Source organism: Coregonus lavaretus, assembly GCF_964263955.1.
Source record: "Coregonus lavaretus genome assembly, chromosome: 18".
NCBI lineage: Eukaryota > Metazoa > Chordata > Actinopteri > Salmoniformes > Salmonidae > Coregonus > Coregonus lavaretus.
In genome coordinates this window covers 41043347-41187525 of record NC_140005.1, presented here as the reverse complement: position 1 = coordinate 41187525, position 144179 = coordinate 41043347, and the positions used below count along the sequence as shown (strand labels likewise).

The 144179-nt window shown below is 43.1% G+C and overlaps 2 protein-coding genes across 2 annotated transcripts; both read left to right on the top strand.

Annotated features, from left to right (window-relative positions):
- Positions 1-26393: 26393 nt before the first annotated feature.
- Positions 26394-89558, top strand: LOC311145788 (FERM domain-containing protein 6-like). The gene is made up of 14 exons (XM_084182100.1): positions 26394-26559; positions 67699-68006; positions 71762-71852; positions 76094-76173; positions 77071-77147; positions 77893-78079; positions 81226-81381; positions 81501-81566; positions 81686-81754; positions 86919-87093; positions 87397-87708; positions 87991-88128; positions 88460-88551; positions 88840-89558. The coding sequence occupies exons 2-14, from the start codon at positions 67905-67907 to the stop codon at positions 89134-89136; spliced, it is 1842 nt and encodes a 613-aa protein (XP_084038226.1). The 5' UTR covers positions 26394-26559; positions 67699-67904; the 3' UTR covers positions 89137-89558.
- A 15193-nt stretch (positions 89559-104751) lies between these two features.
- Positions 104752-143062, top strand: LOC311145504 (guanine nucleotide-binding protein G(I)/G(S)/G(O) subunit gamma-2). Its single transcript, XM_084181758.1, has 4 exons — positions 104752-104921; positions 120007-120086; positions 139889-140014; positions 140353-143062. Exons 3-4 carry the CDS (start codon positions 139928-139930, stop codon positions 140479-140481), a joined length of 216 nt encoding a protein of 71 aa, XP_084037884.1. The 5' UTR covers positions 104752-104921; positions 120007-120086; positions 139889-139927; the 3' UTR covers positions 140482-143062.
- Positions 143063-144179: the final 1117 nt, after the last annotated feature.

Sequence of the window (144179 nt, the reverse complement as noted above, 5' to 3'; positions counted from 1 at the left end):
TCGAGTAATTTACAATGTGGTGCTGAAACTTGAAGCAGCAGCTGAGTCACAATCAATCGGAAATAGACAGCTCATGGTGCTTAAAGTAGGCAAATTCGGGTAGGCATAATTAATTTCAAGGTCTTCATTTTAATTAGACTTTACTAACAACAAGAGGGGTTGTGTTGGAGCCTATTTCTTCCTATTTAAGAAATAAGCGGCAGGCTTACCTGTTTGAAAGACTAAATTAGGTTGTGGGCTGCTATATCCATAGATTTGTCGGTCAATTCCTCCAACCACCATGCACTCATTAAGTAGCCTACCTCTGTGTCAGTGAAGGGCTGTTAAGTTAAAACCAAGACTTGAATTGATATGAGAGGGTATATGAGAGGGTATGCCATAGGCCAACCTTTTATGAAACAAAATGGCAAAAAGCACAGGCCTACCCCTTGTTATCTTAAGATTCTGAAGAAAATAAAACAGATCCGATTATATAAAGTGATCTATAACAGGGCTTTGGTCCGCAATACTTTATGCTAGAAACAAGCTGTAAAATACCTGGGAGGTAATCTAATTCTGTCACTATCAATTGATTAAGCTATTCACTTTCTGTTCAATAGAACAGACAGCTTTTAGGGAAACACTTGTGACCTACACTACCAGTCAAAAGTTTGGACACTCCTACAGTGGGGAGAACAAGTATTTGATACACTGCCGATTTTGCAGGTTTTCCTACCTACAAAGCATGTAGAGGTCTGTAATTTTTATCATAGGTACACTTCAACTGTGAGAGACAAAAATCCAGAAAATCACATTGTATGATTTTTAAGTAATTAATTTGCATTTTATTGCATGACATAAGTATTTGATCACCTACCAACCAGTAATAATTCCGGCTCTCACAGACCTGTTAGTTTTTCTTTTAGCCCTCCTATTCTCCACTCATTACCTGTATTAACTGCACCTGTTTGAACTCGTTACCTGTATAAAAGACACCTCTCCACACACTCAATCAAACAGACTCCAACCTCTCCACAATGGCCAAGACCAGAGAGCTGTGTAAGGACATCAGGGAAAAAATTGTAGACCTGCACAAGGCTGGGATGGGCTACAGGACAATAGGCAAGCAGCTTGGTGAGAAGGCAACAACTGTTGGCGCAATTATTAGAAAATGGAAGAAGTTCAAGATGACGGTCAATCACCTCGGTCTGGGGCTCCATGCAAGATCTCACCTCGTGGGGCATCAATGATTATGAGGAAGGTGAGGGATCAGCCCAGAACTACACGGCAGGACCTGGTCAATGACCTGAAGAGAGCTGGGCCCACAGTCTCAAAGAAAACCATTAGTAACACACTACGCCGTCATGGATTAAAATCCTGCAGCGCACGCAAGGTCCCCCTGCTCAAGCCAGCGCATGTCCAGGCCCGTCTGAAGTTTGCCAATGACCATCTGGATGATCCAGAGGAGGAATGGGAGAAGGTCATGTGGTCTGATGAGACAAAAATAGAGCTTTTTGGTCTAAACTCCACTCGCTGTGTTTGGAGGAAGAAGAAGGATGAGTACAACCACAACAACACCATCCCAACCGTGAAGCATGGAGGTGGAAACATCATTCTTTGGGGATGCTTTTCTGCAAAGGGGACAGGACGACTGCACCGTATTGAGGGGAGGATGGATGGGGCCATGCATCGCGAGATCTTGGCCAACAACCTCCTTCCCTCAGTAAGAGCATTGAAGATGGGTCGTGGCTGGGTCTTCCAGCATGACAACGACCCGAAACACACAGCCAGGGCAACTAAGGAGTGGCTCTGTAAGAAGCATCTCAAGGTCCTGGAGTGGCCTAGCCAGTCTCCAGACCTGAACCCAATAGAAAATCTTTGGAGGGAGCTGAAAGTCCGTATTGCCCAGCGACAGCCCCGAAACCTGAAGGATCTGGAGAAGGTCTGTATGGAGGAGTGGGCGAAAATCCCTGCTGCAGTGTGTGCAAACCTGGTCAAGACCTACAGGAAACGTATGATCTCTGTAATTGCAAACAAAGGTTTCTGTACCAAATATCAAGTTCTGCTTTTCTGATGTATCAAATACTTATGTCATGCAATAAAATGCAAATTAATTACTTAAAAATCATACAATGTGATTTTCTGGATTTTTTAGATTTTTTTTATTTAGATTCCGTCTCTCACAATTGAAGTGTACCTATGATAAAAATTACAGACCTCTACATGCTTTGTAAGTAGGAAAACCTGCAAAATCCGCAGTGTATCAAATACTTGTTCTCCCCACTGTACTCATTCAAGGGTTTTTCTTTATTTTTACTATTTTTTACATTGTATAATAATAGTGAAGACATCAAACTATGAAATAACACATATGGAATTATGTAGTAACCAAAATAGTGTTAAACAAATCAAAATAGATCTTATATTTGAGATTCTTCAAATAGCCACTCTTTGCCTTGATGACAGCTTTGCACACACTTGGCATTCTCTCAACTATTTTGATTTGTTTAACACTTTTTTGGTTTTGATGTCTTCACTATTATTCTACAATGTAGAAAATAGTAAAAATAAAGAAAAACCCTTGAATCAGTAGGTGTGTCCAAACTTTTGACTGGTACTGTACTCTTGTTGGGTTAAGCCACTGAAGAAGAGTAGCCAGCAGTTAAAGGGTGGAAAGGTACGCCTAACCTTTGAAAGTACCTTGCTCAGATTCCTAATAACTTCTCAGATGTTATTATTTACAAAAGGAAATTTTTGTTGCAAACAAGACACACTGATTTGGCATTGGAGAAATGATCAGATGAACACATAGCCCTATCTCTCTGTCCATTCTGAGCCGGTAATTTCGGTAATTTGTGTGGTATTAAAAAATATTCTGCTAATATGTAAAATTATTTAGAATTGCATGACATTTTTATAAAAGGCTACTTTTTCTCGAACCTGCAAATACGATGAAAGATTAATGCACTGCTTTTACTATAAAGGATATCTTTCCACAAATACATTTGTCTACGGTGGTCTGCAAACCCACAACCTTCTGGCCCGCATCCCTGTGTACTATCAAAATTCCTGCCTTGCCATGTAACGCTTACAAGACGAAGAACAGTTTCTAAAACTGCATATCTAAGGCTTTGGTCTGTCCAAGCAGTGAGGGTAAACGGTAGACATGTTCTCTGCTATCCACTTTGTTAAAATTATTATTTTGGGTACAGGGGAGGGTCACTTGTTTTTTTTTAAGCGTTCAGAGAGAGTTTAGGTCAAATCTATTTTGTTGAAGGGAGGGCCATCCATTTTCATTTCAGATAGGTCTGATTTTCTCCATGTAACCCTTAGTACAAATAACATTCAATCCCTAATACATACCTGTGGTGAGTAGGCATAACACAAAACAAACAGTATAAACACTAACTGTTTATTTACCACTGTTTATACTGGCCCTTTGTCTCTGTGATCAATAACCTCTCCTACTTCCCTTTCTTTAGCAGCATACAACTGTGGACATGTGCACATGCTCTAACAGTTATGAGATGCACATTCAGAGCAGAACCATGTTAGTCAGTAATCTTTAAAGTGAAGCCTATTGCTTGTTCAGTTCTACTGTGGCATTCTGTAGCACAGTGAGTAGGAACATATTTGACTGTGCTAGGAAGTGGGACGTGTGTGCCCTGGCTGTACAGAGCACGTGTTTGGTATTAGTGCAGTGCCACGGTGGGGGAATCATGGGCGGCAGGTAGCCTAGCGGTTGGAGTGTTGGGCCAGTTACTGAAAGGTCGTTAGTCCGGATCCCTGAGCTGACAAGGTGAAAAATCTGTTGATTGTGCCCTTGAGCAAGGCATTTAACCCTAATCCTCCAGGGTTGCTATTGATAATGGCAGACCCTGGCTGTGACCCCACTCTCCGAGAGGGTGTCTCGGGGAGTTAGGATATGCAAAAAAATACATTCCCAACTCACACATGTGTATAATACACACTTGTACATATGTGAATGACAAATATAAGCACCCACCAAATGATTACTAATATTAGATCTGAGGAATGGGGACAAGGCCAGGTACAGTATTCAATGTTTGTCCAGGGGGATAAACGTCCATGGATATAGTTAAGGTTGTTAAAACAGGTCAAACTTGACGGTTAAGTTTAGGCATTAATTCCGACTTGTTAAGTTTTGGGATAAGGTTAAAACAGTAAAATTAAAAATGAGTGCCTAGCACTGGGATTGAACCCACGATCCTCGGAGCCGAAGCACAAGTGCATCCTCTAACCCCATTCACAACACCCATGGCAATACATTCTCACGTTGCCCCTAGTGGACAGTATTGAAGGCATCTCCCTTTGTCCTGGGACCTGGACAAACGTTGAATACTGAAGTCAATCTGGTGTGATCTCACTGTGTATGACAATCACACACCACACACACACATACTCACACACACGGACAGAATCGTCCAGTCCATTTCTGAGTCAGGCTGTCTTGAATTCTAAACAAATCACAGACATTGTCACCAGCAAAGCACCCCCCACACCATAACACCTCCTCCTCCATGCTTTACGGTGGGAAATACACATGCGGAGATCATCCGTTCACTCACACCGCGTCTCACAAAGACATGGTGGTTGGAACCAAAAAACTCAAATTTTGACTCCAGACCAAATGACAAATTTCCACCAGTCTAATGTCCATTGGTAGTGTTTCTTGGCCCAAGCCAGTCTCTTCTTCTTATTGGTGTCCTTTAGTAATGGTTTCTTTTCAGCAATTTGACCATGAAGGCCTGATTCACACAGTCTCCTCTGAACAGTTGATGTTGAGATGTGTCTGTTACTTGAACTCTGTGAAGCATTTACTTGGGCTGCAATTTCTGAGGCTGGTAACTCTAATGAACTTATCCTCTGCAGCAGAGGTAACTCTGGGTCTTCCATTCCTGTGGCGGTCCTCATGAGAGCCAGTTTTATCAAAACGCTTGATGGTTTTTGCGACTGCACTTGAAGAAAAGTTATTGACATTTTCCGTATTGACTGACCTTCATGTCTTAAAGTAATGATCGACTGTTGTTTCTCTTTGCTTATATGAGCTGTTCTTGCCATAAAATGGACTTGGTCTTTTACCAGATAGGGCTATCTTCTGTATTCCCCCCTACTTGTCACAACACAACCGATTGTCTCAAACGCATTAAGAAGGAAATAAATTCCATAAATTAACTTTTAAGAAGACACACCTGTTAATTGAAATGCATTCCAGGTGACTATCTCATGAAGCTGGTTGAGAGAATGCCAAGAAGGTGCAAAGCTGTCATCAAGGCAAAGGGTGGCTATTTGAAGAATATCAAATATCAAATATATTTTGATTTGTTTAAAACGCTTTTGGTTGCTACATGATTCCATATGTGTTATTTCATAGTTTTGATGTCTTCACTATTATTCTACAATGAAAAAAATAGTAAAAATAAAGAACTCTTGAATGAGTAGGTGTGTTCAAACTCTTAACTGGTAGTGTACACACAGCATATGGTTTCTGTGGATATGAAGGATTGAAGCCTCACACCGCATATTTCACTGTACACAGATAGTGTGAGTTTTCGGTTCCCTAAGGTGGGGCACGGGGGACTGGTACTAGTTTACATTTACATCATTTAGCAGACGCTCTTATCCAGAGCGACTTACAGGAGCAATTAGGGTTAAGTGCCTTGCTTAAGGGCACATCGACAGATTTTTCACCTAGTCGGCTCGGGGATTAGAACCAGCGACCTTTCGGTTACTGGCACAACGCTCTTACCCACTAAGCTACCTGCCGCCCCTAGTTGGACTTGATTGTGTGTTGCTTAGTTGCTCAGTTGTTAGTGTGGGATTTGCAACTCCAAGGCCATGGGTTCAATTCCCACAGGGATCACATACACATGCTAAAAATGTATACACTCACTGTACTGTAAGTCTTTGCTTCAAATGGATGAAAGCAACTTTTGGTGTATTAGTGGAGATCAGAATCCTGGTCACTGCAGGGCATTGTGGGTAATAATGGGGATGTCCTGTTCTGTTCCGCTTGCTCTCTGAAGCCCATTATGTTTCTATACAAAGAGAGCCTGAATCTCAGCATCTTATGCATTCCTCTAATGCGTTTCACACTGACAAAGGAGATGCCAAATATAGCAGCATGGATGAAAAGTTTTCAGCCCCTCAGGGTTGAGAGAGAGGGGCACCATTGGTCCTGCTGTGTGATCATTATGAAAGGGCTTCACTCAGGGAACGTAGTGTACAGCACAAGGCACACACACACACACACACACACACACTGTTAGACATACACAGACAGACACACGGACACATACACACACACCAGCCTGCTCTTATAGACCAGATGTAACATAGTAAACGAAAATCCGGGACACTCAAATTAGTATGAAATGTTATGATTGGTATGGTGACATAAGACAGAACATTTCTCAACCAACCAAGGAGGGTGGTTGGTTGAGATGGATGGATGGATGGATGTAAAACGTGAACATCTATCAACCCAAAGGTTGAGTGTTCAAATCTCATCACAGATAACTTTAGCATTTTAGCTAATAAGCAACTTCGCAACTGCAAACTACTTTTTAGTTACTTTGCAGCTACTTAGCATGTTAGCTAACCCTTCCCCTAACCCTAACTCTAACCTTAACCCTTTAACCTAACCCTAACCCTTACCCTAACTCCTAACCCCTAACCCTAAAATAACCTTTGTCCTCGTGGGGACCTTGGACATGTCCCCACGAGGGAAAATGTTCCTTGTTCTACTATCCATGTGGGGACTACATGTAAATGGGGATTTCCGGGTACCCACAAGGATAGTAATACGCACACGTACACTCACACACACACACACACACACTAACACCCATGTTTGTTTTACTATCTTTGTGGGGGCAAAACAATTGATTCCCATTCAAAGTCCTATTTTCCCTAACCCTAACCTTAACCCCAAACCTAACCCTAACCCTACAATAGCCTTTTTCCTTGTGGGGACCGGAGAAATGTCCCCATTTGTCCCAATTTTTCTTGTTTTACTATCCTTGTGAGGACTTCTGGTCCCCACAAGGTAGTATAACCAAACACACACACATGCTTACTGCACTGATTCTGTCAACTAAATCTAAAACCATAACTAACACAACTCACACCCATGACATTAACAGTAGAGGAGAGAGGATACAGGGGGAAGGGAAGGTTATATATGAAATAGATGTAGGCTATAGAGGTGACTGTTATATGTAGAGAAAGGAAATGGAAAAGAAGGTTAAAGTAAATATTTGCCTTTTCGCTGTACAAGTGTTTGGGTTTCGGCTACATCTGTAGTCCAAAGTTCGATGAAGCCCAAACGGGACTCATGAGAATGAAAAGAGCAGGTTTGAAACTGGTCGAACCCTTCTCTGATCCCTTACATTTACATTTTAGTCATTTAGCAGACGCTCTTATCCAGTTAGTGAGTGCATACATTTTTCATACTTCTAAGTTATGTCAGACATTTCATAGACGATGTCAGTGACCACAAACAAAAACATGCACTGTATTACACTCCCTGCGTGACTTGACGCGTGAGTGTGTTTGTGTGTGAGTGGCTGCGTGCGCACGTGCATGTGAATTTATGCACCTATGCTTGTGTGCATGCGTGTGTGTGTCAAGGTCAGTATTCCCGAGACAAAAGTGCTGTTGCAGGTGTTGTTGTGACCTGGATTCCTGTGTGTGTGATGTCATCTCTACTTATGGGATAAGATGACAGATTGGATGCTCTCCCTTTTTCTCCCCTCTCTCTGTGCTAAGGCTTAAAAGTCATGTTGGCACATGTGACAAGGGCTGGGATGGCTGGGAAATATCTCCTGTCTTCTCAGTGTCGTCATAGAGAGAGACAAGCTCACTTTCCTCCCACTGTCTTCACCCGTGTTGTGTCTCCACAGGCTGAGATAGGACTGGTGCCTGGGAGAGGACGGAGACGGGGCGGGGAAGGGAGCTATGTGTTGGGCGTGATAAACATGAGGGGGAAATGCTGGTAGAGGTGGAGGATAAGGGTTGTGGGGGTTTTTAGACACAAGGTAACATAAAATGTTGAGAACAATCAAGGTCCTAGAACTGAGTCTTGAGGGGCATATTTGACACTGGATTCTTTATCCAGTTTTAGAACACAAAGTCAACATAAATACTGATAAAATACACATTTTAGGCTAAAGGCATTAGAACACTGTAATGAATACTGATGGAGAAAAAGGTGAATCTACACCGCGGCAGGTGTTTCTTTCGCCTTTGCAGAAGGTAGGAATCGTGGTCACAGGCAGGCAATGGTCATACACAGGTAGGCAAACAGGCAGGTGAATCAAAACTAGGACTGAAGGCTATAACTGGTTCTCACAAACGAGCTAGGAAAAGGCTTAGTAGAGTCAAAATGAACAATACCTCACAAGGCACAAACAAAATGAACTGAACCAAATAAGGAGCTGATGAGACCAGGTGAGTAACTAACACAGGTGAAATCAATGAACAAAAATGAAAGACAGGGCTACGTTCAAGAATACAAAGAAACAGGGCTACGTTCAAGAATACAAAGAAACATGGCTACGTTCAAGAACACAAAGAAAAAGGGCTACGTTCAAGAACACAAGGTAGACTAAGAAAATAAATACAGAACCTTACAAACACCTTCATGTGGAGGACTTACAGTATCGGATGACTTATTCACTCAGGTCTTCAAGAGTGTGATTATGTTTCCATCACTCCATTCCTTTATATACTGAACAAAAATATAAATGAAACATGCAACAATTTCAGTCAATTGAAATAAATTCATTAGGCCCTAATCTATGGATTTCAAATGACTGGGAATACAGATATGCATCTGTTGGTCACAGATACCTTTAAAAAAATGGGCCTCACAATGGGCCTCAGGATCTCGTCACGGTATCTCTGTGCATTCAAATTGCCATCGATAAAATGCAGTTGTGTTCGTTGTCCGTAGTTTATGGCTGCCCATACCATAACCCCACCGCCACCATGAGGCAAACTGTTCCCAACGTTGACATTACCAAAAAGCTCGCCCACACAACGCCATACACATGGTCTGCGGTTGTGAGGCCTGTTGGATGTACTGCCAAATTCTCTCAAATGACAATGTAGGTGGCTTATGGTAGAAAAACGAACATTAAATTCTCTGGCAACAGCTTTGGTGGACATTCCTGCAGTCAGCATGCCAATTGCATGCTCCCTCAAAACTTGAGACATTTGTGGCATTGTGTTGTGTGTGTCACACCCTGGCTCTGGGACTCTATATGTTGAGCCAGGGTGTGTATATTCTATGTGTTGTATTTCTGTGTTGGCCAGAGTGGTTCCCAATCAGAGGCAACGAGTGTCAGCTGTTGCTGGTTGTCTCTGATTGGGAGCCATATTTATACAGGCTGTTTTCCCACAATAGTTGTGGGATCTTGTTCCAGTTGGTTTTGTGTTAGTACCGTGGACGTCACGTTTCGTTTGTTGTTTTGTTTATTCGTGTGTGCACTTAATAAAATAAGATGTACGAATCTCACGCTGCGCCTTGGTCCACTCACTCTAACGATCGTGACAGTGTGACAAAACGGCACATTTATATTATTGTTCAGTGTAGATTACAAATCTATGGTGAATGTGTTTTATATCATACAGCCTACGAATGAAAATATTAGGGCTGTCAAACGTTTAAACATTTTTATTGAGTTAATCAATCGCATGATATACTGTGATTAATCGCGATTATTCGCAAATTCTGAATTTGCTCAAATTGAGCTGTAATTTAAGATTTATTATATGAAAATAATATTGTCCTGATTTAGATTTATTTGGGATGTTTTCAGTGTATTTTGAATGCTTTCAGACAATGCGATTTAACCGAGATAAAAAAGAATTGTGCACTAAAATTACAAAATGTGAACTTGAGTTAACTGATTAACTCTGACAGCCCTAGAAAGTACAGTGCCTTCGGAAAGTATTCAGACCCCTTGACTTTTTCCACATTTTGTTACTTTACAGCCTTATTCAAAAATTGATTAAATTGTTTTTTTCCCTCAGCAATCTACACCCAATACCCCATAATGACAAAGCAAAAACAGGTTTTTAGACATTTTTGCTAATTTCTAAAAAATAAAAAAGTATTCAGACCCTTTACTCAGTACATTGCTGAAGCACCTTTGGCAGTGATTACAGGCTCAAGTCTTCTTGGGTATGACGCTACAAGCTTGGCACACCTGTATTTGGGGACTTTCTCCCATTCTTCTCTGCAGATCCTCTCAAGCTCGGTCAGGTTGGATGGGAGCGTTGCTGCACAGCTATTTTCAGGTCTCTACAGATGTTCGATCGAGTTCAAGTCCGGGCTCCGGCTGGGCCCCTCAAGGACATTCAGAGACTTGTCCCAAAGCCACTCCTGTGTTGTCTTGGCTGTGTGCTTAGGGTCGTTGTCCTGTTGGAAGGTGAACCTTCACCCCAGGTCCTGAGCGCTCTGGAGCAGGTTTTCCTCAAGGATTTCGCTGTACTTTGCTCCGTTCATCTTTGCCTCGATCCTGACTAGTCTCCCAGTCCCTGCCGCTGAAAAATATCCCCACAGCATGATGCTGCCACAACCATGCTTCACTGTAGGGATGGTGGCAGGTTTCCTCCAGACGTGACACTTGTCATTCAGGCCTGTGGTGAGTGATTTGAAAGGAGTCAGGCACAGGAGGGTAAATCACAGAATAAAAGGGTTTATTCCGAAGGCACAGCGGTACGCAGCAATGCGTCAAACACTCCAGTGCGTAATCAGGCGCACTGGGAAACTACAAGGCACACGGGTGAAATATCCCGGCGATACAAAATACATGGAGCTCCACTGAGCTAAACTAACCTCCACAGTAAACAATCACACACAAAGACAAGCGGGCAGAGGGAACAGTTATACAGGTACTGATGAGGGGATATGAACCAGGTGTGTGTAATGAACAAGACAAAACAAATGGAATGATGAGATGAGGAGCGGCAGTGGCTAGTAGGCCGGTGATGACGAACAGCGAAGCCTGCCCGAACAAGGAGAGGAGGCAGCTTCGGAGGAAGTCGTGACAAGGCCGAAGAGTTAAATCTTGGTTTCATCAGACCAGAGAATCTTGTTTCTCATGGTCTGAAAGTATATAGTTCCATTTAAGAATGATGGAGGCCACTGTGTTCTTGGGGACCTTCAATGCTGCAGAAATTTCTTGGTACCCTTCCCTAGATCTGTGCCTCGACACAATCCTGTCTCGGAGCTCTACGGACAATTCCTACGACCTCATGGCTTGGTTTTTGCTCTGACATGCACTGTCAACTGTGGGACCTTTTATAGACAGGTGTGTGCCTTTCCAAATCATGTCCAATCAATTGAATTTACCACAGGTGGAGTCCAATCAAGTTGTAGAAACATCTCAAGGATGATCAAAGGAAACAGGATGCACCTGAGCTCAATTTCGAGTCTCATGGCAAAGGGTCTGAATACTTATATAATTAAGGAATGTATGTTTTTTATGTTTAATACATTTGCAAACATTTCTGAAAACCTGTTTTCGCTTAGTCATTATGGGATATTGTGTGTGGATTGCTGAGGATTTTTTATTTATTTAATCCATTTTAGAATAAGGCTGTAACGTAACAAAATGTGGAAAAAGTCAAGGAGTCTGAATACTTTCCGAAGACACTGTATATATGAACGATTCAAGGAGAAAGGAAGTTGGGGTTTCTAGATTGTGATTGTTATGTTATATTTTATTCTAGCTGGAATGCGTCTGATTTGTGACTGTTCCTCTCCTTAAGGTCACCTTCCTGGCCCTGTCGCTCTGTCTCACACACAGATAAACTAAAAGTTTTGTTTTACCAATTAACCCAGTGATGAAAGGTATGACGTTACTGCCACAGATTACAGTACAATGAAAAGGACCCTAGCACCATAAAAGGCTATATTCTGTATTAGTGGGTCTGGGCTGACTCAGGCCTATTCGTACATGATCACAGGCAAGGATGACATAAAGAAGGATAAGACAGTGGCATCATCTCTATCCAGGCCGTCTTTATCTCCTCCTAGGATTGGTGAAAAATCATGATGCAATAAAATGCTACATTCTGTACTGTAGAGGGTCTGGGCTGACTCAGAGTGAGTCCCAAATGGCACCGTATACCCCAACATAGTGCCCTATGGGCCTTGGTCAAAAGTAGTACACTATAGGGCATATGGTGCCATTTATGATGCAGCCTCAGGCCTTCGTACATGGGCACTGATGGTGGTGAAAGGACTGGTTCAGAGGTGCCCATTGTCCATTCTCTCTTCAGTGTTGCTGTACCATCTGGTGCTGGGCTTTCTGGCTCTTTGTGGTGCCATTCTCCAGAGAGGAGAGATAGAATGATGTTGTGGACAGTCTGTGTGTGTGTGTGTGTGTGTGTGGCATGGCATGGCTTCCACTAGCGATGCCTGGCCTCTTTGTCTAGGCGATACAGAGGGAATTGTCTCTACCTAACAATAACACCATCAAGGTAGTTATTGTTTTTTCTGAATTAGTATTTTATTGGTAATGAAAAACAATCATCTTTCAGTTCAAATGTTTTACTCTACACGTAAGAACTGTAAGGGCTTTTCTGCCCAATGTCCCTGGCACTGTACAGTCCTGTGCTCAGTACTCTGTACCAGTGATGATGCAGTTTTTAAGGCCAAGGGCTTATTCAAAAAAGAGTGTAGTATTTTTCATTTTTTTATTTGTTTAACCTTTCTTTAACTAGGCAAGTCAGTTAAGAACAAATTATTATTTACAATGACGGCCTACCAAAAGGCAAAAGGCCTCCTGCGGGGACAGGGGCTGGGATAAAAAATATATATATACAGTACCAGTCAAAAGTTTGGACACACCTACTCATTCAAGGGTTTTTCTTTATTTTTACTATTTTCTACATTGTAGAATAATAGTGAAGACATTAAAACTATGAAATAACACATATGGAATCATGTAGTAACCAAATAAGTGTTAAACAAATCAAAATATATTTGAGATTTGAGATTCTTCAAAAGCCACTCTTTGCCTTGATGACAGCTTTGCACACTCTTGGCATTCTCTTAACCAGCTTCCCCTGGAATGCTTTTCCAACAGTCTTGAAGGAGTTCCCACATATGCTGAGCACTCGTTGGCTGCTTTTCCTTCACTCTGCCGTCCGACTCATCCCAAACCATCTCAATTTGGTTGAGGTCGGGGGATTGTGGAGGCCAGGTATCTGATGCAGCACTCCATCACTCTCCTTCCTGGTAAAATAGCCCTTACTCAGCCTGGAGGTGTGTTGGGTCATTGTCCTGTTGAAAAACAAATAATAGTCCCTCTAAGCCCAAACCAGATGGGATGGCATATCCCATCAAAATATATTTTGATTTGTTTAACACTTTTTTGGTTACTACATGATTCCATATGTGTTATTTCATAGTTTTGATGTCTTCACTATTATTCTACGATGTAGAAAATAGTAAAAATAAAGAAAAACCCTTGAATGAGTAGGTGTGTCCAAACTTTTGACTGGTAATGTATATAAATATAGGACCTAACACACATCACAACAAGAGAGATAACACAACACTACATAAAGAGAGACTTAAGACAACAACATAGCATGGCAGCAACACACGACAACACAGCAAGGTAGCATACCCAACATGAAAACAACATGGTAGCAACACAACATGGCAGCAGCACAACATGGTGGCAGCACAAGACATGGTACAAACATTATTGGGCACAGGCAACAGCACAAAGGGCAAGAAGGTAGAGACAACAATACATCACGCGTAGCAGCCACAACTGTCAGTTAGAGTGTCCATGATTGAGTCTTTGAATGAAGAGATGGAGATAAAACTGTCCAGTTTGAGTGTTTTTTGCAGCTCGTTCCAGTCGCTATCTGCAGCGAACTGGAAAGAGGAGTGACCCAGGGATGTGTGTGCTTTGGGGATCTTTAACATAATGTGACTGGCAGAACTGGTGTTGTATGTGGAGGATAAGGGCTGCAGTAGGTATCTCAGATAGGGGGGAGTGAGGCCTAAGAGTGTTTTGTAAATAAGCATCAACCAGTGGGTCTTGCGACGGGTATACAGAGATGACCAGTTTACAGAGGAGTATAGAGTGCAGTGATGTGTCCTATAAGGAGTATTGGTGGCAAATCTGATGGCCGAATGGTAATGAACATCTAGCCGCTCGAGAGCACCCTTACCTGCTAATCTATTTTAGCAGACGCTTTTATCCAAAGCAACTTACAGTCATGCGTGCATACATTTTTGTGTAGTCCCGGGGATCGAACCCACTACCTTGGCGTTACAAGCGCCGTGCTCTACCAGTTGAGCTACAGACGGCCACCGTAATCTAGCATCTGAATCAGGGTTAGTTTGGCAGCTGGGTTGAAAGAGGAGCGATTACGATAGAGGAAACCAAGTCTAGATTTAACCTTAGCCTGCAGCTTTGATATGTGCTGAGACAAGGACAGTGTACTGTCTAGCCATACTCCCAAGTACTTGTGTGAGGTGACTACCTCAAGCTCTAAACCCTCAGAGGTAGTAATCACACCGGTGGGGAGAGGGGCATTCTTCTTACCAAACCACATGACCTTTGTTCAGAACAAGATTAAGGGCAGAGAAAGCTTGTTGGACACAAAATCCGGAGAGGGGCCAGCTGAGTATAAGACTGCATCATCTGCATATAAATGGATGAGAGAGCTTCCTACTGCCTGAGCTATATTGTTGATGTAAATTGAGAAGAGCGTGGGGCCTAGGATCGAGCCTTGGGGTGCTCCCTTGGTGACAGGCAGTGGCTGAGATAGAAGATGTTCTGACTTTATACACTGCACTCTTTGAGAGAGGTAGTTAGCAAACCAGGCCAAAGACCCCTCAGAGACACCAATACTCCTTAGCCGGCCGACAAGGATGGAATGGTCTACCGTATCAAAAGCTTTGGCCAAGTCAATAAAAATAGCAGCACAACATTGCTTAGAATCAAGGGCAATGGTGACATCATTTATGACCTTTAAGGTTGCAGTGACACATCCATAACCTGAGCGGAAACCAGATTGCATACCAGAGAGAATATTTTAAACATCAAGAAAGCCAATCAACACGTTTTTCCAACACTTTTGATAAACAGGGCAAAATAGAAATTGGCCTATAACAGTTAGGATCAGCTTGATAGCATAATATTATTAACACATACATTTATAAATAATCATATAAATACCGGTATATACATGTAATATAACCACAGTAAAAACAGTCTGTATTTGTGAGGCTAGATATCATGAAGCTAGATAACTAATGCCTGATGACTTGCAGCATTATTATGGCATCAGTGCTGTGGAGGAAGACTAACGACAGCCAAATGGATTCTGCCAACAGCAGAGGAAGGAAAAAGGCTTTGGCACGATGACTAAAATCAATGCCTCCTCATCCCTCCTTTCTTTCTTCCTGCAGGGATCCACTTCTGTGTGTCTCTGTAAGACAGACTGTACAATGCACCGGGGCCTCTGCGCACACGGATATCATCACCATCTTTTCTTATCTCCATCAGATTAGGATATATATCCACAACTAAGGCAAACTTAACAAGATACTGTTGTGAGTAGATTTGGAATCTCTACGTTGCTCCTACTACTCCTTTCGATCCCTTAGTGACACTGCTTTCTCCATGAGTGCATATCTCTCTAAGCACCTTATGGCCACCAGTCAGTTAGACACATTTTTTATTGTTTTTGTCAGATGGCTAAATCCATTACCATGTCATGTAAGAAACCCAATAACAGCAGAGCAGTTAGTGTGGAGTGCTAGTCAATCAGCCCAATGACCCCTTTTCACCCCTGGACACTGTTTATCCTCTCCCCTCTAACCTCCCCTCCCTCCCTCCTTAGCTTGCTGCCTCCCTCTCTTCCTTCTTTAACCTCCCCCCTCCTCCCTTCCTCCTGCCTAAGCTCCCACCTCCCCCCTACCCTCCTTGCCTCCCCCTCAACCCTCTTTTAACTCCCTGCCTCCCCCCTCCTCTTCCCCTCTTACCTCTCCTACCTTCCTCCATCCTCTCTGCCTCCACCCTCCCTCCTCTCGCCTTTCTCCCCCTCTACCGTTCCTGTCACTCCCCAGAGGGGTAAGATGATGGGGTAGATTGAATTCTCAGCTGACCAACCATCTGCCCCCTTGTTTGCCTGATGAGATGAGTATAGGTGGGTACTGCTGCCACAATAGACGGGACAAAAAATATGATATCCTATACTGGAGTCATGCAGGGATGCCATTTTAGAAGATGCTTGGAATGGTTGGACTGTTACTTACTTGGTGAGTACAAGTAGCCTAGATTTGAGACGTAATTGTTCTGTTTACCTTAACGATATTGTGAAGTGAAATGAAACCATTCCATTTAAATCCAGGCTGGAGTACAGGGGGACCTTGTCATGAGAGAAACGCTAGGAAGGATCGTGAAACACACAGAAAGAAAATAGCTTTCAAATCTATTAGCAAACACCTACCAAAACAAGGAACATGTATATTGGGCTTGTTTCGGATCTCAGAGACAACTTAAAGATCAAGAGGCCCATAAAAGTTCTGGTGGTACCCATATGGAAAAAAATACATTTACTGTAAAATATATTTTTGGATAAAACATTTTAGGATTGGCCAAATAATGTATTTAAAATATATATATTTAATACATTTTAAATACATTCCAACATATATTACAGAATGTATTTAAAATGTATTTAAATGTATATATAAATGTATGTAATATGTACACTGAGTGTACAAAACATTAGGAACACCTCCTCTTTCCATGACAGACTGACCAGGTGAATCCAGGTGAAAGCTATGATCCCTTATTGATGTCACCTGTTAAATCCACTTCAATCAGTGTAGATGAAGGGGAGGAGACAGGTTAAAGAAGGATTTTTAAGCCTTACGACAATTGAGACTGTATTGGATTGTGGATGTGTGCCATTCAGAGGGTGAATGGGCAAGACAAAATATTTAAGTGCCTTTGAACAGGGTTTAGTAGTAGGTGCCAGGCTCACCAGTTTGAGTGTGTCAAGAACTGCAACGCTGCTGGGTTTTTTACGGTCAACAGTTTCTCTGGTGTATCAAGAATGGTCCACCACCCAAAGGACATCCAGCCAACTTGACACAACTGTGGGAAGCATTGGAGTCCATTCCCCAATGAATTGAGGCTGTTCTGAGGGCAAAAGGGGGTGCAACTCAATATTAGGAAGAAGAATAGAATATGTTTCTAAACACTTCTACATTAATGTGGATGCTACCATGATTACGAATAAACCTGAATGAATCATGAATAATATCATACCCCCAAGACATGCTAACCTCCCCTGTTATTGGTAACGGTGAGAGGTTAACATGTCTTGGGGGTATGATCTTTGACCCTCTGTAACTTTCTCACTCATCATTATTCATGATTCTTTCAGAACTATCCATAATCATGGTAGCATCCACATTAATGTAGATGTGTTTAGAAACATATTATATTCTTATTTACAATAAAAGTGACTCCAAAATGACACAATACATTATTTACCGTTCATTTCTATTGGATTATCCGCAATCATGGTAGCATCCACATCATTCTTACATAAGACTTGGCACCAAAGAGAAGTAATTAGAGAACATCTGCTCACCTTTCATTTTTATACTGCTTGCCTTCTCTGATTTCAAAGTAGGCTCCAAGGGTTTGGAAAAACAGATGCCCGTTGTTGTCTGAGTACGAAAGAAGCATTCTCTAAAGCATTCCACTCAAGGCAATGACACAAAGTGTCATGTAAAGAAGAATTACTTCAAGTAGGTAGCTTGGTGACAATGTTGTTATTCTAAAGGAAAGACTGAATATGATGTGATATTGAACACATAATAACTGTGGTACTGAGAAATTTGAATGTGTTGCGATGGACAGCACTTGTATTTAGATCTTTGGAGAAGAGCTAAAACAAGGGAAGATAATAAAAGATAGATAACCAACATCTCACAAAATTATTCTCTCTCTCTCTCTCTCTCTCTCTCTCTCTCTCTCTCTCTCTCTCTCTCTCTCTCTCTCTCTCTCTCTCTCTCTCTCTCTCTCTCAAACAAACAAACAAACAGACACACACACACCTATGCCGCATCATTTCCAGAATACTCAATGATACATGTGTATAGACATTTCATTACAGGCTAGGGACACATTTCAATGTGAAGCAGCATGTTGCTCATGAAGGCGAAAGGCAGAGCTCTCTGGAAGGGCTTTCCATAATGACAGAACCTCTTGTCTACTCAACCTCGCCTGAGACGGGGAGAGACCGAAGGAGTAAAGCGGGAGGAAAGGGAGAGAAGGGGGAAGGGACTGGAGAGAGACGCAGAGGGGAGTAATTTCAATTAGTGTGATTACGCAACAACAAAAAGCCCACCTCTCTCTCCTCTCCCTCCACACACTCAGCCTGGCTTGGAACAACTAACAAATCAAGACAAATCTTACAGACACAGGCAGGAGGCTGGCAGAGGCGGACAGGAGGGGTGGGTTGGAGTACGGTATATTAATGTGTGTGTGTGTGTGTGTGTGTGTTTGTGTGTGTGTGTGTGTGTGTGTGTGTGTGTGTGTGTGTGTGTGTGTGTGTGTGTGTGTGCGTATTGCAGTGTTTATGTACAGTAAGCCAGGCTACCTGTTGTAATAGTCTGTTGAATATGGTATAAACAACAGTAGTGACAGGTGACTCAGCTTTCCACTGGATCCTGTCCTAATGAATTAGCTTGTGTTGCTGACTGCTATGATCCCTCCCTCTATGTCTCAGAGTAGGCTTGGTAACCTGAGTAGCTCTGCGGTGGAGACAGACAGGACAGGGAATGGGGATTTGTGGTCTATGGGTCCCGGGGTGAATGGTCACGGTGGCTTTGTAGTTCACAGGGCCCAGATCTTCTACAGTCACATCAAAGCATTAGGAGCAGGGCCGAGGAGGCTTAGCATGGCCTGAGTAGGCACACTTCCGACCATGCCCCTTTCATGTTAGCCACTTTCTCTACACTGAGAGGCAGGCAGTCTGCACTGGGTTGGGTCCATAGAAATAAAATAAAACGAGCACTTCCATTCAAGTATAAATTAATTGTTGTCTGAGGGGCTTTTCCTGTTCTAATAATTATATTTCTATGGTTGGTCTGGGCCTCAACTCCTTGCCCTAATTACATGTCAACAGAGCAACAAAGAGGGGCAGATCAGACATCACCTGTGCATTCCAAATGGCACCCTATACCCTGTAGTGCACTATTTACTACACTAAGGGCCCTGGTCAAAAGTAGTGCACTATATAGGGAATAGGGTGCCATTTGGGACGCAACCCACTCCTCGTTGACCATGTTGCCACTGCTTTATCCCATGATGACTACTGACGATGACATCATACAGGAAAAGGCAAGAGGAGGAAGGAATCTTCCAAGGAAAGTAGTCCAGCCTTGTGATTGGTCGAGGGTTGTAAAACTAGACATTCTCTCTCTTAGGAAGGTGTTGCAGGTAGGGCTGTGGCGGTCATGAAATTTTGTCAATATCACAATAAATCAATTATTTATTTTAGGCAGGTCTAAAGAAACATTATGATATGAAGATGTATTTCAGAAGAACAGAATATGAGTTGGTTATGTTATCTGGCTATGCGCCTTGCCATAAGCTGTAGGCTTGCTCATTTAGCAGACAAGATATGCTTATAAGTCCCATGCCATTATTTTATATTATATGATTTTATAGTAACAAGAATATAATTGAACTTAGCTAAATAAAATAGAAAGGATATTCTTCCCATTCTGGAGCAAGTGCACATACAGTATGAAGTGGCTATGTTGAGCATAAAAGTGATCATTTGAAACGGGTCCTTTACGCTAGATTCAGAGTTATTTGGCAACTATAGTTGTGAATGATACAAAGCTTAGAATGTCTTATAAATCAAAACATATATGGGCTGCATGATGCGACTATTGATGATTTGAGAAAGCTGTTCCTTGCCTCAGGCTGCACACAAGTGATCATATTTCTACTCATCAGACTATTCTCAATTGAATCCTATCTTTACTAATATGTCAAATTAGTTTTGATTTAGAATGGCCCATTATCAAATGGGCAGGAATGGGTCAGGGAAAAAAGGACATGTCATCCGTATGCACTCGAATAGCAAATGGAGGCCGCTTTCCCGCTGGTTCGTTTTTCAATCATGCTGGGTAGGCTGCTCCGGTTATTTTACATTTACATTTACGTCATTTAGCAGACGCTCTTATCCAGAGTGACTTACAAATTGGTGCATTCACATTATAGCCAGTGGGATAACCACTTTACAATATGTATTATTATTATTATTATTATAAAAAAATGTTGGGGGGGTGGGGTAAGGGGGGGTAGAAGGATTACTTTATCCTATCCCAGGTATTCCTTAAAGAGGTGGGGTTTCAAGTGTCTCCGGAAGGTGGTGAGTGACTCTGCTGTCCTGGCGTCGTGAGGGAGCTTGTTCCACCATTGGGGTGCCAGAGCAGAGAACAGTTTTGACTGGGCTGAGCGGGAACTGTGCTTCCGCAGAGGTAGGGGGGCCAGCAGGCCAGAGGTGGAATAATGCCCTCGTTTGAGTGTAGGGACTGATCAGAGCCTGAAGGTACGGAGGTGCCGTTCCCCTCACAGCTCCGTAGGCAAGCACCATGGTCTTGTAGCAGATGCGAGCTTCAACTGGAAGTCAGTGGAGTGTGCGGAGGAGCGGGGTGACGTGAGAGAACTTGGGAAGGTTGAACACCAAATGGGCTGCGGCATTCTGGATGATTTGTAGGGGTTTAATGGCACAGGCAGGGAGTCCAGCCAACAGTGAGTTGCAGTAATCCAGACGGGAGATGACAAGTGCCTGGATTAGGACCTGTGCCGCTTCCTGTGTAAGGCAGGGTCGTACTCTCCAAATGTTGTAGAGCATGAACCTACAGGATCGGGTCACCGCCTTGATGTTAGCGGAGAACAACAGGGTGTTGTCCAGGATCACGCCAAGGCTCTTCGCACTCTGGGAGGAGGACACAACGGAGTTGTCAACCAAATACAAATTCACTATAATTGTAGGCTATCTCTGTAAACTGCCCTGCCCTGCACAATCAATTAACCAACAGCATCGCCTAAGCCTGTAAATTCTCTCCAAGACTCATGAATAGAAAGTGTAGCATAAGGTAACCAATCCATCCAGTATACATAATAATACAGTCCACACTCAAAGGCGATTACTAGAATTTGTTTAATTTTGGAGTATAGGCTGGACCAATTAAATACCAAATAAATCTTAAATCTGTTTTAAAAATGTTTTTCTGCCATGCAGTAGGCTATTTATTGTATAATGGCACAATCATTATTTTAATTCCAGGGTTTTTCGGGCTTGGGATCATATATAGGCATATGCATACGCTCTAATATTCATATGGGTGTTTTGAATTCATCAGATGCCCATTTCGTTGTGTTAGGCTTTGAAACATCGTCCACAATGACCATGTTTTCCACTCAGTTTAACCCTTTGTTGATCTTCTTTCTTCAAATTGATCATCACAATGAGGTGAGTTTTAAAAGCATGATACTGTTTTAATGATATGTTTGATGTGATTTTTACTGCGGTCATGACTCATGACTCCTGGTGTGGCGGTAATATGGTCACCGCAACAGCCCTAGTTGGAGGGCTGTGAGATGATTCATAGAATTATTAATTATATTTCGATGGAAGTATTGAACATGCATTGACATACACTTTTTTATTTATTGACATACACAGTTTATTAGGTACACCCATCTAGTACTGGTTCAGACCCCCCTTTGCCTCCAGAACAGCCTGAATTATTCGGGGCATGCAAACATTGCTCAGTTGGTATCAAGGGACCTAACGTGTGCCAGGAAAACATTCCCCACACTATTACACCCCCGCCACCAGCCTGTACCGTTGACACCAGGCAAGATGGGGCTATGGGCTCATGCTGCTTACACCAAATTCTGACTCTGTCATCAGCATAACGCAACAGGAACTGGGATTCGTCGGACCAGGCAATGTTTTTCCACTACTCAATTGCCCAGTGTTGGTGATGGCGTGCCCACTGGAGCCGCTTCTTTTTGTTTATAGCTGACAGGAGTCGAACCCAGTGTGGTCATCTGCTGCAATAACCCACCTGTGACAAGGACCGACAAGTTGTGTTCCGAGATGCCGTTCTGCTACAAATACTGTACCGTTATTTGCCTGTTTGTGGCCTGCCTGTTAGCTTGCATGATTATTATTATTATTTTATTTTATTTTTTTAGGGGGTGGATCAGCTTTAATATTGCAGATAGATTGTAACTTCCATCAGTGTAATTGTCTGCATCCATATGCTTGTCTGCTTCCAATCCCCCATATGTTTTTTTTCTCTAGCAAATATATATATATATATATATATATATATATATATATATATATATATATATATATATACACATACATACAGTTGAAGTCGGAAGTTTACATACACCTTAGCCAAATACATTTAAACTCAGTTTTTCACAATTTCTGAAGTTTAATCCTAGTAAAAATTCCCTGTCTTAGGTCAGTTAGGATCCCCACTTTATTTTAAGAATATGAAATGTCAGAATAATAGTAGAGAGAATGATTTATTTCAGCTTTTATTTCTTTCATCACATTCCCAGTGGGTCAGAAGTTTACATACACTCAATTAGTATTTGGTAGCATTGCCTTTAAATTGTTTAATTTGGGTCAAACGTTTCGGTTAGCCTTCCACATGCTTCCCACAATAAGTTGGGTGAATTTTGGCCCATTCCTCCTTACAGAGATGGTGTAACTGAGTCAGGTTTGTAGGCCTCCTTGCTCGCACACACACTTTTTCAGTTCTGCCCACAAATGTTCTATAGGATTGAGGTCAGGGCTTTGTGATGGCCACTCCAATACCTTGACTTTGTTGTCCTTAAGCCATTTTGGCACAACTTTGGAAGTATGCTTGGGGTCATTGTCCATTTGGAAGACCCATTTGCGACCAAGCTTTAACTTCCTGACTGATGTCTTGAGATGTTGCTCCAATATATCCAGGTAATTTTCCTTCCTCATGATGCCATCTATTTTGTGAAGTGCACCAGTCCCTCCTGCAGCAAAGCACCCCCACAGCATGATGCTGCCAACCCTGCACTTCACAATTGGGATGGTGTTCTTCGGCTTGCAAGCCTGCCCCTTATTCCTCCAAACATAACGATGGTCATTATGGCCAAACAGTTCTATTTTTGTTTTATCAGACCAGAGGACATTTCTCCAAAAAGTATGATCTTTGTCCCCATGTGCAGTTGCAAACCGTAGTCTGGCTTTTTTATGGCGGTTTTGGAGCAGTGGCTTCTTCCTTGCTGAGCGGCCTTTCAGGTTATGTCGATATAGGACTCGTTTTACTGTGGATATAGATACTTTTGTACCTGTTTCCTCCAGCATCTTCACAAGGTCCTTTGCTGTTGTTCTGGGATTGATTTGCACTTTTCGCACCAAAGTACGTTCATCTCTAGGAGACAGAACGCGTCTCCTTCCTGAGCGGTATGACGGCTGCGTGGTCCCATGGTGTTTATATTTGCGTACCATTGTTTGTACAGATGAACGTGGTACCTTCAGGTGTTTGGAAATTGCTCCCAAGGATGAACCAGACTTGTGGAGGTCTACAATTTTTTTTCTGAGGTCTTGGCTGATTTCTTTTGATTTTCCCATGATGTCACGCAAAGAGGCACTGAGTTTGAAGGTAGGACTTGAAATACATCCACAGGTACACCTCCAATTGACTCAGATGATGTCAATTAGCCTATCAGAAGCTTCTAAAGCCGTGACATCATTTCCTGGAATTTTCAAAGCTGTTTAAAGGCACAGTCAATTTAGTGTATGTAAACTTCTGACCCACTTGAATTGTGATACAGTGAATTATAAGTGAAATAATCTGTCTGTAAACAATTGTTGGAAAAATTACTTCATACACAATGTAGATGTCCTAACCGACTTTCCAAAACTATAGTTTGTTAACAAGGAATTTGTGGAGTGGCTGAAAAACAAGTTTTATTTACTCCAACCTAAGTGTATGTAAACTTCCGACTTCAACTGTACATACATATACACATATATACACGCGTCTCATATATACACATACATATACCCCTTCCCTAATTGGAGTAAACTAGTGAACATCAATGCTTAGGCCTCTACTTCCAGCTTATACTATATACATTTTATAGACACAGTCAATTTTACAATAATTCTATTTTGTTTGTTTTTACTCCTGAACTTCCTCTACCCTCAACCTCTCCGATCATTTTCATGATGTCCATCCGGTTTGTTTCTATATGCCATATCTTTCTAACTGTGCTCTTTCACAAAAGCTCTCAACCTATAACCTATATACTTATTATGGACACAGTATGCTCACATTATTAGTTATCTTGATGTTATTAGTTGTTGTTAGTTGTTATTAGTCCCATCCTTCAACTCCATTCAACACCACCCATCTATCTCTTAACACCATCCATATTAGATTTCTATTTGCCATATATTTTTCAACTGTACTGTGATGTTTTACAAAAGTTCTGAACCTTTCTATTCTCATTGTTTCTACAGATTGTAAATTGAAAATAAACGTTTTTGCTAAAAGTATTATTATATTATTGATTGATTGACTATGACTTTTCAGATCACCCAGTAATGCTATCTGCACGGTTTGCTCCAGGTAAATATTGCAATGCTTGCATGATTCTTGCCATTCTCCTTCGACCTCTCATCAATGAGCTGTTTTCGACCACAGGACTGCCGCTGACAATGTTTTTTGTTTGTCGCACCATTCTCTGTAAACCCTAGACACTGTCGTGCATGAAAAGCCCAGGAGGCCAGCCGTTTCTGTGATACTGGAACCGACACGCCTGGCACCGACGATGATACCACGCTCAAAGTCGCTTAGGTCACTTGTTTTGCCCATTCTAACATTAAATCAAAGAGTAACCGAATGCCTCGATGCCTGTCTGCCTGTTTTATATAAGCTACGGCCACGTCACTCACTGTCTGGAGGAGCGAACCATTTTCGTGAATGGGATTGTGTACCTAATAAACTGAATGTATTTCATGGGGGTTCCTTTTCCGCAAACTCAGTCTAACCCCATCCCCAGGCTATTGCACAGAGCTGGGGAGAAAGTCTGGTGCACGAGACTAAACTTAGTCTAAACTAAAACGCTGTCCCATTTACAGCATATACTGTATGCACTAGCAGGATTTTGTAGCATTTTTCTCAAACTATGTCCTTGTTGTCCCAACTACACGTTTCCTAAATTCTGCCTGTGTCCCAAATGGCACCCAATATTCCCTATTTAGTGCACTACCTTTAACCAGGGCCCATAGGGTAACCAGGGCCCATAGGGCTCTGGTCAAGAATAGTGGACTAGCTATATAGGGAATAGGGTACCATTAAGGACGCAGACTGTCTCTCTTCCATAGTATTTCCTGACCTGCTGTAAGGGGAGGTGCTCTGGACTAGCAGGACAAAGTCTTATGGTCCTCTAGAGTCCATTGTAACAGGAGCTGTTTAGGGCCACATCACATGTCATTTCTTCACAATGGGAAAATACAGACAGACAGCTTCTCTCTAAAACTGAACCAGTTCTGCAATGCTCAAACGTGTGCAGCATATAGTCTACTATCCTATAGTCTACTGTAGTAGTCTAAATTCTGATGACATTCTTGGATGATCCCTACTTAAAAAATTTGATGTATTTATTATCTTCTCCCTATCCAAATTATGATTCCAGTAGCCTATGATTTATACATCTAAAACCAAGCACAAACATTAACTGTTCGAAACTCTGTACCTATAAATGTAATTTTGCATCATCGTGATGATGTGGCTGGTGACACTTTGCGTCTTGAAAGTCAAACATCTTGAAAACTTGACTGCTGACATACAAAACATGTTGGGACTATCAACAGTGGACTAATGAAAAAAATACCAAAATATAGTTAAGAATAAAATTAAGAATAGACTACTACATACAATATTTCCCACTCCCTGCCACCAGGCTTCCAAAATACTACTGCAGTGCTACAGTCTGGAATCATGAGACCGGAGGAATGGAATGACAGGCAGCCGTGGGCGATACCAACTTGTAGTCGTTGAGGGGGGAGCAGTAGCCTACGATCTGTATAGTCTTTCTAGATATCAAAAGATCAACGAAATATCTCTAGGAGAATAATTGGATTATTAAAATAGACATGCATTTACTGATATTTTCACTGAAGAACATTCGGTATTAAAACAACTACTAAAGTATATCAAATCTGTACTAACCCCCCTATCCATGGTTTGAAGCTACCCTTTCACCTTCCACATGTATTCCTACTTATTACTGTTCCAAAGGGATAGAAATCTGGCGCTCGACACACGCGTCTCATCCCCGTTTATATTTAAAACTTTAGTCTGCATTTGCTGACGACAAATTGGATGTACTATAGCGTTTTGATACAACTTGATCGGATTTCTTATTTTTGAAAAGGAATTAGGATTTGTTTTTCACATGAAAGGTACGTTATATTTAAAATGCTACATTTGAAATCTCTCTCTTTTTTTTGTAATTTCGCTCACGGCTAATTCCTTTAACTGATCCACCTCCTCTGCGCTTATGGACGAAGTTATTTCGCATTAATAAACTATTTTACAAGAGTGTTATAAAATGTATTCACTTGTTCCACGGTTATAATATGTTTTCAAACAGTTATTGAAACATTTGAAAGTTTGTTCAACGGTTGGTTGTTCAAAACAACCTGGACCCGAAGAATTATTGTGGCTACAATGTAGCGATGCTGTCAGAATGTTGCTGCGATCCTTTAGGCTACGTTATGGACGTGAGACTTGAGACAGGATGCATTTTGTTGCAACAATGTATCGATCTATGGGTGATGTTTATTCTGCACTTTGTAACCACCCGTTTAACTCTCTGTTCATCGTTATTTAATGCTCATCTAAGTCTCTCTCCCTTCCAGTTTGTTTCTAAGCATTCTAGTAACTACAATATTGTTGTCGTAATAGTTGGCTATAGTCGTTCTCTCTTCATAAAAAAGACTGGCACCAAGTTTCCTGTAGGATGTTGTCACTCTGCCTGCCTGTGGTATACTATGGTCAAATCAAATGGCATCTGGAAATAGGCTAGTATGTGGATGTCTTGTAAATCAACGTAAGAACATCAGCCAGCATGCAAAACTTGGATTAAGTTGCGCATTACTAAATGTCTTCCCTATAACATTATCGCTGTTCCATTTTGGAACGGGTCACACACTCCTTTATTTTGGACTAATTATTTTAGGCATCCTCTCCTATGGAATGGAATCTGGCATACTATTATTACTGCTCTGTAATGAAACTACTCTGCACGGAGAGACATGTAGGCTATTGGAGGGTAGACTGTATAGAAGTATTATAGAGAGATAGAAGTAGCATAGTATAACTAGGCAGTAGAAGAGGCTAGCCCGTGAATCGTGTGTGTGTGTGTGTGTGTGTGTAGGCCTATGTGTTTGCTTCTTGGGGACTTTCCCCCCTCTTGTGCCACTATGGACAAACTGCAATGTTTGCTTCAATATTCAGGAATGGCAACAATTTCCTCCCTGTGGTCAGTGGTGGAAAAAGTAACCAATTGTCATACTTGAGAAAAAGTAAAGATACCTGAATAGAAAATGACTCAAGTAAAAGTGAAAGTCACCCAGTAAAATACTACTTGAGTAAAAGTATTTCGTTTTTAATATACTTAAGTATCAAAATAATTAAACATTCCTTATATTAATTAAACCAGATGGCACCATTTTCTTTTCTTTTCTTTTTATTTACGGATAGCCAGGGGCACACTCCAGAACTCAGACATCATTTACAAATCAGAGGCAGTAGGGATGACCAGGGATGTTCTCTTGATAAGTGCATGAATTTGACCATTTTCCTATCTTTCTAAGTATTCATAATGTAACAAGTACTTTTGGGTGTCAGGGAAATTATTTTATTTAGGAATGTAGTAAAGTAAAAGTAGTCAAAAAAATGTAATAGTAAAGAACAGATAGCCCAAAACACTTCTTAAGTAGTACTTTAAATTATTTTTACTTAAGTACTTTACACCACTGCCTGTGGTTTTCTGTCCGTTTAATATTAGACTGACCAGCGTTCTATCATGGACAAGAGACAGGCGAAATCTGTGCACGTTTTATTCTGAACTATAGGAACTGAACTATAGAAACGAATTACACATAAGAGTCACTGGACGAAGGCGTCTTCTGTACAGGGGGTTTTGTTAAGAGCCCCGACGCTCAATCTGAACATTAACACCCGTCACTTGCGGAACGGTTTTGGAAGCATAAGAACCTTATCTTTCATATCAGCGAGAAATAATAAATAAATAAAAAAAGGTTAAATTGATATACACCTTGTTAGTGTTAGTGTTCCCACACGGCCTTATCTCCATGTTACAGTGCTAGTTTAAAGAAAACAGACGGAAGACGAGGCGTCCACCTGTGCTAGTTAACTACACTTTATATACAAAAGTATGTGGACACCCCTTCAAATTAGTGGATTCGGCTATTTCAGCCAAATCCGTTGGTGACAGGTGTATAAAATCGAGCACATAGCCATGCAATATCCATAGACACACATTGGCAGTAGAATGGCCTTACTGAAGTGCTCAGTAACTTTCAACGTGGCACCGTCATAGCATGCCACCTTTCCAACAAGTCAGTTCGTAAAATTTCTGCCCTGCTAGAGCTGCCCTGGTCAACTGTAAGTGCTGTTATTGTGAAGTGGAAATGTCTAGGAGCAAAAACTGCTCAGCCGCGAAGTGGTAGAATGCGCAAGCTCACAGAATGAGACCAGCGAGGGCTGAAGCGTGTAGTGCGTAAAAATTGTCTGTCCTCGGTTGCAACACTCACTACCGAGTTCCAAACTGCCCCTGGAAGCAACGTCAGCACAATAACTGTTCGTCGGGAGCTTCATGAAATGGGTTTCCATGGCCGAGCAGCCACACGAAAGCCTAACATCACCATGCGCAATGCCAAGCGTTGGCTGGAGTAGTGTAAAGCTTGACGCCATTGGACTCTGGCGCAGTGGAAATGCATTCTCTGGAATGATGAATCACGCTTCACCATCTGGCAGTCCGGACAAATCTGGGTTGGGCAGATGCCAGGAGAACGCTACCTGCCCGAATGCATAGTGCCAACTGTAAAGTTTGGTGGAGGAGGAATAATGGTCTGGGGCTGTTTTTCATGGTTCGGGATAGGCCCCTTAGTTAGAGTGAAGGGAAATCTGAACGCTACAGCATACAATGACATTCTAGACGATTCTGTGCTTCCAACTTTGTGGCAACAGTTTGGGGAAGGCCCTTTCCTGTTTCAGCATGACAATGCGAGGTCCATACAGAAATGGTTTGTTGAGATTGGTGTGGAAGAACTTGACTGGCCTGCACAGAGCCCTGACCTTAACCCCACCGAACACCTTTGGGATGAATTGGAACACCAACTGTGAGCCAAGCCTAATCGTCCCTGCAGCAATGTTCCAACATCAATTGGTAAGCCTTCCCAGAAGAGTGGAGGCTGTTATAGCAGCAAAGGGGGGACCAACTCCATATTAATGCCAATGATTTTGGATTGAGATGTTCAGCAGGTGTCCACATACTTTTGGTAATGTAGTGTATCTAGCATGCTCTGAACACCTGCGTGTAAGCGTAATACTGGAAGTGTAGTTTTTGTCGGACGGAGGCACCCATAGCTGTATGGATCTGTGCAAAACTGCTACAGTAAGTGTATCTTCTATTTGAAGGATTTTTCCTTGCTGATGAAAGATAAGGTGCATCGCAAGTGACGATTATTGAAGTTTCTAAAGGTTTAAAACCCAGCGTCGGGATTGTAGTTCATGGCTGAAAACGAATGGCTGAAAACTGTAGGGAGAAGGCAGAATGCCGCCTAGAGTTTTCGAGAGATATACAGATGGTAGAGAGCAAAATCAAAGAACTCCCTAAATCAGATGACACAGCTGAATTTGCTTGAAAAATGACCACCTCCATTGAGATGTTAAAAAAACAGCAGTATAAGGTGAAAAAATAAAATATGAGAGAGACTTGAAGGGCTACAAAGGCAACAAAGTCTATGACTGGAATAACAACAACCGCCAAGGACCAAACGCAAGATACACCTGCAGACAGGCAGATGGCCATCTCTCCTCAACCGATGACCAGATGAGTGCTCCAAGTGACACAGACAATGAGACCATGCGCCCCCCTTTTCCGGAAGACTGAGATATCCACCCAGCCAGACACCAACCACCAAGAAGAAGAAGACCAGGAGGGGCAGATGGGGCATGGGGACCACCAAGGCGGTCACCAAGGACGCGCAAGTTCCTGTCCTGAACCTCTCCAAAACATCCCTGACACCGACGCAGGAGTCTATGCTAAGTAAGGGACAGTCTTTCTCCACCACTCAAAACATGAAAGCCTTCAAATTGAAAGTGGATACCTACAAATTCATGCAACAACTGCACCTGAAATGTTTATTTTCCCCTCTGAACAGATCCAGTACAAGCTACATATTGAAAGACCCTACAAAGAACGAGGAACCCCAACACAGCAGTCCCTCCCCACCCCCTCGTCCTTTCTTCAAACCCTCATCATTTGTACCCCCTACCCATACAAGCCCACTTGTCACCTTCAACCAGACTGGTTGAAAAGGAATGGGAAACTATATATTAAATGACTAGGGATCCCAATATCCCAATCTTCTTCCAGCCGAAAGACGAGCACTAAAAGAACTCCAGGAGAATAAGGACATCCATCGTCATAAAACCTGAGGACAAAGGTGGGGCAATAGTTGTTATGGACATGAGCTATTATAATTATGAAAATTGAAAACACCTGAACCAGTCTTGTTCCTATCGACCCTTGCAAAGTAACCCTATTGCCTCTTTAAAATCAGAAATTGATAGCATGTTACAACACGCATCTCACCAACACTGGATCACCAAGCGTGAATACGAGTTCCTAAAAGTCACCTATCCAGTCACCCCAGTTATCTATTCCCTTCTGAAGTACATAAGAACCCTATTCAGCCTTCACCCATACCTATTGTCAGCGGCATAGGATCAGTCACAGAGCCCCTTTCAAAATTCATAGATTATTTTCTGGAAGTTATGGTTTTTAAGTTGCCATCCTTTTTAAAAGACACAAAAGATCTACTCAACTGCTTAAACGACTGTCAAATTGATTCCGATGTCCTACTCGTTATGCTAGATGTGGCCAGTCTGTACACCTGCATTCCCCATGCTGAAGGCATACAATCGATTGCCAAATTCCTAAAGTCACGTGATGACTCGGTGAATCCCCATAATGACTTTCTGTTGGAGCTCTTGAACCTGGGACTTACAAATAACTATTTCAGCACAGGAGGTTGGTGGCACCTTAATTGGGGAGGATGGGCTCGTGGTAATGGCTGGAGCAGAATAAATCAAATTCTACCTACAAACCAAAGGCACAGCAATAGGCACAGCAGTAGCCTCGAATTATGCAAACCTTGTCGTTGGAGATTGGGAGGCAGTGTATGTTAAAAATAAAGACTAACCCTTTTCTTCCCCATATTTGTTTTTGGAAGCGCTACATTGACAACAATTTTATTTTGGGGTTCATCTAAAGAGAATCTTGACTTTGTCCATTATCTGAAAAACACAACGACTTTCCTTCAATTCACTGTTGAAAGTGGCCCCAACAGTATCAACTTCCTAGATCTCAAAATATTCAAGGATGATGCTAACAAAATCCAAACTACCATCTATCGGAAACCAACAGAGAGGAATACTGTCCTCCACTTCAACAGTAATCACCCAAGACATCTCAAAACCATTATCCCGACTGGCCAGTTTCTACACCTGAGACGCAACTGCTCTACACTGAAAGAGTTTGACGCTCTGGCAAAGGACATGACACACAAGTTCGCTAACAGAGGATATTAAAGTCCAGTCATCCAGCGCTCCCACCTCTGGGCTCTGGGATGTACCCGCAAAAACACCAGTCTCAACGTCAACAGTGAAGAGGCAACTCTGGGATGCTGACCTTCTAGGCAGAGTTGCAAAGAAAAAGCCATTTCTCAGACTGCCCATCTTAATCTTTTCTTTTTATTGGCCAGTCTGAGATATGGCTTTTTCTTTGCAACTCTGCCTAGAAGGTCAGCATCCCGGAGTCGCCTCTTCACTGTTGACGTTGAGACTGGTGTTTTGTGGGTACTATTTAATGAGGACCTGTGAGGCGTCTGTTTCTCAAACTAAAATTGTTGTCAGTTGTGCACCGGGGCCTCCCACTCCTCTTTCTATTCTGGTTAGAGCCAGTTTGCGCTGTTCTGTGAAGGGAGTAGTACACAGCATTGTACGAGATCTTCAGTTTCATGGCAATTTCTCGCATGGAATAGCATTCATTTCTCAGAACAAGAATAGACTGACGAGTTTCAGAAGAAAGTTATTTGTTTCTGGCCATTTTGAGCCTGTAATCGAACACACAATTGCTGATGCTCCAGATACTCAACTAGTATAATTGGTCATAAGAAGGGCCTTAGATCAAAGTCAATATTCAAACCACTAGGGGTCAATATTTTTAAATAATAGGACATCCAGTAGGCCTCCCTCTGTAGTAGTAGGATCTCAATGTTACCTCATTTTTTACATTTCTGTCATGTGGTGAGGTGTATGTGGTGTGGAAGTCAGGCGCAGGACACCGAGGCTCAGTCCAACAGAGTTTACTCAAAAATCCAACAAGGAAACGGTAAACAAACTACCTCGAAACAATCAGAGGCGAGCATTTACGCACAATGCGTAAAACACTAAAACAGCAAACAAGAAACAAAACACGCAGCACAACGACAGGCGAACAACAACACACAATCTAACTAACACAAAACAGGGAACTTATAGGACACGTAATTAGGACACAAACAGACACAGGTGTACCAGACAGACTAAAGCAATCAATACACGAAACATACAACGGTGGCAGCTAGTATTCCGGGGACGACGAACGCCGAAGCCTGCCCGAACCAGGAGGAGGAGCAGCCTCGGCCGAAACCGTGACAGTACCCCCCCCTTGACGCGCGGCTCCAGCCGTGCGCCGACCCCGGTCTCGGGGACGGCCAGGAGGACGCGGACCCGGGCGCGTGGGATGCCCACGGTGGAACTCTGTCAGGAGGGATGGGTCGAGAATGTCCCTCCTAGGCACCCAGCACCGTTCCTCCGGACCGTACCCCTCCCACTCCACGAGATACTGGAGACCACTCCTCCGGCGCCTCGAGTCCAATATAGTCCGGACCCTGTACGCCGGTGCCCCCTCGATGTCCAAAGGGGGTGGAGGGGTCTCTCCTATCTCCTCCTCTTGGAGTGGACCAGCTACCACCGGCCTGAGAAGAGACACATGGAACGAGGGGTTAATATTTTTGTACTCAATAGGTAGTTGTAATCTGTAACACACCTCGTTCAATCTTCTCAGGACTTTGAAGGGCCCCACAAACCGCCGACCCAGCTTCCGGCAGGGCAGGCGGAGGGGCAGGTTTCGAGTCGAGAGCCAGACTCGATCTCCCGGTGCGTACACCGGCCCCTCACTGCGGTGGCGATCGGCGCTCGCCTTTTGTTGACGGATGGCACGCTGCAGATGGACATGGGCAGCGTCCCACGTCTCCTCCGAGCGCCGAATCCACTCGTCCACCGCAGGGGCCTCGGTCTGGCTCTCGTGCCACGGTGCCAGGACCGGCTGATACCCTAAAATACACTGGAAAGGTGTTAATCCGGTGGAGGAGTGGCGGAGAGAGTTCTGGGCCATCTCTGCCCAGGGGATATACCTCGACCACTCCTCCGGCCGGTCCCGGCAATAGGACCTCAAAAACCTACCCACATCCTGGTTCACACGTTCAACCTGCCCATTGCTCTCTGGGTGGTACCCCGAGGTAAGGCTAACCGAGACCCCCAGGCGTTCCATGAAAGCCCCCCAGACTCTGGAGGTGAACTGGGGACCTCGGTCGGACACAATATCCTCGGGGACCCCATAGTGCCGGAACACGTGGGTAAAGAGGGCCTCGGCGGTCTGTAGGGCAGTAGGGAGACCCGGCAGTGGGAGGAGACGACAGGCCTTAGAAAACCGATCCACAACGACCAAAATGGTGGTATTACCCTGGGAAGGAGGTAGATCGGTCACAAAATCTACCGAGAGGTGGGACCATGGTCGTTGTGGAACGGGCAGAGGATGTAACTTACCTCTGGGCAAATGTCTAGGTGCCTTACACTGGGCACATACCGAGCAGGAGGAGACATAAACCCTCACATCCCTGGCTAACGTTGGCCACCAGTATCTCACGCTAAGGCAGTGCACCGTCCGACCAATACCAGGATGTCCAGAGGAGGGTGATGTATGAGCCCAAGAAATAAGCCGATCACGAACCTCGATTTACTAAACACTAGTGCTAAATCCTCATACTCGGGGGGAATGCGCAGTGCGGGCACTTGGTTCGGACTCTCTACCGAGGTCGCCCCTATGGAAACACCTAGACATCTCCCTACACACTGGGCAGACCACTCCATAAGAGCCCTCTGTTGCCACGCTATGGTAGGATCGTGGGTGCTTAACCAGGGAAGCCCCAACACCACTGGGTACGCAGGAGAGTCAATCAGATAGAACTGAATGATTTCCTCATGACCCCCCTGCGTAGTCATCGTCAGCGGTGCTGTGACATCCCTGATCAGACCCGACCCCAACGGCCGGCTGTCTAATGCATGGACAGGGAATGGAACTTCTACCGGCCGAAGGGGAATTCCTAACCTAGCACAAAATGCCCGATCAATAAAGTTCCCAGCTGCGCCTGAATCTACTAGCGCCTTATGCTGGGAATGAGGTGCCACCTGTGGAAAACGCACAGGAATGCTCATGTGGCCAACAGAGAGCTCTGGGTAAGTGGGGCGCCTACTCACCTGAAATGACTCCCCAGTGCGTGACCTGTTGTCCCCTCTCTCAGAAGACCCTCCCCAGCACCTGGCCGCGGTGTGTCCTCCACGGCCACAGTTGGTGCAGGGGGTGGCCCTCCTCGGGTTCTCCCTCCTCCTCTCTCTAGCGCCAGCACCCCCGAGCTCCATAGGAATAGGCTCGGAGGTGCTGGAGGATGGAATGGACGGCCCCCACTCGGGACGTCCGCGGGTAGCCAGCAGGGTGTCTAGACTGATGGAGATGTCCACCAGCTGGTCGAACGACAGGTTGGTATCCCTGCAGGCCATCTCACGACGAACGTCCTCTCGTAGGCTACACCGATAGTGGTCAATGAGGGCCCTCTCATTCCATCCCGCATCCGCTGCTAATGTCCGGAACTCCAGTGCGAACTCCTGTGCGCTCCTCTTCCCCTGTCGGAGGTGGAATAGACGCTCTCCCGCCGCTTTCCCCTCAGGTGGATGATCGAAGACAGTCCTGAAGCGGCGGGAAAACTCTGCGTAGGTGATGGTGGTGGCGTCTATTCCCCTCCATTCGGCGTTGGCCCACTCCAACGCCTTTCCGGAGAGACAGGAGATGAGGGCGGAGACGCTCTCGTATCCCGAGGGTGCCGGGTGTATAGTGGCAAGGTAAAGTTCTACCTGTAGGAGAAAGCCCTGACACCCGGCTGCAGAACCGTCATATGCCCTCGGGAGCGAGAGCCGAATGCCACTGGGTTCCGGTGCTGAGAGAGGAGGACTGGCCGTTGGTGCTGGGATGGTGTGAGAAGGCGTGGGCACCTCCCGATTCATCAAACGGCGCAGTCTGTTGGACACCTCGTCCATAGCGGCCCCGAGTTGCCGGATCATGGCGTCCTGGGAATTAATCCGGTATTCCAGGGAATCGGGTGCCGCCGCTGTTCCTGCTGACTCCATTTTAGGTGTGTTGTTCTGTCATGTGGTGAGGTGTATGTGGTGTGGAAGTCAGGCGCAGGACACCGAGGCTCAGTCCAACAGAGTTTACTCAAAAATCCAACAAGGAAACGGTAAACAAACTACCTCGAAACAATCAGAGGCGAGCATTTACGCACAATGCGTAAAACACTAAAACAGCAAACAAGAAACAAAACACGCAGCACAACGACAGGCGAACAACAACACACAATCTAACTAACACAAAACAGGGAACTTATAGGACACGTAATTAGGACACAAACAGACACAGGTGTACCAGACAGACTAAAGCAATCAATACACGAAACATACAACGGTGGCAGCTAGTATTCCGGGGACGACGAACGCCAAAGCCTGCCCGAACCAGGAGGAGGAGCAGCCTCGGCCGAAACCGTGACAATTTCAGTCATTTAGCAGACGCTCTTATCCAGAGCGACTTACAGTTAGTGAGTGCATACATTTTTTTTTTCATACTGGTCCCCCGTGGGAATCCTACCCACAACCCTGGCATTGCAAGTGCCATGCTCTACCAACTGAGCTACATGGGACCTCCTCTCCTTGGTAGAGAAACATGTCCAATGCCTGTGTATTTGAGGGAGGAGATGGGATGGTTAGCTTCAACAAAGTGAGCTGTATATTTTCTTACATTCAATCACAATCTTTCTATCCAGATGTAAATGTTTCATACCCCAAAACATCTATTTTTGTAACTAATTTGTAACTAATCTGCGCCAAAATAGCTCAAACTTCCTACATTTCATCATGATACCTAAAGGCTATTTGAGTTTATTCTGCTGATCTAGGTATTTGTGTATATATATTGTAACAATTGTTGGTTGACTAATGTTTTGAATACCACTATGCACCACCCTCACACAGGTGTGGGCAATTGTAATTATCACCTAAGCGCTTACATAAAAAAACAATGGCTTTAGCACATTTCTTGGTGCTCATAACTGCCAAAACTCGTTAGCCTGCCCGGCTGAAAATAAAAGATGAAATGAGGTCACGTCCTTTTGTCTTTTTAAAAAACATTTTGGAGTGCCGCCGTTTCCCAATGTTCTTGAACATGGGATTTAATTTGAAGTCATTTTCATATATGGCAGAGCACCCAGCAAATAAAGCGAGATAGCGCACCTGTTACCCACTCTGGTATTATTGTCATATTATGTTATATATCTCAATTTAACATACTTTATAACTAATTTACATATTTCTTACTTACTGTATAATAACTGTGCCATTGAATTACATGGGAAATACGTTTTCCCTTGTAGGCTAATCCAATAACAGAATGTTAGTTTTTCTCCACACAATTAGTACTATACATTATGCATTGGTTTCTCTACCTGGTTTGTGATCAGTTAACCATACATATGGTTGTTTAACAGCAATGTTACAGAATAACAAAGATCTGGCAGCTTGGTGAGTAGAAGGGCTCCCTCCTAACACATGGCAGTCCAATCAGCTACCTCTGCTACTACATACATGCTATGTTTTCCTCTCTAGCTTCCCCAGCTGTTGGAAGAAAGCAGAAGAAAAACAATGCCTGTTTTTGTGCTTATTTGTCCAGTTGATTGAGGAAATAAAGCAGCTCCCGTGCTCCAAACTGATGTTCTCTGGTAAGACGAGAGACACGGTAGAGACACAGTAGATAGATACCCAGTAGATACAGTGCATTCGGAAAGTATTCAGACCCCTTGACTTTTTCAATTTTTTGTTACGTTACAGCCTTATCTATATAAGGTCCCACAGTTGACAGTGCATGTCAGATCAAAAACCAAGCCATGAGGTTGAAGGAATTGTCCGTAGAGCTCCGAGACAGGATTGTGTCGAGGCGCAGATCTGGGGAAGGGTACCAAAAAAAGTCTGCAGCATTGAAGGTCCCCAAGAACACAGTGGCCTCCATCATTCTTAAATGGAAGAAGTTTGGAACCACCAAGACTCTTCCTAGAGCTGGCCGCCCGGCCAAACTGAGCAATCGGGGGAGAAGGGCCTTGGTCATGGCACGATCCCTACGGTGAAGCATGGTGGTGGCAGCAACATGCTGTGGGGATGTTTTTCAGTGGCAGGGACTGGGAGACTTGAGGGAAAGATGAACGGAGCAAAGTACAGAGAGATCCTTGATGAAAACCTGCTCCAGACCGCAGGCGAAGGTACACCTTTCAACAGGACAACGACCATAAGCACACAGCCAAGACAACACAGGAGTGGCTTCGGGACAAGTCTCTGAATGTCGTTGAGTGGCCCAGCCAGAGCCCGGACATGAACCCGATCAAACATCTCTTGAGAGACCTGAAAATACAGTGGCTTGCGAAAGTATTCACCCCCCTTGGCATCTCTCCTATTTTGTTGCCTTACAACCTGGAATTAAAATTGATTTTTGGGGGGTTTGTTGATTTACACAACATGCCTACCACTTTAAAGATGCAAAATATTTTTTGGGGTGAAACAAACAAGAAATAGGACCAAAAAAAACAGAGAACTTAAGCGTGCATAACTATTCACCCCCCCAAAGTCAATACTTTGTAGAGCCACCTTTTGCAGCAATTACAGCTGCAAGTCTCTTGGGGTATGTCTCTATAAGCTTGGCACATCTAGCCACTGGGATTCTTACCCATTCTTCAAGGAAAAACTGCTTCAGCTCCTTCAAGTTGGATGGGTTCTGCTGGTGTACAGCAATCTTTAAGTCATACCACATATTCTCAATTGGATTGAGGTCTGGGCTTTGACTAGGCCATTCCAAGACATTTCAATGTTTCCCCTTAAACCACTCAAGTGTTGCTTTAGCAGTATGCTTAGGGTCATTGTCATGCTGGAAGGTGAACCTCCATCCCAGTCTCAAATCTCTGGAAGACTGAAACAGGTTTCCCTCAAGAATTTCCCTGTATTTAGCGCCATCCATCATTCCTTCAATTCTGACCAGTTTCCCAGTCCCTGCCGATTAAAAACATCCCCACAGCATGATGCTGCCCCCACCATGCTTCACTGTGGGAATGGTGTACTCAGGGTGATGAGAGGTGTTGGGTTTGTACCAGACATAGCGTTTTCCTTGATGGTCAAAAAGCTAAATTTTAGTCTCATTTGACCAGAGTACCTTCTTCCATATGTTTGGGGAGTCTCCCACATGCCTTTTGGCGAACACCAAACATGTTTGCTTATTTGTTTCTTTAAGCAATTGCTTTTTTCTGGCCACTCTTCCATAAAGCCCAGCTCTGTGGAGTGTACGGCTTAAAGTGGTCCTATGGACAGATACTCCAATCTCCGCTGTGGAGCTTTGCAGCTCCTTCAGGGTTATTTTTGGTCTCTTTGTTGCTTTTTTGATTAATGCCGTCCTTGCCTGGTCCGTGTGTTTTGGTGGGCAGCCCTCTCTTAGCAGGTTTGTTGTGGTGCCATATTCTTTCCAATTTTTTATAATGGAATTAATGGTGCTCCGTGGGATGTTCAAAGTTTTGGATATATTTTTATAACCCAGCCCTGATCTGTACTTCTCCACAACTTTGTCCCTGACCTGTTTGGAGAACTCCTTGGTCTTCATGGTGCCTCTTGCTTGGTGGTGCCCCTTGCTTAGTGGTGCTGCAGACTCTGGGGCCTTTCAGAACAGGTCTATACATACTGAGATCATGTGACAGATCATATGACACTTAGAATACACACAGGTGGACTTTATTTAACGAATTATGTGACTTCTGAAGGTAATTGGTTGCACCAGATCTTATTTAGGGGCTTCATAGCAAAGGGGGTGAATACATATGCACACCACTTTTCCGTTATTTATTTTGTAGAATATTTTGAAACAAGTAATTTTTGTAATTTCACTTCACCAATTTGGACTATTTTGTGTATGTCCATTACATGAAATCCAAATAAAAATTAATTTAAATGACAGGTTTTAATGCAACAAAATAGGAAAAATGCCAAGGGGGATGAATACTTTTGCAAGGCACTGTAGCTGTGCAGCGACGCTCCCCATCCAACCTGACAGAGCTTGGGAGGATCTGTGGAGAAGAATGGGAGAAAGTCTCCAAATACATGTGTGCCAAGCTTTTAGCGTCATACCCAAGAAAACTCGAGGGTGTAATTTTTTGCCAAAGGTGCTTCAACAAAGTACTGAGTAAAGGGTCTGAATACTTATGTAAATGTAATATTTCATTTTTTTTTTTTTTATACATTTGCAAAAATGTCTAAAACTGTTTTTGCTTTGTCATTATGAGGTATTGTGTGTAGATTGATGAGGGGAAAAAAAACAATTTAATCAATTTTAGAATAAGGCTGTAACGTAACAAAATGTGGAAAAAGTCAAGGGGTCTGAATAGTTTCCGAATGCACTGTACACAGTAGAGACACACTCTTAGAAAAAAGGTGCGTTCCGGAACCAAAAAGGGTTCTCCTATGGGGTCAGCTGAAGAACCCTTTTGGAAAGTAGACACATAGAGGCACAGTAGAGTTAGAGTAGGGAGTAGACAGTGAGTAGAGACTCAGTAGACACACAGTAAAGACACAGAAAAGTAAATGGTGCAGGTGCTGTCTCTGTCTGGACAGGAAGGAAGTCTCCCCTGCCTGAGCAGGAAACAAAACAAAAACATCACTGTCAGTCAAGCTGGTAAAAATATTAAGGAGGTCTTTCCGGGTCAGACCTTTTTTTCCCTCTGAGCAGCTGTTTGTGCTGTTTCACTTGAGGCCCAATTTGTTTTTGCCTATGCTCATGTCATCCTACCTAGTTTGGTGACAATCTGTGTGAGGGAGCAACCTGCCTTGTGATTTAATTATATTAGTTATTCTCGTAAGCCTTGTCACTGGCTTTCTCTCTAATGTCCTCCTGAGGAGCTTCAGTCCAGACTTACTCTTGCTGTTTGGTTTTGTGTGTAAAACCTGACTGATTTACTGATCCCCTCCTCCTCCCCACCTCACCTCACTACTACTGCCTCACCCAAAGACCATAGCCTCAGGGCCCTCTCTCTCTTCCACTACTGTTGTCACAATCCATTCTGCAGTGATTACCATAGACGTAGTTCTGCTGCTTCTGTAGCTAGCTAAGGTGCCTGACCGACAGACTCTTGCAACGTGTTATGGAGTGTCTCTCTCCCTCACACCTCTGTCCCCTCTTTCTTTTTCTCCTCTCTCTCGATCTGTCTTCTCTTATCTCTTCTTTATTCTCTCTCCTTTCTAGCTGTCCCCCTCTCTCTATTTCACTCTCTCTCTTGATCTCCCCCTCTAGTCTCTTTTTTTAACCTCTCCCTCATCTCTCTAACTCTGTGTTATCTTTAGTTCCATCCATGTGACACAGACAGTGCACAGGTGCCGAGAGAGAGAGAGAGAGAGAGAGAGAGACTCACTGCATTTGCCTAGGCTGTTGAGGAATAACCTGTTTTTAAATGGTTTATTAATGATGTAATCACAGATAAAACAAAGTCATCATTTAGACTGACCCGAAGCCTCATCTGGTTTTGAATGATGCACAATTTGACGACAGATAAGCCCAGAACAGTCTGTTATTATCAATTACTGCCATCTCATATTAATGTAAAGATTTTCTGATCTGGGACCTGTTCCCTCACCATGGTTGCATCCCAAATGCCAATCCATTCCCTATGTAGTGCACTACTTTTGATCAGGGCCCACTGCACTATATAGGGAATAGGGTGCCATTTTGGATGTCACAGGTCATGATTCTACTTCACCCTTTATATACAAATCATATCAGTGAACTGTGTTCTTGGAGTATAACGTGTCTGAGGGAATCATATTAGTGTCTGAGGACAATATTGCACAGCAACCATGAGAAAGGAAGGGGTTACTGTTATCACCATTGACATGGAGAAATACTATCTTTCCCCTTCTGCCTGTCTGTGTTATCTCCAACGCCTTGAAGGTGGGTTCCAACACACACGCATGCACACACTCCAACCTCCCTCTCACTGTAAAGTTGTTTTGCAGAAAGATGCTGTTGGCTAGCTCCCATTTCACCAACAGTAACATGTAACAGTAACTAGTCTATTTATCCAACACTGTGGTTAGTCTTATCCTAATTTGTGAATAATCTACCACCAGGACTACAGAAGGAGAAGAAGGAAAATGGGACACTCCATCCTTCCTATTCCTTATTTAGCACACTACTTCTGACCAGGGCCCCAGGGGGAATAGGGTGCCATTTGGGACGCAGCCATAGTGTCTCACATCACGTGCAACTCACTGTAGCTGTGAACATTATCTTTATAACCAGGGGAGTATCCCAGTTTAGGGTTGCTATTGATATGCCTCTGCATATTCTGTTGTGTTCTAAAATATATTTCCTCCGCTAAGTTGTTTTTAACAGGATTTGCCTCATTTAAAACAAAACGTCAGGCATTGGGTGTATATGAATAACACTAGTCTGTTTTCCCCAACCCTTTTCTTTGCAGCCACATACTCTATTTTGAGCATATATAATGGTCAGGGTGGTGGTGTTTTCTTTTTCTCAGAGCATTGGACTACTAGTGCTAGTTTAGCAGATTACTCATGCGTGTCACAGGGCTGAATACATAGCTCCATGGGCCTTGAGTAAGGGAGGAGAGAGGGGAGGGAGAGAGAGACTGCTGCTGTCTGTTCAAACTTGTCTGGCTGCTCGGGCGGTTTGAGGTGTGTGTGTGTTTGAGGTGTGTGTGTGTGTGTGTGTGTGTGTGTGTGTGTGTGTGTGTGTGTGTGTGTGTGTGTGTGTGTGTGTGTGTGTGTGTGTGTGTGTGTGTGTGTGTGTGTGTGTGTGTGTGTGTGTGTGTGTGTGTGTGTGTGTGTGTGTGTGTGTGTGTGTGTGTGTGTGTGTGTGTGTGTGTGTGTGTGTGTGTGTGTGTTTTGACGTGTGTGTATAGTACTTTGAGGTGTGTGTGTGTGCTAGTCAGTACTTTAAAAAAATGTAAAAGCCAACTTTGTTGTGCATTATATAAGGGATACGGTGCCATATGGGACAGAGCCCAGGTGTACTGACTGCTGCCACAGACATTTGACTATTGATTCCCTGACTGGTTTCCTTAACCTGTTTAACTGGCTATGTATTTGAATAACACACATCATTATCAAGTATATCAGGTATAGTGACACCAACATGAATATCCAGATTATGTTAAAATACCTGTCTGATTATGATGTTGTCAGACACTTGAAACTTTGTGTTGCCTATAGGCCAAAGCTACGCTGGATTAGTTTAGGTACTATAGGCCTATAATTTAATACAAGTGTTACAGTTGTTGTTTTTAACCATTCCACCAACTGCTTATCATACTGCTGCTATTGTAACAGATGTGATCGTACTAGTATAGCATGATGTTGATGCTGTGTTGTGTACAGAGTTGACCTTAGTTGTTAATGAACATGACATTTGATCCAATAAGACTCTTAGCTAAGCATTTACGCTTTCAATCCTCTCAGATCAGTAGTGTGGAGACAAAGCTGCTTTGTCTGAGCCACACTGTCGCTAATGCTGAATAGGGACCAATGTTCCCTCAAATTTTGGGGGCAACTGAGCAAATTTTAGGTCTTGTGAGCGGACACTTGAACATTGTGAGAATTTTGTGCAACTTCCAGCACACATTTACAGTAAACACTGAGGCTGTACCCTAACAGTTTTAGACAGTAACCAATAGGCTATTGTGGCCGTTTGAGCATAATGTAGGCCTACCAACAAAACCAATTGACCGAATCCCATAACATTTTGATTTCAATTATATAGTCTACAATAGCCTATATGTGGTGTTCAATGCAGGTATACATTGCATGATACTTTTAAAAAAGTTTTTACATTTTGAAGGTCTTGAAATTGAGTCATTATTTTTTACTTGGTCTGTAACACCATGGGCCAAATAGCTGACTGTAAATTGCATCGTATTGAGTTGTATGATGCAAGAAACCACTTTACAAAATAAAAGTAATTATTATTACCATAAAGAGAATTAGACAATGTAGGCTAACCCTCTGCCTATTGGCTTATTTGCATATTCAAGCCTGTCTCAAAATACAACACTGCTCCTTTAATTAAGACATAAGCTTTTTACCTGACTGGCTTTTCAAAGACAGCTTGAAAAAGCAGTAACTCCACATTGCTGACCTATACTTATCTATAACTGTGCTAATAACTCCCTAACTAGCAAAGAATATCAACAAATGTGCAACCATGCACGGCTCTGCGCTCATACAGTGAGGGAAAAAAGTATTTGATTCCCTGCTGATTTTGTACGTTTGCCCACTGACAAAGAAATGATCAGTCTATAATTTTAATGGTAGGTTTATTTGAACAGTGAGAGACAGAATAACAACAACAAAATCCAGAAAAATGCATGTCAAAAATGTTATAAATTGATTTGCATTTTAATGAGGGAAATAAGTATTTGACCCCCGCAAGTCATTTAGGGCTTGCGTCCTAAATGGCACCCTAAAATAGCCCCTGGCAATCGGGCCACCGTTAATGGGCCCATAGGGCTTTGGTCAAAAGTAGGGCACTATTATAAAGAATAGGGTACCATTTGGGATACAACCTGAGGCTTTTATTTCCCAGTCAGACTGATTCAGTGCAGAATAGACTGTTGACTCTCTCCTGTCTGAGCATAGTTTAAGTGGAGGAGGATATGTAACAGTCAACATAGAGATTTCTGGAGGCTGATCTTATGTAGTGGGATGTGGGATGTCAGGGCATTTTACCCTGATGTTAAGTTGACCTGAATGTCTTTATACCGGCAGGCTAGCACTTTATATTACAGCACAGAATAAAGTGGTAATAACATGGTAATAGTACAGTTACAACGTTTTATAGTGAACAACATTCAGAACATGCTTTGCAAAGGCAGAGACACCTCTCCACCTCCACTCTGAATCATGCCCTTGGCAGAATGAGTGGATTGTTAGGTGCAGGAGATAATGATATTTGATTATAGGGCTGTCCCCGAATACAAAAAATCTTGGCCGACCGAAAGTTGTCTGTTCTTTCGACCAATCGATTGGTTAAAATGTTAAAACATGTATTTTCCATATATAGACACACCTATGTGTTTTAATAAAATCAACTATATGCATTGATCCTGTCTGATGCTTTAAGTGCACTGTTTGATGAAATAATACACAAATGCCTCAAGAGGGAGCCAGAGATCAAAATAACCAGAAGAGAAAAAACGTAACCTGACCCGACCATCCTCCTCCCGCTCCTGCTGGCTTTCACAGATTCTTCTATTACTCTCCTGAAGTTGCTGGTAATAGGCTCCACAAGGAGTCGGCAACCTTTCTCATGTGGAATGCCAATTTATCTTAACATTTATACCGATCTGCGTGCCAGTTATGGTTTTCATACGCACATTTTCATGGAACAGTTTCATTTCATTTCTAATTATGTCTTCGTATCTCAAAATCATTGTCCTGTGGTTAATAAAAATTATATCAAAATCTAAATTATACAAACCTAAAAGGTAACTTATATTGCCATTGCCAACTATGTAAAAATAGCCTACATAAAGCCAACAAATAAAAACATTGCAGCCTGCAGGTAGAAATTATCCTAATAAAAATAAATATCCTATTTTTAAATAAAAAATGTTAGTCATTTAGCAGACACTCTTATCCAGAGCCACGTACAGTTAGTGAGTGCATACATGTTTTTTTATTTATTTATTTTTTATACTGGCCCCCCGTGGGAAACGAACCCACAACCCTGGCGTTGCAAATGCCATGCTCTACCAACTGAGATCCTATAAATCACATTGGCTACGCATGGCCTGTCTGCAACAAACTTGAAACATTTGATCAACTATCAACTTGAGTCCGGCCCGACGCTCTCTCTTGGCGCTAGCATACTTGCAACATTGTATAAAATATTCTGGGCCCTCAGTTTCCAGCACTAGTGAGATTGAGACAGACACAGCTGTAGGTTATTTTGCGCAAGGGATAAGAGGTCATCAGGTAGGCCTATTTTATGATGTTTCCACTGGATCAGAGCATTACATTTTTCCCTTTTACGCTGAGTTGTTATCGAAAGGGAGAGAGTGTGAAAGATTTTTCAAATACATTGAGGTACTATTGTCATTCTCAATGGATGAAAAACAGACTTTATTTGCATGTGGTTTGAGGTGAAGAAAACATTAATTTGAGAAGCTCCACAGCTCATTAGTGGTGGTGTGCTAAGCCAATCAGAAATACTATCAGATCCCCAAATGGGCACATTTATATGCCTACATTTGTGCGAAGGCCAGGTAGCCTGTAGGCCTACTTCTATGCGTAATCAGGTTTGCGTGCTTACTCAACATTGACAGGAGCGCTCCAAACAAAAGACAATGACTAAATTGACAAAACTCATAAATGGAATAAAATAAACCAAAACTTGTTTATCACAAGTGTAGCATAGGTTGTGCGCTCTGCAAACAATGTGTCCACTCCGACCATGAGAACGGTAAAAGACTGGAATAATAATATATTGAATGCATTAACAGAAATGACCGTAACCAAACAAACATTGTAGATTAGAAATGATAGGAATTAACGGTAAATGTACTACTGGTGATATATGTACTGGGGAATTGATAGACACTAACAATCAAACGCAAACAATTCACACAATGAAGTTATGAAACAATGAATGTGCACAAATTGGCGGAAGAGAGCGTATTCTGGAGAGAGAAGTGCATTGTGCATCTTATCCACACTCCCCGTCTTCTTGGACTGTGCCATCCCCGCGGCCTCCACAATGGATTAGTCTCAGCCTCCGCAATGGATTAGTCTCAGCCTCCGCAATGGATTAGTCTCAGCCTCCGCAATGGATTAGTCTCAGCCTCCGCAATGGATTAGTCTCAGCCTCCGCAATGGATTAGTCTCAGCCTCCGCAATGGATTAGTCTCAGCCTCCGCAATGGATTAGTCTCAGTCTCTGCAATGGATTAGTCTCAGCCTCCGCAATGGATTAGTCTCAGTCTCCGCAATGGACTAGTCTCAGCCTCTGCAATGGATCAGACAGGTGTCTCGTGTGCCATAAAAAAAAATATATATATTTGCTATGCACGACCAAAAGAATTATCTCGGTCAACCTACAGACTATCGACCAAACAATCGACCAGTCGACTAATTGGGGTCAGCCCTATTGGATTACCGAGGAAACACTTTCTATCAACAACTTTCTAACAACAACTCTTTTCATGTCAACAATTATTTGTCTGAAGCTTATAAGATACAGTGTCTATCTCGATTGTCTGAGGTGTAGAAGACCGATATCAGTAAGACGAGAAGCGGCTGGCATAGGGAAGGAGTGATGTAGTGTTCCTTTTAGGGTTGGCCGATATTACGATAGCATCGTCTATCGATGATTATTGACAGCCATCGTCAATGGTGATGACATTGTGATGTGACAGACGATGGTTTAGCTTATTTGAACTTGACTGGCGCCGTGCAGTAAAGAACGAAGTCTCACGGCGCACAGCAGGACAGCACACAAGTGAAATTCGGAGTAATTTGCCTATTCCTATTTGCTATAGCCTATTTCAATAAAAAAAATCCCTCCATGCAAAGTTGAAAGCCAAATGGCCAATAACCTGTCTTCGTACTAGGCCTATCATAAAAGCTTTAAGACAAGTTAAAGTTATGAACAGTACCTTATTTCCCAAATATTCTAGCCTAAGAAGGGTTTGTCCTAAAGTTGCCACTTTCAAAAATAAGAATGAAAGTCTATAATCTAAGCTATAGCCTAAACTATTCTCAATCACAGCTTTATGAGAGATGGAACCAACAATATTATTTATTTACTATTTTTTTAATGACGCAAATAAAGCAATTATTATCCAGTTCTCAAGATGGTAGACTGCTTCAATCCAGCCCATGCTGTATAACCTAACTCACTACGGTAAAACAGCCCGATCCTCCTCTGTCACTGCTCCATCATGTGCGCGACACACACAGAAACACACACACAAACCTGTTCCATGCTAAAGCTCTTCCACCAGAAATGAATATTAGAAAATATTTGTCTGCACTTAGCCTCCACCCAGGCACTACATTATCTTTCATCATGATTTGTTCAGTTTTAGCATTCAATTTTGCGCTATAGCTCCCTATTTGGGTTGGCCAATAGGGGCCGATACCGTCGTATATCACAATGTTTTATGGGTACATAATCACGATAGGACAAAGGTTGACATTGTCCCAGCATAGTTCCCTTGTTACAAAGCGTTGCATCACATTGGATATGATACATGCAAAAACTTTCCCCTGTACATTTACAGCATGAAACTGGCAGCAGAGTTGCAGAGCTAAATACAGTTTTTTGCTCTACAGCAGGGAGGCTGTAAGAGGTTTTATAGTAAGAAAAACTGTTCAGTATTATACAATACAGCATTATACTCTAAATTGGCCTACTATAATCATTACAGCAACACAGCTGTATTATATAATTACAGTAATTTTCTGGCATCTCTGCTGCTTGTATAATGCTGTAAATTTACTGTAGGCCTACAGCATATTTCCGTAATCAGTTTTACGGTACTACTACTTTTACTGTAATATTTTTACAGTAATTGTAATGAATGAATGAATGAATTAATAAATTAATAAATTAATTAATTACATGTATTAAGAGGAGGCAGGATTTGTATTTTACAGTATTTTACTGTAATCGCATGGGATTAGTGCAAACAGGTTGCCTGCCAGGTAATGTGTTTTCATATTATAGCACACTATATACGGTACTACTACTTTTACTGTAATCTTTTTACAGTAATTGTAATGAATGAATGAATGAATGAATGAATGAATTAATTAATTAATTACATGTATTAAGAGGAGGCAGGATTTGTATTTTACAGTATTTTACTGTAATCGCATGGGATTAGTGCAAACAGGTTGGCTGCCAGGTAATGTGTTTTCATATTATAGCACACTATATATATATATATATATATATATATATATATATATATATATATATATACAACCAGTCAAATGTTTTGGACACACCTACTCATTTAAGAGTTTTTCTTTATTTTTACTATTTTTTACATTGTAGATAACACATATGGAATCATGTAGTAACCAAAAAAGTGTTAAACAAATCAAAATATATTTAATATTTGAGATTCTTCAAATAGCCACCCTTTGCCCTGATGACATCTTTGTTATTTCATAGTTTTGATGTCTTCACTATTATTCTACAATGTAGAAAATAGTAAAAATTAAGAAAAACCCTTGAATGAGTAGGTGTGTACAAACTTGGCTGGTAATATATATATATATATATATATATATATATATATATATATATATATATATATATATACACACCTCAAAATAAGTTAATGAGCCAGAAACAACAATACCTTCCACTCCAAAAATATGGTGGGGTACTGTATTGTGGGGTAGAATTACAGTACCATTTGAAATACAGTACTTCTTTAAACAAATGTACTTTTAAACCAACCTTTCATTGGAATTTACAGTATAATTTACCAGTTACACCTAAAATCACCCAGAGTGCATCGCGATTTATGGCAATTTAAGATTTTGTAGAAAGAAAGAAAAAAAACTTGTGCTGGTAATATGGGTCATACACTACATGGCCAAAAGTATGTGGACACTCCTTCAAATTAGTGGGTCCATTGCTGACAGGTGTATAAAATCGAGCACACAGCCATGCAATCTCCATAGACAAACAATGGCAGTAGAATGGCCTTACTGAAGAGCTCAGTGACTTTCAACGTGGCACCGTCATAGGATGCAACCTTTCCAACAAGTACATTTGTCAAATATCTGCCCTGCTAGAGCTGCCCCGGTCAACTGTAATGTAAGTGCTGTTATTGTGAAGAGGAACCGTCTAGGAGCAACAACGGCTCAGCCGAGAAGTTATAGGCCACACAAGCTCACAGAACAGGACCGTGGTTGCAACACTCACTACCGAGTTCCACAATAACTATTCGTCGGGAGCGTCATGAAATGGGTTTCCATGGCCGAGCAGCCGCACACAAGCCTAAGAACACCATGCACAATGCGAAGCATCGGCTGGAGTGGTGTAAAGCTCGCCGCCATTGGACGCTGGAACTAATGGAAATGCTTTCTCTGGAGTGATGAATCACGCTTCACTATCTGGCAGTTCGACTGACAAATCTGGGTTTGGCGGATGCCAGGAGAACGCTACCTGCCCGAATGCATAGTGCCAACTGTAAAGTTTGGTGGAGGAGGAATAATGGTCTGGGGCTGTTTTTCATGGTTCGGGCTAGGCCCCTTAGTTCCAATGAAGATAAATCTTAACGCTACAGCATACGATGACATTCTAGACGATTCTGTGCTTCCAACTTTGTGGCAACAGTTTGGGGAAGGCCCTTTCCTGTTTCAGCATGACAATGCCCCTGTGCACAAAGCAAGGTCCATACATAAATGGTTTGTCGAGATCGGTGTGGAAGAACTTGACTGGCCTGCACAGAGCCCTGACCTCAACTCTATCGAACACCTTTGGGATGAATTGGAATGCTGACTGCGAGCCAGGCCTAATCGCCCAACATCAGTGCCCGACCTCACTAATGCTCTTGGGCTGAATGGAAGCAAATCCCCGCAGCAATGTTAGTGGAAAGCCATCCCAGAAGAGTGGAGGCTGTTATAGCAGCAAAGGGGGGGACCAACTCCATATTAATGCCCATGATTTTGGAATGAGATGTTCGACGAGCAGGTGTCCACATACCTTTGGTCATGTAGAGTATCCTTTTGAACTGTTTGGGCTAGAAACAAGCCGTTTTCTCTGTAGTAAGGGTGCAAAAATGACAGCTCTCAGGTTATTCACTATGGCAGCCAGAGGCTGCGGTACAGCGAAGCCTAATCATAACAACAATTATTATCTGGGTGACTTTTTTATTTATATTCTTTACTAAAATAGTCTGAGCGTCGTGTCTCATCCGACAGCATGGTTGGCGCCTGAAACTGAATGTTTTAATCTACAGTAGGCATAAGCTGTTACTGTAAAGAAATACTGTATGTTAGAGTTATTTTTACAGGAGGCTTCCAATTACAGTTAATAACAATATTTTTCTGCATTTTACCAATAAAATCTACAGCATTGATTCTGTAAAACACATGTAAGGTATTTTACTGTGCATCCTACAGTGTTTTACTGTTGAAGTTACAGAAAAGTCAGAGTGTATTATATGATACAGCCTGCCCAGTGCCCTGCCTACCAAGGTTATTATAGTAAACTGAAACTGAAACTAAAATGAAAACTAATCATGAAAAACTATTTATTAGACTGAAATAAAATAATTAACATTTGTTTCAAAAACAAAAACTATACTGAAACTATTATCTTTGACTCCAAAATAAACCAAAATAAAAACCATCATGAATTATGTTCAGTTTTAGTTTTTCACCTAGGTAGCTAATTTATTTCTTCATATAATAATAATAATAATAATAATATTTAATTTATAGAGCACATTTCCCACGCTCAATGCGCATAAGGTATAAAACAAAACATAAACGACAACAATACATAACTATCACAGTTGACCAAAACATAATCTACTAATGCAAAAGATAGACTGTAAGCAGATTAAGCAATCAAATATTAAAAGCTAGCTTGAATAGGTTTGGTTTTTTAAACAAGGAAATTGAAGCTGCCTCTTCGACATGTGCAGTTAGAGTATTCCAGAGCTGAGGGGCCACATGTGGGAAGGCCCTGTCACGCATGTTTGTGGCTGGTGTGACCAGGCTGTTGAGTCTGACAATCGTAGTGTGCGTACTGGGGAGTAGTTATTTTATAAGGTAAATTGACCGAGAACACATTCTCATTTACAACAACAAAAGACAGCACCCTACAAAGGGCAAATTCCCCTATCACTTCCCTGGGGCATTGGGATATTTTTTTAGACCAGAGGATAGAGTGCTTCCTACTGGCCCCTCAATACCACTTCCAGCAGCATCTGGTCTCCCATCCAGGACCAGCCCTGCTTAGCTTCAGAGGCATGCCAGCAGTTCTCTAGAAGTTGGCATATTTATATTGGTGCATTACCCTGGAGAGCCTTAAAAGTGATCATACATTTGATCCTGTATTGAACAGGAAGCCAATGGAGGTTGAATAAAACAGGGGTAATGTGGGTTTTGTGTGAAGCTTGTGAGAGCATCCTGGCAGCTGCATTCTGGATCATCTGGAGTTTAGACAAGAGCCTTACTGTTATTCCTATCAGCAGTGCATTACAGTAGTCATGTCGAGATATTACCAGGGAATGCACAAGCTTCTCAGCATCCAATGGACAAGAACGACTTGATTGGAGCGATGTTATGCAGGTGGAAAAATGACACTTTCTTGATGTTGCGGATGTGTGCTTCAAATGAGAGGCTAGAGTCAAAAATGACTCCAAGGTTTCTGGCTGTGGGGTAAGCTGTGTCATCATCCAGAGAAAGGGAGAAAGTGTTCATCTATGCACAAGCTCTGTTTTGCTACAATTAAGTCTAAGGAAGTTCAACTGCATCAATCTCTTGATTGCATCTAGACAGTTTGTCAGTTTGGTTGTTACAGTCTGAGTCCCCTTTTGTCCTCACATATATTTCTGTGTCATCATCATAAAAATGAAAGTTCAGTCCAAATCTTCAGATTAGTACACCAAGTGGCAGCATGTTTATAGAAAACAGGAGTGGTCCCAGAACACAGCCCTGTGGTTTCCCGATAGCCATGGAACTTATGCTTACGAGTGTTTTAACTAGGGGTTGGAACCAAAACTATTTTCAAATAATTTAGTTCTGAACATAACTTTAGACTTTTTTAGACTGTTCTGACCAGCAAAATAAATGTTTGAACCGGTTCGAACCCAAAACCTTTTTAAACCTCTGAAACTGATATTTTTTTTACATTTAGCTCGACATTAAATTAACTCACCAATCAGTGCGGGTAGAGCAGCTTGCTATGGAGCGGGTAAGCGATTTAATCTATATAGAGCAAATTGTATTTTGCCGTAACAGCATGGTTTAATCATAATGAAAGACAAACACACACACTGTGCTGCCAGTCACAGTGTAGGGCGCCAGATGCAACTGAATTTTTTTGCGGGTGAGGAGAGCGCGAGAGAGGATGGAGGAAGCTTGCCTTGAAGCGCTGGGCATCTTATCACATGCATTATCTGAATTATACCTACAGAGGAGCGGCTTCTATGGAGGAACTTTGAATGTATTTTTATTTATTTTTTATTTAACCTTTATTTAACCAGGTAGGCCAGTTGAGAACAAGTTCTCATTTACAACTACGACCTGGCCAAGATAATGCAAACTAGTGCGATAAAAACAACAACAACACAGAGTTACATATGGGATAAACAAAAAAACATACAGTCAGTAACACAATAGAAAAATAGAAAATCTATATACAGTGTGTGCAAATGTAAGTTATGGAGGTAAGGCAATAAATAGGCCATAATGCAAAATAATTACAATTTAGTATTAACACTGGAGTGATAGATGTGCAGAAGATGATGTGCAAATAGAGATACTGGGGTGCAAATTAGCAAAATAAATAACAATATGGGGATGAGGTAGTTGGGTGGGCTAATTACAGATGGGCTGTGTACAGGTGCAGTGATCGGTAAGCTGCTCTGAAACTGATGCTTAAAGATAGTGAGGGAGATAAGTGTCTCCGGCTTCAGAGATTTTTGCAGTTCGTTCCAGTCATTGGCAGCAGAGAACTGGAAGGAATGGCGGCCAAAGGAGGTGTTGGCTTTGGGGATGACCAGTGAGATATACCTGCTGGAGCACATACAACGGGTGGGTGTTGCTATGGTGACCAATGAGCTAAAATAAGGCGGGGATTTGCCTAGCAGTGATTTATAGATGACCTGGAGCCAGTGGGTTTGGCGACAAATATGTAGTGAGGGCCAGCCAACGAGAGCGTACAGGTCACAATGGTGGGTAGTATATGGGGCTTTGGTGACAAAACGGATGGCACTGTGATAGACTACATCCAATTTGCTGAGTAGAGTGTTGGAGGCTATTTTGTAAATGACATCGCCGAAGTCAAGGATCGGTAGGATAGTCCGTTTTACGAGGGCATGTTTGGCAGCATGAGTGAAGAAGGCTTTGTTGCGAAATAAGAAGCTGATTCTAGATTTAACTTTGAATGTCTTTGAACCGAGTTGGTTTATTGTTGGACCAGAGGAAACAGGCTAGCTAACAAGCTTGTGAGTGCAGAGCAGCACTATAATTACTTTTTTGTAGTTAATAAATCCAATATGAAACGTGATAACTATAGTATCCTTAACTAGCATTGAAAACAAATCCATTCTTCTCTAATTAAACATCTCTCCCTAATTTATGAACCACGCTTGTGACGTTGTCAGTAGGCTACAGTAACCTATGCTTCAGAGGGAAGGTGCAGATAACATACACACACATGCACACCAACTGGAAAATATTTCCAACTGGCATGCAGACGATGGAATACGTTTCTGAGTGACAGTGAGGGCTTAGCATGGGCGCTTTGTTGCGATTTTTGTGGGACTAGAAAAAAATGTCCGGAACGTAATTAAGTGATCATTCCAGAGAAGATGGTGTTTGGAGGATATATTGGCACGGGTGTTGTTAGGCAGGCAAACCATGCCAATATATCCTCCAAACACCGGCTTCGAGGGCATTATCACTTTTATACAATGGGTTACCAACATATTAAAATAATGATTGACAAGATATTGATTGATTGACATTATACATAAAAACGTTACTTTGATTAATTTATTTATACTATTTCATCCTTCCACAAGATATAGTCCCGACACAAATCTAGGATTGCTACCCAAGCCGGCTGGTCGTTCATTCTATTGGTTTGGTTGCTAGAGACAGGACCCAGTCGTTCAGTCTTTTTGTTCTGTATCTATTGACGCGACCCAGTCGTTCGTTCTAAATGTTCCATTGCCATACTGGCAGGCAACGTTCTTATCCCTTGCTTGCTAGCTAGCCAACTACGGCTAACTTACAGTCATGTCAAAAAGCAGAATAAAAGCAAGGTAGGTGCATTTGCATTTGTTTAAGCTGTTTTCTAGTGACATTTATTTGGATACATCCATAACAATGAGCTAATGAGGCGCGATTCCGCCTGGCATAGAAAATGTGCTCACTTGTCAGGACACTGTTGTTCAGAGGAGCTAGCCAACAACACAGCTAACACAATCACTTCAATCTGAAGCTGGAAAGACTGCAAACTAGCTGCATTCATGATTTGGACTGGCTGAGAAATGCTGCCTGCCTGTCAGTCTTGTCCAGACTCCCGACACATTCATTACTATGGGACAGCTGGAGATCGAATTTGAATATTGAAACAATGTTGCAAATATCAGAGAGACAGACAGGAAGGTTTATACAAATCTCCACTGTTGAAAACTAAATGTTAGTCTAAAAGAAATGTGAGATAATGTCTAGATGCTTTTTATAGTGGAGATCAAGTTTATAAATTGCCTGGCTGGGCTGATGAGACAGTGGATTGTGCAGTCAGATGGAACAGAGTAAATAGGCATTTTAACGTCATAGATTTAGCCTGTGGTAACCTGTGGAATAGACACCGGCTGGAATGCGATTTTAACCAATCAGCATTCAGGATTAAACCCACCCGTTGTATAAAATAACATTATTAACCGGTTCCCATGCTTTTAAAAGAATGGTTCTGTTCTGGAACAGTATAGATCAATTTAGTTTCGGGTTCTGTTCCTCAAATAATTGTGTTATTTTCCAGTTTTCTGTTCTGTTCCCTGAACCAGTTCCTATCCTTGGTTTTAACGTTGCATCTTTCCTACAGCGGCCGAAGATGTAACATGCGTTTCCCAAAACACCATGCAGAGAGAACAGTCACTAAGTGCGCCATTGGAGCATTTGTTGATGGTAGGATCAAAAGAAAGGCAACACTGCTCACGGGTCAGCTTTCTCAATTAAAATCTTACCTTTACATTATATTTATTTCACAATACTGACGATGGATGAGCTCCTAGAAAGATATTACCACGTACGGCTGCAAATATTGAGGCGGCTTATTCTAACGCTTACCCAATAAAAATGGCCTAAATCACCAATTTGGCACATTATTGCGCACACATCATAAAATATATTGAGACAAATTGCAGACCGTCGCCTACAAGTAGCAAAATAGAACTCAATTTGTTGAACATGTATTTCAATATGATTCAGATTGTTGTTTGAGAGGTAGTTCAAATCAAATCAGTTCTGTAGGTGTGTTGAGACCACATGTTCAAGGACCTTTGATAGAAAGGGCAGGTTGGAAATTGGTCTGTAATTGCTTAGGGCATTGGGGTCCAGTCCAGGTTTTCTCAAGGTTGGTGTAATGGAGGCAGTTTTCAGGGAATAAGGCACAGTGCCTGAATTGTATGATATTGGTCTCCCAAGTTTTTAAAGGGCAATGTTGTTAAGAACTGTGCATAGTCCCTGGTTTTATATTGTTCAACTGCCATTTCAAGTGAGATTGAGTAATTGCACATCAGATAATGTTTCTGGAAGGTTATCAGTCTCTTTTTACAAAGTGCTGGTATTGAGATGGAGGCAGTCATGAGAAGGGCCTTGTGGTCAGATAAGCCCTTGTCCACTGAGGTCGGATCACTGATGCCCAGTGCCCACTACAGAACAGCATACTAGATCCATAATGTGCCCCCGATAATGTTGAAAAATCTGCAAATTTGCTATGGGAGTCATCAATGCGTATGTTAAAATCCCCCATGAAAAGAAGAGAAGTAGATACAGAGCTTAGCTGAGTGAGTAGTTCTGCAAGGTCACTCAAAAAGCAGGCATTTGGTTAAGGAGGGCGATAGACCACAATGAGCAGCACAGTTTCAGTAGTAGTGATCAGTTTTAAAACTAAGCATTCAAATGAGGCTGGGTTTTCTATTAGAATTCATTACATTATGCATAGGGTAATCTGCAGTTATTGGTACATAGTTTGCGAAGGACATTATGGCTATCATCTCTGTTTGTGATCAGTATCTGCTGGGGTATCTTACATGTACTATTAAAGTTAAAAAGCATTGTATTGGTGTAAACATGGGCGACATAGTTTCCTTCTACCATATTTTTTGCACCAGTCTCGGCACTATTCCTTTTAAATCTAAGTCGCAATGAGATTGACTTTATCATTTAAACCTGACCTATGACCCATCACCTTATGTATTACCAAAGATTATCTATATACTGACGAGAGACGGGACTCAATGCTGTAACAATGGGAATAAATGTCCGGAAGGGAGGCGGGAGCAGGCTGGAACATTCTAGCCAATGAGAGGGCAGATTTGCATGTGAACAGGCACAGCTCCAATATAACATTGTTTTTCTCAAAGTTGCCGGGATGCCACGTGAGTCCACTTATATCAGTGCATTCGTTACAACCTACACATTACACAACTTCTATTCAATCAAATAAGCCTTGCATAGCAAATTAACAATTCAATTTTATGTCGAATTCAATTTTATGTTGACCAAATTCGACACACTCCCACTTCCAATGGTTAACGCTGTATTTTCACGTTGGACACATTTTGGGGCAGAGTCAGATCTCTCACTTCGCCTCTTCCTCTCTGGTATTAGTGCCCCCCCAGTTGCAAGAAGTGAAATACCAAAAAACACACAAAACCATACAACACAAATGGCTCCTAGCCTCCCAAGCATGCTTTCTGTCCCTAACACTAAAACTAAAACTGAAACTAAATAATATAAAAACAAAATATAAATATTTGTATACAACTAAATAAAAACTAGCAAATCAACTAATAGTAAATAAAAACTAGCAAATCAGGCAGTGCATAATTTGTAAATCTGGAGGTGCCGGATCAAAAAGTGAGTGCGAGAGGGGGGTGACCTGGGGAGTTCTGAGGTACCGGAACGCATTAGAAAAAAAATTACATTAATAATAAAACATTGCATGCATATCATCGCATTTGCATAGTGGCATAGAGTAGTGGAGTAGAGGCACTTACAGAAGTTGCACACATGGGGAACATTTTTAGTAGCCTAGGGTCCGGGGAAAATGTGGCCTTTTATAAATGCATTTCATGCAATTCTACATAAATTTACATTACTGGAGACTTTGGCAGAATATTTTTTTATAGTGCACAAATGATCGAAATGTCAGGCTAATTTGACACTGACAAACTGAGAATCAGAGATCAATAAAAACGACTTTGTCTTCAATCCATCAATAGCCTAGGCCTAGGTGTGTGGAGACACATATTGTAGGCTACAATATTAGGAGGAAATGATAGTCCTAAAAATGATTTCCAGTTTCACTGACTCACCCAATGATGCACATCTCACTCACTGGTGATGGCCGATGCGCTCATGCCAAAAGTCTTTCTCTCTCTTTTGTAAAATACTATTTGGAAGTTGATCAAATATTTTGGTAGCCTACAGCATAGTCTTCTCTTTTCAGCAGGAGCCATTTGCTTTCCAACCTGTGTTTTCCCTCGATTTGTATTTGAAATATTGCGAAAAGCCTATTACTTGTTATTGGGCTACAATACACAGCTAAAAGACGCTATTGATCCTCTGTGGCTAAATTATAGGCCCTCTCATGGTGTAGTACGCTATTCTGAATGATTTCATTTGTTTCTGAACAGACAGCAGTAATTCTATAACTTTGGCAATTGTATCAGGGGTGATGCAGTTCCTTCAGATCCCTTCGTGCAGCTATGATTCAATAAGGAAATAAATGATGAAGTGCAATACTGGAGAGATGAGAGTTGCAGGCTCATGTCTATCAGAGCAGAGAGGGAGAGAGATCATAGAAAGTGAATCTCATTCTAGTTATGTGAGAGATACTGGCTCGCTTCTCACACAGCCACGGCCACGGCAACACATTGGTCTCAAACATAGGTTACAATGTTGCGCAAACCAGAAACTACTTTTTCACATTAAGTTTTTTTGTGGGGGCAAGATAATTAATGAAGAGGCAACTCGAATGAACTAACAGCATAGTAACTAATATAGACAGATGTAGGTCACATATACTACAATCTATTTATTTGTTATATCAATTTGTCTCATTCTCAAGGACTCTCTCGCTTTCCTGCTCCCCCTGTTCCAGTGGAGCCCTGCCAGCCAGACCTACTGCAGAGTGTATTCAGCTGATTAACCAGAGTGGGCTAGAAAGACAGCAGTAAATAAATAGCATAGTCATAAAGTATTTTCCAAATGGCACCTTATTCCCTATGTCAGGGATCATCAACTAGATTCAGCCACGGGACGTTATTTTTTTCTTGAGAGGATGGTTGGGGAGGCCGGAACACAATTACAAATCATTTGTAGACTGCAAATGGACCGCAAGAAGCCCAAACAGATATAATATTTGACTAAAACATAATAATTTCAAACCTTGCTTACATTTGTATATGATCTCTGTATTATGCGTGGAAATACTTGGGAACAGATTTCCCAAATTAAAATAACTTGGAGCTGATTTCCTGTTTTTTTTTTTTTTTTTTTTGAAATCATGGGGGGCCAAATAAAACCACCAGCAGGTCAAATTCGGTCCACAGGCCACCAGTTGGTTAACCCTGCCCTATGTACTGCACTACTTTTGACCAGGGTCCATAGGGAACTCTTTAAGGGATAGGATAAAAGTAATCCTTCTACCCTCCCCCTACCCCACCCCCCCAATTTAAAAAATAAATAAATAATAATTAGATATATTGTAAAGTGGTTGTCCCACTGGATATCATAAGGTGAATGCACCAATTTGTAAGTCGCTCTGGATAAGAGCGTCTGCTAAATGACGAAAATGGAAAATGGAAATGGAACTATTTAGGGAATAGGTTGCCATTTGGGACACAGAGATAATTTTCTCTTCTGCCAGTTGTTTTTTTTTTTTATCTGAGACAGAAATTAGGAAGGAGTATGAAGTGGTTTTGGGGGTCCAGAGATGAGATTTCTAACCTGAGTGCCAGTCTGTTTGTGCCAAACATCTATTGCCTGTCAATGACAGCAATGGAGTTGGCAAAAGCTAAACAGATCTGAGACCAGGCTAGAGATTTCTGTCCAGCCGTACTTGGCATTTTGTACTGTATTGCTATAAAGCTCTGTTACCATTGACCTAAAGTATTCAGACCCCACATTTCGTTACGTTACAGCCTTATTCTAATATGGATTCAATAAAAAATGTTCCTCATCAATCTACACACAATACCCCATAATGACAAAGTGAAAATGGTTTTTTAGAAATGTTTGCAAACTAATAAAAAATAAAAAACTGAAATACTGTTACATAAGTATTCAGACCCTTTGCTATGAGACTCGATATTGAGCTCAGGTGCATCCTGTTTCCATTGATCATCCTTGAGATGTTTCTACAACTTGATTGGACTCCACCTGTGGTCAATTCAATTGATTGGACATGATTTGGAAAGGCACACACCTGTCTATATAAGGTCCCACAGTTGACAGTACATGTCAGAGCAAAAACCAAGCCATGAGGTCGAAGGAATTGTCTGTAGAGCTCCGAGACAGGATTGTGTTGAGACACAGATCTGGGGAAGGGTATCAAACATTTCTGCAGCATTGAAGGTCCCCAAGAACACAGTGGCCTCCATCATTCTTAAATGGAAGAAGTTTGGAACAATCAAGACTCTTCCTAGAGCTGGCCGCCCGGCCAAACTGAGCAATCGGGGGAGAAGGGCCTTGGTCAGGGAGGTGACCAAGAACCCGATGGTCACTCTGACAGAGCTCCAGAGTTCCTCTGTGGAGATGGGAGACCCTTCCAGAAGGACAACCATCTTCGCAGCACTCCACCAATAAAGCCTTTATGGTAGAGTGGCCAGACGGAAGCCATTCCTCAGTAAAAGGCACATGATAGCCCACTTGGAGTTTGCCAAAAGGCACCTAAAGGACTCTCAGACCATGATAAACAAGATTCTCTGGTCTGATGAAACCAAGATTGAACTCTTTGGCCTGAATGCCAAATGTCACGTCTGGAGGAAACCTGGCACCATCGCTATGATGAAGCATGGTGGTGGCAGCATCATGCTGTAGAGATGTTTTTCAGCGGCAGGGACTGGGAGACTAGTCAGGATCGAGGGAAAGATGAACGGAGCAAAGTACAGAGAGATCCTTGATGAATACCTACTCCAGAGCGCTCAGGACCTCAGACTGGGGCGAAGGTTCACCTTCCAACAGGACAATGACCCTAAGCACACAGCCAAGACAACGCAGGAGTGGCTTCGGGACAAGTCTCTGAATGTCCTTGAGTGGCCCAGCCAGAGCCCGGACTTGAATCCAATCGAACATCTCTGGAGAGACCTGAAAATAGTAGAGCTAACAGAGCTTGAGAGGATCTGCAGAGAAGAATGGGAGAAACTCCCCGAATACAGATGTGCCAAGCTTGTAGTGTCATACCCAAGAAGACTTGAGGCTGTAATCGCTGCCAACTTGTTTTTGACAGTATGGAGCACAATACCACGGAGGAGTTTAGAACTTGAATTCCATAGGCTGGGATCCGCACTACTATGCAGCTGTTGCAAGAACACATTTTTCATTGGCTATCCACTGGTCGCAAAACAATGATTGATAGGAAGCTTAAACTTCTTCAATTCAAGCATTATTTTATAAAAATACACAGCCATCTACAACAACTACAATCCGTAAGGAGAAAATAGCTAAATGAAAGAGCAGCAGTGTGATTCACTTCAATGCGTTATGTAGATATTAATAATAAGTGATATCCAGATCGCTCGTAGGCTACACCACTGCTGACGTCCTTACCTCAAAGCGTTTATTCATGTTGGATAATTACAAGTCGCACAATTGGAAGACATAGCTTGGACTGTAGCCTACAAAAGCATATTCCTGCTTTTTTCCCGCGATCCATCAAACACATTGGGTGTGTCATCATAGTGGTCTCTGACTTGTGTTCAGACTCGCTCAGGCGGAACAAACTTCAATTTGCGCCGTTTTTCAATGCTGATTTGAATGTCATTGAGAAAACAGAAAGGTGTACATTTCTGAATTTCAAAGTAATCCTAGAAGTAATCATTACGTTTTTCAAAAGTAACCTGTTCCATGCTGAAGCTCCTCTACCAGAAAGGAATATTAGAAAAGATAAAAGATTTGCCTGCACTTAGCTTCTGCCCAGGGTTTCAACAACATTATCTTTCGTCATGATTCGTCCAGTTGTTGCATTCGATTTCGCGCTTTTTGGATTGGCCAATAGGGACTGATCACATTGGCTCAAATGATGAACTGTAAAACTTTTTGCTGTACGTTTACAGCATTATACTGGCAGCAGAGTTTCCAGCTAAAGTATATACGTTTTTTTGCTTTACAGCAGGGATGCTGTAAAAGTGTTTACAGTCAGAAAAATAGTGTGATATTATACAATACAGCATTATACTGTAAATGAGCCTACTGTAATCATTACAGCAACACAGCTGTATTATATAATGACAGTAATGTGCTGGCAACCGCTGCCAGTATAATGCTGTACATTTACAGTAAGCCTATACAGCATGTTACTGTAATCAGTTTTACAGGACCAATGCTATCACTGTAATCGTTTTACGGTAATTGTAATGAGTGTTTATTCAAGTTGGATAATCTTTGGATGCCGACAGCAGTCGCACCATTGGAAGACATAGCTTGGACTGTAGCCTACAAAAGCATATTCCTGCAATTTTCCCGCGATCCATCAAACGCATTGGGTGTGTCATCTCTGACTTGTGGTCAGACTTGATCAGGCGGAACAAACTTAAACTTGTGCCTTTTTCCAATACTGATTTGAATGTCATTGAGAAAACAGAAAGGTGTCAAAGATTTCAAAGTAATCCTATAAGTAATCATCTAGTTCTTCAAAAGTATCTGTAATCTGATTACAATATGTTTGCTGATAACATAACAGATTACACTTAATTTTTTGGGGTAGTCCATTTCTCCCCAACCCTGTGTGTGTGTGTGTGAGCCAGGAATCAAAGGCCTCCATTGTTGGAATGAGAAGCAGATGTTAGTGTGGAATTCTCCTGACTGCAGCAGTTTTTCACGGCTGTGCTTTGAGTGCTCTCTCTCTCTCTCTCTCTCTCTCTCTCTCTCTCTCTCTCTCTCTCTCTCTCTCTCTCTCTCTCTCTCTCTCTCTCTCTCTCTCTCTCTCTCTCTCTCTCTCTCTCTCTCTCTCTCTCTCTCTCATTCTCCATCTCATTCTCATTCTGTACATGTATTTAATCTGAAACTATTATTGTATTTCTCCAGTCTGGCCTGTTGTGAGTCATTCTCTTTTCCTTCTCTCTCTCTAATATTTTAGGGTAGAGTGGGGTAAATTGAGACATTTCTTACATTCAGCATCACTGTCAAGAGAAATATAGTATTCTTTCTAACAAACATATCTACATATATTTCAGAATGTTGTGTATCCCTGGAAATAATCAGAATTCATGTAAACATTAGTTTTGAAAACATAGCTTGTCCAACAAAAATGATCTTTTAGCACAACTTACCCTGTGTATGTGGTAAGTTATGCGTAGGGACAGAGTAAGTTGAGGGGCCTACACATTTCTGTACTGAATGAAATATTATCACTGCCTTTTTAAAACCATGTCTATTTTTATTTCCCAAAGACAATTCAACACAATCACTTTTTTTGTTTTTAAGCATCTTAAGCATATTTTAACACAGGCTTAACACCTAACAAGCACTTTGAACATTCTTTAAATACATTTAACAAAGGCCAGGCCCTGGTGTTACCTCATATCCCAGAGATAATGCCTTGCATTACACCTGGAAAGAAAAGACTTCAATTTTCTCAACTTGCCATCGGCTCAACTTACCCCATGGCCATTGGCTCAATTTACCACAAGGCAAACATTTTAACTATATTAGCCCACACAACTACAAGGATGCATTTTCGTGCTAGGTTTAGGACCTCATATTGAAGCTTATTGAGACCCCAACTGATGTATAGAACAATCTTAAAATTATTTACTTTGGTTTAGATACAAGCATCATGAAACCTCTAACACAATGAATTAATTTGACTTGGTGGAAATCTGTTTTTTTCTACGTAACTTGTTTACCACTTTTTCCATGTGGTTTATTCCTTCACAGACAGCATGAAATGACGACCTAAATATTTACTAAAATGATTAATTTTGTGTATGGTTTCCTAGAAACAAGAGATGGCTCAACTAACCCTTTAGTTCAACTTACCGCACTCTCCCATAATGTCTCTCTCTCTCACCCATCCCTCACCTCCCCCTGGTTTTTGGTCTGGTGCAACATCTGTCTTTAGTTCTGGAAAGGTTCACATAGGAGCACCCCACCCCTGTGATGTTAAATGAGTTGGGAGGGAGAGACCGAGAGACATACAGACCCAGACGCATTCTCTAATTCTCTCTCTCACTTTCTCTCTTTCTTTCTGTTTGTATTTCGGGTGGTTTTTCTGTGTCATGAGACTGCCTGCCTCTGAGGCTAGCTTGCCACGTTGACAGAATTTCTCCGTCCCGGCCGCTATCCTGGGCTGAACACAGGAAGCGGGTCTGTCTCTGTCTGGCAGCTGGACTGCTGCGGACACAGCTTTGGTGTTGCATCACTATTCTACCGGGCTGTGGATGAATAGGGGGTGGACGGCAGCAGTAATGTTATTATCCAGCCCTCTCCCTCACACAAAGCCTTCATACCGGGGATGGAAGATCCCCAGCCTGGAAGCCAAGTTGAAACCATGGGAAAACTGAGCATATCACTGTGGATCCCAGGCTAGATGGAAGAAGATGGGGGGGAATCTGTCAAGAGCTAGAATAGTCTATGGAACATTGTGATGTCTCATGTATAGTAGTCATGATGTCTCACTAGACATGACACTATAGGGCGTAAACCATTAGTGATCTGATGACTACTCTCTCACTCAGGGTGTCAGTCCGACTGACCGACTGACTGACTGACCATTGCTAAATTACAGTAGGGGAGAGGTGGGGTAAGTTGAGCCAAAGAAGTAAGTTGAGCCACCATACACAACGTTAATAATTTCACCAAATATTTAGGAAGAGGTCATCATTTAATGGAGTCTGTGAAGGAATTAACCACATGGAAAATGTGGTAAGGAAGTTCAGTAAAAAAAAACGATTTTCACCAAGTCAAATGAATTTGTGCTAGAGTTTTCATGATGCTTGTATCTAAACCAAAGTAAATAATTGTAAGATTGTTCTATACATCAGTTGGGGTCTCTATAAGCTTTAATATGAAGCCCTAAACCTAGCGTGAAAGTGCATCCTTGTAGCTGTGTGGGCTAATATAGTCAAAATGTTTGCCTTTGGGTAAGTTGAGCCAATGGCAATGGGGCTCGGGGATTTGAACCAGCGACCTTTCGGTTACTGGCCCAACACTCTTAACCGACACTGTTAAGCCTGTGCTTAAAATTATTAAAAGACAAAAAGTTATTGTGATTGTGTTGAATTGTGTTTGAGAAATAAAGATAGATATGGTTTTAAAAAGGTAGTGATATTTCATTCAGTACAGAAATTTGTAGGCGGCTTAACTTACCCCATACCCGGGGTAAGTTGTGCAAAGATACCACTTTTTTTTGGACAAGCTATGTTTTCAAAACTGTAATATTTACATTAATTCTGATTATTTCCAGAGATACACAACATCCTGAAATATATGTAAATATCTTGTTAGAAAGAATACTATATTTCCCTTGACACAGTGATGCTGAATGCAAATAATGGCTCAACTTACCCCTCTCTCCCCTACCCCTCCTCACCCCGCCCCGCCCAACACAGGCATCCTCTATCATCATTTAGCTCAATTGTACTGAGCAGTGTTATTACTAATTTGGGATTGAGGATTATATTCCTACCTGAAAGTATAATAGGATATGATTTCAATCGAGGACACAACAGAGAGACATCTTAAGACCTAAGATAATTTCTAATGATACACATTTATATACACAGTTGGGCACAAAGACAAATATTTGATTACATAAGTAATTGATTTAAGTTAACGTAATATGTCGTGCTAGAGAGACATATCTGGTCAAAGAGTTGGAAGAGAAGAGGAAAGACATGATGGATAATAATAAGTCATTTAGCAGACGTTCTTATCCAGAGCGACTTACAGGAGCAATTAGGGTTAAGTGCCTTGCTCAAGGGCACATCGACAGATTTTTCACCTAGTCGGCTCCGGGATTAGAACCAGCCACCTTTCGGTTACTGGCACAATGCTCTTAACCACTAAGCTACCTACCGCCATATAGACAGATAATCAATCTTATGTTTTACCACTGTTGTTGTTATTCTCTCTCTCTCAGGAGTTTCCCCTCTCATTGTGAAATGGTATCAATCATCCAACTTTGTTGTGTGTGATACTAATCTTGCTCTCCTGTCTTGTTGTGATGAGAGCCTGATACAGCAGAGAGCTGTTGTTAGGTGTGTGTGTGTGCATGCATGTGCATGAATAGATCACCAAGAGCAGTTATGTTATCGCTGCATCGTTGCACTGAGAAGGGGAATCAGTTAGTTAGTTACACGCTACATTCCTTCAGTACCTCTCCAGACAGAAACAGGCAAACAGATGTTCAGATGTTACCCAGGACTCAGTCAGGGACTACTATGGCAACATGATGACATTCTCCTGACGTGAGATCACACATGATGAAGTCTGTCTTCAGTTGCCTTCAGTTCAATCAATCAAATGTATTTATAAAGCCCTTTTTACATCAGCAGATGTCAGAAAGTGCTTATACAGAAACCCAGCCTAAAACCCCAAACATCAAGCAATGGCTTGGAAAAACTTCATAGAAAGCCTAGAGAGGAACCAGGCTCTGAGGGGTGGCCAGTCCTCTTCTGGCTGTGCTGGGTGGAGATTATAAGAGTATATGGCCATTTAGGCCAGATTGTTCTTCAAGATGCTCAAACGTTCATAGATGACAAGCAGGATGAAATAATAATCGCAGTGGTTGTAGAGTGTGCAACAGGTCAGCACCTCAGGAGTAAATGTTAGTTGGCTTTTCATAGCCGAGCATTCAGAGGTCGAAACAGTAGGTGCGGATGAGAGGGAGAGAGAGAAGGAGGGAGAGAGAGAGAGATAGGGTCAAACAGCAGGTCTGGGAAAAGGTAGGACGTCCAGTGAACAGGTCAGGGTTCCAAAGCCACAGGCAGAACAGCAGAAACTGGATCAGCAGCACGACCAGGTGGACTGGGAACGGGAAGTCAGGAGTTGTCAGGCCAGGTAGTCCTGGGGAGGGGGGGGGGGGGGTGGACCATGCCAAAGCACAGCCCCCACACCACTACAGGGATATCAACAGACCACCAACTTACTACTCTGAGACAAGGCTGAGTACAGCCCATGAAGATCTTTCCAGTCTGTCTACAGTATGTCCATGCAGCAGAGCTAATATTATGTCCCCTCCTCTGTCTGTCTGTCCTCTACATTGTGTCCATGCAGCAGAGCTAATATTATGTCCCCTCCTCTGTCTGTCTGTCCTCTACATTGTGTCCATGCAGCAGAGCTAATATTATGTCCCCTCCTCTGTCTGTCTGTCCTCTACATTGTGTCCATGCAGCAGAGCTAATATTATGTCCCCTCCTCTGTCTGTCTGTCCTCTACATTGTGTCCATGCAGCAGAGCTAATATTATGTCCCCTCCTCTGTCTGTCTGTCCTCTACATTGTGTCCATGCAGCAGAGCTAATATTATGTCCCCTCCTCTGTCTGTCTGTCCTCTACATTGTGTCCATGCAGCAGAGCTAATATTATGTCCCCTCCTCTGTCTGTCTGTCCTCTACATTGTGTCCATGCAGCAGTGCTAATGTGATGTCCCCTCCTCTGTCTGTCCTCTACAGTGCGTGGCCCTGCACTGTGTTCTGGTACCTCCCATGTCCTGGCCTGCTAAGCCTGGTGTCTCCTCACTGGGCCTGGGCTATAGCTGAACCAGGGCTGCTGCTGGTACTACTGCTGCTGGTACTGGTACCACTACTTGTACTTGTGGTGGTGGGTGTCCCAACCCAGGGGCCTGGAGGAGCCCTGTCCACCTCCCAGCCACACGAAGATGAACAAACTGACCGGCTTCCACAATAACAAAGCTATGCAGGACCGCCGCTGTGTCTGTGTCTTTCTCCCCAATGACGACACGCTTAACGTCATCGTCAATGTGAGTACTGCGTCTCACCTAGCTACCTTAAAATGAATGCACTAACTGTAAGCTGCTCTGGATAAGAACATCTGATGAATGAGTATAATATAAATATACATGTATATAGGACCTCAGTACTGTTCAGGTGTATGTAAGGTAAGACCACTGGTATCAAGACTGTAGTGGAACTGTTCTCACTATGTTAGGATTATATTTGTGATTAAGACATAGTGTATTATCCAAAAGCAAGGGTCAGGAATTGCAGTAAATGTTTTATTTTACTTTCAAACTGGCAATTCCATTCATCCTTGTATCACAGTGTGTCTAAATTAGGTCTGTCCCCGGAAAAAGAAATCTTGGTCGACCGAAAGTCGTCTGTTCTTTCGACCAATCGATTGCTCTAAAATGTTAAACGTGTATTTTTCCATATATAGACACACCCTATGTGTTTTAATAAAATAAACTATATGCATTGAGCTTGTCTGATGTGTAAAGCTTTGGTGAAATAAAACAAATGCCTCACGAGAGCGCCAGAGAGCTAGATAACCATAAGAACAAACCCTGACCCAACTATTCTCCTCCCGCTCCTGCTGGCTTTCGCAGATTCTGCCATTACTCTCCTGAAGTTGCCGGTAATAGGCTACACGAGGAGTCGGCAACCTTTCTCATGTTGAATGCGAATTTATCTTACCATTTCTACCGATCTGTGTGCCAGTTATGGTTCATATGCACATTGTCGTGAAACAGTTTAATTTCCTTTATAATAACATCTTCATATCTCAAATCATTGTCATGTGGTTAATCAAAATTCTATTCAAATCTAAATAAAAATGATATGCACCAATTTGTAAGTCGCTCTGGATAAGAGCGTCTGCTAAATGACGTAAATGTAAATGTAAAATGTAACAAACCTAAAAAGTACCTTCTATTGCCATTGCCAACTATGTAAAAATAGCCTACATAAAGCCAACAAATAAAAACATTGCAGCCTGCAGGTAGAAAATATCCTGATAAAAATCACATTGGCTACACATGGCCTGTCTGCAACGAACTTGAAACATTGTATCAACTATAAAGTTGAGTCCAGCCCCGAAGCTTGTGCTAGCGAATTTGCAATATTTTATAAAATATTCTGGGCCCTCAGTGTTCTGCCAGTGAGCTCAGGACAGACACAGCTGTAGGCTATTTGCGCAAAGGAAAACGAAACAGTGTTTGACTTGGACAGGAGCTCACTGGAACTGAGTACCGGCACCTCAAATGTTCTACTGCTTGAGCTCCTGTTCCTCTTATACACTACCAGTCAAAGGTTTTAGAACACCTACTCATTCAAGGGTTTTTCTTTATTTTTACTATTTTCTACATTGTAGAATAATAGTGAAGACATCAAAACTATGAAATAACACATATGGAATCATGTAGTAAACAAAAAAGTGTAAAACAAATCAAAATATATTTTACATTTGAGATTCTTCAAATAGCCACCCTTTGCCTTGATGACAGCTTTGCACACTCTTGGTGTTCTCTCAACCAGCTTCACCTTGAATGCTTTTCCAACAGTCTTGAAGGAGTTCCCACATATGCTGAGCACTTGTTGGCTGCTTTTCCTTCACTCTGCGGTCCAACTCATCCCAAACCATCTCAATTTGGTTGATGTCGGGGGATTGTGGAGGCCAGGTCATCTGATGCAGCACTCAATCACTCTCCTTCTTGGTAAAATAGCTCTTATACAGCCTTGAGGTGTGTTGGTTCATTGTCCTGTTGAAAAACAAATGATAGTCCCACTAAGCCCAAACCAGATGGGATGGCGTATCGCTGCAGGATACTGTGGTAGTCATGCTGGTTAAGTGTGCCTTGAATTCTAAATAAATCACAGACAGTGTCACCATCAAAGCACCCCCACATCATAACACCTCCTCCTCCATGCTTTACGGTGGGAAATACACATGTGGAGATCATCCGTTCACCCACACCGCGTCTCACAAAGACACGGCGGATGGAACCAAAAATCTCCAATTTGGACTCCAGACCAAAGGGCAAATTTCCACCGGTCTAATATCCATTGCTCGTGTTTCTTGGCCCAAGCAAGTCTCTTCTTCTTATTGGTGTCCTTTAGTAGTGGTTTCTCTGCAGCAATTCAACCATGAAGGCCTGATTCACACAGTCTCTGAACAGTTGATGTTGAAATGAGATTACTTGAACTCCGTGAAACATTTATTTGGGCTGCAATTTCTGAGGCTGGTAACTCTAATGAACTTATCCTCTGCAGCAGAGGTAACTCTGGGTCTTCCATTCTTGTGGCGTGCCTCATGAGAGCCAGTTTCATCATAGCGCTTAATGGTTTTTGCGACTGCACTTGAAGTAACCTTCAAAGTTCTTGAAATGTTCCTTTTTGATTGACCTTCATGTCTTAAAGAAATGATGGACTGTCGTTTCTCTTTGCTTATTTGAGCTGTTCTTGCCATAACATGGACTTGGTCTTTTACCAAATAGGGCTATCTTCTGTATACCCCCACTACCTTGTCACAACACAACTGATTGGCTCAAACGCATTAAGAAGGAAAGAAATTCCAGGTGACTACCTCATGAAGCTGGTTGAGAGAATGCCAAGAGTGTGCAAAGCTGTCATCAAAGCAAAGGGTGGCTATTTGAAGAATCTCAAATATAAAATATATTTTGATTTGTTTAACACTTTTTTGGTTACTACATGATTCCATATGTGTTATTTCATAGTTTTGATGTCTTCACTATTATTCTACAATGTAGAAAATAGTAGAAATAAAGAAAAACCCTTGAATGAGTAGGTGTTCTAAAACATTTGACCGGTAGTGTAGAATATTAGCTCAAAAGTATTGTGGAGCTCCTGCACCTAAATATAAACAGTACCAGCACCCAAAATGAGTACCGGAACCTATTTCAGTCCAAGTCAGCACTGTTAAGAAGTAATCAGGTAGGCCTATTTTATGAAGTTTCCACTGGATCAGAGCATGACATTTTTCGCTTTGATGCTGAGTGGTTATAGAAAGGGATAGAGATGGAAAGATTTTTCAGGTAGCTTATAGGCCTACTTCTATGTGTGGGCGTCCTTACTCAACATTGAATGGAGTGCTCCAAACAAAAGACAATGACAAAACTTGTAAATGGAATGAAATAAATCTAAACTTGTTTCTCACAAGTGTAGCATAGGTTGTGCACTCTGCAAACAATGTGTCCACTCCGACAATGAGAATGGGAAGACTGGAATAATAATATTGAATGCATTAAAATAATTACCATAACCAGCGCAACAAACATTTAGATGAGATATTATAGGAATTAACGGTAAATGTACTACTGGTGATATATGTAATGGGGAATTGATCTGTCCATAAGGTGTAGATAGTAAGTATAGACCGGAAGTAGAGGCCTGGGCATTGTTGTTCACTAATTTACTCCAAGTAGGGAAAGGATGGTGGGGTTGAAAAGTAATAAAGGGGAGTATATATATAAAAAATAAAAATAAAAAATAAAACATGGGGGATTGGAAGTGATGCAGACAATTACATTGATAGAAGATACAATCTATCTGCAATATTAAAAATATATATATATATATGTTACTGCTCAACTAAAACAATCTCGGTCGACCAACAGCCTAACGACCAAACAATCGACCAGTCGACTAATTGGGGTCAGCCCTAGTCTAAATACCGTCTAAATGACTGTCTCCGATCTCCACCTGTACATCCTGACCTCTGACCTCTTGCTGTGTGCTCTCTCTCTCTCTCTCCGCTCAGGTGAAGACTTTGTGCCAGGAGCTGCTCATCCAGGTGTGTGACCTGCTCCGACTGAAGGACTGTCACCTGTTTGGACTCAGTGTAATTCAGAGTAAGAATGGTTTACCGTTGTCGCTGTGTGTGTGTGTGCGTGTCTGTCTGTGTGTCCATCATCCATGGCTATGTGTGATATCTCTCGCCTCACTGTAACGTCTGTCTGTCTACCATCTCAGTCCCTATCTCAGCCTGACTGACTGGGGCCCATTGTCTCTGTGGTTAAAGTAGCCACTTACTGTGTGTCATATCAAAGGCATAAGCCTTCCTCTGTACAGAAAGGTCCCAATGAGTTACGCCTCAATTCTCCAGAGGTATGCAATCGTGTACTTCATCCTGCACATTTAAAAGCATTGGATTTGTGTGTATACATGGGCTAGAGAGAGTTTCCACCACAGGCGCCGGTGGAAACTTAATTGGGGAAGACTGAGTAATTACTTAGTAATAGCTGAAATTGAATAAATGGAATGGTATCGAACACATCAAACACACGGTTTCCATGTGTTTGATGCCATGCCATGCCATTCACTCTATTCCAGCCATTATTATGAGCCGCCATCCCCTCAGCAGCCTCCTGTGGTTTCCATATGTCTCATACCAGTCCTTTCCTTATAAATCAATTAAGGGAAGTGAACAAGTGCACACTTGGGACAGAAGGATGGATAATTAGAACAGATAATTAGACTCTCCTAGGCAGCCTTTGAGCAACCATTATGTCAGACAGCCATTCTACTGACTGGGTTGAACCAGTCCCTCTGGTGCGCGCTCTCTCTCTCTCGTTCTTTTTCTCTTGATCACTCTCTCTCTGTCTCTCTGTCATCTTAATCTTCTCTGTTAGTCATGCGTGTTATGAGCTGAGAGTTTCCCTGCTGAACCAACAGGTTTGGCTCTTCTATAAAAGCCCTTGGAGTGGAAAAGTCAAGGATCAGAAAAGAAAGGAGGAAAAGATCTGACAGGCGAGTATGCCAGTATAGAGACTCTACTGACTCTAAGTCCTGCAGAACAGATGATTAACTAGACATTTCACCAGGCAGACTGACTGTAGAGTGAGAGAGCTTGTTTCTGACTGCAGCACAAGCCTTAGCATTGGGTGCCGATGACATGGATGTCGAATTAAGGCAGCCCCCCCGCACCTCTCTGAGGGGTGGGGTTAAATGCGGAAGACATTTCAGTTGAATGCAGGTAGCGGCAGGGGCGGCAGGTAGCTTAGTGGTTAAGAGCGTTGTGCCAGTAACCGAAAGGTCGCTGGTTCTAATCCCCGAGCCGACTAGGTGAAAAATCTGTTGATGTGCCCTTGAGCAAGGCACTTAACCCTAATTGCTCCTGTAAGTCGCTCTGGATAAGAGCGTCTGCTAAATGACTAAAATGTAAATGTAAATGTAGAGACAAAAAGGAGTGATGATGACTGGTAAATCAGAGCTTATCTAGCCAACCGGTCTGCTCCCTAGTTGTGCTGGAGAGAGGTTGGGGTGGAGTGGGGTGACAGAGGCATGGGGACAGAGTGATGATTGGTCAGTGCGAGGGACACAGAGGCTAAGGGGGTTGGAGCTGGGGCTGGGGGTGGATGGTAGGGCTGGGGATCGGGGTAGGGTTCGAGTGGGGGTGGATAGTCACTGTTTGCCTTGTGATTTCATGCTGTTCAGACAAGCAGCTCAGGAATGTCCCTAAGCCTCACTGGCTCCTGGTCAATAGACCTGTCCTGCAGGGCATGTGATTGGCTCATACTGAAGACCTGCAGGCATGCCATTGGCTCAGAGACGTGTCCTTTAGGCTTAGCATTGGCTCATTTCATCTGGTGGCCATCTGTCTGACCTGCACTGCTGCAACGTGCTTTCCTTTGCAGTTGCTTCCACACTGTAAAAAAAATGACTCTTTGGATCAACCTAAAAAATTGCATCAACTGGTTACAAGTAAATGAGTTAGGTTTTCTTTATTGAAAAAAAAACGACATTTGTCGAAAAACAAATACATGATTCAATACCAACTGTTATATTTGATTATTAACAACCCTATATTTGAAGTTGCAACCGACTTCTTTCAACACTCAACTTACTTTTCCCCTTTGATTAAACCTAATAAATAACATAAATACAAACTATATATATAAATACACAACCCATTTGTTCATGTTGTACCAAATACATTGTTCACTTTGGAATTACCTATCCAAATTTCTTCAATTGGGTTACAAGCAGTTAAATACATTTCCTGTTAATCAAGATATTAAGTTGGTTCCATAACATAAAAGAATGACTACAAACACTTTCTTTACATACAACTTTCACATTAACTGGTTACAATATTGTCACTAAATGGTGACCATCTCATCAATGAAAACCTTTCCAGGCTGTTTAGTATCACATTGCTAGTATCACATATATAATTTAAGATTCAGTGCTGGCAGTGAGCATATAATCATAAAAAAACAGAACACATTACCTGAAATGACATTCACTGTCACGGGTGGCCAAAAATAACAAACGGAAAGCCACGCCACATATAGGCCACGCCCCCAACTCTTTTGATAGGCTGCCGCCACTACATTGCACCTGCAGGTTAGCATTTTTCATCATGAATCTTGTTCTGGAGCAGGGCTCTCCAACTCTCTTCCTGGAGAGCTACCCTCTTGTAGGTTTTCGCTCCAACCCCAGTTGTAACTAACCTGATTCAGCTTATCAACCAGCTAATTATTAGAATCAGGTGCGCTAAATTAGGGTTGGAGCAAAAACCTACTGGACGGTAGCTCTCCAAGAACAGGGTTGGAGAGCTCTGTTCTGGAGGCAGCGCTGCAGAGGTCACTAGCTAGCACAGCCACAAAGTCATGCACCGCTATGCAATGTGAATGTGTATGAGATGTGTAAAACAATTTAGCTTCCATTCAATAACAAAAAATCACATTGATCTGTCAAATTCGTCATTTGAATATGTTGAACAAACCAAAGTGTAATTTTGGATCATACCAATCAGAAAAAATACTTCAGATGAACAACAGTGCAGTCCCACTTTTTACAGTGCAATTGTCACCTGATGTCTGTCTGTCAACCTGTATGTCTGCTACACAGGAGTCAATGTGTGACTCATCGTGCTTTCAAGACCACTAGGAACTTGGGGAAAAAACGAGGTCGTATCATGATGTCAGTGATCTTCAGGTCAGAAAGTCGGAGCTCTAGAAAGAGGCCCGAGTTGGATGACCGTTCAAAAATAATTTTCCCAGTTCTCTTGAACGTTCGGAAGTCGGAGTTTTCCCAGTTCCAAATTCCCAGTTGTTTTGAACGGGGCATAATTCCATGCATATGACCACTCTGTTATCATAAAGTGACTTAGGTTAACCCATAGAGTTAGATAGAGGACTCTAGATGGATAAAACTCGTATTGGCATGGACATTGCCATTGAGGGCTTCCTCCATTTTAAAGTAGTCAACTGGGTGGGACATCCTATGGGTTAATGAAGGATCACATGATTCCATCAGGGTAATCAGGAGGGATCAGCCAATTAATTATACTCGTGATCAAACACTAGGTGGCAGTATGCACCCTTACAATTTGTTTGCCAACTCATAGAAGTAGTAGAAGAAGAAAATGGACTACTTCAAAATGGAGCTAGTCTCAATGGCGCTGCCTGTGCGCTATCAGACACCATAATGGGACATGTATAAAGATGATATATCTATCTATCTCTGTGATATCTCTATCTAACCCTTCTGTGTGTCATCAAAAGCTATTTAGGTTATCCCTGGGCCATGTTCAAGAACATCAAAACCGGGATGTATCATGCGTAAATTGTGACTGACTGATCTACAAATAATATTGCGTAGTTGTTCATGATGCAAATTGATTTGTAGATCAGTAAGTCTTGACTGGCCTTTAAAGTCGACTGCAATGTCGAACGCGTCCCTGGGCTTGGTCGCGTTCCCCTACTCAGACGTTGCATGCATCAACCAATGGTTGCGTGCCACGTGATCGACTGTGCCGTCAGGCACCAGATTGCTAGAACATGTGGTTTGCCGATACGTAAAATATCTATCCAGGTGTTGTAAGATCTGGCATGCGTCCTCTGCCACACCTGGGCAGAGGAATGCACCCATTGTTTGACATTGCAGTCGACTGCCAACTGACTGATCTACAAATTACCTTGCATCATACTCACTACTCATTATTATTTGTAGATTAGTCAGTCGCAATTGACCCACAATGCATCACATATTGCATCACATATTTAATGCTCTCTAACACGGCCGCTTTCTGTATGTGTCGTCATAAAGCAACTCAGGTTAACCCTTTGTGTGTTTCCCCCTCCAGACAATGAGCACATCTACATGGAGCTGGGCCAGAAGCTGTCCAAGTATTGTCCCAAGGAGTGGAAGAGAGAGGCCAGCAAGGTGAGTCAATCTGCAGCAGTGGTTCCCAACCAGGGGTACTAGGACCCCTGGGGTACTTAGCCTATCCACAGGGGGTACTTGAGAAGACTCATGAGACCATAGGCCTACTGGTAAAATGCCCACTTCAGGGGTACTCCTGGCAGAGCAAAAATCAGGTTGTGGTACAGTAACCCATAAAGGTTGGGAACCACTGGTCTACAGTACAAGACAACAGTAGTATCTCTCTAGAGACTTGGAAAATGGCTTTTTATTTATTTTTTATTTCACCTTTATTTAACCAGGTAAGCCAGTTGAGAACAAGTTCTCATTTACAACTGCGACCTGGCCAAGATAAAGCAAAGCAGTGCAATAAAAAACAACTACACAGAGTTACATATGGGGTAAACAAAACATAAAGTCAAAAATACAACAGAAAATATATATACAGTGTGTGCAAATGTAGCAAGTTATGGAGGTAAGGCAATAAATAGGCTATAGTGCAAAATAATTACAATTAGTATTAACACTGGAATGATAGATGTGCAAGAGATGATGTGCAAATAGAGATACTGGGGTGCAAATGAGCAAAATAAATAACAATATGGAGATGAGGTAGTGGGCTTGCAAGATTACCCCTTTAGAAAAGAAAAGGAAAAGCCGCACACTAAGGGCTCCGATGCAATAATTGATTTAACCAACGTTTCGAAAGCTAAGCTGTCTTCATCAGGGTGTCAAGGTTTTCAAGATTACCGCAACAGACATAGTACATCTTAAATTCGATGTGAGCAACTGCTTTTGATTTCACTGTCAGGATGGTAGTTTGATATTATATTGATAGAATGAATACACTGTCTTGATGGTTTGATTTGCTCGAAAGTATCCAAACAATGTTTTTCATTGGTATCTTGTTGTTTTCAGGGCATCGACCAGTTTGGGCCTCCCATGATTATCCACTTCAGGGCTCAGTATTACGTTGAGAATGGGAGATTAATAAGGCAAGTAATCTCACAGAGATCCTATAAATTACTATTAGCAATAGTACTGTACTATTTTATTCTGATAGATGCTGAGACTACAGCATAAATAGAATGGAGACCTAGGCCGGGATTCAATCCAAGACTATGTTGTAGCAGGCTTGTCATTTAAAGGTCATTTCCGATTGAGCCGACATCTGCAGCGTTTACCGTGAATGCCATCTCATTTAAAAGGCACATTGTCGACAGCTCTCTACGGATTGAATCCCAGCCCCTAGTATGCTGAGTTGTGTCTCTAAAGGTTGTTATCAGTGACCATTCAGACAGGCACTACTACTACTGTCACCGAGTACTACCACTACTGTACTGTAGTATATAGATAGTAGTACTAGTATAATGTCATTATGTTGACCCCACAGTGACTGTTCAGCCAGGTGTTACTGCTACTTTAGTACAGTACAAAGATCTGTAACATAATATTCTCTCTCCTCCCCTTTAGTGACCGCTCAGTTTGATGGTTGTAGCCATCAATTGTCCCATCACCCATATTAGCTAACTTATTTCATTTCAAACTTCACATTTCTCTAGTATAGGCTACTTATCGTGAACGATATCAGCAAAATGCCTGCGATAAGTGATCGGTATGGTCGGTGTCGATAATTTTCGGATTATCGTCCCAGCTCTACCAGGTACTACTACTATATTAGCTATGTAGATCTACTATGGCTATATGTGTCTGAAGGTTATTCTCCTCTCTCCCACATAGTGACCGCTCGGCCAGGTACTACTACTACTGGCACCTGAGGAAACAGGTGTTGCTGTCTCAGTGTATCCAGAGAGAGGAAGCTTACTTTCTGCTGGCAGCCTTTGCCCTCCAAGCCGATATGGGCAACTTCAAACGCAACAAACACTTTGGGAAGTACTTTGAACCTGAGGCCTACTTCCCCCCATGGGTGAGTAGATCTAACCTTTTAACCCAGTGGTATTCAAAGTCGGGGTCGCAACCCCGGGGGAACTGCAGTGGTGTTGTCAAAAGAAAAAGATAATTTGAAAAATACAATTTTATTGATTAAATGTATTTATTGGTTTCTTTTCATTTTGATATGAGATGAAAATGCAAAGAATTGAAGGTTATTTGTTGATGTAAAAATCGAAATGTGCTGATTTTAAGGTTGTGTCATTAGATTTGGGGTGCGGTGGGGCCGGAAAAATGGGGTCCCTGCTGAATAAGTTTGAATATCACTGTTCTTTTATTTTACCCCCTTTTTCTCCCCAATTTCGTGATTACGATCTTGTCTCATCACTGCAACTCCCCAACGGGATCGGGTGAGGCGAAGGTCGAGTCATGCGTTCTCCGAAACATGACCCGCCAAGCCACATTTCTTAACACCCGCTCACTTAACCTGGAAGCCAGCTGCACCAATGTGTCGGAGGAAACACTGTTCAACTGACGACTGAAGTCAGCCTGCAGGCACCCAGCCCACCACAAGGAGTCGTAAGAGCGCGATGAGCCAAGTAAAGCCCCACCGGCCAAACCCTCCCCTAACCCGGACGACGCTGGGACAATCGTGCTCCACCTTATGGGACTCCCGGTCACGGCCGGTTATGACACAGCCTGGGAATGAAACCCAGGCTTTAGTGATGCTGCAACACTGCGATGCAGTGCCTTAGACTGCTGCGCCACTCGGGAGGCCGTTGAATACCACTGTTTTAACCTAACTGGTACCACGTGGTTTCCCAGGCAGTAACATGGAAGGGTTAGGGCCAAAGGGAAGGGGTAGGGAGCGAATTGGGACCGGCTGAGTGTAGTCTAGCACACAGCCTAAATGAAGGTCTATAGTCTGTTTTGTTCATCACTGTGCTCCAAAACTTTGAGATGCTCCCTCAGTGGAGCATGCCAGGATAGCTGGATCTAGGACACTAGTTTTATTTTGGTCCCTGGAAGTGGCACACAGCATGATTGACTCTTTTGAGAAAGGATCTGGATGCGATCCGGCAACTCCCCATCTCAACTTGACCCCCCTCCCCTCTCCCGGACACAACGGTGCCCCACCCCTCTGTTTACCAACCACTTCCTGTGATTAGCCTGTCGCCGTCCCATCTCCATTTTGAAGCCACAGGGACGGAAATGGTTGTACAATCACGAATGGTACATACACTGCATTCGGAAAGTATTCAGACCCCTTGACTTTTTCCACATTTTGTTACGTTACAGCCTTATTCTAAAATGGATTAAAATAGTTTTTTTTCCCCTCATCAATCTACACACAATACCCCATAATGACAAAGCAAAAACAATATATCACATTTACATAAGTATTGAGACCCTTTACTCAGTACTTTGTTGAAGCACCTTTGGCAGCGTTTACAGCCTCGAGTCTTCTTGGGTATGATGCTACAAGCTTGGCACACCTGTATTTGGGGAGTTTCTCCCATTCTTCTCTGCAGATCCTCTCAAGCTCTGTCAGATTGGATGGGGAGTGTTGCTGCACAGCTATTTTCAGGTCTCTCCAGAGATGTTAGATCGGGTTCAAGTCCGGGCTCTGGCAGGGCCACTCAAGGACATTCAGAGACTTGTCCCGAAGCCACTCCTGCGTTGTCTTGGCTGTGTGCTTAGGGTCGTTGTCCTGTTGGAAGGTGAACCTTCGCCCCAGTCTGAGGTCCTGAGCGCTCTGGAGCAGGTTTTTATCAAGAATCTCTCTGTACTTTGCTCCGTTCACCTTTCCCTTGATCCTGACTAGTCTCCCAGTCCCTGCCACTGAAAAACATCCCCACAGCATGATTCTGCCACAACCATGCTTCACTGTAGGGATGGTGCCAGGTTTCCTCCAGACGTGACGCTTGGCATTCAGGGCAAAGAGTTCAATCTTTGTTTCATCAGACCAGAGAATCTTGTTTCTCATGGTCTGAGAGTCTTTAGGTGCATTGGCAAACTCCAAGTGGGCTGTCATGTGTCTTTTACTGAGGAGTGGCTTCTGTCTGGCCACTACCATAAAGGCCTGATTGGTGGAGTGCTGCAGAGATTGTTGTCCTTCTGGAAGGTTCTCCCATCTCCACAGAGGAACTCTAGAGCTCTGTCAGAGTGATCATCAGGTTATTGGTCACCTCCCTGACCAAGGCCCTTCTCCCCCGATTGCTCAGTTTGGCCGGGTGGCCAGCTCTAGGAAGAGTCTTGGTGGTTCCAAACTTCTTTCATTTAAGAATGATGGAGGCCACTATTCTTGGGGACCTTCAATGCTACAGAAATGTTTTGGTATCCTTCCCCAGATCTGTGCCTCGACACAATCCTGTCTCGGAGATCTACGGACAATTCCTTTGAGCTCCATGCCTTGGTTTTTGCTCTGACATGCACTGTTAACTGTGGCACCTCATATAGACAGGTGTGTGCCTTTCCAAATCATGTCCAATCAATTGAATTTACCACATGTGGACTCCAATCAAGTTGTAGAAACATCTCAAGGATGATCAATGGAAACAGGATGCACCTGAGCTCAATTTCGAGTTTCATATCAAAGGGTCTAATACATTTGCAAAAATGTTTTTGCACTGTCATTATGGGGTATAGTGTGTAGATTGCTGAGGATTTGTATTTATTTAATCAATTTTAGAATAAGGCTGTAACGTAACAAAATGTGGAAAAAGTCAAGGGGTCTGAATACTTTCCGAAGGCACTCTTAGTTTGTTCTCTAACTGTTTCTAAATGTATGACTTGTTCAGGAGAAGCACCCCAAATCCAGACCTGACACTGACTGTTTTTCTAGAGTCCAGTGGGATTGGGGGCCCCTCCCTAATTGCACCTTATTTCCTAGATAGGGCTCGGGTCAAAAGTGGTGCACTATATAGGGAATAGGGTGGACCATGCCTTTAGTGCCCAGCTGGATGATGCCTTTTGGGACGTAATATCAGTACGTGAGACATCTGTCCTCCCCTGGGCGGGGGGCTTCATCAACCTCCATTAACCCCACTGGCAAGCCTTCCTTCCTGCCTTCTTCTGCCATTGAGTTGAAATTAGAACCAGCGGCCAGTAATAACACTCCACTGAGACGTTTGTAAGAGAGAATTCCATTTCAGCCTTTATGTCTCTGTTGCTCTCTTCCAGGTGATAGCCAAGCGAGGCCGGGACTACATACTGAGACACATCCCCAACATGCACAAAGACCAGTTTGCCCTCACTGCCTCTGAGGCTTATCTCAAATACATCAAGGAGTGTTCCCAGCTGGATGATGTCACAGTCCACTACTACAAACTCTATAAGGTCAGTGGTCAACCTGGACACACACACACACACACACACACACACACACACACACACACACACACACACACACACACACACACAATAAACTTGCCAATAAACGTCTCTCTCTTCCACAGGACAAAAAGGAAGTGGAGGCTTCTCTGACCTTAGGACTGACCCTGCGTGGAATCCAAATATTCCAGGTACGATAGTAAGAATGAAGTGGGTGTGATGGCTTAATGTGTCTTGGAATACACAGTTCATGTGTATGGTTTAGATGATGATTAATATCATGTACTGTATGTTTATGTGTTTCTTTTAGAATGTGGGGACAGTGAGACAGCTCCTGTATGATTTTCCCTGGAGCAACGTGGGCAAACTGGTATTCGTGGTGAGTAGCAGCATAGAGATAATACATACTGAATATATGAGTCATGAAAGTCGTGACTTGAGTCCGATTCGAGTACAAGTCCTGGACTCAAGCCCTACAACACATAGTGCTTTAATTTTATTTATATGAGTAGAGCATCTTCTCCAGTACATCCCTCATTCTTTGTTTCCCTTGTTCATAAATGTCAGAAGTCGGATGTCCTTTGGCACTTAGAAGGCTCAGGGGAATCCCTCTCTCTGGAAGATCTGTTTTTTTTTCACTCATGATTCCAGCGGTGGTGACACTTTGAAGCTTGGAGCCAGTCCTAGCTTATGGCAGTGGTTAGTTCAGCTCTTGCGCAGGCTACAGTTGTGGAAATAGTGACTCAGCGCTCCTCTTCTCTGTATTACTGTTGGGTCTTCTCACCCCTGCTACAGCTACAACTAGGATGTGTCCCAAATGGCACCCTATACCCTATATAGTGCACTACAAAGGCTATATGGTGCCATTTGGGATGCAGACATGACCCTCTGGAACTAATCAGGGCTTTAGGAAGACTCTCCCGTTGGCCAGGAAACACACACTCACACACACACATACATGCACATACATCCACGCACACCCACATAATAGCATTATCTCAATTGCTTGCCTGTCTCGTTGAGTCTTTTCTCTCTTTTCTCCATTTAATTCTTAACAGACCAGATGTATGTGTGTATTTTCCCTTGAAGAAAGCTAGTTAGTCTTCCTATCTTTATTTGTCTGTCCTAAAGCTGAGCAGAAAGCATGGCACGACAGTCAGCTAATTCACTTCACTACCATAGGGTCTCTGTTATCAGAGAGAGCAGCTTACCATGTCTCCATTTCTCAGTCTTAAGCAGAACACACACCACAACGAGGAACTGATGACCGAGTGCAACTGAGTGCCTCTGATCAGAATATTGGCCAACATTTTTCAACTATTCTACATGTTGACTCGCCACAAACAACCACTGCTCATTGACACCAAGCTGCTGCTTTTACCGTGGCGACATGTAGCCTAGTGGTTAGCGCGTTGGGCCAGTAATCAGAAGGTTGCTAGTTCGAATGCAAAGTGCAAAGTTTGTCAAAGTGCCCTTGAGCAAGGCACTCAATCCTAATTGCTCCAGGGTCATCGTTGATAATGGCAGACCCTGGCCGTGACACCAGTCTCAGGGGGAGTTGGGATATGCAAAAACACATTTCCAATACACACTTGTACATGTGTGAAATAGGACAAATATATGCACACACCAAATTATTATATTTTAACCGTTCATCGATTCAGTATGTCCAAAATGTAACAGCTTCCTTCTTACAACTATCACACCGTAAATGTCTCAGTGAATTGGTTCCTCTAGTATAGCTTTGTGTAATGACGACTTATACCCTATAATTTCATCTAGTGGTACAGTCATCAATGCCACCGCAATGCCGTGCCACTTACGATAAGAGATCCTGTTTTGTTCTGTGTATATCCCTGTATAGCCTTTCTATTCATATAGTAAGACTGAAGAAAGCATGGAGTAATGGTGGATGTGGTTTATATGGGGACTAGAGGGGCCTCTTACAGCGGGGACCGTCAGTCACACCCTTCTTCTGAATAACAGACTCTCTCTCTCTCTCTCTCTCCGCTGCTGCTCCACCCTGAGCACGTCAGCCGGCCCGGCGCTGCAGTGAGCGGGAGAGGAAAGGAGGGATCGGAGGGAAAGAGGGAGGGAGGGAGGGAGGGAGGGAGGGAGGGAGGGAGGGAGGGAGCGGAGAGAGAGAGGGAGGGAGGGAGGGAGAGAGCGGAGAGAGGGAGGGAGAGAGCGGAGAGAGGGAGGGAGGGAGGGAGGGAGGGAGGGAGGGAGGGAGAGAGGGAGGGAGGGAGGGAGAGAGGGAGGGAGGGAGCGGAGAGAGGGAGGGAGGGAGAGAGCGGAGAGAGGGAGGGAGGGAGCGGAGAGAGGGAGGGAGGGAGGGAGAGAGCGGAGAGAGGGAGGGAGGGAGCGGAGAGAGGAAGGGAGGGAGGGAGCAGAGAGAGAGAGGGAAGGGTGGAGGGACGTGTCAATAAATACCACCAGATGTTGTGATGGTTAGCGGGTGGATAAGCTATTCTTTATTGGCAGTGTCTGAGTTTTGATGGTTACTCTCCGAGTAGAGTAGGGCGGGACAGGCGCAGGCTAGGTCAGCACTTCGGGGGTATGGCCCTACAGTCATTAGCAGGGCATCTCCTACTCCATTGTGTGTGGGCTCAGACTGGGAGGTCCAGGGAGGTCCAGAAAGACATTTCTTCTGACAACTGTCACACTCTGAGAGGTCAAATGGTCCTGATCGTGCAGCTGGACGGAATGAGAGAGAGACCAGGCTAACCTTTTAGTAAACTGATATCTGACACCGCTCCACTCCACTTTGCCTGTCCCTCTTTGTGTGGCTTTGGTTTAGACCAGGGATCTGTTGTAGTTATTGATCTCAAATGAGCTGGTCAGAATGATAGATCAATGTCTTAGAGTAGGAATGCTGATTTAGGATCAGTTTTGTCTTTAATAAGATCACAATAAATAAGATTACTTGGACAGAGGGGAACTGATCCTCGATCAGCACTCCTACTCTCATCTTTCCATAGAAGTGTCATAATAGTTTGTAGGCCAAACTGTTCAGACGCTACAGCCGGTTTTGGGATGTCTCGTGGTCTGACAAACTGCTCTAGCTCTGCCACCTTTCACAGGATGCGGGGGATTGTCAGACCATGAGGGATTTTTGTATTATGCTAATTCGATTTCAGTGGGCGCGCAAATCGACCTTAGGGGGTTAATAATATCACAATAAATAAGATTACTTGGACAGAGGGGAACTGATCCTAGATCAGTACTCTAAAACGTTTGATACATACGGCCCCAGAGTTTATTTATGTGGGATCGTCATCGTCCGTTTACTATCCAGAAGGGGCTATTTTAGCTTTTCCGTGCTTGATTATGCAACCACTGTCCTTTTATGTGCTTCTACTTTCCCCTCTATGGGTAGCACGACCTCTATACCCTGAGTGTACAAAACATTAGGAACACCTTCCTAATATTGAGTTGCGCCCCCTTTTGCCCTCAGAACAGCCTCAATTCGTCAGGGCATGGACTCTACAAGGTGTCGAAAGCGTTCAACAGGGATGCTGGCCCATGTTGACTTCAATGCTTCCCACAGTTGTGTCAAGTTGGCTGGTAGTGGATCTCTACTACGAATAGCTCGTTCCATCTCATCCCACAGATGGTCAATTGGATTGAGATCTGATGGCTGGGCAGGCCACTGCAGTTAGCTGAATTCACTGTCATGTTCGTGGAACCATTCCTGGACAATCCTAGCCTTGTGGCATGGGGCATTATCCAACTGAAAAACTAAATTCACAGATGGATACGCTACTGCCATGAGGGGATGCACCTGATTGACAATGATGTTCAGATATCCTGTGGCATTCAAACGTTGCTCCACTTTTAACAAGGGGCCCAATGTGTGCCATGAAAACACATCCCACACCATCACACCACCACCACCACCACCAGCTTGCAATGTTGACACGTGGCGTGATGGATGCATGTACTCATGTGGTTTTCTCCATACCCTAGTCCTACCATCAGCGTGAAACAGCAGGAACCGGCATTCATCAGACCAGTCAATGTTTTTCCAATTCTCCAGTGTCCAGTGTTTTCCACAGTTTCTTGATTTTTGCTGAAAGAAGTGGAACTGTGTAAGGTTGTCGGCTGCCATACCCCATTCGTGTCAAGGTACGACGAGTTGTGCAGTCTTTTATGGGTATTTGGGCACCAATGTTGTACTGGACTGTCAGTTGACTAACTGTAGCCCATTTGCCCATTTGTCACCGGTGACGTGTTAGCCTCCTTTGTCTTCTTTCATCAATGACCTGTTTCCGACCACTGGCCTGCCGTTGGCTGGATCTCCTTTGGGTGGTGGACCATTCTTGATACGCACGGGAAACTGTTGAGCATGAGAAACCCAGCAGCTTGGCAATTCTTGACACACTCAAACCGCTGCGCCTGGCACCTACTACCATACCCCGTTCAAAGGCACTTAAAACATTTGTCTTGCCCATTCACCCTCTGAATGACACATACACAATCCATGTCTTAATGGTCTCAAGACTTAAAAATCATTCTTTAACCTGCCTCCTCCCCTTCATCTACACCGATGAAAGTAGATTTAACAGGTAGCTAAGTTGGTAGAGCATGGCGCTTGCAACGCCAGGGTTGTGGGTTCGTTTCCCACGGGGGGACAGTATGAAAATGTATGCTCTGGATAAGAACGTCTGCTAAATGACTAAAAATGTTTTTTTTAAATGTAAAAATGGATCATAGCTTTCCCCTGTTCAGTCTATCTCATGGAAATAGCAGGTGTTCCTAATGTTTAGTACACTCAGTGTAGCTGGAGAATTCTGCAACCCTTGTGCTTTCGTACACTGCTTCAAACCACCTCTTGTATTTTCAAAGTACAAACCCCAGCAGAAATCTTTTATAGGGTTGTATAGAAAATACACCTGCTGCTGCTACAGACAGCTGTTATTGTGTTAAACTGGTGCCAAGGTCCTTAGAGAAAGTATTTGCCCACCGTTTTAGTATGGGTTTCTCAAAGCTCTCAGACTCTTTAGTTGTGCCAAAATGGCACCCTACTCACTATATAGTGCACTACTTTTGAACAGGGCCCATAGGGCTCTATGTAGTTGTGCACTATGTAGGGAATACAGTGCCATTGGGACGTAGCCTTTGGAATTTGCTCACTGGTAATACATAAGAAAATGTTGAAATGTTAATGCAGTTTTGTTTGTGTCCCTCAATCAGGAGATTCCGTTCTTATCTATATTATGGTTGTAAGAAGTGCCACAGAAATAGTTTTCAAGAAGAGACTGTTCTCTCATTGCTCTCCCTCCTATTGTGTGGTTTGCCTGTGGGCTATGCATCTGGCACTCTAGCAAAGTGTCTGAATCATCTTATGCACACAAATATCCTATAATCATAAAGTTAAACATCAATCAATAAATAAAGCAATCAATCAGTTATAGAGTTAAAACGTCCACTGGATGACATGTAGATAGCATGAATATATCCTATAATGATTCTAACCTCTCTCTCTGTGTGTCTGTATGTCTGTCTGTCTGTCTGTCTGTCTGTCTGTCCGTCCGTTTCAGGGGAAGAAGTTTGAGATCCTGCCTGATGGCCTTCCGTCGGCCCGTAAGCTGATCTACTACACCGGTTGTCCCCTGCGGTCCCGCCACCTCCTACAGCTGCTCAGTAACAGCCACCGCCTCTACATGAACCTGCAGCCTGTCCTCAAACAGGTCCGCAGGCTGGAGGAAAACGAAGGTAAACTACCTGGACACACCTGGTACTCACCTGCCTCGTCATACCTGGTCATAACCTGTACCTGGTACCTACCTACCTGGCCATCTTTCACACTGGAGCATTCTGGCTACCTACCTGGCCATGCTTCCATACTAGAGCAGACTGGCTCTTATATGCTGTCTCTCTGCTTCTCTTGTGTCTTTCAGCATACCTCAACTTAGCCAATTGTAATGGTGTATATGTTATGTGTGAGCCTCTCTGACTAACAACAGCTTTGCTACTGCTGTATCTAACCCTCTGTGTGTGTCTGTCCCTCCTCTCCAGAGAAGAAGCAGTACCGTGAGTCGTACATCAGCGATGCGTTGGAGCTGGATATGGACGGGCTGGACAAGCGTTCCCGGGCCAGCGGCAGCAGTGCCGGCAGCACCGTGTCTCACCTCAAACACCTGTCACGCCACTCTACCGCCAGCCACGGCAGCTCACACACCTCGGGCATCGAGACAGACAGCTTCCGGGCCCCCGGAGGGGCCCCACACCGAGCCCTAAGGACCTGCAGCTCCTCAACGACTAGCCATGGGAGTTCACACACCTCGGGGGTGGAGAGTGGGGGCAAGGAGCGCATGCTGGACGATGATGGTAAGGCAAACAATTGCACACACAGCAAGGGATATACACATGGAACACATACACACACACACACACACACACACACACACACACACACAGACACACAGACACACAGAGAGCAAGACTGAATCTACCTCCTCCCCCTTAAAAAAGTATATTCTTCTCTTGTGCAATGTGGCAAGGCATTGTTCTTCTGTTTGTCATGCCTGCTCAGCTAATGATCATCGCTGACCCTCTGGGTGTCTGTCCCTCCAGAGAATAATAGTAGTGTCTGTCTGTCTGTCTCTTCAGAGATTGAGATGTTAGTGGACGACCCTAAAGACTATGAGGAGCTCCATGAGCTGGCCCTAGAGTTGAATCAGGACCTGTGCATCCACATCACTGAGGACATGCTGACCATGTCCCCTGACCAGACCAACGGATACTCAGGTATACAACCACTTCCTCGCTGTATTCGTTCCCCGTCTAAGGATAGCCCCTATCTCAGTGCGTTGAGACGGGTTGAACTGTAATTTGGCTGGGCAGATGGAGTAGTAGTAGTAGTATTAGGAAGTAGTAGTAGTAGTATTAGGAAGTAGTAGTAGTAGTAGTAGTAGTAGTAGTAAGTAGTAGTAGTAAGTAGTAGTAGTAGTAAGTAGTAGTAGTAGTAAGTAGTAGTTGTAGTAAGTAGTAGTAGTAGTAAGAAGTAGTAGTAGTAAGAAGTAGTAGTAGTAAGAAGTAGAAGTAGTAATAAATGTCATCCTCTCTGTCTGTACCGTAGGGCTCATAGTGAAGGATGTCAGCTCGTCCACCTCCAGTTCCTCTGAGACCGTGGTCAAGATGAGAGGCCAGAGCATCGTGTCTCTCCCTCAGGTCAGTGACAGTGACGGCATCTCCTGTTTGGTACTTACATTTGAGTTATTTAGCAGACACTCTTATCCAGAACGACTTACAATGAGTGTATTCAACTAAAGTAGATAAAACAATCATGATCATTGATTCCTTTACACGATCAAGTAAAACCTTCATAAAAAATATCCGCTCTCTGCGAAATCATTGCTAGAAAGAATGAAGGAAAAGGTACAACAGAACATCAATTTTTACGTAGTTTGTTTAACTTAATACATTTACTGATTGTTTTGCTTCTGTTCCGTTCCCCAGACCTCCGTGTGCAGGAAGCCTCAGACGTCGACGGACCGCCACAGCCAATCCCTTGATGACGTGCGTCTCTACCAGAAGGGCTGCCTCCAGTGGGCGGAGCTATGCCAGGACACCGCCCACAGCTACACCTTCGGCTGCGCCCAGGAGCTGAGCGACAGCAGCGGTTACCAGGGCAACCTGGCTGAGCAGTGCGCCGGTATCCGCGGTGACCAGCTTGACGGCTTCCCAATCAAGAGAACCAGCAAGTACTTTTCCCTGGACCTGACCAGCGAAGAGGTCCCAGAGTTCGTGGTGTGATGGACGAACAGGGAAGATGGGGATGAGGAGGAATGGATGAGGCAGAAAGGGTGACATCAAGACCCCTGCTCCTCTGCCTCCACATCTCAGAATTGGAGGTGCCTCAGGAAACCGAATGGGACGAGAGAAGAGGGTTGGAGGTTTGGAGAGGTGATACTTGGTTGTCTATCTGTTGCCCTAACCTATCAGTCATAACCTGTGTCAGCCATAACCTGTCAGCACCAGACTGGGAAGAGTCAGATGGAGGATAAAATCCCTACATCCACCAGACTGACATCACCAGTCAATATAACCATGTAACCACCTGAGACGACATACATAACACACTACAGAGACAAATAACTGACATTGAAAGCCCTTTGAGGTATTTTTTGCCAAAACGGGAATAAAACAAAAAAAAGGATAAACCTTTGCTGGGTTTCAAGAAAACCTGTCTGCGTCTTTTAAATCGGACCGATGCTGGTTGGGGATGGAGTGTAAAAGGAAAAGTAAGGGAAGGTCAAGAAATATCTCACCATCACCTTTTTATTCAAACAACCTCTGACTGTCTGCATTTCCAAAGCATGTACTCTACAGAATGGTTTTTGGATCTGAATCTTGGGCATGTGAAGCTAAATAATACTTCAGTCTCACAGAAAACAAAAACAAACATTCTGATGTTAACACACTTACGTGTGCCTAGTATGACTTTACTAATGCAGTGCAAACAAATTAACAAACACACACACAGCCTACATATCAAAATGTTCTGCCATGGAGAGTAGATGTGTCAACAGTTCCCCTGTAGAGTTGTCTCCTAGTGTAGTGACTAGACTGATATTATGAACAAACCCAATGTGCCTTCATCACCTATGCAGGTCTTGAACCACAACCTTGCCTTGACAATCAGTCACAGCTTCTCGCTAAGCAACACAACACGCCCAGATGAGTCAAAGAGATCAGTTTTAAGTCATAAGGTCAATTTTAAGCTCTTCATCTGTAACTTTATTCTTGGTCAGCAGTACATTGTTATTTAAAGGCCCAGTGCAGTCAAAAACTTGATTTTTTCCCCTAGTTTTTCTATACATTGCCACGCTATGATGATGGAACAATACTGTGAAAATGATGATAATTCCCTTTTAGTGTAAGAGCTGTTTGAAAAGACTGCCTGATATTTTAGCCTGTTTTGGTGGGATGAAGTTTTGGCCTGCCTGGTAACAAGAAAGAGAGTTCCAAACCTCTGCCAATAACAGTTAGTTTTCCCCTCCCCACTCAGACCTCTCCCAGACAGTCCTAGCAAAAGTATTGCTTGAGAAATTGCTCTTTGCTAAGAAGCTATTTTTGTTTATTTTTGACCATTTTAACTGAAAACCGTAAGCTACTTAATTGTTACCCAGAAATGATTTGATATTCAGATAAAAATGGCTGCATTGGACCTTTAATCATTGACCTCAGAGTTTAAACATCATTATTCAAACAGTTTTAGCAGATTAACCAATAATCAATGAAGGGTATTACCCTTATAAGGATGTCATTTACCATCCCTATCCTAGCTTTATGTTAAACGTGTCAGACTTATTTAAATCTGTGGCAGTTAGTTTCCTGTCATGTGAAATGTAGCCCAGATGACGTCATGGGCTGGTTCAGGACTTCCTGACAACATCATTGGCTGTTTCAGGTATGATGCTTGGGGCAGGATGAGTTTCTACATGCCCTCACCTGTCTGTCTGTGTACAGAGCTGAGGAAAGCATTGATGTAATCTACACACACACACACACAAAATGGAGCTGGGTTGGCCTTAGGCCAGCTATGAAACTGACATTTTGACTTTGTTCTTTCTGTATGTTGATATTTTTTTACGTTTTTTTGGCTGCCTTTGTTAGTTTTAAGGACTGTCTTTTGTTTGTTTTGTCTCTATTATTATTTCAAATTGGAACTTGTTACAACATTTGTTTCTTTTCATTTTATAATTTTAGCTGATTGGAAGTAGAAAGTGTAATATTTTTTGTATGGAGCGTTTTAGAACATTGAGATTTGTTGTATATGTTGAAAAGGTATTCTTTGTGTGCAGTTGGTGTATTTCAGTATTATAAGCAAAGTACACTCACAGGAGAGTTTATTAGGTACACCCATCTAGTACTGGGTCGGACCCCTCTTTGCCTCTAGAACAGCCCAAATACTTCAGGGCATTCTACAAGGTGTCGGAAACGTTCCACAGTGATGTTGGTCCACGTGATGGCATCACACAGTTGCTGCAGATTGGACGGTGGTACATTCATGCTGTGAACAGCCCGTTCCATCTCATCCGTGACAAGGGTCGATGATTTGTACGTTCCGAGATGCCGTTCTGCACACCACTGTTGTACTGCTCCGTTATTTGTCTGTTTGTGGCCCGCCTGTTAGCTTGCACCATTCTTGCCATTCTCCTTCGACCTCTCTCATCAACGAGCTGTTTTCGCCCACAGGACTGCCGCTGACTGGATGTCAACCCTAGACACTGTCGTGCGTGAAAAACCCAAGAGGGCGGCCATTTCTGAGGTACTGGATCCGGTGCGCCTGGCACCGACGATCATACCACGCTCAAAGTTGCTTAGGTTACTCGTTTTGCCCATTCTAACGTTCAATCGACAGTAACTGAATGCCTGTCTGCCTGCTTTATATAGCAAGCCACAGCCACGTGACTCACTGTCTGTAGGAGCGATCCATTTTTGGAGAACGGGGTGGTATACCTAATAAACTGTCCGGTGAGTGTATGTGACAGTTACAAACCTGTGACACCAAATTCACTTATTTTCAATATTGGGCCCCTTTTTACCCAGGGATAGTCGTAATTTCAATTTACAGTAGCTGAAGAACGTTGATACCTAATGATTTTTTGCTTTGCTCAGTTAATTGGCCAAGAGCTAAATTTTTTGCACAAGGTGTGAAACCCAACACTACAATATAAAGTGAGATTTCTTATACCTTACTTTCCATTAAGGTGTGGAAACAGACAAGACTACCCTCTCTTGCCTCTTTTATTCGCTATCGCCATATAGAGATTTCTTACTATTAAATCTCCAAACCGTACCTACTCAATATACATTTAAAATAGCGCTTGTCTTCCAAATTTGTCTGGCATTCAGTACTTTTGCATTTATACCCCAGTCAGTAAACCTTATTGAGAAGACCGTTTCAGTGACCTCCTCATTTTATGTGTGGCAATAGTACATTAGGCATGGACAGTTGTATTCCAACCCTCATTCACATGATCTAATATCTCTAGAGTAATGAACAAAACTAATTACTACTTCATGATTTATTTGGAATTCGAAACTACTGTGTATCTCAGTTAAGCAATAATTTGTTAGTGTGGATCAACATTCTAGCTGAGCTTTTCCATTGCTGCGCCAAAGAGCTTTATTCTAGAACCTTCTAAAACTGTTAGAATGTTTTAGAAGCAGCTCTGCTGTGGTACAGTGGAGAGACCTGACATTTTCACTTATCTTCACAGCTGGTCTCATCAGCTGGACACATTGGCTTAGAATACTGAGCAAGGCATTTTGGCCTAGAACCACAGAGCAAAGCATCTTGGCCTAGAACCACAGATTAGGCCAAAGCAGCAAGACACGATTGTTGGAAAGAAATGTGTAATAATTAATACACTTATGAATTTGATATCGTTGTGTGATTTCAAAGCAAAGATTAATGCTGTAACAGTTTATTTCTAACAAGATGTTGTTACTTGCTTCTCTATTTTTACTCGGTTATTATTATTTCTACTCATTAATAATGGGTATCTGAACAAACAGAAAGACTGTGGTTCACATGTTGAAATGTGTCCAGGTACATAGCCATAAAACCAGAACCACAACCTGAAAACGTTTGTATTTGGTTAAACTCTACTTTGGTGACTTAGGCTACAGTGCATATCATAAGTATTCAGCCCCCTTGGATTTCTTCACAATTTGTGTTAAAGTGATATTAAAATTGATTTAATTGTCATTTTTTGTCAACGATCTACACAAAATATTCATGTGAAAGTGGAAGAAAAATTGTTGAGTATGAAAAACCCAGCAGCGTTGCAGTTCATAACACACTCAAACCAGTGGGCCTGGCACCTACTACCATACCCTGTTCAAAGGCTATTTTGTCTTGCCCATTCACCCTCTGAATGGCACACATACACAATCCATATTTCAATTGTCTCAAATCCTTCTTTAACCTGTCTCCTCCCCTTCATCTACACTGATTGAAGTGGATTTACCAGGCAATATCAATAAGGGATCATAGCTTTCACCTGGATTCACCTGGTCAGTCTATGTCATGGAAAGTGTATCTTGATTAGATACATATTTCACCCACCTGAGTCAACACATGTTAGAAACACCTTTGGCAGCGATTACAGCTGTGAGTCTTTCTGGGTAAGTCTCTTAGAGCTTTGCACACCTGGATTGTGCAATATTTGCCCATTATTCTTTCAAAATTCTTCAAGCTCTGTCAAGTTGGTTGTTGATCATTGCTAGACAGCCATTTTCAAGTCTTGCCATAGATTTTCAAGCAGATTTAAGTCAAAACTGTAACTAGGCCACTCAGGAACATTTTCTTGGTAAGTAACTGCAGTGTAGATTTGGCCTGTTTTAGGTTAGATTAATTTGTCTCCCAGTGTCTGGTGGGAAAAAGAATGAACCATTCTGTTAATTTTTATCATGAAAAACTCTCTAATCCTTGCCGATGACAAGCATACCCATAACATGATGCAGCCACCACCATGCTTGAAAATATGGAGTGTAGTACTCGGTGATGTGTTGTGTTGCAGTATGAATTGTTTAGAGCCTTTTCACTCTGTCATTTAGGGTAGTATTGTGGAGTAACTACAATGTTGTTGATCTATCTTCAGTTTTCTCCCATCACAGCCTTTAGACTTTGTTACTTTTTTTAAATCACTATTGGCCTCATGGTGAAATCCCTGAGTGGTGTCCTTCCTCTGCTGGCAACTCCATTAGGAAGGACGCCTGTGTCTTGGCTGTATTGATACACCATCTAAAGCTTAGTTAATAACTTTACCATGCTCAAAGGGATATTCGGTGTCTGCTTTTTACCCATCTACCAATCTGTGTCCTTCTTTATGAGGCATTGGAAAAGCCCCCTTGTCTTTGTGGTTGAATCTGTGCTTGAAATACACTACTCGACTGAGGGACCTTACAAATAATTGTATGTGTGGGGTACAGAGATGGGGTAGTGATTTTAAAAAATCATGTTAACCCCTGCTATTGCACACAGAGTGATTCCATGCAACTTATATGATTTGTTAAGCAAATTCTGACTCCTGAATTTATTTAGGCTTGCCATAACCAAAGGGGTGAATACTTATATAACAAGACATATTTTTTTTAAAGCATTGAATTTTCTTTTCACTTTGACATTGAGGTATTTTATGTAGATCAGTGACAAAAAAAATCACAATTATATCCATTTCAATCCCACTTTGTTAATGCAACAAAATGTGAAAAAATCCAAGGGGGATGAATACTTTGGATATGCACTGTATATACACAGTCATACTGATTCTGAGTAAGTGTCTGTATGTCTGCACTAAGTATCCATAGTCCTTTCTGTGAAAGGATCTCCCTTCAGGAAAAAATTCATTTTTTATTTTATTTTTCAAACCCTGTAGTAGTGAAAAAATTATTTGTTAATATGAAGTCTGGTGCGTGCCGTCTTGGTACTAATGCCCATAACAATATTCAATAAAAAGGTACATTTATTTGCCAAAATCGAGCTGTCCTGTCCTCTCTGATGTTTGGTAAATCTTGTGGAAGCAATTATTATATAACAGAAAGAGCAATGAAAACATTAGACAGTCAAAATCACTGGCCCTATTTGAATACTTTAAACATTGTACTTATTTTCTTCCTGGCACCAATTCTGATGATAGTGGCTATTTCGAAGAAGGATCTACTTGCAATGAGTATGATATGCGGTTGTTTTCCCCTATTTAATTAATTTGGTTGAATACACTGACTGTAAGTTGCTCTGGATAAGAGTGTCTGCTAAATGACTCAAATGTAAATATACCTAACCCTTCCTTGAAGTAATCACTGATCTAACAGTTGGTTTATCAAAGAAAAGCTATGTAGTAGAGTCACCTGTCCAAATAATGTTAGATCATTAATTACTTTAAGTATAGAAGGAAGGATGTGATTTTTAAAGGATTCAAACCAGTCCTCTCCTCTTTGGGTGACATTCTGAGAGCACTGGGAAAAGCCAAGATGCTGTATCCATGAAGACATGCTGCCCTCTGCTGCCCACAGAGAACATCTCACCTCAGCAGGTTTTCTACCTCGTCATACCCTAGTTAGCCACCAGGTGATAGTGTTGGCTGTGTTCCTATAACACTAAACCAGAGCCGTGCAGTCTGTCGAAGGGTTGAATAGAGATGAGGGATCATGAAGCTACATCATCGTTAGTCTCACACACACACACATACACATATGGATTGCACATAGATGTGACATGCCTGTCTCTCTCTAGCCCCTCACTATGTGCTCTGGCTCCAAGGATATAAGTCATAGTTGTTACTTATATTACTTTATTATAGCGTATGTATTTCAGGGAATAGTGTATACATACAGTATGTGAGAATGAGAGTGATTGTTTGGCTTTTCTGTACAGTATACTCTTTACTTGAGTATGATAAAAAGTTGTTTCATAATATTGGTTTCTTATAGCTATAAGTATGTGTATATGAGGGGACTGTGTATAGTACACTTTGTGTGTACGAGTATATGAGTAATTGTTGAGTTTTGCTCTACACTACAGTACTTGAGTGGTATAGAGAGTTGTGTTGTGCTTTGGATGAGTGTGGGTAGATAGGTTAAAGAGAACATTAATAACATTGTACACAATAGGCTTTAATAAGCCCCCCCCCCCCCTCTCTCCTCTCTCGGTAAGATGGCTGGAACATCATAACCCTCCATCACCCCCCCCCCCCCCCCCCCCCCCCTCTCCTCTCTCGGTAAGATGGCTGGAACATCATAACCCTCCATCATAACCCTCCATCACCCCTCTCTCCTCTCTCGGTAAGATGGCTGGAACATCATAACCCTCCATCACACTCTCCTCTCTCGGTAAGATGGCTGGAACATCATAACCCTCCATCATAACCCTCCATCACCCCTCTCTCCTCTCTCGGTAAGATGGCTGGAACATCATAACCCTCCATCACACTCTCCTCTCTCGGTAAGATGGCTGGAACATCATAACCCTCCATCATAACCCTCCATCACCCCTCTCTCCTCTCTCGGTAAGATGGCTGGAACATCATAACCCTCCATCACCCTCTCCCCCCCCCCCACTCTCTCCTCTCTCTGTAAGATGGCTGGAACATCATAACCCTCCATTCAAAATCATCCTCAACCTCATCTCCCAATCTTTTGTATATTCACTATTGTATCCTACCAATTCCGTCATGAATTGTAATAACTCTCAATTCAAGAAGCCGATCTTTCCATACAAAAACACAGTGGAGTGGAGAGATCAGATGTGGTTTAAATCTAGAGAAAACATGGACATCTAAGCTCCTCCCCCAGCCTATGACGTCAATACAGTGTCCCTCTCTCTCTCTCTCTCCACCCCTCCTCATCCTTCGCTCCCCCTTTTCCTCCCAGCTACACAGCTGTACAGGAAATCAGTCATCCACCATCCACCACTGTCGCCATGGCAACACAGACGGGAAATCAATTTTATCAGCCTCTCTCCTTTTCTCTCTCTCTTTCTCTCTCTCCCCCTGTCTCTTTTACTTTCTCGCTCTCTTCCTTTCTCAGTCTTTTGTCTCACCAAATAATATGTAATTCCTACTAAACATGCAGATATTTTTTATATTATTACGTGAAGCAGGATGCTTCCGAAATTCAGCACAAAGGCTGCTGACGGATCATTAGAGACGTGTGTGAGCATGTCTGTTTAGGTGACACTAGTGTCTCCAGTCCAGCCGTGCTGACAGACCTCTCATTAATCCCATGGGGCATCGGGGCAGGACCGTTCTCCCCCTGCCGTGCCCTGGACAACAGCTGCTGCTGGAGCCAGATGGTCAAGAAGCAGAATTGAAATCCCCCAACCCCCTCTCTACCCCCTCCCGGATGCCAACCAAACCAACCCCGCCCCATGGCCCGTAGCCCACACACTCACACTCTTCATCGGGAGACCCATTCAAGCATACATCCTCTTATTATCTCTCAGAATTCAGATTGTGTTTTTTCTTTCACCGCTTCTTTTTTTTGTTTCAGGAATGTCTGTTTCTGCTGCTTGTCTCCCCTTTCCCTCTTCTGCCATAAACACTAGTCTACCACCACTATACCAATTTATAATTGTAGGAGCCATATCTGGGAGAGAGTGTCCTCTATCCGAAGGATTAGTAATCCAGTGCTTATTAAACTAGCTCATTAACTAAAACAGCCTCAGTGACACCAAAACAGGGTTCAGAGATGATCCCATGAGCCGATAATAAAACATGATAATCTGATTACAAATCAACAAATCTCATGATTTTTCTTGTTGTATTCCGTGGCGGGTGGAGGGTGTGGCCTATAACTTTGATGTCTCTCTCTGGGGCTGTGTCCCTTATGGCGCCCTATTCTCTATGTAGTGTACTACTTTTGACGTTTTTTTAAGTAGTGCATAGAGAATAGGCATATGGTGCCATTTGGGACGCGACCTGGTTTTAAACAATCCCTCTTCCAGAGCAACCACTACTGGGTGAATTATACACCACGTACCAGGTCTAGGGTCAGTTCCATTTCAATTCAGTCGATTCCGGGAAGTAAACTCAAATTATAATTCCAATTTCCGTCCCTGAAAAGCATTGAGGAAAATTGGAATTGGAATTTCAGTTTATTGACTGAATCAAAATGGAATCAACTCCAACCCTGCTAGCTACCTCATGGCAAAAATAATCTCTGGTCTCCCCCAGTACTCCTGTCTTTTCTGCTGCCAGAACAACAATATTTTAATAACGCATATACAAATATGTAATAAGAATACACACGTTTAGGCTAAATTTAATGTGGCTGATAAATATATAAAAAGAATAGCCTCTCTCTCCTCTCTTTCTGTCTCTCTCTCCCCCCTCTCTCTCTCAAATCCAATATGTTTTAATGGCATGAATGACAAGGTCAATTTTGCCAAAGTGAAGTGATACACATAAAAATTATGTCGCTGTTGTTTTCATAATTTTTATTTGTATCACTTCACTTTGGCAACATTGACCTTGTCATTCATGCAGTAGCGGTGCTTGGGTAAAATCACTAAATGGCATATTATATTATTATTATATTATTATCACTGGGGAAACCAAGCCCCCCCGTTGTTTGCTCTAAACCTGTTAATTAATATGCATTGCGACCATGATATATAGGCCTAAAGGCAGAGACAGTGGCAGAATAAATTCAACCACACATTTATTTTATCACAAAACCGGATAGCAACCTCTGTCCAGTGGAGTCCACAAAGCATATTGCATGTACAGTAACAGACAGTTACATGACCTACAGCATAGTCATGCAAGTTAATGTATCTGTCATTTTCGGACCACTAAACAACTATTGATTTAGAACCAAAGTCGCAAAGAAAAGCTAAATATGATGTGGCTGTTCATGGTTCTGATTTCTGTATGTGTGTGTGTGTGTGTGTGTGTGTGTGTGTGTGCGTGTGTGTGTGTGTGTGTGCAAGTAGAAAAACATGTTGACTCACCCTACTTGTAGAGAAACGCCAATGCCATCTTCCTCTCTTTCATGTTGATGAAACAGTCTATCACTCTGTCATACAGTACAGGCTACCTGGCTAAAATGCTTGCTCGCTAGCCTAACTTCCATTCATGGGCAACATTAGCTAGTTAACATTATTCTTCTACATCTAGCTACATATTGAACTTCCATCCTCTCAGGCCAGGGGCACAACAATGTATGAATTAATGATTTAATCTGAATCGCAGTTATAATCATTGTCAAAATCGCTATTTCCATCCATGGCTAATTTAAGAAAGGGCCAATTTTAGCTAGCTGGCTAGCTAGCCAGCAGAGAACAACAACGCAACAAGATGCAACTATTAAACTTTTTCTGTCAATGACGTACGCTCTCAATGGGATTTGATATTAGTGACACCAAATCCAAGCTGGCTTCCCTTGACACTTTTTTTGGGTGCACCACGACCATTCACAGTTGAGCTCGCTCAGTTTAGCTCAACGCTGATTGGTTAATTTTGTATACTTTTTTTGTCAAGGGAGGCCAGATGCTCGCTGGCTTCCCTTGCCTTCAATGCTATGGGCAGCAACAATGTCATACTCGTTTGGACCAGACAGCATCAGATAGATGGCCTACACGTAGAGAGACAGAGGGGCGCTGTTTCACTTGCTTGGATGCTTCTCCTGTGAGATACATTCAGCCTCTTGAATTGAAGAAAAATTATGAAACACAGAGATGAAAGATAATTATTGTATGTTTTTTATTTATTTTATTGGTCAATCTTTTGGGGAAGCCTGGCTTCCCTTGGCATCCATGAATACACGCCACTGCATTCATACCATTAAAACAAATTAAATTTACATAAGTATTCAAACCCCTAAGCCAATACTTTGTAGAAGGGCTGGCGACACGCACCACTGGTTTGGTGCGGGGAGCAGGTATGGGGCGTACCGGGCTGGCGACACGCACCACTGGTTTGGTGCGGGGAGCAGGCATGGGCCGTACTGGACTGGATACGCGCACCACTGGTTTGGTGCGGGGAACAGGTACAGGGCGCACCGGGCTGGTGACATGCACCACTGGTTTGGTGCGGGGAGCAGGTACGGGCCGTACTGGACTGGATACACGCACCACTGGTTTGGTGCGGGGAGCAGGTACGGGCCGTACTGGACTGGATACGCGCACCACTGGTTTGGTGCGAGGAGCTGGCACAGGCCGTACCAGGCTGTGGAGGCGCACTGGAGGTCTGGAGCGTAGAGCTGGCACAACCCGTCCTGGCTGGATGCCCACTTCCGCACGATACGTGTGTGGCGTTAGCACAGGACGCACTGGGCTGTGAACGCGCACTGGAGACACAGTACGTAGAACCGGCGCAGGATATGCTGGACCGAGGAGGCTTACTGGAGACCAGGAGCGTTGAGCCGGCACAACCCGTCCTGGCTGGATGCCCATTTTCGCACGGCACGTGCGTGGCGCTAGCACAGGACGCACTGGACTGTGCAGGCGCACTGGCGACACAGTGCGTATCTCTGCATAACACGGAACCTGCACGGTCACACGCTTCTTAGCGTGAATATGGGGAGTTGGCTCTGCTCTGAACCCTGGCTCCGCCAACCACCCCGTGTGCCCCCAAAACATTTTTTATTGGGGCTGCTTCTCTGGCTTTCTTCGTGACCGAGTCCTCTTGAGTTGCCATTTCTCCTCTCCTGCCTGGGCTTCCTCCTTCGCCCAGGGTCCTCTACCAGCCAATATCTCCTCCCAAGTCCAAAATGTATTTCCCACCTGTGTCCAGGGTGTCTGCTGCTCCTGGGCACGCTGCTTGGTCCTTGTTTGGTGGGATCTTCGGTCGCGATCGTTGAGAGACGGGTCAGACCAAGGTGCAGCGTGGTATGCGTACATATTTATTAATGAAGATAAACACTTGACAAAACAACAAAAGCAATGTAACGTGAAGTCCTATGGGCTATGCTCACAATAAACCAAACCAGAACACAAACAAGATCCCACAACTAAGGTAGGCAACCAGGCTACTAAAGTATGATCCCCAATCAGAGACAACGAGCGACAGCTGCCTCTGATTGGGAATCACACCCGGCCAAACATAGAAATACAAATACTAGAATACAACATAGAAATAAAATAACATAGATCTCAAACTGAACTCACACCCTGACCCAACCAACAAGAGTTCTCTAGGTCAGGGCATGACAGATGCATACTTTGGAACATTTTTTATTCTGTACAGGATTCCTTCTTTTCCCTCTGTCAGTTAGGTTAGTGTTGTGGATTAACTACAATTTTGTTGATCCATTCTCAGTTTTCTCCTATCACAGCCATTAAACTCTGTAACTGTTTTAAAGTCGCCATTGGCCTCATGGTGATATCCCTAGGCGGTTTCCTTCCTCTCCGGCAACTGAGTTAGGAAGGACACCTGTATCTTTGTAGTGACTAACACCATCCAAAGTGTAATTAATGCTCAAAGGGACATTTAATGTCTCCTTTATTTTTACCAATAGGTGCCCTTCTTTGGGAGGCATTGGAAAACCTCTCTGGTCTTTGTGGTTGAATCTGTGTTTGAAAGGCACTGCTCGACTGAGAGACCTTACAGATAATTATATGTGTAGGGTACAGAGATGAGGTAATCATAAAAAAACAATGTTAAACCCTATTATCGCACACAGAGTCCATGCAACTTATTATGTGACTTGTAAAGCACAATTTTACTCGTGAACTTATTTAGGCTTGCCATTACAAAAGGTTGAATGCTTATTGACTCAAGACATTTCAGCTTTTCATTTTTAATAATAATAATACAAATAATTTAAAAAAGTTTTAAATTCAGGCTATGAAACAACAAAATATGGAAAAAGTCAAGGAGTGTGAATACTTTCTTAAGGCACTGTATATATACAGGTAACTGCCAAAATAATGGAAACACTTCCTTAGTTAATTAGCTAATTAACATCCCATCATGCTTAGGGTCATGTACTGTATAGAAATGCTGGGCAGGCCACTATTTTGGACATTATTTTGGCTACCATGCTATGGCCCCAGCATAACAATGCCCTCACCACAGGGCACGAGTCGTCACTAAATGGTTTGATGAGCATGAAAATGATGTTACCCATATGCCATGGTCATCTCAGTCACCAGATCTCAACCCAATTAGACTCTTATGGGAGATTCTGGAGCAGTGCCTGAGACAGCGTGTTCCACCACCATCAAGCAAAACACAAAATTATGGAATTTCTTGTGGAAGAATGGTGTCGTATCCCTCCAATAGAGTTCCAGACACTTGTAGAATTTATGCCAAGGTGCATTGAAGCTGTTCTGGCTCATGGTGGCCCAACGCCCTATTAAGACACTTTATGTTAGTGTTTCCTTTATTTTGGCAGTTACCTTCACTTTCTATTTCTCCTGGCCCACAGTGATGACATCCTCTCTGGCCAACCATGTTTTTTGATGCCGTCCGGTTTCAGTTGCCAGGCTATGATCACTAATTCTGTATTTGGTCAAGGTTTTTATTTTGGGGGGATCTTTTACACAGGTTAAGTATTCAGCTAAAGTGAAGTCTCTTTCCAATGTTCAGTAGCATTCCATCTTTCGCTGATCTTCAACCTCACGCCACCAATAGTGGATGTATGTGTTCTTATTGTTCACCTCCAGCTGTAAATGTTGCCCTTGGGGTCAGATCACTTGTGTTCATTTTAATCTAGTTTTTTTGGGCTAGTTTTGTTAAGGGGTCACTCTCTGGGCAGAGACTCTTGTCCATAAATGCTCTGTGCTTGTATGACCGTTCGTCGGATTGGGATAGGTGCACCCATCATTTGCATGCCCTTTTTTCAGTGGGCAGTAAAAGAGGATGTCTTCCTAGTTCTGCCCTGCATGCGTGGTTGGTGGAGGATGTAGGATGGTTTTGCAAAATTCAAGGTGCAGTTTTTCTGTGGGTGTTTTGCACCATTATGTGTATTTTGACTGTAATATGGGCCCCATATTTCACTGCCATAAAGGAGGATTGGTTGGATTATGGAGTCAAATACTTGTAGCTATATTTTGATATGGGGGTTACATTTGTGTATTGTTTTCTTTATTGAGTGGTATGCTCTTCTTGCTTGCTGTGCCAGTGTTTTAATAGTGGCGACGAACCGCCCCGATGCGCTGATGTTAAGACCGAGATAGGTATAATTAGTGGCGTGGTCAATTTTGACCTCTCCTATGGTGAAGTGGTATTTATTTCCTTGAGATCTGGCTTTCTTTTGGACGATCATAATTTTGGTTTTGCTCATGTTCACTGTCAGTGCCCAGTTTTGGCAGTAAGCATCTAACACTGACAGTCTTTGCTGTAGCCCCTGTTCTGTTGGAGACAACAATACCAGGTAATCTGCATAGAGAAGGAGCTTAATTTATTTGTGTTCTAGGAGGTTCCCATAAGCTGTAGATTGCTCCAACTGTTTCGCAAATTCATCTATATAGATATTAAACAGTGTTTGGCTCAGATTGCTGCCCTGCGTGACCCCTCGCCCCTGTGTGATTTTTAATTGAAATGTTTTACAAATTTTTACATTTATTTTGATTATACATTGATTTAATAATATCATAGGTTCTTCCTCCAACTCCACTTTGGATGAGCTTGAGGAAGAATCCTTTATTCCAGATGGAATCAAATGCCTTTTTGAAGTCAATAAAGCAGGCAAAATGTTTACCGTTGGTGGATGTTTTTTGATAAGGGTGTGGAGTATCTCAACCCTTTTGGTTATTCATATCTTATATGAAGCAGCCTCAGGTACACACGTGCATCAATAAGAATGAAAACATCATGGTCCACTTTCATTTTGTAATATAAATGAATGGCACAAATTACCTACAGTGCAAATAATAAAAATGTATTACAATTTAACAATATTTTAATAATACATATACACATATTTAATAGGAATGCACACATCTAGGCTAAATAAACGTAAGCCTATAAACATATAATAGCCTACACATTAATAAAAAAACTCTCTCTTTCGCTCTCTGTGTGTGCTATGTGCAGTAACTCTCCACACAGGATAACATCAGCATGAATGGAGCTGAGGAAATGGTGATTCACAGAAAATGTGGGATACACTTGGTCTGGGGGAATAAAGAATAACTAAGCAAGTAAGCCTTGTCATAGCCAGAACAGTGCATATTTTATTTTAAAAAAATGCTAACAGTGTGTAAGATAATATCTCCAGGGGTTTGAGCACACACACACACACACACACACACACACACACGAAGCCTTTGCATATACTGTATGTGTGTATTTGTTTGTATGCGCGTGTCTGTTTGTGTATTTGTTAGGATGATTCTGCTCTGGGATGCTGGCTGGAATTTCTTTTTGCTTTAATCTTCTGTGGCTTTAATATTCCAGTGGTCTAAAGATGAAAGCCTTTTGATTACACTGGGCTGTGTGTGTGTGTGTGTCTGTGTCTGTATGGCTGGCGTGCGTGCGTCTGGCGTACGTGTGCATGTGCGTTTGTGTGTGACAGGCAGGTAACAGCACAGTGTCAGTGTAGGGAAATAGTAGAAATATATTCCATAATACAATCTGCTACATGCAAAGATGGAAAAAGACATGGGTGTCACTGTCAGCTGCTCCTACGGTATGTGTTTGTTTACAGTCCGTGTTTAGAAAAGACAGGCAAGCCTTTTCCTGTGGCCTCAGAGAAGCACTGTGTCTGATAGCCGACCAGAGAGAGAGAGAGAGAAAGAGAGAGAGGAAGAGAGAGGGGTAGGAGGAGGGAGGAGGAGTGCTCCTGGTAGCTTCTTGTAGGCAGCGTGTAGTGTAGGGTTGGTGCTGGCTGAAGGGTGGAGACTGAGCAGCAGCGGGGAGGGTGTATGTCAGCTGGATCAGCAAGAAAGAGCAGCCAGAGCAGAGCAGGAGAGAGGGAGCCACAGCACAGCGAGCGAGTGTATGTGTATGAGCGTGCCTGCCTGCCTTCCTGCTAGCCTGCTGACTGTGTGTGAGAGAGGAGAGTCAGTAAGCGTGTGGATACTACTCCACCAGACTGCATGTCTCTGGCGTCACTAAGGGAGCAGCACACACATTACAGAGGTAAGACACACATTTCCACCATTTTCTAACCATTTCTTGTTGTCTTTCCCTTTCTTTGGTTGTAAGACAATGGCTTATTAGGGAGGGTGTGCTTTAGAGGAGAGGTTGGTCTGTTTGTGTGTGTGTGTGTTGATTTACAGGCAGTGGTTGTGTCAGTGCTGTAGGAGAGAGAAAGATGCCACTGTTCTGGTCCCTTCTTCCCTCTAGCTGGTCTCTACATCATGGAATCCCCTCTTCTTCCTCCTTCTAGATTAGGGAGGCTAAAGCCTCTCTATATATTTTTTCTCTCTCTCTCTCTATTTCTCTCTCTCTCTGAGGTGTGTTTTGCATTTGCTCTCTTTGAATTTCTGATCTAAGTGTGTATGTGAGAGAGTGAGGGAATGAGAGAATGGAATTCTTTCCTCTTTTCCTATTCCTCCTTTTCCTGTCGCATTGGACAGGTCTGTTATATGAGGGGGAGAAATTAGGAGCATTTGTTTAGGGGGAAATTTGCAGGAGTGGGGGGTGAAAGACAGAGAGAGAGAGATGAGGTTGGGGGGAAGGGAGAAGACTGGAGGAGAGATGCTGCGAGAGAGAGAGAGAGGGGGGGGGGGTGGGGTTGATGGCGGCGGCTGAGAATGGGAGAGGAATCCCTCAACCCTCCCGTGGGTTCTCTGGTCATTCCTATTCGGAAGGCAGTGGCCATTCAGTACTATAGGGAAATATCAGCTGACCACAGACTGAGCCATTCTCTCAGTAGAGCAGCAGGGTTAGGGTTGGCCATATTGGATACATTCTCTAGATAACACGGGGAGGCTTTCTTCAGAAGCACACACTGATGAGCTAAAGATGCAGATACTAACAGACATTCACGCACATTCAGATTTATAGATCCGCACGCACGCGCCCCCACACACACACAGTACACGTTCACACTCTCACATCCCCAGTCAGCCATGTTAAGTGTGCATGTATTATAAGGCTCTCGCTTACTATATCTGCATCTCTGTATCTGTTAGCCCTGTGTGGTGAGCATTAGCATTTCCTGTTATTATTTTCTCAGCCATCAGCCCTGCTTACGTTACAGTGAAATGGTCTCACCGCCACCACTAAGATAGATTAGTGTTTTCAGTCCTCGTATTACAGAGGCACACAACAAGTTGAGCGTCAGAATTATGCAACCGCTCCGTTCCCGGGGTGCTCAGCTCTTGTTGTGAACCAGAACAGAACTAAGATGTTGGAGAAGGGACGTGTGTGTGTGTGTGTGTGTGTGTGTGTGTGTGTGTGTGTGTGTGTGTGTGTGTGTGTGTGTGTGTGTAGGGAGAGGGGGAGAGGGAGCGCCGAGCCGAGCTGGCATGTTTTGCAGTGCTGGACCGGCTGCAAGGCCACATATTGTTTGATACACATTCATGTTGAGACTAGAACAATGGCACACTAAATGTCAACAGAGTCCATCGCTACCCAGTATGAGAAAAGACAACAATGGACCGTGTGGGTGTGTGTACGTGTGTATACGCAGAGTGAGAATATTTTTCAGGCGACCGCCTATGGACCTAATAGTAAAGACCTGTCATTTAACGGTAATGAAATTGTATTACCTTTTAATTTGGCATGAACACAACCAGTCATGATGTTTTCATCTTATTGTCAAACAAATCACTTCAAAAAGTAGGCTACCTGAGCATGTTCGTCCACTCCAAAAGAATTTCAGCATCCAGACCGTGCACTGTACACTCACACCATTTGATAAATGGAAAGAGACATCTGTTACAAAACACCAAAAAGTGTAATGACATTTGCTGAATGACATTGGGTCTAGACTCTTGTAGTCTGAATTAATTGATGCGTCTTGCTGACAAAAGGACGTTTTTGTAGAAAGAAAAGTTGGGACACCTGAAAAGGGTTTAAGACATGGGACTTTCCCAGAATGACAAGTGCAACCCAATGACTGCGCAGCCACATGGATTTTTATTTTTTTACCATGACACAGAGGTGGGAGTGTTCATTTAATTTGGAATGAGCTTTTATTTGACTATTACCACTGTAGCAGTACAAATGTGGCATTTTAAACAACAAATAGGAGAATGGTTAAATTACTATTATTTAGAGACCCCCCAAAGTTTGATTTAGTGGTACTCATGTCTCATTCAGAGGGTCTGAGACACTGATAGAGCAAGAGAGTGAAATAATACAAATGTAGGGAGACAAAAGACTAATCATTTCCCAGTTTGTTACTTTTGCTCTCTTGTCATTAAAAACTCATTGTTGCCTTCAATTCCCAGCAGCTCTGTCTAAAAGACTACTGAGTCAGTGGCCTAATTCTGGCTACAGTAACAGGTGGAGATGGTACAGCATAGAGGACAAGACTGAGTGTCACAGTTTATAGTACTGTGCTCTCATTGTTTTGTCTGTGTCCCATAGGGCTCTTGTGCAGCAGAGGTATGGAATTGTCTAGTCTACTAAGTATTGCTCACCTAGATCTAATAGTCCCCCCCGGTGAGTTTAAAGCTCTGGTACAAAACACTCTTCAGGAGGAGTGGAAATGTTTCCTGTAGGCTGGATTGTGTTGATGATTGTATTGCATGTTTTACATTATAAACTGGGTGGTTCGAGCCCTGAATGCTGATTGGCTGACAGCCATGGTATATCAGACCGTATACCACGGGTATGACAAAACATTTATTTTTACTGCTCTAATTATGTTGGTAACCAGTTTATAATAGCAATAAGGCACCTCAGGGTTTTGTGGTGTATGGCCAATATACCATGGCTAAGGGCTGTATCCAGGCACTCCACGTTGCGTCATGGATAAGAACAGCCCTTAGCCGTGGTATATTGGCCACATACCACACCCCCTTGTGTGAGCGCTATTTATGCTTTATAAATACTTTATAAATGTTTTGAGTGACCAGTGTAATTTCTCACAAAAAGATGGTCATGCCATTGGTAGACATTCAAGCAGTACCTGGTAAAAGAATAATCACACAACACAGGATATTTAAGGAAATAAATGTACATGTGAATAACTAGCTTACAAACATTTACAAATGTAGGAGTATTGATTAATAAATGGTGAGCAAACTGTTACCGGGAAGGTATACGACTGCCCTTTTATAACCTTTAGAGGACACCTTTGACCTCATACTTACCATCCCACTAGTGAAATATTACATTATTTTGCACTTTCATAGTTGTATGTTGGTCAAAGTCCATGTTTAAAATGAAGGCCATGCCAAAACGCTTCAAAGTTTTAACGTTTTTGTTCTATTGAACATGCCATAACATGAAAATGTATGCACTCACTAACTGTAAGTCGCTCTGGATAAGAGCGTCTGCTAAATGACTAAAACGTAAAATGTAATGAAAGCATTTTAATTATATGAAGAGTGCCTTGGTCCTGCTGTTTTTTTATGACCCTTACCAAAGAGCACATCCTATCTACAAAGATCTATATTGTATCCGAGCAGCGCTTCCCTTCCTTATTTTAAGTTAACAAACAGCCAATGGTATGTATGTGCCTTGCAGTCTTTTTGTCAGGCCTCGTAGTTTTAACAAGCTTTAGTACTCGTTTTATGATTCCCTCTGTGTAGTGCATCCATATCTATCTAGACAGCATGGTTAGTTTATGTACTGAAACATTAAGAGCATACTCCAGTCCTGCAGATTGAACGCTTGTAAAATTGGCTGTGTCCCAAATGGAACCCTATTCCCTATTTAGTGCACTACTTTTGACCCGGGCCCATAAGTAGTGTACTATATAGGGAATAGGGTGCCATTTGGGACATAGACATTATTGTTAACAGTCTAGCGGAGTGAGTCAGACAGTGTTATTGTTGGCTGGCTGATTGATGCCAGAGGAAACTATGTTTATTCCTCCTCAACCGGAGCAACGTAGCATAGCACTACATTCCGCTCACTAGTGACCATACATATTTTGCCATGAGGCTGAGAGAAAATGTTGAAGCTAATTTCCTGAAGGGGGGGGTGACTTCCAGTGGCCCCCCAACACACACAAAAAGCCTGTCGGCCACCCAGCCTTGCGGGGGCTGCAAGGGGGTGTGGTACGCCAGTGGTTATGCGCATTCGATGGCGACATTAGCTCAGTGGCCATGACAGATTTAAACTACTGAAACAGAGGCTTGCAGTTCATTTTGATGGTTAGAAACTACACATGTGTCTAATGGAAACTAGCTATTATCAACATGCAGACTTAAAAACATTTGATCTTAGGGATGGATTAATTTGGATAAAGGTATTTGATCCTTAGAGAGGAAAGGGGAAAACAACACCATATCAACAGGCTGTATCATCGAACTTCCAAAAGAGAGCACTGATCCAACACATAGACTACTTCTCAAATGACCCTATTCCCTATATAGTGCACTACTTCTGACCCCAGAGCCCTATAGGTCCTGGTCAAATGTAGTGCACTGTGTAGGGAACAGGTGAAATTCTCTCTCAAAACTCTCTGAGCCCTGATAATTGTGCAATGTGCATTATCCCCAACACTACTCCCTGATAGAAGGCACATGACCCCTGTAGAGCCCTGTACTAGGGCTAGGTCCCAAATCCAATTTGCCACATTCACCTTACAGTGAAATGGTTACTTACAAGCCCTTAACCAACAATGCAGTTTTAAGAAAAAAAGTGTTAAGTAAAAAATAGATGAGTAAAAAATATATATAATTAAAGAGCAGCAGTAAAATAAAATAACAGTAGGGAGGCTATATACATGGGGTACCGGTACAGAGTCAATGTGCGGGGGCTCCGGTTAGTCGAGGTAATTGAGGTAATACAGTGGCTTGCGAAAGTATTCACCCCCCTTGGCATTTTTCCTATTTTGTTGCCTTACAACCTGGAATTAAAATTGATTTTTTGGGGGTATGTATCATTTGATTTACACAACATGCCTACCACTTTGAAGATGCAAAATATTTTTTATTGTGAAACACTTGAGCGTGCATAACTATTCACCCCCCCAAAGGCAATACTTTCAGAACAGGTGTATATATACTGAGATCATGTGACAGATCATGTGACACTTAGATTGCACACAGGTGGACTTTATTTAACTAACTATGTGACTTCTGAAGGTAATTGATTGCACCAGATCTTATTTAGGGGTTTCATAGCAAAGGGGGTGAATACATATGCACACACCACTTTTCCGTTATTTATTTTGTATAATTTTTTTGAAACAAGTTATTTTTTTCATTTCATTTCACCAATTTGGACTATTTTGTGTATGTCCATTACATGAAATCCAAATAAAAATCCATTTAAATTACAGGTTGTAATGCAACAAAATAGGTAAAATGCCAAGGGGGATGAATACTTTTGCAAGGCACTGTATGTACATGTGGGTAGAGTTAAAGTGACTATGCATAGATAATAAACAGAGTAGCAGCAGCGTAAAAGAGGGGTTGGGGGGCAATGCAAATAGTCCGGGTAGCCATGATTAGCTGTTCAGGAGTCTTATGGCTTGGGGGTAGAAGCTGTTAAGAAGCCTTTTGGACCTAGACTTGGCTCTCCGGTACCGCTTGCCATGCGGTAGCACAGAGAACAGTCTATGACTAGGGTGGCTGGAGTCTTTGACAATTTTTAGGGCCTTCCTCTGACACCGCCTGGTATAGAGGTCCTGGATGGCAGGAAGCTTGGCCCCAGTTATGTACTGGGCCGTACGCACTACTGTCTGTAGTGCCTTGCGGTCGGAGGCTGAGCAGTTGCCATACCAGGCGGTGATGCAACCAGTCAGGATGCTCTCGATGGTGCAGCTGTATAACGTTTTGAGGATCTGAGGACCCATGCCAAATCTTTTCAGTCTCCTGAGGGGGAATGGGCTTTGTCGTGCCCTCTTCACGACTGTCTTGGTTTGTTTGGACCATGATAGTTTGTTGGTGATTTGGACACCAAGGAACTTGAAGCTCTCAACCTGTTCCACTACAGCCCCGTCGATGAGAATGGGGGCGTGCTCAGTCCTCTTTTTTTTCCTGTAGTCCACAATCATCTCATTTGTCTTGATCACGTTGAGGGAGAGGTTGTTATCCTGGCACCACACAGCCAGGTCTCTGACCTCCTCCCTATAGGCTGTCTCATCATTGTCGGTGATCAGGCCTACCACTGTTGTGTCATCGGCAAACCTAATGATGTTATTGGAGTCGTGCTTGGCCATGCAGTCATGGGTGAACAGGGAGTACAGGAGGGGACTGAGCACACACTCCTGAGGGGCCCCCGTGTTGAGGATCAGGGTGGCAGATGTGTTGTTACCTACCCTTACCACCTGGCGGCGGCCCGTCAGGAAGTCCAGGATCCAGTTGCAGAGGGAGGTGTTTAGTCCCAGGGTCCTTAGCTTAGTGATGAGCTTTGAAGGCACTATGGTGTTGAACACTGAGCTGTGGTCAATGAATAGCATTCTCACTTAGGTGTTCCTCTTGTCCAGGTGGGAAATGGCAGTGTGGAGTGCAACAGAGATTGCATCATCTGTGGATCTGTTGGGGCGGTACGCAAATTGGAGTGGGTCTAGGGTTTCTGGAATAATGGTGTTGATATGAGGCATGAACAGCCTTTCAAAACACTTCATGGCTACAGACGTGAGTGCTACGAGTCGGTGGTCATTTAGGCAGGTTATCTTATTGTTCCTGGGCACAGGGACTATGGTGGTCTGCTTGAAACATGTTGGTATTACAGACTCAGTCAGGGACATGTTGAAAATATCAGTGAAGACACTTGCCAGTTGGTCAGCGCGTGCTTGGAGTACACGTCCTGGTACTCCGTCTGGCCCTGCAGCTTTGTGAATGTTGACCTGCTTAAAAGTATTACTCACATCGGCTACGGAGAGCGTGATCACATAGTCATCCGGAACAGCTGATGCTCTCATGCATGCTTCAGTGTTGCTTGCCTCGAAGCGAGCATAGAAGTGATTTAGCTCGTCTGGTAGGCTTGTGTCACTGGGCAGCTCGCGGCTGTGCTTCCCTTTGTAGTCGGTAATAGTTTGCGAGCCCTGCCACATCTGACGAGCGTCGGAGCATGTGTAGTATGATTCAATCTTAGTCCTGTATTGACTCTTTGCCTGTTTGATGGTTTGTCGGAGGGCATAGCGGGATTTCTTATAAGCGTCCGGGTTAGAGTCCCGCTCCTTGAAAGCGGCAGCTCTACCCTTTAGCTAGTGCGGATGTTGCCTGTAATCCATGGCTTCTGGTTGGGGTATGTACGTACTGTCACTGTGGGGACGACGTCATCGATGCACTTATTGATGAAGCCAGTGACTGATGTGGTGTACTCCTCAATGCCATCGGAAGAATCCCAGAATATATTCCAGTCTGTGCTAGCAAAACAGTCCTGTAGCTTAGCATCTGCGTCATCTGACCACTTCCTTATTAACCTAGTCACTGGTGCTACCTGCTTTAGTGTTTGCTTATAAACAGGAATCAGGAGGATAGAATTATGGTCAGATTTGCCAAATGGCACAGATTTGCCAAATGGCCTATTCCCCATAGGACTGTGGTCAAAAAGTAGTGCACTATGTAGGGAATAGGGTAAGCATTAACATAAACTATTTTACCATTAATGTGAAGTCCATCAGTCAATGCCATCCAGGGACAAAGGAACGCATCTACACACTACACCACACTACTTCATTTAAAGGTACTTCGGTCAATCTATTAGTATAGAATCTATACTATAGATTATAATCAAAATGTGCACCTACTCACAGCTATCTGCATCTCTATCCTCCTTGGTCACTCTCTCTCTCTCTTTTTTTTTATTTATTTCACCTTTATTTAACCAGGTAAGCCAGTTGAGAACAGGTTCTCATTTACAACTGCGACCTGGCCAAGACAAAGCAAAGTAGTGCAACAAAAACAACACAGAGTTACATATGGGGTAAAAAAAAAAAAACATAAAGTCAGAAATACAACAGAAAAATATATATACAGTGTGTGCAAATGTAGCAAGTTATGGAGGTAAGGCAATAAATAGGCTATAGTGCAGAATAATTACAATAGTATTAACACTGGAATGCTAGATGTGCAAGAGATTATGTGCAAATAGAGATACTGGGGTGCAAAGGAGCAAATTAAATAACAATATAGGGATGAGGTAGTTGGGTGGGCTAATTTCAGATGGGCTGTGTACAGGTGCAGTGATCGGTAAGGTGCTCTGACAACTGATGCTTAAAGTTATTGAGGGAGATAAGAGTCTCCAGCTTCAGAGATTTTTGCAATTCGTTCCAGTCATTGGCAGCAGAGAACTGGAAGGAATGGCGGCCAAAGGAGGTGTTGGCTTTGGGAATGACCAGTGAGATATACCTGCTGGAGCGCAGACTACGGGTGGGTGCTGCTATGGTGACCAATGAGCTAAGATAAGGCGGGGATTTGCCTAGCAGTGATTTATAGATGGCCTGGAGCCAGTGGGTTTGACGACGAACATGTAGTGAGGACCAGCCAACAAGAGCGTACAGGTCACAGTGGTGGGTAGTGTATGGGGCTTTGGAGACAAAACGGATGGCACTGTGATAGACTACATCCAATTTGCTGAGTAGAGTGTTGGAGGCTATTTTATAAATGACATCGCCGAAGTCAAGGATCGGTAGGATAGTCAGTTTTACGAGGGCATGTTTGGCAGCATGAGTGAAGGAGGCTTTGTTGCGAAATAGGAAGCCGATTCTAGATTTAACTTTGGATTGGAGATTCTTTATGTGAGTCTGGAAGTTGAGTTTACAGTCTAACCAGACACCTAGATATTTGTAGTTGTCCACATACTCTAGGTCAGACCCGTCGAGAGTGGTGATTCTAGTCGGGTGGGCGGGTGCTAGCAGCGTTCGATTGAAAAGCATGCATTTAGTTTTACTAGTGTTTAAGAGCAGTTGAAGGCTACTGAAGGATTGTTGTATGGCATTGAAGCTCGTTTGGAGGTTTGTTAACACAGTGTCCAATGAAGGGCCAGATGTATACAAAATGGTGTCGTCTGCGTAGAGGTGGATCTGAGAGTCACCAGCAGCAAGAGCGACATCATTGATATACACGGAGAAAAGAGTCGGCCCAAGAATTGAACCCTGTGGCACCCCCATAGAGACTGCCATAGGTCCAGACAACAGGCCCTCCGATTTGACACACTGAACTCTATCTGAGAAGTAGTTGGTGAACCAGGCGAGGCAGTCTCTCTCTAGCACCTGATCTAGAATCAGTCCTCTGTCTCTCTGTCCCTCCACCATTAAAATCCGTGAGGCAGGCCCCAGACCAGTTGATAATAATAACCTAAAATAACCACAGAATCTCCATGCCATGGAGGTAGGGCCCTGCCTGCTGTCTTCTCGGATCCCAGGGAAGGCATAATTTCCTGGGTCACTGCCCTCGCCCCTAAACCTTGGAGTCCTGGTTCTACCTCCTCCTCCTCCTCCCCTTCAGGCAGGCAGATCAGAGTCAGGCTGGGCAGAGCAGTGCCTGCTGAGGACAGGGGAAGGCACAGATGTCTGGGGTAATCTAATGGTGGTGGGGGGTGGTAGTCTGACTTTGATGGGGACACTATAGGACAGAATCTATTTATGCACTAATGTTCAGCTGGAGCATCATAGAGACTAAGATTGCGTCTTAAATTGAACCCTATTCCCTATATAGGGCACTACTTTTGAACAGTGCCCATAGGGTTCTGGCCGTGCACTATATAGGGAATAGGGTGTCATTGGAACACACCCATATCAACATCATCACAACCCTGTCCCATGAGTATACACAACCAGGGAGAAATCAGAAATGTGATGTCTGGAACTGATACTGAACAGCACAACCACTACAGACTGTATACAGCACTAGTGGAGGTAGCAGAATCTATCATGTTATTGTAATTAATGTGCTTGCTGAGCAAGACCACACTGAATATTCCACATACTTCTCACTTATAGTAATTATTCTGAAGCAAGCACACCATTTTTCTTGTTACTGTTTGTGCATGTCGTCATCATGGTTGAGTCATGCTCCCGGGCAGAGCAGAGTAGTAGGATCTGGACTGAGAAGGATGTACAAGGGGCATCATGACTAGTGATCCAATTCCCTCCTCCCCTCCCCTGTGTCCCAGCCTCTTCTCCTCTCCTCCCCTCCCCTCTAATGTCCCAGGCCTTCTGCTTCCTCTCTCCCCCTCCAACACAGACAGGTGTTAAGGGATGATTCAAAAAGCACCCAGCACGTGTCATCCTGCTTCATCCCTCCCACAGCACTATCTTATCAATCATTCACTCATCTGACACGACCCTGAGTGCCCTGGTGCCTATCCCTTCTCTGGAAGCATCTCTCCATCTCTTTCTATCTCTCCATCTCTCTCTTCATCTCTCTCTTCATCTCTTTCCGTTTCCTCTGTAGGATATAGTCCTGTGGTGTTTAATCACCCTGTAAGTCAGAGACATAATCACATCAGCGGAGGGCCTCGTCACAAACACACACACACACACACACAGTTCCTCACCTCTGCCCCATGCTGCGAAGCCCAGGGTGTGAAATCAGGCAGGGGAGCTTAATTGAAACACAGATTTAAAGAGCAACTGCTTTTAAAAAGCAAATAATCCCTTTGAAAATGGCGTATGTGGCATCGACATGACTCAGAAACAGTAATTGTAGTGTCAAAATTGACTACGAAGTGTAAATATGATAATTTTGGTCATAAAGTCAGTCTCGTCTAAAACGAAGTTTGGAATATCCGTGCGTCTCAACGGGTAAATTAAGGTTGAGTTTTGATTTGACGATGTCCATTTGCCCACTAACATGGGGTGAACAGCTGTGGTGATTGCTCTCTATCCAATAGCATGGTGAGACAGACCTGCCTAGCAGCTTCGACTTTGTTTACATAAGACAACACGTCGCACATTTTTTTACTTGACAAATACTGCACCAAACACCTTTATAGATGTAAAATTGCACAACTAAAACATCCTCAGCAAAAACGTCAAAATGAATTACAGATTTCTTGGCTTATCCTAGATTCATTCTGGGGATTTTGACTTCTGGGAAGTTAAGTAGGCTTCCGCATCTACAGTGTCTCATGGGGGACAAACATCATTAACCAAACGCAGAATCTGTCAGGAAACATACCTCCAAGACCGAAATGTTGTTTTTCTAACGAGCAACAGAAAATCACACGTGTCAATTGGCATGTTCAGTAGCTCTTTAATAAGTCATTTTATTAGAAGAGATTGGGAGACATGAGAGGAAAGAAGAGATTAAGTGAGAGAGTAAAGACAGAGGCAAAATAGACAGTGACAGAAATGGATGATGGATGACAGCATCTTCCAGTCCATTTGTTATGAGTGGAGAGTAACCACACTGGAAGGAAGTGATGCACATGATGCAACATTTGGGGAAATACAGACCACATAAGCCTGGTTCTAACATGTGTCCTTTGTCCTGATCTTGTCCACATTCTGATTGTGCCCACATTTTTAGACAGGTGTAAACGATTAAAAGACACATTGTGATCCGATTGTGATCTGATCTTCCTGACCACATCCGGAGGTAGTCAGGCACGCTTTGTGTCTGGATATCTTACAAGTGTAGACATATCTGGAGAGTGAAACCATTTAAATCATCATTATCCAGCCTTCTAAAATCATCAACGTGTCTTAAAATAAATAAATAAACATGATTTTGCGTACAGGGAGGGACCAGGAAATCTGGTCACAATGCGGACACAGTAGACGAATATGAGACACACTGAAATACCATGTGTAGACATCTGAAAATGTGGGCACAATCAGAATGTGGACAAGATCAGGACAAAGGACGCATGTTAGCGGAAGGTATAAACAAGGCGTAGTTGCTTTAACATTGTGTGAGGAGATGATTTGCGGTGGTGGGATTCCTTTCCGCACAGATCTGTTCTTGCAGAGTAATTGGCCCATTTACAGTTTTTCTCAATTGCTAAAACACTAAAACCCATTGGCTGAACAAAGTTCTCAGTTGCCTGGACTCATTTAGCTAATTATGCAGTCTGTTGTCAATACCTTAAACCATTTCACATGGTAAAACACAATTTGCAGATCTCACTTAGACTTTTCAGCAAAACTCTAAACACATTCTCATTCTCAAAACACATTCTGCACTCTAATGCACATGTCATCCATACTGGTAAACACAAGTGGCAGCAATCAAATACAAATAGAGAACACATGTCATTGATTGAACACAACCACTCAAAATTGATTTAACCTGTTTCAAATGATGCGACACAACCAATATAAGGCAGTTCAGAGAGCAAACAGGTTGTTGAAGGTGGGAAGGAGAAAGTCTGAGAATGGATAGAAGAAGCAATGTGAGAGGACGAGGACGAGTGCGTATGCCAGGTGGGCGACGAGGAGGAAGAGGAGGAGGAGGGCAAGAAAGAGGAAGAGGAGGACGAAGAGGAAGAGGAAGACAAAGAGTGAGAATATCTGAGCAACAGTCATAGACCATGTTCTTGTACATGGACTGACAATGAGGGAAGCAGGACTTAGAGTGCAACCCAATTTGAGCCGATTTTCTGTGTCCACCATAGTAAAGAGAAGAGAACAGGTACAGTGTACTACTGTATTTTTGTAATTGCAAATTTACTGTACTACACTATATGCAGCTGTTCAATGTACATTTGTAAAGTTAATCACTGTATGTATTGTACTGCATGAATATGTTTTGTAACTGCACAACTACTTTTTGTAGAATTGCAAGGCTGCCACATGCAGGTGGAAGGACAGCTATATTCACTGGGGAGCAAGAGGCCGTTATAGTTGGCATGGTCCTTCAAGATAATGCAATACGCCTCAGAGAAATCCAGGAACGAGTGATAGAAGACAACACACACTTCCAGGGAATCGACAGTGTGAGCATTTCCACAATTGACCGTGTCCTCCATCGTAACAGGATGCGAATGAAACACGTATACAGAGTACCTTTTGAGCGCAACTCACCAAGGGTGAAAGAACTGCGAGCTCAGTATGTGCAAGTAAGTGTACATTCAGAAACATTTACTGTAATCCAGATTGTCTACAGTACTAACACATACTATGTGAATGACATTACTCTTCAGTACATACAATGTATGTGAATCAGAAGTGCATACAGTAGGCCTAATTGTACTCTACAGTATAGCACTGTCTCTGTACCACTTACAAAATCCTACATACAGTATATTGTATTTCTACACAGACAATATTTGACTTGGAATCCTTGGACAGACCCCATGAGTTCATCTTTGTCGATGAAGCAGGCTTCAATCTAACAAAGAGGAGAAGGAGAGGCCGAAACATGATTGGACAGCGGGCCATTGTTGAAGTCCCTGGTCAACGAGGTGGCAATGTCACAATCTGTGCTGCTATCAGGAAGCATGGTGTTCTACATCACCATGTTACACTCGGGCCATATAACACCCAGCACCTTCTAAGATTTATTGCCAATCTAAGAGATATTTTATTTGAGCAGCAGGTTCAAGAGCAGCAGGGTCAAGAGCTAAATGAGAATCCCATTCCCACCTATGTGATAGTGTGGGACAATGTCAGTTTCCACCGAGCTGCTCAGGTAAGGGAATGGTTTAACATCAATGGGCAGTTTATGAACTTGTACCTCCCTCCATACTCACCTTTCCTGAATCCGATTGAGGAGTTTTCCTCCTCTTGGAGATGGAAAGTGTATGATAGACAACCCTACACCAGAGTAAATATGCTGCAAGCCATGGATTTAGCCTGTGGTGATATAGGTGAGGAACCATGTCAGGGCTGGATACGGCACACAAGAGGCTTCTTCCCCCGTTGCCTCAGGAGGGACAATATTGCTTGTGATGTCGACGAAGTGCTCTGGCCTGACCCAGCCCAAAGACAAGAAGAAGCACATTGATCACATGTTTACTCCTTTGATTTTTGTCCCTTTTAGTATTGTATACTGTAGTACAGTGCATTGTAGGCTGTATACTGTACAATGGACAAATTGTATGGCCCTGAACATTGTGCTTTCCATTTTGTTAACAGTACTGACTGCTCAATAGATTTTGACTGGTTGCAGGTTCATATCAACAAAGAACAAGAATTACAGTATCACAGAGACAAAGGACAAGTTTGTGAGATGCAGGGTACAGTACTGTAAAAATAGGGGTACAAGGAGGAGGAAGAACAAAAAACTAAATTGCAAAGAGCAAAGCAGAGTAGTAATTTCTGATAAATTTTTAGCTACTATGATAATATGTTACCAATATGAAATTTGTTTTGAGAATTAAAATGTACTTCCCCCTGAGAACTGTATGTTTTGAACAATGTGTTTTCTATTTTTCGGTGTATTGTTTACTGACTGCTTGAGAGTGTATATCATTTTGATCACTTTGTTTATGATTTGAGAGCAGTGTTTGATTTTGAACACAGGTAAAACTGTTTTGAGGGCGAATGTTTCATTTTGCGAGAGGAGTCAGAGGTTTTGTAAATAGTGCTTGAAGATGAGGTTTTGTGTTTACTGTTTTCAGGAAATGGAGCAAGGTTTCAGAAATTGTGTTTTAGCAATTGAGAAAAACTGTAACAGAGGCAGCAGAAAACCAACTCACAGATGCATGAAGAAGAATGGTTCCACTGGACAAATAGGGAGAGGGGGATGGGGGGGAGAGAGAGAGAGAGAGAGAGAGAGAGAGAGAGAGAGAGAGAGAGAGAGAGAGAGAGAGAGAGAGAGAGAGAGAGAGAGAGAGAGAGAGAGAGAGAGAGAGAGAGAGAGAGAGAGAGAGAGAGAGAGAGAGAGAGAGAGAGAGAGAGAGAGAGAGAGAGAGAGAGAGAGAGAGAGAGAGAGAGAGAGAGAGAGAGAGAGAGAGAGAGAGAGAGAGAGAGAGAGAGAGAGAGAGAGAGAGAGAGAGAGAGAGAGAGAGAGAGAGAATTGTTGTCCATTCCAGAGCCCTTCAGTACTGTATGTGGTGTAAGAGAGCTGTGACATTCTGACGCACGGTGACCAGACAAGAGAGGCTACACAGGCCTCTGTATAATTTAACTGGAATACAGCAGGCCTCAGATGGAAGGAAGAAGCATACAGTCAGTGTCTGTACTTTACTATCTCTGTACTTTCTCTATGCTGTGCTGTTCTGAATGGCTGCACTCTGCTCTCACTCGCTCTCTCTACAGAGTAAGGCGGAACCAGAGTTCTGACAGAACTGCAGGCCAGGAGGACACCAGGAAAGAGTGCGGCGGAGTTAGCAGACAAGGTAAGACGGAGAACACAGAATAGAGTGGGCTGTATTATAGCCTGCCTGCCTGAGAGCGTCTGTGCCACAAGGCACATTGAGAGATGGGCAAGCCCAGGATTTGTGAATGTGTGCGTGAAGAATGAATGTGTCTGTGAGTCTAGTAATGTTACAGTGTGAAACTGAGGGAGATCTCACACATACTGTACTGTACTTATATTTATTGTGTTCTCTACGTTTTAGAAAGTTGTGCCAATGATTTGAGATAAGTACTTGACAGCTGTTCACAAACTGGTCAGCTGAGAGAGATAAGGGCCACGTCGCAAATGGCACCCTATTCCCTATGTTGTGTACTACTTTTGACCAGGGCCCTTAGGGCAGTAGTGCTGCTCTATAGGGAGCAGTATAGGGCAGTGTTTCCCATCTCCAGTCCTCAAGTACCCCCAACAGCACACATTTTTGTTGTAGCCCTGGACAAACTCACCTGATTCAACCCATTGAGGGCTTGATGATTAGTTGACAAGTTGAATCAGGTGTGCATGTCCATTGTTACAACAAAAATGTGTACTCGAGGACTGGAGTTGGGAAACACTGGTATAGGGTATAGGGTGCCATTTGCCACATGGTGCCATTTGAGGCACACCCAAGGTATAGGAGCGTTTTAGTCAAAAGTAGTGCACTATACACCATTTGGGACGCACACAAGGTCTTTGTCCATTTTGAATGTCCCACGTTATCACTGTCTAATAGAATGTCACCGTAATCAGCATGTTGACACCATGTGTAACATTTCAGAGTGGTATTTTGGCCAGCAGATAGGACAGGGTGCAAAAGTGTTAACAGTCTAGACACTGATAGCCAAGACTCCATCCATTCATCCTTAATCTAGTCCTATGAAAATATTAGGTTCAGGAACATATGTATCAAGCTTCTCAGAGTATGAATGCTGATTTAGGATCAGTTTGGCCTTTTAGATCACAATACAATATTTAGCAGACGCTTTTATCCAAAGCGACTTACAGTCATGCGTGCATACATTTTTGTGTATGGGTGATCCCAGGGATCAAACCCACTACCTTGGCGTTACAAGCGCCGTGCTCTACCAGCTGAGCTACAGAGGATTACATGGACAGGGGGTACCTGATCCTAGTTCAATACTCCTACTCTGAGACTCTTGATACATACGGCACAAGGTCATGAGTCCTCTGGTAAAAAAAAAAATTCAGAATCTGGCAGTTTTCTATTCAAACAATTCAGTACTAAGTAGGCTATACAGTGTATTCAGACCCCTTGACCTTTTACACATTTTGTTACCTTACAGCCTTATTCTAAAATAGATTAAATCGTTTTTTCCCCTTATCAATCTACACACAATAACCCATAATGACAAAGCAAAAACAGATTTTTAGACATTTTGCTAATTTAGAAAAAATACAAATCTGAAATATTACGTTTACATAAGTATTCAGACCCTTTACTCAGTACTTTGTTGAAGCACCTTTGGCAGTTTTCTTAGGTATGATGCTACAAGCTTGGCACACCTGTACTTATCCCATTCTTCTCTGCAGATCCTCTCAAGCTCTGTCAGCATCACTGCACAAATATTTTCAGGTCTCTCCAGAGATGTTAGATCGGGTTCAAGTCTGGGCTCTGGCTGGGCCACTCAAGGACATTCAGAGACTTGTCCCGATGCCACTCCTGCGTTGTCTTGGCTGTGTGCTTAGGGTCATTGTCCTGTTGGAAGGTAAACCTTCACCCCAGTCTGAGGTCCTGAGCGCTCTGGTGTCACGATCGTCGTAATAAGTGGACCAAGGCGCAGCGTGATATGCCTACATCTTTTAATTAGTACTTTACCAACACGATACAACAACAAAACAACAAAATGAAACGTGAAGTCCTCGGTCATAAAACACAAACCTACACGGAACAAGATCCCACAAAAGACAAGTGCACAACAGGCTGCCTAAGTATGGTTCCCAATCAGAGACAACGAGCCACAGCTGTCTCTAATTGGGAACCACCCCGGCCAACATAGAAACACATAAACTAGAACAAGAACATAGAAAACGAAACATAGAACCTAACACCCAGAAACTAACACATAGAAACTAACACCCTGGCTCAACATATAAAAGTCCCCAGAGCCAGGGCATGACAGTACCCCCCCCCCCCCCACCAACTAAACACAACAGGGGAGGGGCCGGGTGGGCATTCCGCCTCGGAGGCGGATCCGGCTCCGGGCGTGACCACCACCCTCTAACTAACACCCCGTAGCGCCCCTGGTCTGGTCCCGCTGGCTGGAGCTGGACTAGACATCGGTGGAGAGGATTGCTTAGGCTCCGGTGTGGAGCAGCTGACCGGTACCTGACCAGGCACCGCTGAAACAGGCACGGGCTGTGCCGGACTGACGACGCGCACCACAGGCTTGGTGCGGGGAGCAGGAACAGGCCGGGCTGGCGACGCGCACCACAGGCTTGGTGCGGGGAGCAGGAACGGGCCGGACCGGGCTGACGACGCGCACCACTGGCTTGGTGCGGGGAGCAGGAACGGGCCGGGCTGATGACGCGCACCATAGGCTTGGTGCGAGGGGCAGGAACAGGCCGGGCCGGGCTGGCGACGCGCACCACAGGCTTGGTGCGAGGGACAGGAATAGGCCGGACCGTACTGGGAACACACACCACTGGCCTTGTGCGGGGATCAGGAAAGGGCCGGACCGGACTGGTAACACACCCCAGTACCTCTCGCCGTGCCTCTACACTCTCCTTCCCTCTAATGACCAATGGCCCCCGTAACCTGGTGGCCTTCTCTCCTAGTCCACAATCTCGCCCTGTAGCTGCCTCCAGCAGCCCCGTCGTCCATGCCGTGTGCCACCCCCAAAAAAATTATTGGGGTTGCCTCTCGCCTGTCCGACGACGGCCCGGTTGGCGCCGCTTCTCCTCTCCTGCCTGGGTCTCCCCCTTCATCGCCCTCCGGTAACGGACGGCCTCCTCCTCCGTTATCCTCCCCCAACCGAGGAGGACATCTACCAACGTTACCTCCGGCGTTTGCTCCTGGAAACGCTGCTTGGTCCTGTTTTGGTGGGATCTTCTGTCACGATCGTCGTACTAAGTGGACCAAGGCGCAGCGTGATATGCGTACATCTTTTAATTAGTACTTTACCAACACGATACAACAACAAAACAACAAAACGAAACGTGAAGTCCTCGGTCATAAAACACAAACCTACACGGAACAAGATCCCACAAAAGACAAGTGCACAACAGGCTGCCTAAGTATGGTCCCCAATCAGAGACAACGAGCCACAGCTGTCTCTAATTGGGAACCACCCCGGCCAACATAGAAACACATAAACTAGAACAAGAACATAGAAAACGAAACATAGAACCTAACACCCAGAAACTAACACATAGAAACTAACACCCTGGCTCAACATATAAAAGTCCCCAGAGCAGGTTTTCATCAAGGATCTCTCTGTACTTTCCTCCGTTCATCTTTCCCTTGATCCTGACTAGTCTCTCAAATCAAATTGTATTTGTCACATGCACCGAATACAACAGGTGTAGACCTTACAGTGAAATGCTTACTTACAAGCCCTTAACCAACAATGCAGTTTAAAGAAAAAGAAGTGTGATGGATGGATAAGTAAAAAATAAAAATGATGAATAATTAAAGAGCAGCGGTAAAATAACAGTAGCGAGGCTATATACAAGGGGTACCGATACAGAGTCAATGTGCGGGGGCACAGGTTAGTCGAGGTAATTGAGGTAATATGTACATGTAGGTAGAGTTAAAGTGACTATGCATAGATAATAAACAGAGAGTAGCAGCAGCGTAAAAGAGGGGGTGGGGGGGACAATGAAAATAGTCCGGGTAGCCATTTGATTAGCTGTTCAGGAGTCTTATGGCTTTGGGGTAGAAGCTGTTAAGAACCCTTTTGGACCTAGACTTGGCTCTCCGGTACCGCTTGCGATGCGGTAGCAGAGAGAACAGTCTATGACTAGGGTGGCTGGAGTCTTTGACAATTCTTAGGGCCTTCCTCTGACACCGCCTGGTATAGAGGTCCTGGATGGCAGGAAGCTTGGCCCCAGTGATGTACTGGGCCGTATGCATTACCCTCTGTAGTGCCTTGCGGTTGAAGGCCGAGCAGTTGTCATACCAGGCGGTAATGCAACCAGTCAGGATGCTCTCGATGGTGTAGCTGTATAACTTTTTGAGGATCTGAGGACCCATGCCAAATCTTTTCAGTCTCCTGAGGGGGAGACTCAATCCCTGCCGCTGAAAAACATCCCCACAACATGATGCTGCCACCACCATGCTTCACAATAGGGATGGTGCCATGTTTCCTCCAGATGTGACGCTTGGCATTCTGGCCATAGAGTTCAATCTTGGTTTCATCAGACCAGAGAATCTTGTTTCGCATGGTCTCAGAGTCTTTAGGTGCCTTTTGGCAAACTCCAAGTGGGCTGTCATGTGCCTTTACTGAGGAGTGGCTTCCGTCTGGCCGTAAAGGCCTGGTTGGTGGAGTGCTGCAGAGATGGTTGTCCTTCTGGAATATTCTCCCATCTCCACAGAGGAACTCTGGAGCTCTGTCAGAGTGACCATCGGGTTCTTGGTCACCTCCCTGACCAAGGCCTTTCTCCCCCTATTGCTCAGTTGGGCCGGGTGGCCAGCTCTAGGAAGGGTCTTGGTGGTTCCAAACTACTTCCATTTAAGAATGATGGAGGCTACTGTGTTCTTGGGGACCTTCAATACTGCAGACATTTTTCGGTACGCTTCCCCAGATCTGTGCCTCGACACAATCCTGTCTCGGAGCTCTACCAACAATTCCTTCGACCTCATGGTTGGTTTTTGCTCTGACATGCACTGTCAACTGTGGGACCTTATATAGACAGGTGTGTATTTTTCCAAATCATGTCCAATCAATTGAATTTACAACAGGTGGACTCCAATCAAGTTGTAGAAACATCTCAAGGATGATCAATGGAAACAGGATGCACCTGAGCTCAATTTCGAGACTCATAGCAGAAGGTCTGAATACTTATGTATATAAAGTATTTCTGTTTTTATTTTTAATAAATTAGCAAACATTTCTAAAAACCTGTTTTCGCTTTGTCATTATGGGGTATTGTGTGTAGATTGATGAATAAGGCTGTAACGTAACAAAATGTGGAAAAGGTCAAGGTGTACACTAAACTTTAGTGTGGTGTTCAGCCATTCCTAATTGAATCGTTTCCATAAGACCTACATTCCCTGATACACCCCAGAAACCTTCAATAGTGACTCGGGTACCTAGCAACTGGCTGATGATATTATGGCCTGTTTTGACATCTCCCATGAGTATTGAACATTATGATATTGTGGCCCCATTATAGTGTTATTTTAGAGTTGTTCAAAGTTTTGTCAATGATGCCCTTGTCTTGTAGTTTCTGCCCTATTTCAATGAGTAGGGTAACTTAAATTACATTCTCACGTTCATTTGGAAGACTAAGGCCGGGATTCAATCCAAGGCGAGTTGTAGGGAAGCGCATTGTAGGGAAGCGCATTGTTTTGTCATAAATGCACCTTTTAAAGGCAATATTCCCGATGTTCATGAAGATCACATTCATAGTAAACGTTCCAAATGTTGACTCAAGCGTAAATTACCTTTAAAAGTCAAGCGCAACGTGCTTCTCTAAAACAAACCTTGGATTGAATCACAACCTAAGGGCTTTATTCAATCTGTCTTGCTGAAGCGTTACGCGATAGAAATGTGAAGGTAATTTCCAATTGAGCCGACATATGCAGTGTTTACTGTGACTGCAGTCTCCGCTAACATTGCCTTTAAATTTCAATCACGCTGTAACGCTGAACTTTCGCAAAACGTGTTGAATAGAGCCCTTAATCAGTAACCTTCTGTTGGTCCAACATACGTAGCGGCCCCTGTGGACCTCACCCTCACAGTGCTGGTCTTCCTGACACCCATCAGGGGCCAACATGGAGAAGGGCAGGCATATGGCCTCCACAGAGGGGACCCAGATGAGAACAGATTATTATTATATTGTGTTCCAGCCAGGTTACAGATTATAACATCCTGCTCACAAATACAGCCCGCTCTGTGTTATTTCTCTGAAATAGTATGTAGTAGTCACTAATTCTAGCATTTTAGTATAGTATAGTCCCAGTCGGTATTAGATAGAACGTCGCAGCCCCACCCGCCTGTGGGGAAAACAACCTGTGGTTACCTACAGTAGGTTACCTCATTGGGTCACAGTAAAAGCTTAACCTTTTTCAAATGCAATTTTCTTGTTGTCTGCTTGTTTTAGTCAATTACAAAACTACATTTAAGAAAAGTACAACATGTCCAAAGATTACTTTTTAACATTGCCTGCTCCCAAGCATTCTCACTACTTAATATTGTAGGGCATGCTCCTTTTCATGAAAGGGCTAGCCACACAAGTTAATAGTCTTACCTGTGAGGAAATGTTTTTCACACACGTAGCTACGTGTAGCCTTCTTGGACACCGGTTCCCCACATTTCCCACTCTCCCACGCCGATTAGCCTGAAGCCACAGGGCTCTTCTCGCAGGCTCTATTTCCCTAGGCGGGAGCATTGCGAACCGTAGGTCTGGATTTTGGACCTGGTTACATGTACATTGAACAACATAGCAGCTTCCCGGCATGTTTGACGACGAAGTTGGCTCTTTCACAATGGGGGTCAATGGGAAATAATGTTTGTTTTCCCCAATTTGTGGGCGTGGTCGAGCGGAATTCTTTCCTATGACATGAGTTGGAGTATTGAATAATATCAAATTCTAGTATTCAAGTAATATATTCAGTGTTCTAGTTTTAGTATTCTAGTATTCACCATTCAATATTCCATTCAAATCAAATCAAATTGTATTTGTCACATGTGCCAAATACAACAGGTGTAGACCTTACTGTGAAATGCTTACTTACAAGCCCTTAACCAACAATGCAGATAAAAATTAATAAAAAAGTAACTAAAGTAAGAAAAAAAGTAACACAATAAAATAACACAAAAGAATAGGTAGGGGTGAAGTGACTTAATGCATAGATAATAAACAGCGAGTAGCAGCAGCGTAAAAAGGGGGTCAATGCATACAGTCCAGGTAGCCATTTGATTAACTGTTTAGCAGTCTAATGGCTTGGGGGTAGAAGCTGTTAAGGAGCCTTTTAGACCTAGACTCAGCACTCCGGTACCGGTTGCAGTGCAGTAGGAGAGAGAACAGTCTATGACTAGGGTGGCTGGAGTCCTTGACAATTTTTTGGGCCTTCCTCTGACACCGCCTGGTATAGAGGTCCTGGATGGCAGGAAGCTTGGCCCCAGTGATGTACTGGGCCGTACACACTACCCCCTGAAGCGCCTTGTGGTTGGATGGCGAGCAGTTGCCATACCTAGCGGTGATGCAACCAGTCAGGATGCTCTTGATGTTGCAGCTGTAGAACTTTTTGAGGATCTGAGGACCCATGTCAAATCTTTTCAATCTCCTGAGGGGGAATAGGCATTGTCGTGCCCTCTTCACGACTGTCTTGGTGTGTTTGGACCATGATAGTTTGTTAGTGATGTGGACGCCAAGGAACTTGAAGCTCTCGACCCGCTCCACTACAGCCCCATCGATGTGAATGGGGGCGTGCTCGGCCCCCCTTTTCCTGTAGTCCATGATCAGCTCTTTTGTCTTGCTCACGTTGTTGCCTACCCTTACCACCTGGGTATTCAAATAATATATTCAGTATTCAATCAATATCTTTATTGTCCTAATTGGGAAATGTGTAGTGCAGTCAGGGTTACAACAATATAAACAACATTAAAAACAGTGACAACAATCCAACAAATATACACATAAGATAAATAGTGAGATCGGTTACAGTTCTTAAAATCATCAAATAGGAGCAGTTTAAAGGAGGTAATCAGCAGTTGCTATAGTACATCCATTTTGGACTTATAAATTCATTATATGGACCCATTGATTCTTGAAGAATATAACTTATAAATGCCTCATGATCTTAGTTCAACTGTCGTACCCCATCAGCACCCAAAATATACATTTGTTTTACTCCAATGTTTGTAAACTAAGTAAATGTAAACAAACACTGTATAGCCTCAAAACATGATATCATGGATGATCACTCCTTGCATCCATAGCTCTGTCTATGAATTTGACAGTGGTTACATTTCTCCAGCCCCACCCCTCAACTTTTTACAGAGACAGTAGCGGGGAGAACGCTTTGTTATTGTTTCAACTGCTGATTGCCGCTTTAAGTATTCTAGTATTCAGTATTCAATATTCCATTGTTGTATTCAATTCATATATTTGCTTGTTCTAGTATTCTAGTATTTACTATTCAAGGGGCACTGTTTCATGGTAGAACTGCCCACCCAACCCATCAGTGTGACCCCTGCTGCAGTGGTTGTTGCCCCGCCCTCCTTCTGTTGGCACCATTGAGATGTACTGTATCATAGTTTGGCACGCTCTAGTCTACTCTATGAGTTGGTTCCATCCCCATTCTGAGTCTCCTTCCTCTCACACTGTGTGTGTGTGTGTGTGTGTGTGTGTGAGGAGTATGAGAACAACCAGAGCAACCATGGTTGCGTCTGAAATGGCACCCTATTTCCTATGTAGTGCACTACTTTTGACCGGGTTCTGGTCAAAAGTAGTGCACTATAGGGAACGGGCTGCCATTTCTGACGCACGCCATGTCCTGAGAGCCTTGCAGGCAGTGAAACACTATAGTTTACATTATGCTGTTGATACAACTTAGCCTGTTTACATTCACTATAAATCCCTCTTTTTATAATATCTGTTCCTTTGCCTCACTTTCTCCAACTCTTGTGAGGACAATTTTGTTTTTTTAAATGGTGGAGACAGTGCTTCACATAGACAGTAGGGCCAGATTTGAACCCATGTCGTTGCTGCCTGGTATAGTTTGCTGTAGGCGGCGGCAATAACCACCAGCCCACCCAGGTTTTAATGTGAGGTGGTGTGTCGGAAGATAAGGGTTGAGTCTCCTAAAATTTGCAGAGGAACTCAGGTGGGGCCTATGTAGCTCAGTTGGTAGAGCATGGCGCTTGCAACATCAGAATAGTGAGTTCAGTACCAGAAGTGCATAAAGATGGTGGCCTCCATGTACTTACCACAAATGCCTTGTTTACCAAGTTCGCCGTATTGTACATTGCTCTCTGTTACTCTTTTTTTGTATTGTCATTAGCACAGTATACATGATCCTAATCCTAATCCCAGTTCTAGCTCCAAGACACAGGCAATTTGAAAAACCGAAAAAGTAGATAGTGCTGATTTATTGGGGCATTGAACATGTCATAGTTTAAAAACTCCATGGATAGTGGTAAAATCGCCCCCTGTGGTTACTGTTGTAACCTCTGACAACATTTTCAGCCCAATTCTCCATTCAACCACTGGTGAAATCCCTTCACAATGATCTCAAACTGTGTTTTTTAATACACAGTGAAATTAAACAGACTACCCCTTGCTAATCAGGGAACTCTTCGGTATGTTGTGGTGGACTCTAATTACAATTGCTTCACAGGAACCTGGTAAAAGTATGTTTGTAGCTAGTGTAGCTAGCCACTAAATGGCTCTGAATTCACTGTCAGAAAGCAGTCAAAGCTATAACCACTTTTGGAGCTAACTAGTGCTCTCAAATCGTATCCTGATGTCGATAGCAGATGGGAGTTGTATTCATAACATTGCTAACTTAGCTAGCTAACATACATTTTGAGAAAACAAGTTATATTAACAGTCTAGCTAGCAAGCATTTAAAAAACGTTTGGTGGTCAATGAGACTGATAGAGATAGCTAGCTAACCAGCTGAGCTAGCTAACAATATAAAAAAAGTATACATTTTACTCCAACAGCCTCTGCATTTCAGGAACCACAGTAGCAAGTACTTCTGGTGCACTGTTAAATTATTTAAACATAAAAAAAAGAAAACTTAGTTTTTGCCATAGCCCTCACTGGCTTTCATGCGATTTAAACATGACCTTGTCAGAGGTGTCGGACTCGACGATAGTTGGTATACATTGGAGCGCTGCGATTGGTTGCCCAAAATTATTGGGCGGGGCTTAGCGAAGGGTCAATTCTGAAATCTTTATGCACCTTCGGCGTTGACCTTTCGCTAAGCCCCACCCATCATTTTGGGAAACCAATCGCAGTGCTCCAATGGATAGCAACTGTCGTCGAGTCTGACACCTTGGACAAGCTTTGTTTCAAACACATGAATGCCAGTGAGGGCTGCTAACTCTTGAAATTCTACACATTTTGCCATGAGGCTGAGAGAAAATGTTGCTGTGTTATAGCTAATCTCTTGCTATTCTACACATTTTGCCATGAGGCTGAGAGAAAATGTAGCATTTTTAAAGGTAATTAAAGCTCAAATATAGGTTATTTGACTGTGATAAAGGCATTGGATTATGAGCTGTCTTATTTGCTAAATGAACAAATGAAATAGGCAGTGGCATGGTGCATATAGCCATAGAAGCACAGTAACATATGCCTCAATGCAGTCATATTCATGGCTTTCAGTTTTTTTTTTTGGCAACCATCCCGTGAGAGTGAATGTCATTCCAGTTAATCTGTTCTGTGATATTTCACCAAATCTCACTAACCCAGTGCACTTCTTGCTAATCTATCTGATGATATTCGCATGTTTAGGTAAAAATACAAATAATGTCCCGTTTGGAACAGTGACAAGTAAAGAGCATAAAAAAATATCTGATAGTAAAATAAAGTGATTGGGTGGGCCTGGCTCCTCAGTGCCTATGCCCCTGCAACATACCCAAGAGTTTCCTGATTAGCAAGGGGTAGTCTGTGTTTAATTTCATTGTGTATTGGAAAAACACAGTTTGAGATTATTGTGAGGGAATTTCACTAGTGGTTGAATAGGGAATTGGGCTTCCCTAGAAAATGTCCAAGGTTGCAACAGTAACCAAGGGGGGTGGGGCTTAGCAAAGGGTCACCCGGGACCACCCATACATTAAATGTATGCATGCATAACTGTAATTCACCTTGGATAAAAGCATCTGCTAAACTGTGTACACTGTGTACACTGTGTTCGGTGGTAGAACCAGACTGAATAAAGCATGATAGGGAGGTGGCTGACCAGCTCAGCACATTTTACATTTAAGTCATTTAGCAGACGCTCTTATCCAGAGCGACTTACAGTTAGTGAATGCATACATTTTTCATACTGGCCCCCCGTGGGAAACGAACCCACAACCCTGGCATTGCAAGCACCATGCTCTACAACTGAGCTACATAGGCACCACCTCAGCATGCTGTGGCTGCAGCTTACTCAGCAGACATACTGAAGTCTGGTCCCTGTCCCTGTTACGGACATACTTCAGTGCATGGGCTGCCTCCCAAATGGCACCCAATTCCCTTTATAGTGCACTACTTTTGACCAGAGCCTTATGTGGTGCCATTTGGGGCACATGAACTCTGTTACAAATTCAATTTTAAAAAGACTGTTACAAACTTGAACACACAGCCCCTGCTAAAACTATACACCACCTCACATCCAGTACATACAGTATTTCCCTTGATGTGGCAGTAATTGTGAATAGTTTCAAGTACTCTGAAAAATATTGATAAACTCTATTCTTCCTTGTGTAGGAATATGGCGCTAAAAGAATTGAGGGATATCTGAATTATCTTAACCTGTCAAAAGTGAATCCCTGCTCTGCAGTTTGTCTCCTCAGATTTAGGACAATGTACAATAAAGAGCAACTGCCCCTAAAAAACTACTTCTCATTTAGAAAACGGCCTATGTGGCATCGATATGAGTCTGAAACATTTATTCTACTGTCGAAATTGACTACAAAGTGTAAATTTGATCGGTTTTGGTCATAAAGTCAGTCTCGTCCAAAACGTCCATAAAAGAAAGTGAATGTTTCAGGGATACAGAATTTTCAACCTACCGTTTCCCCTGAAAAACGGATGTTGGGGCTCCAACATGCTACGTTAGCTTAATAAAATTAGCCACTCTTCTGCCCTCTGGTTATTCTCAAGCATGCTTCTCTTCCTCACGCTCTTGCGAACAGGGGAATGCAGTGATACATCTCACTCATAATATCAGAGAACCGGGGTTACGCAAGTAACCTTGAGTTCTCTTTCAGATTCTCGTTTCGATGTATCACATGTGGGGATATGGCCAACTCCCGTATCGTAAGAAACATGCTCTCTGAAGCCAGGGAAGTCCCAACATCAGCAACCCTCAGCGGTCCCGAAACTAAGGGAGTACACACCAAGAAGGTACAGAAACAGCCCATCGGGAAAAACCTTATAACAAAGTGAGGGAAAGCCCAATACATCTCAGTATAATGAGACATGTCCCAAAAACAGTGCCCAAGAGGTCAACTCCTCTGTAGGAGACGACCCTTCCCTTGCCATTATAAATCAATATAATGGTCCCCATAATCAGGCAGGATATATTTGAAAAGGCTTCTGAGGGTGGTTGCCCAATAAGCGAAGAGCATGACAGAGCCCTAGCTCTCTTACAATCCAAGTAGATGCGAATCGCACGTACTGGACAACAATTAGAATGCCCTTCTAGGGAAGGCGATATGCGAAAAGCCATAGGCTCCAAGGTGCGACAATGGGTAAAAGTCATCCCGGGCCAAAGATGGGGTTAGGTACATTAACCTGAAAAACCCTTGGGCAGACTGTGGGTGCGAACAGTGGCTGGTAGAGCACCGTCCACCCATATGCTTAGGGCAGTAGTAAAGCGAAAGAAGGAGGAATATGACATCTCCACGCTTTTCAGCGGCTAATAGCTGCTGTGAAAGGATTGTAAGCACAATAGTCACATCCCAGGATGAGCTAAAAACTTAGAGACTGGGTGTAAGTCACGTGCCCCCCTTAGAGACTGCACCACAGTTATGGATAAACTGTATCACTGTCGGGGCCTTGGCAGCCCCAGAAAGTGGCAAAAGGACCTTAACAACATTAACCTTCTCTCCGTCCAATAGGTCCTGAAAGTGGAAAACCAAGTGTAGGGAGGAACAATCTGTATAGCCACACCACATCTCCACGTCAAAAATGCACCAACTGTAAAAACAGTGTGCGTAAGCAGCTGGCACTCTTTTCCAAGAGTCACAGGCCTGTCTTTTCTTTTATTTTCAATTTTTTCTCTCACCGCCTATGTCCCAAATGCTAAAGCATCCAGGTGAGGATGGAGAATTGCTTTTTTACTCCAGGATATAAGCCCTGCATGACAATAGCTGCCAGGACTGGTCGTAAGCAGGGTTGTAGCTGCCGACCGGGAAATCACTGGTCATCGAGGGTTCGAAGAGGAGCAGGGAAAGCATACGGCATCACCCACTTCTCCTGGGTGTGTCAGCTCTTCCATCCCAAACGGTGTGGTCACCGTGTTATGGGATGGGGTCTCCGCTATTGGATCATCGCTTCTACCAGGCTGCAGTAAGTAAATCTGGAAAAATACGGGAAGCGGGCTTTCTCGGGACAGAGCAGCCAGTGCCATGATGTAAGATGTCAGGCAATATAGCTGAAGGACAGTTACATAACTGGTATGTCTTGGAGGACATGGAGCAGGGGGCACCAATATGTCGTGACGTGACTTATATTAATATGGTGACTGTTATTTATCGAATCAACTAACTATGTTTAATTGTCACTCGATTAAATTAATCATGTAACAATTAACTCATTAGGAATTTGGGGCACCACGGAATAAGTTGTTTAACGAGTTACCATCTCCCGAATTAAACTCTTAGAAGATATAACATATATATCAATAACAGTCACTTATTAAATAATTACCTCTTATCAGTCTCATTCTGAACGTCGCATAATCCTTGAACCTGCAAGAACCCTAACCTTATTGATGAATCGGCAATACACAAATTAGCATAATTATTTATTTACTAACTAACTAAATCATTACACACACACACACACATAGGTTATTGATTACTAACGTAATACAATGAAAACAGGTCCCTATTGGACTGCCCTAACAATAGCATGAATGCTTGGGTAGAAGGAGGGTTGGCTGATTCAGAGGGGGGAAAGGAGGAGACAAAGGAATTCACCTATCGGACACTTGTAAACTACGCTCACGGAAATACAAATGTTTAGCATGCGCTCATTCGGATTAAAAATGCAACATGTATTTACGTGTAGCTGTCCTCGATAGTTGAGTTGATGATGTTGGAATTTGGTTTTCCCACCAGTGATCCTAATGTCCTTGGTAGAGTTTCTGGTCGTAGTGGTGGTTAGAATGGATACTTCAGCATACCCTGTAGTTTGTAGAGTTCATCTGTTAGAATAGAACTTCAGATGTACCAACGGTTGTCTGAGAGGTATTGTCCTTCCCAACTCGTGTCTTTAGTGAAAGTTCTCTAGACGACTATACATGCCAGCTGCAGACTGGTAATGCTAAGGTCTAGTGTGTTGTCTTCTTCTTCACCTCGTGTAGAGGTTGAGAGTTTCAGAGTTTCACCATTTTGCCATATTCAGCTCGCACTGCATGTCGGCTGGTCTGTAGAGTTTAACCATTTTGTAACGTTTAGCTCATGCTTCACGTCTGCTGGTCTGTAGCGTGTCAACCATTTTAAGCTGTGGGGCTTCCTGGTCTAACCCTTTTAAGCCGTGTAGCTTCAGCTTCACGCTTCCTGGTCTGGTAGAAATTCAACCATTTGCAACATCCGGTTTATACCGTAATCTGCTTGGTCTGAGGTGAATTTCGTCACTAGGGTTTTTATACTAGAAAAGGGGGCGTTTCATCATGTTTGTGCTCATCTGGGCGTGGCCACTGACTGAGAACAAATCAATATAGAAAACAATAATCTCATCTAGAATGCTAAAATCACATTGTTATCTTCACAAAAGTATTATTATACTTAATCATTCGTTTTATACAACAATTAGATGCAAACCTCATAACTGGGAAGTGTACACCCCCAAAGATACAGTTATGTTGTTCCACCATCTTTAATGACATCACAACAAATTTGACATGATTGTTCTTTGAGTCCCCACTGACCATTTCCCACATTCTTTGAAGTAGGAATATTGTTTCATTATCCACTTTTGGATGTTAGAGTCTTGGCGGGAAGACTTCCTTTGTTCCACAGGGAAATTCCCTCTCCCAATAGTGCATGGCACGGAAAATAAAGTTTCTGTAAGGAAATTACAACCAGTTATAAAACTGCCCCCCAGGAAAGGGGGTGTTCAAACCTTTGCCTAGCTGGCATCTTTGATCCTCATCCCATGAGGGCAAGTCATGACAGCCCTCCTCTGGTGGTTCAATCTTGGTATTATTATGTAAGTTGCAACCCACCATAAAAATGACCACGGGATATCCTGGTTGTGGATCATCGTTGCGGTCCCTCTCTGGAGGTTTACCTTGGTAGGCTTTCTTCCAACGGAGCAGTCCACCACAAGAATGGGCAGCGGGCGTCCGGGTTGGGCATCGCTGTTCCGGACCCGTTGTCTGGTCGTCCAGGCTGGTAGATCTGGGCAGTAATTTAAGCAGATGTTAACAATGCACACACACACTCACGAAATACATAATTACATTTCTTTCCCAAATGAGCGGCGTTGTGGCACTAACTGATGGTTGTATGGGGAACTTGAGCTTTTAACAGACATCAGAATTTTAAATAAATGCATATATACATTCGAAAGTATTCAGACCCCTTGACTTTTCAAAATTTTCTTTCGTTACAGCCTTATTCTAAAATGGATTAAATATTTTTTTCCCCTCATCAATCTAAACACAATACCCCATAATGACAAAGCAAAAACTGGTTTTTAGACTTTTTTGCAAATGTATTAAAAATAAAAAACGGAAATATCACATTTACATAAGTATTCAGACCCTTTACTCAGTACTTTGTTGAAGCATCTTTTGCTGCGATTACAGCCTTGTGTCTTCTTGGGTATGATGCTACAAGCTTGGCACACCTGTATTTGGGGAGTTTCTCACATTCTTCTCTGCAGATCCTCTCAGGCTCTGTCAGGTTGGATGTGGAGCGTCGCTGCACAGCTATTTTCAGGTCTCTCAAGAGATGTTCGATCGGACCAAAGTCCAGGCTCTGGCTGGGCCACTCAAGGACATTCAGAGACTTGTCCCGGAGCCACTCCTGTGTGCTTAGGGTCGTTGTCCTGTTGGAAGGTGAACCTTCGCCCCAGTCTGAGGTCCTGAGCGCTCTGGAGCAGGTTTTCATCAAGGATCGCTCTGTACTTTTCTCTATTCATGTTTCCCTCGATCCTGACTAGTCTCCCAGTCCCTGCCACTGAAAAAACATCCCCACAGCATGATGCTGCCACCACCATGCTTCATCGTAGAGATGGTGCCAGGTTTCCTCCAGACGTGACGCTTGGCATTCAGGCAAAATAGTTCAATCTTGGTTTCATCAGACCAGAGAATCTTGTTTCTCATGGTCTGAGAGTCCTGTAGGTGCCTTTTGGCAAACTCCAAGCGGGCTGTCATGTGCCTTTTACTGAGGAGTGGCTTCCATCTGGCCACTCTACCATAAAGGCCTGATTGCTGAAGTGCTGCAGAGATGGTTGTCCTTCTGGAAGGTTCTCCCATCTCCACAGAGGGACTCTGGAGCTCTGTCAGAGTGACCATCGGGTTTTTGGTCACCTCCCTGACCAAGGCCCTTCTCCCCCGATTGCTCAGTTTGGCCGGGCGGCGAGCTCTAGGAACAGTCTTGGTGGTTCCAAACTTCTTCCATTTACAGTGAGGGAAAAAAGTATTTGATCCCCTGCTGATTTTGTACGTTTGCCCACTGACAAATAAATGATCAGTTTATAATTTTAATGGTAGGTTTATTTGAACAGTGAGAGACAAAATAACAACAACAAAATCCAGAAAAACGCATGTCAGAAATGTTATAAATTGATTTGCATTTTAATGAGGGAAATAAGTATTTGACCCCCTCTCAATCAGAAAGATTTCTGGCTCCCAGGTGTCTTTTATACAGGTAATGAGCTGAGATTAGGAGCACACTCTCAAAGGGAGTGCTCCTAATCTCAGCTTGTTACCTGTATAAAAGACACCTGTCCACAGAAGCAATCAATCAATCAGATTCCAAACTCTCCACCATGGCCGAGACCAAAGAGCTCTCCAAGGATGTCTAGGACAAGATTGTAGACCTACACAAGGCTGGAATGGGCTACAAGACCATCGCCAAGCAGCTTGGTGAGAATGTGACAACAGTTGGTGCGATTATTCGCAAATGGAAGAAACACAAAAGAACTGTCAATCTCCCTCGGCCTGGGGCTCCATGCAAGATCTCACCTCGTGGAGTTGCAATGATCATGAGAACGGTGAGGAATCAGCCCAGAACTACACGGGAGGATCTTGTCAATGATCTCAAGGCAGCTGGGACCATAGTCACCAAGAAAACAATTGGTAACACACTACGCCGTGAAGGACTGAAATCCTGCAGCACCCGCCAGGTCCCCCTGCTGAAGAAAGCACATATACAGGCCCGTCTGAAGTTTGCCAATGAACATCTGAATGATTCATTGGAGAACTGGGTGTAAGTGTTGTGGTCAGATGAGACCAAAATCGAGCTCTTTGGCATCAACTCAATTCACTGTGTTTGGAGGAGGAGGAATGCTGCCTATGACCCCAAGAACACCATCCCCACCGTCAACCATGGAGGTGGAAACATTATGCTTTGGGGGTGTTTTTCTGCTAAGGGGACAGGACAACTTCACCGCATCAAAGGGACGATGGACGGGGCCATGTACCGTCAAATCTTGGGTGAGAACCTCCTTCCCTCAGCCAGGGCATTGAAAATGTGTCGTGGATGGGTATTCCAGCATGACAATGACCTAAAACACACGGCCAAGGCAACAAAGTAGTGGCTCAAGAAGAAGCACATTAAGGTCCTAGAGTGGCCTAGCCAGTCTCCAGACCTTAATCCCATAGAAAATCTGTGGAGGGAGCTGAAGGTTCGAATTGCAAAAAGTTAGGCTCGAAACCTTAATGACTTGGAGAAGATCTGCAAAGAGGAATGGGACAAAATCCCTCCTGAGATGTGTGCAAACCTGGTGGCCAACTCCCTCTGTTTTGCAGAGGGGTCAAATACTTATTTCCCTCATTAAAATGCAAATCAATTTATAACATTTTTTACATGCGTTTTTCTGGATTTTTTTGTTGTTATTCTGTCTCTCACTGTTCAAATAAACCTACCATTAAAATTATAGACTGATCATGTCTTTGTCAGTGGGCAAACGTAAAAAATCAGCAGGGGATCGAATACTTTTTCCCTCACTGTAAGAATGATGAAGGCCACTGTATTCTTGGGGACCTTCAATGCTGCAGAAATGTTTTGGTACCATTTCCCAGATCTGTGCCTTGACACAATCCTGCCTCGGAGCTCTACGGACAATTCCTTCTACCTCATGGCTTGATTTTTGCTCTGACATGCACTGTTAACTGTGGGACCTTTTATAGACAGGTGTTTGCCTTTCCAAATCATGCCCAATCAATTGAATTTAATCAATTGAACACTACAGTAATGTCCGCAAAAACACTACAGTCTGTGGTAACTGGATTGGGCTGGACCCTGTGGTTGAGGCAGATCAGAGACAGGGTGCAGCCATGCTGCGTCAGCAGTGGAAACTGGCCCCCCTACAGGGCTGTCCCTAAGACATCCACATGGACAGGTGTGCCACAGTGAGATGGACAGGTGTGGCGCTGCGGTGTGCCACTGTGGGACATCAATATTGATGTTCCAGAACCACGCAGGGATCTGAGATCAGTCTTTAACAACACACTGACTCATCTGATCCCACGGTGAGCCCTCCCCTGCTGCGTCATGGGGCAGAGTGGTAAGAGGCCTGATGGGATTAAGCACTAGGGAAGGCCAGTCAGTTGCACACACACACACCATACACACACACCAATGTGTAATTGGGGCACTTTTTGAATTTGACCTTCAAAGTATCCTTTGGTGTAATAAGGTCACTGTCAGGGGATCAGCACTGTGTCAACTGATGAGTCGGATGATCATCACTGTGAATATTGTAAATAGTGATGATCAAGCTGTATCTTTGTCATCAGATTCCTATTGATGTTCAATTGTGGCAATAATGCAGCCTGTTCATGTTTCATAAGTTCAGCTCCTACACACTGATTTTGCGTCCCAAATGGCACCCTATTCCCTATATAGTGCATAAGGTAGGTAAAAGGGTGCCATTGGGACACAGCCTGATAGAGGGAATCAGACTGCTACCTGAAACTACTACAGCAGGGGAGTAGTACTAATTTATTGTGTAGCAATGCTGACTGAGAGGACAACTCCTGTATCTGACACACACCATACACCAGAGACAGACTACTGTACATTGGTTTATGATATGACCGACACAATGAGCAGGGATGGCCGTTACTGAATTCTCTCACATGCACCACTAAGCAGACTGGAGTGTAAACTTGTTTTATGACCCTATGACACACATGCCATCCCTATGGTCAGCACAGAATTGCAGTTCTTAGAAGCACATACCAAATAACATTAGTACTGGCTGCAAACCTAACAATGGACAAAGCAATGTCCCCTCGGTCTCTCTCTCTTCACACTATCTTTTTGTCCCACCCCCTCACTGTCATGTGCTGCCTAGCAACTGCCACCATAAATAATATGTCTGTGTGTGTCTGCGGTGTGTGTGTGATAACAAAAAGGATGAATCTCTCTTTCAGTATACTCTTTTGCATTGTCAGCGTGCCAACTAAGATCTTCTCCATTGAATAGGATATTATCTCTAGTCCCTGTATGTATTTCGATTCATTAGGAACCGAAACTCTCTTCTCTCTCCCCACCACAGACAGACAGACTACACAAGGCCTAGCTCAGAAGCCCTATCATGGCGTCCAACAACACAGCAAGCATCGCCCAGGCCAGGAAACTGGTAGAGCAGCTGAAGATGGAGGCCAACATCGACAGGATAAAGGTGAGAAATTAGGCCTACATCACTGGCTAAGAGGATAAAGGACGTAACAGATATAGCGGAAATCTGTAGCGTAGCTTCACTGCCCAAGAGGATACAACATATATAGGAGAAATCGGTAGCATCCTTGCCCAAAAGGATATAGCAACCATACCGATATAGGAGGCATCGGTTGCCCTTTACATTACAGCATGGAAGACAGTGTAACATGGTGATAGTATGGTAACAACAGGTTATAGTTACCAATTTATTAGTCCATGAGGTGATGTAAAAGTACCGACCAATCTATTGTGTGGAATCTAACTCAAACTGTGTGTGTATGTCCCTCTCTTTCATTACAGGTGTCCAAAGCAGCAGCGGACTTAATGTCATACTGCGAAGCCCATGCCAAAGAGGACCCCCTCCTGTCGCCGGTGCCCGCATCCGAAAACCCTTTTAGGGAGAAGAAGTTCTTCTGTGCCATCCTGTAAACAGGATGTGGTTTATTTGGTCTGCTCATCTTGGGACATGAACGAGGACGTTCAATATGTAGACATCTTCTAACAGGGGGGCTCGGTGAAGTACTAGTGCCCCTTTCGCTACAATGGCACCTAAAGAGTGCAATTAAAAACCACAGAGTAACACGTAACCATTTACAGCGGTTAAGGGGTGTGCAGCATGTTTGATGGATCCATCTGTGTAGTCAGATGACAACAGAAGATAAGTATGGTTATCCACCTAAAAACATGATGGACAACCAATCAACCAAGTCTTCAGGTTGTGTTGGTTTTTTTTTTTAATGAAGGAAAAAACAACAACAAAATATTGTGTGGTTCTTTTGGAACTTGAAATCCAAGTGTTATGTTCAATGGTTTGTGGTGGGTTGGGTAGGTTAGGGTAGGTGGGCTGGCTAACTGACCTGCTTACCACGAGATACTACCACCTGTTTATCTGAATGTTTTCATTTTTGATGTTGTTTATTTCATGTTGATTTTGATTCTGAGGTTCATTGGTTTGGCTATATCACTTAGATAACTTTCTATTATTGTATGTGATTACTGAAACGGCTGTTTAAACTTTTTCTTATTTTCTTTTTTTACATCAGAGTTGGTGAAAGCTTTTTTAATTGAACGTTTGAACGTTCAATTCAGTGATATTCTTTACAGACACGTTTCTTTAAACTTCTTCTGAGAATTGTTTTTTCTTCAGTATCGAAATATACAGTTGAAGTCGGAAGTTTACAAACACTTTGGTTGGAGTCATTAAAACTCGTTTTTCAACCACTCCACAAATTTCTTGTTAACAAATTATAGTTTGTGCATGACACAACTAATTTTTCCAACAATTGTTTACAGACAGATTATTTAACTTATAATTCACTGTATCACAATTCCAGTGGGTCAGAAGTTCACATACACTAAGTTGACTTTCAACAGCTTGGAAAATTCCAGAAAATGATGTCATGGCTTTAGAAGCTTCTGATAGGCTAATTGACATCATTTGAGTCAATTGGAGGTGTACCTGTGGATGTATTTCAAGGCCTACCTTCAAACTCAGTGCCTCTTTGCTTGACATCATGGGAAAATCAAAAGAAATCAGCCAAGACCTCAGAAAAAGAATTGTAGACCTCCACAAGTCTGGTTCATCCTTGGGAGCAATTTCCAAATGCCTGAAGGTACCACGTTCATCTGTACAAACAATAGTACGCAAGTATAAACACCATGGGACCACGCAGCCGTCATACCGCTCAGGAAGGAGACACATTCTGTCTCCTAGAGATGAACGTACTTTGGTGCAAAAAGTGCAAATCAATCCCAGAACAAAAGCAAATGACCTTGTGAGGATGCTGGAGGAAACAGATACAAAAGTATATATATCCACAGTAAAACGAGTCTTATATCGACATAACCTGAAAGGCTGTTCAGCAAGGAAGAAGCCACTGCTCCAAAACCGCCATAAAAAAGCCAGACTACGGTTTGCAACTGCACATGGGGACAAAGATCATACTTTTTGGAGAAATGTCCTCTGGTCTGATGAAACCAAAATAGAACTGTTTGGCCATAATGACCATTGTTATGTTTGGAGGGAAAAGGGGTAGGCTTGCAAGCCGAAGAACAGCATCCCAACCGTGAAGCACGGGGGTGGCAGCATCATCCTGTGGGGGTGCTTTGCTGCTGGAGGGACTGGTGCACTTCACAAAATAGATGGCATCATGAGGAAGGAAAATGATGTGGATATATTGAAGCAACATCTCAAGACATTAGTCAGGAAGTTAAAGCTTGTTCGCAAATGGGTCTTCCATATGGACAATGACCCCAAGCATACTTCCAAAGTTGTGGCAAAATGGCTTAAGGACAACAAAGTCAAGGTATTGGAGTGGCCATCACAAAGCCCTGACCTCAATCCTATAGAAAATGTGTGGGCAGAACTGAAAAAGCGTGTGCGAGCAAGGAGGCCTACAAACCTGACTCAGTTACACCAGCTCTGTCAGGAGGAATGGGCCAAAATTCACCCAACTTATTGTGGGAAGCTTGTGGAAGGCTACCCGAAACGTTTGACCCAAGTTAAACAATTTAAAGGCAATGCTACCAAATACTAATTGAGTGTATGTAAACTTCTGACCCACTGGGAATGTGATGAAATAAATAAAAGCTGAATTAAATAATTCTCTCTACTATTATTCTGACATTTCACATTCTTAAAATAAAGTGCTGATCCTAACTGACCTAAGACAGGGAATTTTTACTAGGATTAAATGTCAGGAATTGTGAAAAACTGAGTTTAAATATATTTGGCTAAGTTGTATGTAAACTTCCGACTTCAACTGTAAATCTGGCAATGTGATACAGTATTTGTTTCCTTCAGATACAAGCTCTCTTTTTACTATTTGTATAAAATGCTAGCAAGTAAACTGTGTTGTATTGTGCGTTCTGAATGTTTGTGTTGATATCATTAATAATTGCATGAAATGATCAAAAAACTGTTTTTTATTTTGTTTTAATGTGGAGGTTGTATGAACAAGGCAGCCTCCATCTGGTAGTGCCAACTCTATTAAAATTATAATAATGACTCAACATGGACTCCATAAAACATCTCTGTCATGGGAAAAACTAAAGTGATGTAACTGAGCTGCAAGCCGATGATGAATTTCACAATTGGTCAACATGTTAGGCTTAGAGGTAAAGTTAGTGTTAGATTAAAGTTTAGGGTTAAGAATAGGGTCCGTTTTAGGTTTTGACTAGTCGGGCTGTCAATGGGATGCTGATCAGAAAAGTCCCTTATGTTTAGTCTTTTGGGGTTTGGGTCAGGGTTTGGGTTTTGGGTGGTGGATATGTACAGCACTTTGAACATTTAGCTACTAGTTGAAGTATTAGACAGCGATGACCATTCACGTTCACATGCCCCAGATCATGAGGGTTATTCATAAAACTATATAAAATGTATCAATCACCCTTTCGAGTTGAAAGGAGGAATCCAGTAGATATCCCAGACTGTGCAGAAACTGACATAGGTGATTGATAATTGCTGTAGCATCGTTTTGGTTGAGTACCTGTTTCATTCATCACAAATCAAGAGGTAGTCCTACACATATTATGAGGTACATTCATATTTATAATCTTGGCAATTGTACATATGCCTAAATAAATGAATGAAGTAGCACATAAGAAGTGATTCTTTTTTAGATGCACTGCAGTATTGCAGAAACCTGTTGTGTGTTACAAAATACTCAATCTGCGAACGGTAGAAAAGGAGAATGATGATCGTCTTGGAGTGGGGATGGCTGTCCATAAAATCTCACACAATCGTTCACATATGGCTAGTTCAACCAGTGTAACTAATCAAATCAAATCAAATATTATTGGTCACATACACATATTTAGCAGACGTTATTGCAGATGTTATAACTATTGTGTAACAGAATGGATATGCATTCTCCAGAGTCACACCAGCAACAAATCAGAGCACACAAACAATTAATTCAAACTTACCAATAGCAAATCATACTGATTTACTACCGTAGTTACTCTAATAAGGTGTGACTAGAAAATGCATCTCCACCCTGTTCCACCAGTAGTCACTCCAAAGCTCTGTTTAGGCTGCGTTTAGACAGGCAGACCAATTATGATATTTTTTTCACTCATTGTGCAGCCTAAATGGCACGATACAGACAAACGTGGGAAACTCTTTT

Coding starts and splice junctions, on each gene's coding strand:
- LOC311145788 (XM_084182100.1), top strand. CDS start 67,905: ATGAACAAACTGACCGGCTTCCACAATAACAAAGCTATGCAGGACCGC. Junction 71,853..76,093: donor TGGACTCAGTGTAATTCAGA/GTAAGAATGGTT, acceptor TTCCCCCTCCAG/ACAATGAGCACATCTACATG. Junction 87,709..87,990: donor GCGCATGCTGGACGATGATG/GTAAGGCAAACA, acceptor CTGTCTCTTCAG/AGATTGAGATGTTAGTGGAC.
- LOC311145504 (XM_084181758.1), top strand. CDS start 139,928: ATGGCGTCCAACAACACAGCAAGCATCGCCCAGGCCAGGAAACTGGTA. Junction 140,015..140,352: donor CCAACATCGACAGGATAAAG/GTGAGAAATTAG, acceptor CTTTCATTACAG/GTGTCCAAAGCAGCAGCGGA.